Here is a 121896-nt window from a genome sequence, read left to right on the forward strand (position 1 = left end):
ACACTCCCTCACACACTTGGTTCCAGCTCAGGCTTTCCCTGACCCCATAAACACCGTTACTTCCTTCCTGCCAATGTCAGCACTGTTTTTAGCATTATCACAACCCTTATCATCTTGAATTGAAGTTATTTTTCTACATATCTGTCATTCTGTCATTCCTGCTATCCTAGTTACTATCTGTGTATATCCTAGGGCCTGCCCATGATGATTTAATGAAGTGTTCGCTGAAAGATGGAATAATACAGCTTTCTCAACTTCTATCCTGATGGCAACTATAACAGGAGGAATGAAGATTAGACTTCAGGAGGAACTGGTGGAAAAGAGGAACATAGCACATGCTATTTTTCTGTCATCTCTCAGCCTGGAAACTTCCCCAAGAGCAAAGTCATCAACCACAGACTGTTAACTCCAAGGGGATTTTCAATATCCAGTCACCCAACCAAATGCCAGAGAGGGCAACTGCTTTGCCTAAGGTCACTCAGCTGGTTAGGGGCAGGACTGGGAGTAAATTTCCAATAGCTCTGGGAAAACCTCATGCCATGAACCTCTTCCCTTCCTACTCATCTTAACTCCCTAAAGGAAGTCCCTTAAGTCCTAACAAGGTCAAAAAGACTCTGGGGACTCAGTCACAGCTCTTGAAACACCCATTGGGACCTTGGCTGGCTGGAGTTGCCAAAGCCCTGAAGATCGAAGGAGGGGATCCGATTATCCCCATTTTCCAGATTGGCAAAAGGAGGCAGTAAGACTGTATTACACTGCTAGCTAATAGCAGAGGCAGGACTTGACACTAAGTACTGTGCTCTTCCTGTAGAAAGATCTGAAAAGCCAAAAATCCCACCCGAGCAGAGTCACTACTTACAATAATCATGACAACTAGCCGCCTAATGCTTGGGGAATCCCCTCGCTCCCACCAGTTCCTCTTTAAATTGAGCCTCATCCCTCTTGCACAGGATGTCTGACTTAGGAAAGAACCTGTGCACCCACCCTCACACCCCAACCAAGCCTACTGTAGACACCAGGCAGAGTCATAACTTTTGACGGGGAAATCACCCTTCTGTGTGCCAGGCACTTAACAGTGTCACTGCTCACAAAAACCCTGAGGTTGGTACTAAGTCCGCATTCTGAGATGGGGAAACTGAGAGTCCCAGATAAGGCATTACTAATCCATGGTCAAAGCCAAAAATGGCTAGGCTGGGTACCAAACCCAGGCCTTTCTGACTCTAGCGCCCCCTCTTTCTATCTGGCCACGCCAGTCTCTCCCAGCTGGCAGGTAAACCACCTGAAGCCTCTTACTGGCTGGGTTACCTCTGGAAAGTAACTTAACCTCTCTGAATGCCCCCAAGGTCAGAAGCTTTGCTTTCGGGGGAGAAAGTGATATGCAAACGAGACGCAAATGAGACGCGAAGCCGCGGGCGCCGGCGCAGTTCTTTCCCGGAGCCCGGGGCTTTCTAATGGGGACCGCGCGCCCCCAGCCCGCGAGACCGGCAAAACCAAGCGCCCCGCCGGCTAGCAGAAGCGAAACCTCAACACTCTTCAGCCTCCCCCGCTCGGTTCCGGGAACCAGCGAGCCAGGCTTCGTGGAAACGTGCCCCGCGGTAGCCGCTTCGGATACCGGGACCGCCCCGACCACAGCCCGCAGTCCTGGCCCGGGAGGTGCGGGGGCCGGCGCGGTCGGGCCCGAGCAGCAGCGCGATGCGCGCTTCCGCCCCGCTCGGCTCCGGCGGCGGCCGCGGCGGCCCCACAATCCCCTTCTGGCTCCGGGGACGGGCGGGGCGGGGCGGGGCGGGGCGGGCCGAGCGGGCGGAAATAATTTTCTGTTTGGTCCTCTCTGCCCCAGTCCCTTAGCCGCGGGACGCGCGAGGCGGGCGAGCGTGCTGGAGGCGGGAAGCGGGAGCGGGAACGCGCTGCCCTGACACGCTTAGAGGGGCGGAGAGGGGACGAGCAGGGATTGAGCGCCTACTGTGTGCCCTAGCACTTTCCAAAAGGATTTTCGTTAGATTTTCCCTGCAGCCCTTGCCAGAGGGGGTTAATGCCTTATTTAAGAGGGACAAGTTGAGCCTCTGAGAGGTGAAGTCACTCGCCGAAAACTGGACAGCCAGGATCAGCCTGACACCCCAGATCAGTGCTCCGTTACGCCAGGGACAGCAAGATGAACTTGAACCACTTGTTGGCCGAATCCTGCTCTTTCTGGTTTTTCCTGGATTGGCACATAGTAGGTGCTCAGGAAGATGCTGGAAGATGGAGATGGAGCTTGACAGCTCAGCCCAGGAAGTACCCGCCGTGAATCCAGCCTAGCCTGCGGGGCACCCGGTTTCCCCAGACCTCAGAAGGGAACATTTGCGATGGGCGGACATCCTAGTTCGACACAGGCATTCGGCGAACACGTGGTGGTGGAGCCCCAGCCCTAGTAGAGGACAGACTGGGTTCAAATCCCCGCTCTGTAGCTTTCAGACTGTGTGAATTTGGGCAAGTCACTTCATTTGCCCGACCCTCAGTTGCTCCATCTCTAAAATGGGGTTATTAATATTCACCCCCAAAGGGCTGTGGGTGGTTTAAACGAAACTGTTCCTAATACACTTACTAAACGCGCAAGTGTCTTCGTCAGTTCATCCCACAAACTTCGGGCAGTCTTCCCGCACGGGGTGAGCACCCGAACAGTCTCCTCGGCCCCATTCCATAAGCCGCCCACCCCTGGACGCAGGGACCGACGAGCCTTCGAGTGACCCTCGTCCAGCGAAACCCGAAACTACAGTCGGTCGCCTGGAGAGGTCGGTCCCGAAATCAAATATTCAAATATTCCGAAACTGGCGCATGGATGGGGCTGACATTTTTGCGTTTAATTCCGTTGATGTTTTACTCTTGTCAGTAAAGGTAATTCGTTACAAACTCCTAAATGAGACTTCTGGTCTGTGTCAACTTTTCGTATGAGCGAAGTTTAACAAAGCAGTCCAAGATATCGGCGCCTGGCAGTCCTCGCGGGGATCCCGGCCCTCGGACCAGCCCCCGACAATCCCTTGGTTCTCGGCCCCCTACCCCAGGTGCGGAAGCGACATAATAGGCCTCCCCCCACCACCCCGACCCGCTGTTTAGACCAAGCCTTTTCGCCCTGGCAGTCCTCCGGATTCCAGTATCCCTGCAAGAGTGTGGGGAGGTGGAGGCTGCAGCCCAGAAACCAGCTTCCCCGACCTCCCCAAACTCCAGCCTCGCGGGGATTAAGGGAGTAAATCCCTGACGCCACAGACCAGGTCAAGGACAAGTTCTCCCCCGCCCTACTCCCCACTCCTGGGCGGGGATTCACCCCCCTTCCCGGATGAAAGGTACTAAATAGACGAGAAGGGAGGGGTGGCGGCGGGTCCCGGCCCCTTGATGTTCCGGTTGAACAGGTGCTGGTGAAAAGGAGGCGGTCCCGGCGGAAGAGTCGGCCAGGGGGGCCTGCGGCAAAGAGGGGACAGCCTCCTCCACCCTCAGTCCTCCTGCCGGTTTTCCCCCGTCTTCTCCTTCTGCCCCTCCCCCGCAGGAAGCGTTCCCTGCCCGACGTCTTTGAAGTGTCGCTGAAGCCCCCAGGGCTGCCTTCTCCCCTCCGCTACCCCATCTCACGCTGAGGGAGTGTGACCTTTGGTCCCTGCGGGCGTCCACTCCCCCCTTTAGGAAGCAGGGGGGTTGTGTTTCGTCCCCCTTGCCCACGCCCGTCTTGGGGATGACGCCTTCGGGCTGACGTCCCCTCACTTCTTCCTCAGACCCAATTTTCATTCTTTCTGGTGCTGTGTGTGAGTTTATGTTGTGTGTGTGCGTGCATAGTGGTCAAGTGTAAATGTGTTGTTCGTGAGCACTTCCGCAGTAGTGGCTCTCTAACTCGGGTGGGTCTCTAAGGGCGCCTGAGAGGCTGGAACTCGGGTTTGTGCCCCTCTGGGAGGATAGTGTGGCTGGATGAGGCTAAGAGTGAGTTTCTGTGTCTGGGGGTGCCTCGGCGTGCCTCTGAGGGGTCCGAGTCCCTGTAAGTGCGTGTCTATCTGTAAGGTGGACCGGAAGCTCCCCGAGGGCAGGAATATCCGTTTGTTCACTCTATATCAACGACTGCACACAGTAAGCATTCAATAAATACTTGTTGAATGAACAGATGTCTCCTTGTAAGAGTGTCTACCCCCTAGAGAGGCCTCGGAGGAAAGAGCCCACCCGCGGCCATACAAAAATCCTCCCCAGACACGAAGAGGTGAACGGCCCACGACGTTCCTGCTCTTGTTCCTTCTAGCGCCCCTTCCTCTGATCTCCACCTCCAAGTTTCCTTGCGGCTGAAGAACAGTCACTGAGACGAAGACCTGGGCGGAAGGGGCTGGAGAGTTGGAGACCGGGAGTCGAGACCCAAGGGCAAACAGATGGAGGGCGCAGGAGCGCCAACCCAGAACCGAGAGCCGTAGAAAGAAAAAGAAAGAGGGGAAAGAAGCGCGGAGCGAAAGAGCGAAAAGCTCCCTACCAAGCCAGGCTTTGTTCCCTGAACCTAAGACTTTACCCGGCGGCGGGCGGCGGGAGGGCGGGGAGCGAGCGAGCGGAGGCGCGCGGCCATGGCTGCCGCGGCCGGGCAGGGGGGCCGGGGGGGCGGCGCGTGAGCGGGCGGCGCGGGGCGGGCGCGGGGCGGGCGGGCGCCCGCGATGTGCCACTCGGCGCCTCCCCCGCCGGGCCCGGGCTGCGCGGCGGCCGGGAGCCTCTGGTAGCTCGGCGCGCGGCGCGGAGGGGGCGAGCCCGGCGCGCGGATCTCATTGTTGGCGGGGGGGGGGCCCGTCGGGGCATGAGGGCGAGAGCACGGCGGGGGGGGCGGCCAGACAGAGCGAGCGAGGAGGAGGAGGAGGAGGACGCCGAGGAGGAAGGAGGAGGCAAAGAAAAGAAGCGGCGGCGGCGGAGGAGGAGGAGGAGGGAGCGAGGAGGCGCGCGGCCCCCCGCTCCCTCCCTCCCCCCCTGACCCCCGACCCCCGCCGGCCGGCCCCCCGCCCCAGCCCCGGAGGGAGCTCATGGGAGTATGAAGGAGATGGTAGGAGGCTGCTGCGTATGTTCGGACGAGAGGGGCTGGGCCGAGAACCCGCTGGTCTACTGTGATGGGCACGCGTGTAGCGTGGCTGTCCACCAAGGTACGGGGTGGCCCGCGGGGGCGGCGGGACCCTTGGGGCGGCGTGCGCAGGGCGCCCCTGGCCGCGCCCTCCGGAGACCTCCTGGGGCTCGGGTGCCCCTCCCCCACCCCACCTGAAGGGAAGGGAGGCGTCGTGGGGGCTCCCCCCGCCGGGTCCTGGAGGACCGGGTCAGGCATTGTTTTCTTGCCTATTGTTCCAGTCCCGCGCCCCCCACCCCAAGTTGAGGGAGTTTGGGGACAGTCTCGGGGGCAATGAGTGCATTCTCCGCGCCCCTCACTACCAGTGTCGGGGCTGCTAGGAGAATGTTTACCTGCGAGGTGTCCCCTCCCGCCTGGTTATTTTGGTCTTGGCTGTCGGAGGGAGAGGTCAAAGGGGGGTCATCCCCCCTCCCACTTCCGGATACTGGGAGGAGCGGAATTGGGAAGGGAGGAGAAGGGTCCCAGGGGAGAAGGGACTCCTAAAATCCTCTAGGGAAGAGCTGCGGGTAGGAGAGAGGTTGCGCAGGGGGCCGGGAATAGAGAAGAGGGAGGTTTGGAGTTTCCCCCAGCAGCACATGGTTCGGGAGTTAACTCCTTGAGGAATCTTGCCGAGGGCGCAGGCTGGCATCTCCCGCCTGTCTAGCGTAGCCAACTGGCCCCCCCCCTTCCTGGGACAGCCCTTAATCCTGTCCCTGTGGGCTCTTCCCTCCACTCTCCTCTGGGTTACCTGCACGGCAGGCACCTGCTCTTGGCCTTGACTTTTGACCTGTACCTATTATAGTTAGAGGCAGAAGATGAGGTCCCTGGACCCCCAACTTCCCTGCCTCTTCCATTACTGGCCCTTTAAGAAATACCCCCCCCCATAACAACAAAACGTGTTTGACTGTAGTAAATGTTATTTCTCTGATTTTCTCTATTCCTGATGATGACGACTGGTCCTGGCAGGAGCTGGTTACAGAAAAGGTGTTGGGGGGAGGATCTGCTAGAAGTTTAAGGTCAAGGACTCACTCAGACTTCCGATCCCTGCTTGGAATGCTCAGTTGTGTGGTTGAAAGCTGGCCGTGTGCTGTTGGGCGTTCCTTGTGGTCCTGCTGTCTAGAGAGTGATCTCTGGGCAGGGGAGCAGCCCCCCTCCTGGAACTGGCTCTAGTCCTTTAGAGTCACTCCCTACCCCTAGTGACTCTAGGAAAAGCCACTGCTGATAGATTTGCTTGTGATTCTTCTCCCTCACCCCCAGCTTGCTATGGCATCGTCCAGGTGCCAACAGGACCCTGGTTCTGCCGGAAATGTGAATCTCAGGAGCGAGCAGCCAGGGTGGTGAGTTTGAGACTCCCTTCCCCCCTCCTGTACACCTGAGCATCCCCTCCCTCCCCGTTGAGCTAAGGGACTCTGAGGTTGAGGCTAGGGTAGGACTGTCACACAGGACTTCCTGTTTCCTGCACACCTATCACCAACCCCATCTCTCCCTCAGCTTATCCCTCACTGCGCCTCACATCAGGCACCGGGCCTTTTTTTTACCTTGCTTGTTTGTTTGAGCTTTTTTACAATGGAAAGTTTCCAATGTGTATAAAAGTAGAGGGAATATTACAATGAACCTCATGTCCTCATCACCGATCTTCAAAAATTTTCACTCATGGTCAATCCTGTTTCCTCTGTACCCCCACCAGTCTTCCATAGACACCTTATCATTTCATCCTGGGGCCCTCCAAATGTGTTCAGGGAGGGCCCAGCTGAGCAGATCCCCCACCCCTTTTAGGAAGGCCTGCCCCCCCCAAATCCCTGTGCCTCCCTTATATTGGCAGAGGTGTGAGCTGTGCCCACACAAAGACGGGGCATTGAAGAGGACTGACAATGGAGGTGAGGGGTCCCTGAGCCCCAGGGCTCATCTGTGGAGGTCAGCAAGGCCCCCTGAGCAGGGTCTGGGAAGGCAGGAGTGGACTGTGGGCAGGGGTGGGGTGCAAAGGCTGCGTTTCCCTGCCCTTCCCTGGCTGGTATTGGAGTCCGATGGGAAGGCTGTGGAGGAGGGGACCATCTGCAGTGTGGGGTTGTGAGGGGTTGGGGTCTCGGGCTTGCAATCACAGCTGAGGCCGGCCCCACACCGCCCCAGGCTGGGCCCACGTGGTGTGTGCCCTCTACATCCCTGAGGTGCAGTTTGCCAACGTGCTCACCATGGAGCCCATCGTGCTGCAGTACGTGCCTCATGATCGCTTCAACAAGGTCAGCAGCCCCTGCTGTGCCCCATACCAGTCCTCTCCCTAGCCAACTATTCTTGGGTCCCTCCAGCCCTCTCTTCGTCCAGTGTATTTGATTCTGTCCAACCGACACTTTTCAGGGAACTCAGGAGGTAGGTAGGCAGCTTCCACTGACAGATACTGCTTTTGCTCTGAAACTCAAGTGAAGCAGTAGGCTCCCTTGCAGTTGTACTGCCTGAAGGTAGACCTCAGCAAGCAGTTCACTCTTTTGTTCACCAGACACATTTCACTGATTGCCTACTATGTGCCCAAACTGGGCCAAGGTACCAGGCACACAGTGTTTAGTACTGATCAAGACAGATGTGCTCCCTGCCCCATGGAACTCACACTCCTGTGTGGGAAGACTATAAATATCAGTAAACAGGCAAATAAAGTAAATGCAATTTGTGGTAAGTGCTGTGAAGAAAATAAACAAGGTACTGAAATAAAGAATACCCTTTGGGGGGCTTACTTTAGATAAAGTAGTCAAGGAAAAAGACATTTTGGTTGAGACCTGGCAAATGAGAAGGAGCCAGTTGGTTGTTGGGGGGGGGGTGGTCGGGTGGCAGGGGATTGTTCCAGGTTCCAGGCAGAAGGAACAGCATGTGCAGAGGCTCAGAGGTGGGAATAAACTCACTGCTGAGCCAGGCAGACATAGTCTCTGGCCTTAAGGGATCACCATCCAAGGACTGCACTATCCAATATAGTAGCCACCAGCCACCCATGGCTATGTAAGTTAATTACAGTTAAATACAATTTAAAATTCAGTTCCTCACTCACACTAGCCACATTTCCATAGCCCATGTGGTTCATGGCTGCTACATCGGACAGCACAGTATAGGACATTTCCATCATCACAGAAAGTGCTGTTGGATTGCACTGACCCAGGAACACGAGGAGAAGATGAAACTGGGGGGGTGGGGGGCGGGATCCGTCAGGTATAAGGGAGGAGGGGACGATTGCACTCTGTCCTGCAGACGTGTTATATCTGCGAGGAGCAGGGCCGGGAGAGCAAGGCAGCCTCAGGAGCCTGCATGACCTGTAACCGCCACGGATGTCGACAAGCTTTTCATGTCACCTGGTGAGACATCTGCCTGCCCTGCACCCACCCCGCAGGGTTCCCTGGGATCCCTGGCCAGCTGTACCAACCCCCTCTGAGGTTTGCCATGGATGGCTGCCAAATGCACTCATCCTAGCTGCTGTCTCTTTGGTCATGATAGCAGTGCTTTCCTTGGGTGGCCTTGTCCTTGCCCCAGCAGGGGTCTAGGAGGGGGAAGGCAGGTGGCAGGTCTGGTTTGTGGCCACACCCTTCTCAGGTGGACCTTCTTGGTTAGTGCCCAGATGGCAGGCCTGCTGTGTGAGGAAGAAGTGCTGGAGGTCGACAATGTCAAGTACTGTGGCTACTGCAAATACCACTTCAGCAAGATGGTGAGTTTCATCTGCTAGGGTGTGAGTGGGTCAGTCAGCCATGGTTTAGAGGGTGTGGGCTTCAGGCCAGGCCACTACCTGGTGCTGGGAGGACAGACATAGAAGGAACTATGTCCCTGCCTTTGAGAAGCTCACCATTGGATGAGGAATAAATTGAAGTACAGCCTGAGGGGTGTGAAACAGAGTAGTCCATCACCCCAGAAGACAAAGCTCAGACCCTGCCTGTCCGAGTCTGGGAGGTTTTAAAGAGACAGCACTTAAACTGAGCCACCAATAAGAGCCAACAGTTGTGGGGCTTAATGTGCCCCAGCCACTGTACTAAGTTCTTTACATGTGTCATTTCATGTGATCCTTCCAACAACCCAAAGAACTAGGTGTACTATATATTCTCAGTTTAAAGATGAGTAAACTAAGGCTCTCTGCAGTTTTTTACTTACCTCACAGCAGGTGTATGAGATTCAGGACAGACAATCTGATTTGGAAGCTCTGTGGGAGCCTACCAAGCAAAGACAGAAAGAAAGGAATCCCAGGCAGGGTGACTGGCATGGACAAAGTCCTGAGATGAGAGAGAGCGTTAGTAGGCAGGGTGTTCGGTAGGGAGGAGGCAGGAGATGAGGCACAAAAGCTCAAGTGGGGCCAGAGCTGGACTCGCTTCTTCCCCAGGTTCAGGGGCCCAAGGAGAGGCTGGAAAAGGGGTGCTATCCCATATTTGTGGAGAGACCTGCATGTTCTAGAAGTGGTGGGGTGTCCTGCAGATGTATGCTGTGGCCTGACTGGGGAAGCAGCTTGGACCTCAACCCCAGGCTACAGGCTTATAAGGCTGCTTATAAGCAAGAGGGTAACATGATCAGATTTGTTTTTCAGGAAGATTACCCTGGCAGCCACTGTGAAGCTGGAGCTGAAGGGCCAAGGCTGGCGGCTGAGAGACAGCTGCGGTGGGGCGGGGTTGGGTGGGGGGTGGTGAGGCTGGATTCTACAACCATCTCTAGGTAGACTTGCCTACATGTGGGGGTGCTGAGAAGGAGTTGTTGAGGGTGGCACACAGGATCCAGGCCCTTGATGCTGGGTAGATGGGGCTTAAGCACCTGAGAGTGCTGTGAACTGGGGTGCAACGAGCTTCTGTAGGGCCGGCGTATGTCCTGGTCTGCCCTGGAGAGTCCCAGTTTGTGCTTGTTGCCTTGGTGGAATAGCTGTCTCTTTCATTTTCAGAAGTATCTTGGTTTGGATCATAAGTCATAGGGTCACCTTGGTTCAGGGTTCAATATTGAGTTAAGACAAGGTAGGGAGCTCGGTTTGGTTTATAGGAGGTGCCGAGTGAGGGTGTTCAGATTTAGTGGCTGTGAGACCCCCGGGGCAGGGTGGTTGTGGCAGCCTTAGTTGTGTAAGACTGGGGCTGGAGTCCCTGGTGCCCACTGCTAGGGAGCGATTAGGTCAGTTGAGGCCTGAAATGAGTCCTTGAATTTGACAGTTGGGAGGTAGTGGGTGGCCTTAGAGGGAACAGCTGCAAGTCTAGGACAGGTGAAGCCATTGGATCAGGCAGGGAGAGCCCAGAGCCCTGGCTGGGAGGAATGGCAGCACAAGGGTTGTTTGGGTTTTTCTTGTGGATATTTACTTCCCGCTTCTTAAGGGCAGCAGGCCCTTTGGGATGGAACCACTATGTTTGGTGGAAGGCCAAGAACAAAGGAGAAGGGGTGATGGCTGGAGCAGAGAGTCTGGAGGGGAGGATGAGGTATGGAATGCAGGCGAGCAGGGGCTCCCATGAGGGCCCCCACCCCAGAGGTGGAGGTAGTTCTGTGGCCCAGGGCCTGAAAGGGGCCAATAGGGCACCGTGGAAGGAGGTGGGTGTAGCATAAGAGACCTGGGCCCCAGGCCTACCTCCAGCCGTGCCTTACTGGGGTCAAGATGCCCCTACCTCTTCTAGGTCTCAGTTGCTGAATCTGGGGAAACTTGGATCTCAGGCTAGGGAACGCCCTTCTATTGAGCAGAGTATCACTAAGGACACAAGGTCCTCTTAGTGACAGGCAGGCCGGTTGGGGGTTGGAACTGGCCCCCAGGATCATCTGACCTTCAGGAACTTTCCCTTGAGCTAGGGAGAAGGGGGTTTGGCAATTCCTCTTGGTTCTCTCCCCAGAAGACATCTCGGCACACCAGCGGGGGAGGCAGTGGAGGAACAGGAGGAGGAGGAGGAGGAGGAGGAGGCGGCACAGTGGGAGGTAGCAGTGGCTTCATCACTGGCCGGAGAAGCCGGTCAGCTTCTCCATCCACCCAGCAGGAAAAGCACCCTTCCCACCACGAGAGGGGCCAGAAGAAGGTAAAAGTCTTACGGGTCTGCCTCTATGGCCCACACTCAAAAACACATGCTTCTTTCCAGAAGCCACCACAGGTGTCCCCAAGGCCTTAGCGCCTGCCCTCTTCCTTCCTCTGAGGCCACAGAGGGCTAAGAGGGGGTTGAGGAAGTGACATATGAGGGTCACAGACGGTGAGCTGAAGGCCTGTTTTCCCTGGGGCTCTTTGTATCTGTGGGGTTCCTCCGTATCCCCCCATGACATGACAGTGTCCCCAGACACCCCGACACATGGCTCTGTACATTTACACACATTGCCACAGTCTAGCAACGTGTCAGCCTAGTTTGTCCATGCCTGCATCCCCTCAGGCCACTTGTCACAGAGTTCCTGGCTCCCGTCCCTCTGCACATTTCTGTGTCCTGGGTGGACACCCTTGCAGGTGTGTGCTCGCTTGTGTGGTGCTGTGTCCCTGGCACGATAATGGGACAGGCTGTCTTTAGCAGGCATTGGGGATGAGAGGATAGACTTAGCTCTCAGAGGAACCTGCCTGAGCGGCTCCTGTCCAGCCAGAGTCCCCTAGTCCCTCCACGGGGTGGGAGGGGAGATGTCACCCACAAAGACTCATCTCTGAGAAGGCTCCACCCCTACATGCAAGCACCATGTTCATCCTCACCCGGACTGTTCCGCAACACAAGTGTCAATTCACTTCTTCCTCCCTAGAGTCGAAAGGACAAAGAACGCCTTAAACAGAAGCACAAGAAGCGGCCTGAGTCACCCTCCAGCATCCTAACCCCACCTGTGGTCCCCACTGCTGACAAGGTACTGCTGCCTACACCCAGGAGGGTTGGTGTGGGAGGGGTCAGGGTGAGCACCCCTGGGAGCCCCCACAGCTTCAGGTTAATATGTGTCTGCTCCCTGCCCGACCCCTCTCTACTCCCCATTCTAGCCTAGGAGGGGCAAGCTCCTCTGCCCTACCTATCACTGACCCATCAGGAGGGTCGGGTTGGGTGGGGTACCGCCCTGCCTGCTGGCTGCCAGGTGCTCACATCTGTCTCTGTCCAGACAGAGGGCCTCAGCACTGGGCTCTTGTCTGTGGGTACAGCACAGGTTGGTTCTCTGAGTTTTTGGGGTCCATTTCCCCAGAGACAGGCAGAGAGGACCCTTTCACTCTTCACTCCTCCCCCACATTCCATGCAGGTTGGAGGGACTGAAAGTGCAGCCCATGGTGGCTTGCAGGGCAGGCCCCTGGACAGCACCCTGAAAGCCCCCCTCATCCCTAGTAGGGGCATATGTGTCAAGCCTGACTCCAGAAATGGGCAACATCTGGATGAGCAACCGGCAGGCTCTACCGAGGCCAGGGAGTCACTAATCCAAGCCAGAGCAGCCCTCCCTGCCCCTCCTTCCAGCCCGCCCTCCCCCTGGAAGGAGAACAGGGGCCTGGAGACACTGCCTCCTCCTGTCACCATTAGTGCCCCATTTCCCTCTACCGGCCTCAGGAGGTTGGCAAAGCTCTGGGCATCTTAGCAGGAGGCTCAGGTATCAGGTTTCCAGGGTGATGTTGCTGTGGCAACTGTCCCAGTAACCCTCTCCCCTCCCTGCTGCCCAGGGCTCACCTGGAAAAGCTTGTCATCTGCGCCCTCTGACCTTTCCCTGGGGCCTGCAGGCAGGTGGATCTAGGAATTGCCCCAGTGGCTGGGCATCCCTTTGGATGTGTTAGAGCATTCTGCCCAGCCTCCTCCACCCACCCCAGCATTTCAGCTACCCCTCCCCCTAGCCCCTCTCCTCCCTTGCTCTCAGAACCACATCTGGCTCCCTTCAGAACTCCAGCTGTTGGAAAGAACAAAGAAAAAGACAGAGACCAGGGCTCCACCCAGGAAGGGGCAGCACAGGGTGGCTCTCACTCTCCTGTCCATCCTCCCTCTGGCATTTGTTCCTTTACTGAGTACCTGGTCTCCACCAGGAGGAAGAGCTATGCCTGGCAGTACTACAAAGCCCTAATTTACTCACCACATGCCAGGCTCCCTTCTAGAAAAGGGGGATAGGAGGGATGCATGAGGATTCACTCAATTTAATCCTCAGATAAAGTAGATATTTTATTAACCCCATTCAATAAATGAAGAAACAGGCACAGAGTAGTTAAGTAATTTGCCTAAAAGCACACAGCTAGTGAGTGGTGGAGTCAGGATTTGAACCCAGGCAGTCCGGCTTGAAGGCCTGTTCTCTTAACCAGCACAGGACACTGTCTCTGCAGTATATTACTAGCAGCCACCGCCATCAGAATCATCATTATTGACCCCATACTATGTATCTGGTATTATGTTCCTTGTAACTCTCCAAATAGGCATGATTAGTCCCATAAGGACGCTGGAGCTCCATGAAGGTGAGAGACCACACGACATGACACAGTAGTAGAAGGCAGAGCCCACCAGGCTCAGCCCCCAGAGCCCAAGCCCTTCCAGCCATTGCCCTGCTGCCCTCAGACATGGGGGACAGTATATTTCAGTACACATGGCAGCTGTTGACATGGCTGATGTAGGTGGCTACGTGGTACCCTGGAAATAACAGGACAGAATGACTTGTTCCACCTTGGGTAGCTCTGGGGTGACTCCAAGAAGAGGGGGTTTTCGAGCTGGATTTTGAAGGATGAGACATTTCCCAGGGAGGGAAAGGATAGGCTCTTCGGGCAGAGTGCTGATTGTCTAGGAAGGGCATGGAGTGGCCAAGGAGCCAAGTGTCAGCCAGGTGGCTGCAGCTAGGGGTGAGTAAGGAGGGAGTGATGGTGACTGGAGGGCCCAAGAATGGGGCCAAGGCAGCCTTTTCTCCCTGGGGTCCGTCTTCCATATGTACCCCACTTCCCAACACAAGTCCAACCCTCTTGGGCCTAAGTGTTTCTTAAATGAGTGACTGAGCAGATACGTACATCAGTACAGACTCTTGAGACCATCTTCATCACTCCGCAGCCCGAGGTGAAGGACCGACAGCTTCTTGGTTTCAGAGGTCCCATCTCTTCACACCCAGAAGTTCCACAGCTGCCTCCCCATCTCCCTGGTGGAGGAGCTCCCACCACCATCTCCTTGCCTGGAAATGCTTCCTGAGGCTAACTGTGGGCGCTCCTAGGAGAGCCCTGGGTCCTGGATCCTCCTGCTCCACTCCCAAGTCAGGGTGAGCCCAGGCCCTGGGGCTGACCGCGAGCCTTCCTCTCCTCTCCTTCCCTCAGGTCTCCTCCTCGGCTTCCTCTTCCTCTCACCATGAGGCCAGCACTCAGGAGACTTCTGAAAGCAGCAGGGACTCAAAGGGGAAAAAGTCTTCCAGCCATAGCCTGAGTCACAAGGGGAAGAAACTGAGCAGTGGGAAAGGTGTGAGCAGTTTCACCTCCGCCTCCTCCTCTTCTTCTTCCTCCTCTTCCTCCTCCTCTGGGGGGCCCTTCCAGCCTGCAGGTGAGTGTGGACATCCTGGAGGAGGCTGGGAGCCAGATAGTCTTTGGTCCTGAGCTTTTCTAGCAAGGGCCTTTGCAGATTGGTTTGCATCTCATTTGCTTAAATTGATTCTGGTTAAAGATGAAGGAATCCCCACCAAGTGACTTTTCTCCACCCCACCCCCTTAACCCTCCCCTCTTGAGCTGGAACTCCCCTCCCCTCTCCCTCAGGGCCTGGCTCTCCAACCCCATAGCATTATTCATTATCCCCTGCATGTGTGCTGTCAGGTACCGTTTTTTAAAGCACCAACACTAATGTTATCTCTTGTAATCTCTATGTGGTCGTCCAGTGAGGACAGTAGGGTGGGAGTTATTTTCTCCCTCTTTATCAAAGGTGGAAAAGGTGGTGGGGGATGGCGGGGAGGGAGGGACTCATCCTAGGACACAGAGATCCTGGCAGAGCTGGGACAGGAAACCTGGCTTCCCTATCCCCCGACCAGAGCGCTCTCTAACTAGTGCACATTGGGAGTGGGAGTGGGGCGGGGATCTGGGCTCCAGCTATAATTCCATTTTCCCTCTGCAGTTTCGTCCCTGCAGAGCTCCCCTGACTTCTCTGCATTCCCCAAGCTGGAGCAGCCTGAGGAAGACAAGTACTCCAAGCCCACAGCCCCCACCCCTTCAGCCCCTCCCTCTCCCTCGGCCCCCGAGCCCCCCAAGGCAGACCTCTTTGAGCAGAAGGTGGTCTTCTCTGGCTTTGGGCCCATCATGCGCTTCTCCACCACCACCTCCAGCTCGGGCCGAGCCCGGGCCCCGTCCCCTGGGGACTATAAGTCTCCCCACGTCTCGGGGTCCGGGGCCTCTGCAGGCACCCACAAGCGGATGCCCACGCTGAGCGCCGCCCCTGTGCCTGCTGAGGAGACCCCTGAGACAGGCCTGAAGGAGAAGAAGCACAAAGCCAGCAAGAGAAGCCGACATGGGCCAGGCCGACCCAAGGGCAGCCGGAACAAGGAAGGCACTGGGGGCCCAGCTCTTCCCTCCCTGCCTGGTGCCCAGCTGGCTGGCTTTACCGCCACTGCTGCCTCACCCTTCTCCGGAGGTTCCCTGGTCAGCTCCGGCCTGGGGGGTCTGGCCTCTCGTACCTTTGGGCCTTCTGGGAGCCTGCCCAGCCTGAGCCTGGAGTCCCCCCTGCTGGGGGCAGGTTAGTGACCCTTGGGGATGGAGGGTATCTCAGGGCCCCAGCCAGTCTAGTGAGAGGACAGAGATATAAACATGCAGTTAGAAGGAAATGTGATAGAAGCTGCTCCAAAGGACAGAGGATGGAGGTGACAGTCACCTGAGACACTCCCCCGTACCCATCTTCTGCATGGTTGTAGTGGGAGAGACTGGGGTAGATGGCCAATAGGACTTACCCAAGTTTTGGTTGATCAGTTAGAAAAGCTGGGAATTCTCCAGCCTGGGCAGGGCAAATAAGCAGGCATGTCAAGCAGATGTCACCCAGACAAGATGTGACATCTTTGCAGTAAGAGGGTAAGACTGGTGTGTGGCCAGATCCAGGGGAGAGGTTGCCCCAGTCACCTGGCTGAGGAGGGGCCTGGGGGAGTGGTGACTGTAAGCTTCCCTCTGTGTCCTCCTTGTGCCTGTAGGCATCTACACCAGTAATAAGGACCCCATCTCCCACGGTGGCGGAATGCTGCGGGCTGTCTGCAGCACCCCCCTCTCCTCCAGCCTTCTGGGGCCCCCAGGGACCTCGGCCCTGCCCCGCCTCAGCCGCTCCCCATTCACCAGCACCCTCCCCTCCTCCTCTGCTTCTATCTCCACCACTCAGGTGAGGCCTTACTCCTGGGCTCCTCCGTCCCTGGGCAGGTGGGGGACAGCCTGCCAAGGACCCCAGCTTTCCATGGGAATTTGAGAGATTGGGCTTGAGCGCTACCAGAACTTTTCCCTCTCTCTGGTCCTCTCTCCTCCCCAGCACACCTGGTCCCCTCCACCCCGGTGCACACAGTTGTGCTCTAGATCCAAGAATAACCACCAGGCGGGACTGTACCTCCTTTCCCTCAGGTGTTTTCTCTGGCTGGCTCTACCTTTAGCCTCCCTTCTACCCACATCTTTGGAACCCCAATGGGTGCCGTTAACCCCCTCCTCACCCAAGCCGAGAGCAGCCACACAGGTATGTGAGTCCCTGACCCCATTCCCCTTTCTTCCTGAAGACCTGAGGGGCACCCATCACTTGCATGTCACCCCAGAAAGGATGGGAGGGCTTTCTGGCTGCTCCCTCCCTCTGGCCATTGCTCACCCAGCCAAAAAATTTTCACACACAACAAACCGGGATACACTTTCACTTGAAGACCCCCTCCCCCCGTAAGGGGAGGGGGCAGGGCAGGACAGGGCAGAGTTACTACTGCTCCATCTTACAAAAGAAAAAGGGAGAGACGTATGACTTGCTCAAGCCAGTTCAAGTAGGGAAAGGCAGAGCAGGAGCTGAAAATCTGGTACCCTGACTCCATGCCTAGTTCTCCTACTGCTGTAGGGTAGCTCCCCTCCCGCCTCTTAGTGAATCTGTGGGATCAGCTTTTGCAGAGGTCCCACCATCTGGGCAACCTGCTCTCTGGGTATTTAGGAGTTAAGAGGACGGATCCCAAGCGCCCCTCCCTCTCCTTGGAGGGTTAACCCAGCCCCAGAGAGCTGATTGGTGCAGAGATACCACCTGGCCTGCTGGGGGTGGGGCTTACCAGATCAGGTAGGCCTTAAAGGCGCCAAATCTGATTACAGAATTAAGGACCTACAGAGTAAGTGACTATATTTTCCAGAACGCAGATTGTAATTCTGTGGCCTAACAGAGTTTTGCTGTCTAATCTGTGAGCTTATTAATATGAAAGTCATACAAAACTGATTATAGTAGTACAATATTTAAAGTCTTGTTGTATGGCAGCTAAACTATTCAGCTTAACGCTTCACATTTATTATCTGATTTTAATCCTAACAATCACTTCAGAGAGGTTAGTTTCAAGCCCACGGTCACACGGCAAGTAAGTATCAGGTCCAAGTTCAACCCAGGATTGTCTAGGCCCCAAATGTCTATAACTTTGAAGTTACAAGTTTTCTTCCAGGAAAGAAATTGGGAGGTGGATCTGAAAGTAGCCAGGCAGCAAGAGCCTTTCTGCCTAGAGAAAGGGGAAGAGACGAGATCCCATGGCTTTGCCTCCCAAGGGGCTCGGTTTCCAAGCCAAGGCTCCCAGCGCCTTAAGAACTATAACTGCCAGTCTAGGGTTGGGAGGTCCTGGGGAAAGGGGTCTGCGGTAAGGTCCCAGATCCCGCACCCACTTCCCAGGCGAGGACTGTGAGGCCGACGGCACCCCTTCCTCGCTGATCCCTGCCCCGCTTCTTCCAAGAGCCAGACCTGGAGGACTGCAGCTTCCGATGTCGGGGGACCTCCCCCCAGGAGAGTCTGTCTTCCATGTGAGGGAGGGGGTGGCGGCTTGGGGGAGGGACTGGGAGCGGGGCGGAGGGACTACCAGGGAGGAGAGGGCGGAGAGACGGCGCGAGGAAAGAGTGGGATCCCCAAGGGGATGACTGAAACCCCTGAGAGGAGAGGAGGGGGACGGGGAGACTGTGGAGTTGGGGAGTGAGGTAATCCTGAGCCCAGTTTTCCCTTCTGACCCCAGGTCCCCCATCAGCAGCCTCCCGGCACTCTTCGACCAGACAGCGTCCGCACCCTGCGGGGGCGGCCAGTTGGACCCAGCGGCTCCGGGAACGACTAACATGGAGCAGCTGCTGGAGAAGCAAGGAGATGGCGAGGCCGGCGTTAACAGTGAGGAGGGGTGACGTCGGGCTGGGAGACCTGTCCTAGGATCCCCAGATTCGGTCACCTCTCTCAAGTCCCCGTCTTTAAGGATCCGGCCCCGCCCTCACCTTAACTCTGGCCAGTCCCGGGCCTTACCTTTCATCCTCGCAAGGTCCAGCTCCTGGCCCCGCCCCCTCTTCACCTGGCCTTTGGCCCTCGCGACCTTTTGGCCCTTACCTTACTAAGCCCCAACTTCCGCCAGCAGCTTCACTCCCAATCACGAGGCCTCCACCCTGGGCCTGAGGCCCCACCCTTTGGTCTTTAGGCCCCACCCTTTGGTTCTTAGACCTCTGGGTCCCCAGGATTCACCTGAGTCCCTCGCTAGCCGGCGTCTTCTCTTTTAGGTCTCAGTCCGAATTCTTCCCCAGGCCCCGCCCCTCCAGGCTCCGCCCCCGGTCCTCTGGCCCCGCCCCCAGCCTTCACCCCGCCTCTCCAGGCCCGCCGCGGGGCTCAGGCGCTCTCGCCTTCTGTCTGCAGTCGTGGAGATGCTGAAGGCGCTACACGCGCTGCAGAAGGAAAACCAGCGGCTTCAGGAGCAGATCCTGAGCCTTACGGCCAAGAAGGAGCGGCTGCAGATTCTCAACGTGCAACTCTCTGTGCCCTTCGCTGCCCTGCCTACCGCCCTGCCTGCCGCCAATGGCCCTATTCCTGGGCCCTATGGCCTGCCTCCCCAAGGTAAGGGGATCCCACAGCCTGTGTGTGAGGGGCCTCTGCTCAGCGGTGGGAACTGGCTCGACTCCAGCCCTGACCTCCTTCCATGATCCCTCTCCTTCAGCCGGCAGCAGCGATTCCTTGAGCACCAGCAAGAGCCCTCCAGGGAAGAACAGCCTGGGCCTGGACAACTCTCTGTCCACGTCTTCCGAGGTGGGCGCCACGGGGAGGGGCACGGGGGGCAGGACGGCAGGAGCGGGGAGGTGCTAGGGCCTCCATGTCCCATCTCCACCTTGCGCTATTGGAAGCCGGGCAGTGACGTGAATGGCTGAGCAATTGGGTGATTGGTCCATTTATTGTTTCGTTAAATAAGTAGTAATTTCGAGGTGCCTACTTAGGCCAGTCACTGGCTAAACAGTCGGTGAGCAAAACAGACACAGTCCTGCTCCTGAAGACAGGCTAAGTCTAAGAAAATCAGTAATTACAAACCGGGAAAAGTGCTAATAATTTGAGGGCTGTGAGAAAGAATGGAGGGTGGGATTCTTCTCTGGATATAAGGTGGTTAGGGAAGGCCTCTTTGGGAAGTATTTGTGAAGAGTTTATTACAGTTTATTAAAGCCTCACACAAAATAATACCTGTGTAATTGGTGGTGGTTGGGGTAGCAGTTGTTATTGTTATGTTGTGGTTATTACTGAAATCAAGCAAACTGGGTTTTTGTTCTATTTGCCACTTACGAACTGTGTGACTTGGGCAATAATAATCATAATAGTAACTAACGTTAATTGTGTACTTGCCCTTTGTCATGTCCTGTGCTTAGACTTTTAAAGCGTGGCGTGTTTAGTCTTCACAATAACTTTGTGGAATGGGTGCTGCTGTTACCCCCATGTTATGAGTGTGTCAACTGAAACAGAGAAGCCACCCAAGCCATTGCATTGCGGACATGGGATCTGAGCCGGAGTCTTTCACTCCAGCTGCCTGCAGAGTGACTTAGCCTGTCTGCTAACCAATGGTTTCACCCATAAAACAGCAGTAATGAGTTAGTACAGGTCAAGCACTGAACCCTGGATCTGGTTCACTAGGTAGTCACTACTGTCATCACTATTCTGTGTTAAACAAGCATCGGGAGAGGCCCCCAGAAAGTGATTTGTAAAGACCATTTGGATTCTTAGCCTTTATCCCTGGGCCTTGCTTATTCCTGCTGGGTGGCTCTGCCGGGGGTTAAGGTGGGGGTGGCTGTGCTCTGTGAGAATGCTGGTGGGTGCTGGGCTGGGGGGGCCAGAAAGGTCATGCTGGCCCCCCGCCCCTCTGACCCCTCCCTTCCCCCTCCCTCCCCAGGACCCACACTCAGGCTGCCCGAGCCGCAGCAGCTCGTCGCTGTCCTTCCACAGCACGCCCCCACCGCTGCCCCTGCTCCAGCAGAGCCCTGCTACTCTGCCCCTGGCCCTGCCTGGGGCCCCTGCCCCGCTCCCACCCCAGCCGCAGAATGGGCTGGGCCGGGCACCGGGGGCAGCGGGGCTGGGGGCTATGCCCATGGCTGAGGGGCTGTTGGGGGGGCTGGCGGGCAGTGGGGCCCTGCCCCTCAATGGGCTCCTGGGGGGGTTGAATGGGGCTGCTGCCCCCAACCCTGCAGGCTTGAGCCAGGCTGGCGGGGCCCCCACGCTGCAGCTGCCAGGTTGTCTTAACAGGTGAGGGAGAGCTCAGCCTGGGGAAGGGAATGGGGAGGCTGGCTCTGGGAGGGACTCCCCCCCCAAACACCCACAATCCCCCCAAATTTTGGAAAGCTGTCTTGCGGTCTTACAGGGTACAGAATCTAGTCACCTCTTGGCCCCAGGTGCTCCCTAGATGTTAGGTGTGAGTGCTGTCTGGGTGATAGCTCTCCAGTGACAGAATTGTCTGTTTATTCCTTATACCCGAATCTAGGTTTTCCTTCTGAGAAAATTCTTCCACCTAACTTGTCTCTCTCCCACTGTCCTCTCTGAGCTCTCATCCTTTAATATCACACATCCCCGCCTCTCTCCACCTGGGTCTGAGGGAGTCTGGAAGCGTGTGGGAGCAGGGGAGGAGTGTTTCCCTGTCCCTTCCCATGGTCTGTGTTTTGCCTCCTGCTTCAGCCTAACCGAGCAGCAGAGACACCTCCTGCAGCAGCAAGAGCAGCAGCTCCAGCAGCTCCAGCAGCTCCTGGCCTCCCCACAGCTGACCCCGGTAATGCCCCTCTCTGCCTGGGCCACCTCCCCGCCCCCTGCTCTGCTGGAAGGGCCCATCTCAGAGTATCTAGGTCGGCCCCAAAGGGAAGGCTTAGAAGGGAGGGAGGAGAGCTGCAGGCTGGACCCTTATGGATCATGTAGGGGCAAAGGGGATTGCTCACAGGGGCCCTGGCCACTGGGACAGAGATGCTATACTGGCCCCAGATCACATCCTAGTGAGAGGGTCTGGAGGGTGGTGAGTCCTGTTACTGAGCATTTCCAGTTCCAGCCCCAAGGATCTTCAGTGGGGACTTCAGGGCCCACGTAGAGAGGTAACTGAGCAGGTGACAGACACCCCGTCAACCAGAGCAGCCCCTTTGAGCTCTTTCTTGTATGTTGAGTTCTACTAAAAATTCCTTTGGAGAAAAGGAGTTCTGCCTTTAAAAAAACAGGGGAATTGGAAAAATAGAAAAATACTCATTTTCATGTAAAGAAACGCTGGGAAGGTAAAAAGAAACCAATTCAGTTGGTTACTTACAGAGGCCAGATGGCAACAGAGGTGAAAGCAACATTTCTTAAGATGTAAGCCTTGATAAATAGTTTTTGAGTTTTGGAACACTGAAAATGCTCTGCCTGTTCAAAGCAAAGATAAATGAATCTTAAGCGGAAAAAAAAAACAAACAAAAAAGAGGAGAGTTGAAAACTATTGACCTTGTTTAGTGTTTCTCAACTTGGGGTCATACCACCCCTGGGGACATTTCTGGTTGTCATAGCAACTGAGGAATTGCTTTGGTGAGGGGGGATGGGGCCAGGGATGCTAAACCTCCTGCACTTGGCCATTAGTGCCCTAGCTGACAGACACTGAGGGTGAGCAACCTCTTTCTTGTCCAGATGGGGAGACTGAGGCCCAGAGTGGGGAGTTAGAGACCAAACCTTGACTATCTCCCAGGCCTCCTGCCTCATGGTCCTAGTGTGATGGGATGGGGCCCAGGCCAAGCAGGGTGAGATAACCATGGGGACTGCTGGCCAGTGAGCAGTCTGGCCCTGTTGCAGGAACACCAGACCGTTGTCTACCAGATGATCCAGCAGATCCAGCAGAAGAGGGAGCTGCAGCGGCTGCAGATGGCCGGGGGCTCCCAGCTGCCCATGGCCAGCCTTCTGGCTGGAAGCTCCACCCCGCTGCTGTCCGCGGGCACCCCTGGCCTGCTGCCCACAGCATCTGCCCCACCTCTGCTGCCTGCCGGGGCCCTGGTGGCTCCCTCACTTGGCAACAACACAAGTCTCATGGCTGCGGCGGCCGCAGCTGCAGCAGTAGCAGCAGCGGGTGGCCCTCCGGTCCTCACTGCCCAGACCAACCCCTTCCTCAGCCTGGCGGGGGCGGATGGCGGTGGCCCCAAAGGAGGGGTGAGTAAAGGGTCGGGGCCCTCCTGGAGCATTAGAAGGGACATCATCAGGTGAATCATCAGAAGGAGGAAGGAAGCGATCCCTGGGTCAGCAGAGTGCCTGCTCTAGGCCCCAGGGCCTCTGCCAACAAATGGGTGCCCTCCTACAGGTCCAATAAAGATCCCTTCTGCATACGGGCTAACAGCAAAAGGCCCAATTAGAAAATGGCATTCCTCTGGGAAGCCCAATTAGAAAAGGCCGTTTCCTCTCTGATCGGACCATTTAGAAAAAGATGATGCTTTGGGTGGGCCATTTGAAGAAAGCCTCTTCCTCCTCCTTCTGAGGGCCTAGAGCCAAAGTCCAAGTGCTGGCCTTGGCGAACACATGCCTACGCAGGGCAATTCCTCCCCTCTACACACACGTACTCGTTAACCCTGGTGTGCACCCGCCAGAGCCCAGGCCCTCACTGCACCCTACGTTAGCTTTCTTGACCCAGGAAGCCATTCTCAAGCAGGTGTTAGGACCAGACACCTCCCAAACCCCCAGCCTCCCTTCCTCTTTTTCCAGACCGCTGACAAAGGAGCCTCAGCCAACCAGGAAAAAGGCTAAATCCACCCACGCCCCTGCTGATCCCCCAAGTGGAGGGGCAGATCCTGGCCTGAGGGGTCCCAGCCTGGAGCGGGCACCTGTGCCCAGACACTGGAGAGCCCTGGCCCAGAGCATGTGCTGAGGGCCGGGGGTTGTGGGGTGCTCCTGGTGCCGAGGACTGAGACCAAGAGGGGAGCCCTTTCCATCTAGCCCCCCTTCCACTTTGCACTGGGCCTTTTGTGAGGGGCTCAGAGGGGGTCAGGCTCCAAGCCTGCCTAGGAGCCCCCATTCTCAGTGAATGTTTTGAGGTTCCCCAGAAAGCATGTTAAGTGGGCCATCGCATAAGTGGGGGGTTGGTTGAATCCACCACATAAAATGGATCAGCACTTGTGTGGGAGAAGTAGGGGGGTTTGGCCCTGGGCCTGCCCCTGTGCAGAAGTCTTCTCTAGAGGGAGGAAGAGCCCTGCTTGACCTGCGGTTTCTTCCCAACATGGGCAGATGGCAGGAGGGCTCCCTGGGGCTGTTTCTTGCTGGGCCCCTTCCCCTGCCCCCAACAAGGGTCACAAGCTGAGCTTGTAAAAGCCCACAGACTAAGAGGCTGAGGAAGGGGCAGGGTGGCATCAAATTCGGCCCAAGCCTCCCTACCTCTGGGGGGTAGGTCCCAGTGATCAGCCGGGGGAGGGCAGGGGGAGGGCGGCCCAGCCCCCTCGGTGCCCTGCCCCTTGTTTGCACTATTGGATTTAGGAGTGCCGAGGGTGGGGAGATGAAGCGGCCTGACTCAGAGAGCTTGTGTGTGTGTGTGTGTGTGTGTGTGTGCACGCGCATGCACGTGCGTGCGCATGCACGTGCGTGCGTGTGTCTGTCTGTCTCTCCCTGGACCCCAGGCAGCCAAGGGCAGGGAGGGAAGCAGTGCTCAGATGGGGCAGCATCAGAGGGGCGCCCCTAGCTCTTGTTTGCACCCTCTCACCTCACCAACTTTAGTCCCTTTCTGGGGCCTGAATGGTTAACAAAAACCAGAAGAGTACTCCAATATTGGAGAGTAACTGGGGGCTGGGGGCTTTGAATCAGGGTGATATCCTGCCTTTCCTCCCCCAGACCTCGTGTGGTCTCAGTGCCCCTCCAAGCTCCCTTCCGCCACTGATTGTTGGTCCTGCTTCCCTGGCACAAGGGGAGCCCCAGGGATTAGGGGGTAAAGTGCCACTTCTTTCAGTGAAAACCTTCTTCCCAGAGTTAGCCCACCTGCCTCCCCCTTCCCTTCCCCCACCCCCACCAACCAGGGGAGACTTAAGCTTAAGCTGACCTAACAACTGTCCCTTCACCCACCAGCTATTTCCCTGGGGTGTAGTGGGTAGTTCTCACCTTAAAGAGTCCCCACCTGCCCAGAGCCTTTGGTGGCCAAGGTTGAGGACAGGTGGGATGGCCAGGAGGGGGACGAGGTTGAAGTCTGTGTCTGTTTAGGGTGCACTGGGGTCCGAGCCAGGAGGGGGTGCGTCCAGCTTCCCTGATGCCTGTGTCTAGTCAGTCTCTTTGCATGTGCAGATTTGTGTGTGTGTGTGTGTGTGTGTGTGTGTGTGTGTGTGTGTGTGTGTGTGTGTGTTTCTGTTTGGGTTTTTGTTGTTGTTGGTTTTGTTTTGTTTTTTAAATAAAGAAAAGAAGATGTGTATATTTTTGGCAACGACAGAAACGTAGTGCAGATATATTTTTGCCTGTGCTGCTCAACTGGTTTTTTTCTGATACTGAAAATAATATTAATATTCCTGTTGATAAGACTTTGTAAGATGTTAGGGAGCTGATAATGGAGGGGGTGGGTGGGAATCCTTCAGAGGCAATTTCTTAGGCACTTGCAAGGGCTTGGGGGGAGGGGGGAGGCAGTTGTGATGACCTCAGAAATACTTTTTATTAATGCTAAATATCAGTTAGAAAGACATGATAGAATTCAGCATTTTATTCATCTTCATCTATTAAGCTCTCTAACTCCCTGCCCCCAAACCACTGAAAAGAAAAAATAACTTTCAGAGATTCTCAGAAGAGTGGGTTATTCACACCCACACCTTCGCCCAAGGTCAGCCCGCTTAGAGCTGAAGTCAGCTTCTGTTCTGGATGGTGAGGGAAGTCCATCCACCCCAAGGCTGCTGTGGCAGAGGGTGAGAGGTCCCAATGTCTTATTGCACTGGAACCAAGAACTCCTCTTCCCTCCAGCACCTGAGAGCCGGGGGTTCTCATCTCCAAGAGTCTGTTTTCCTACTTTCTCCAGGCTGGGTGCAGTGGCAGGTAGGCAGGTTAGATTTGAAGAAGGTACCCAGGCTGGGTATGGGTTGGTGCAGTCCCAGGATTTGGGGCAGGGGGCATGACAGAGGTGGTGCATTTTCCTCTTTGGAGGGAGCTTTATAATAGGAACGGTCTGGAACACTTCAGGAGGGAGCCGGGTCCCAGTGCCAGGGGTCCAGCTACCTTGACCCCACCCTCCTCTCTCAGCCTCAGTCCCTTTTTCTAGGATGAATTTGGATGGGGAGCAGGAAGGGATGCAGATTTATAGATTGTTCTGTGTAGGTGAGGGGAAGGATGTGGTTTGCAGGGCGGACGTGGAGCTTGAAAGTGCGGAGTGCTTCGTGTGTCATACCCTCAGCACGGAGGTGTGAGTGGGCTGTGCATGCAGAGCTGCTGTCTGGCCTGAGGCCACAAACTAGTGCATAAATGTCAGAGCTGGAAGGGACCTGTCTTTAGGGGTCGTGGGAGCCAGGTCCTGCTTCACAGGTGATGGCTCCAAGCCTCAGAGGGGCAGGGGCTCAGGGGCAGAGCCAGGACCAGCCCTCAGGACCCTGGCCTCCTGGTCCTTGGCTCTCCTGCCCCACTGCGCTGCCTCCACGTGGCTGTCTGTCCCTGTGTGTGTGTGACCTGTGGTGTGAATGCAGGGCTGTGCCCAGGGTGGGGGGCATCTGTGAAGCACTGTCTTAGCTCAGAGCTGATGGATCCTCTCCAGAGACAATGACACTTTAAAAATTGCCTTTTCTTTCTACTTTGATTTTTTTCCTATTTGTGTTGAGTTTTTCCCCTCAGGCTCCTGGGTCTACTGCTGTCTCCCTGTGCCCTTACCTTGAGGCTGATGAGAGCATCCCGCCCACTCCTGTCCTGAGTTCTAGGGAAGTCCTCCTAGGAAGGGCCTGGACAGTGAGGGGGACTGGAGCCGGGGAGAGAAGGACCCAGCTCTGAGAGACGGCGACCTCCTCCACACGTCCCTTTCCCAAACTGGAAATGCAGACAAGTTTTCAAAGGCACAGGCTCCCCCTGCCAGCTTCCAGCATCTTCCTTGGTGTGTGGTGGGCCCAAGTTAGGGGCAGGCAGCTTGTTCCGGATTCTCCTTTTTATCGCAGCTGGTTTACCTGGGGAGAGGTGCCTGGAGGGATTAATGGGGAACTTGCAGGAAAGCAAGGGCGATACCCTGGCTCCTTCCAATCACATCAATCCAGGTTAAAAGTGTGTCTGGCTCCCAACCACTTTGACTTGATCTGCTGAAACGTTGGGAACTGAGGGGTGCCTTCGTTGCCCTTTGTTCACTTCCTCCAGCTTCCTTCTTAGGACTTAGGTGGTGGGGCTGGAGACCCAAACCCTGGCCCCCACCTTGTCCCCCTCTTTCCATCCTAGCCTGTCTCAATGTAGCAGACACTTCCTAGGGGAGCAGGGAGGGGAAGCCACAGTTTGCAAACCCAGGGGCTCCTTTTTCATTCTTTCTAAAGCCTCCTTTATATCCTCAACCCAAAAGGCAATGCCCCTCCCCTTGCCACCTCCAAGCCTGGAATTGTGCATAACCCGGATCTTGTATCTTTGTATAACGGATGTTATTTGTACGAAGGGCAGTTCGTAAACAGCACTTGTTCTTTTAATAAAAGAATGTTTTACAAAAAAAAAAAAAATCCAAAGAGACACTGCTTTGTCTGGCTTTATTGAAGGGAAAGGGAGGTGGGGAGGTGGAGTGCCAACTGTGGGAGCCTTGGGAGGAGGTGGGGGTGGTCGGAGGATGGTCTAATACACTTCTTTAAGCACTTAGTTTGCAGATCAAAATGCACAAAATACCCAGATTGCATATGGACTGCCATTTAGATAGATAGATAGATAGATGGATAGATAGTAGAATAGATAGATGGATGATAGATAGGTTGGCAGGTAGGTAGGCAGGTAGGCAGGCAGGCAAGCAAGCAAGCCTTTAAAAAAAAGAACTCTGATACCTGTGCCCCACCCATAAGAATGCAAGTAGGCCTGGCTTAGAAACACAAGCTCCCTAGGCGATAGGTATCGGCACGCACTCCTAGAAACACTGCCTTAAGACTCTGCAAGTGAAAACGGTTCCGGGAAGGGTCCCCGCTCGCACGGGGACCCTGGAGGGAGCAGGAGATGCTCCGCGCGGGTCATCTGCAGACACGCGGGTACCAAAGGGGGCGCCAGAGGGCCCTCCACACAGCAGGGGCCCCGAGGCGGCTGCCGGGCCGGCCCCTCGGCCGGACTTCCGGCGGCTGGAGATGGACCGGCCCGCGCAGGTCTCCGGCCCACACCCGCGCGAACCCCGCAGCGTCTTCCGGGACGAAGCGGGGCCGGGCGGGTGGAAGGCGGGGAAGCGGGAAGGTGACCCGGGCGCGGGGCGGAGCCGGCGCGGAGCGGTGGCAGCGGGACCAGCATGGGCGGCAGGGACGCGCTCCTGCGGCGGGCGGCCTGGGTGGGCACCCGCGGCCCCGCGCGGCGGGCGTCCGGGCCCCTCCCATCCCCTCCTCTCCCTGCCCGCCCCTCGGCTGAGCGCCCTCCGAGTCCCGGCGTGGCCTGGTGCTTTGCAGCCCTCCCTCAGCGCCTGCTGGGTGCCAGCAACTCCTCTTCCTGTCTCGGGACCCCATATTCTTACCCTCGGCCTTCTCCCACGCCAAGTCCTGTCGTCCCTTCCCTCCCAGATGACTTGCCTCTGGAAGTCTTCCACTTTCCACTGACTTTATTTTTCCTGTTTCTGAATTACTGCTCCGTGATGCCAGCTTGCTTTGCAGAAGCTGAACCAGAGACGGGACATCTCCTCCTGGCTGGTAAGTACCCCCACTGCGTTTCCCCTTCTCCCCGCCCAAGTCCCCCAGGCCCAGAGACCCCAGAGGTCGCGACCAGAGGAGGAAACCAGAATGGGTCAGCCCTGCTTCCTAGACTCCAGCTTGAGAATGCCTTGTCTGTAGCCACCTCCTCATGATGCAGGGGAGGTACACTGACCAGAGAGCCCAGGGCAGGGAGTAGGCTACCAAGCTGGGAACAGCGGTGCCTGATAAACAGCCACAGGTGCACTTGGACCAGCTTAGTCTGGCAGGATCCTGGAACTCCCTGCTCCAGCACCCGGGTGAGAGCAGTGGGCTGACCCTGAGCTCCTCATCTTCTCTGCCACAGGCCCGATGGTTCCCCAAAGCCCCTGCCAAGCCTGTGGTGGCCCTGAAAACACCAATCAAGGTGGAGCTGGTGGCTGGGAAAACCTACAGGTGGTGTGTGTGTGGCCGCAGCAAGAAGCAGGTGAGAGGCCCCTACCCACCCCTTCTCATTGACATATGACACCACTAGCTGGGGACACCACGTGTCTCATGGGAACTCCCACCCCAAGACCTTTCTCTTTTACCCACACATACCTGAGGGACAAGGAAGGTTGGAGAGGGAAGAATACTCTCAGGCCAGCACAACCCGCAGCCCTGAGCTCCTTGTTCTCTGCGTCCATTCTTCGAGATGCAGCCAGAGAGATAGAAACTCAGGCAGGTGGAGCCAGGGTCCTGCCTCTTCTGGTGCTCCGTCCTTCTCAAAGGCATGCTCCTGGCTTCAAGCCCAGAGAGGCTTGCCTGTCTCTCCCCCTTCCCTCTCCTCCATCTAGGAACCACCTGGGCCAAAGGTTCCCAGGCTTCGGACCCAAACATACAGAAGACTCTGCTCAGCCTCTCAGCCTTCTGTGTGCTCCTTTCCGGTGTCTGCTCCCCAAATGCCTCCGTTTCTGTTTCCACGACTTTCCTAGTTTCTTGCTGTCTTGTCAGCCTGGCTGCCTGCTCCCAACTCCTTCTCTCTTCTGCCCCAGGAGCCTTTCATCCAGCAGGAACCTGCCCCGTGTTCTTAGCCTTTGGGGCCTTTCCTTCCTGAGTTGAGCTCTGAACTGCGTTCCTCCAAGGGCATGGCATCGGCAGCCCAAGGCCCTGAGTCCCACGTGGCCGCTGACTTGCCATGGACTTTGAGCGGGTCCTCATGAGGGCGGTGCAGTGCTGAGGGATTGTCTGCCAGTGAGGCCTAGACAGGCGGGCCCTCTGTGCCTCTTGCCCTCTGGGACAGGTTGCTGATTTTTATTTGCACACTTTTCTCATTTCTCTCTCCTTCTACCCAATCCTGACCCCCAAGATCAAGAGGCCTTGGTTCCAGCTCTGTCACTAACTGGCAAACCAGCTCTCTGGGCTCAGTTTTCACTACCCAGGCTCTGCGTGGACACCTTCAGGGATGGAAGAGGGTATATGCTTGCACCAGGCATCCAGTTCTCTGTGGCTTCCCCTACCTCCCTGTAACATGCCCAATTTCCTGCAGACAAACAAAATTGATACCCCAACTTTTTTTTTAATTTAAGTATAGTTGGCTTACAAGGTGTTAGTTGCTGGTGTACAGCATAGGGATTCAGTTATACATATATATATTCCTTTTCATATTCTTTTTCATTATAGGCTATTACAAGGTATTGAATACAGTTCCCTGTGCTATACAGTAGGACCTTGTTTATTCTTTTAATTTATTTTATTTACTTGTTTTATTTTTTATTGAAGTGATTTACAATGTTAGTTTCAGATGTACAGCAAGGCAATTCAGATATACATACTATATATATATCTATTTTATATATAGTAGTTTGTATCTGCAAATCCCAAATTCCCATTTTATCCCTCCACCTTCCCCTTTCTCCCTTGGTATCCATAAGTTTGTTTTCTATGTCTGTGTCTGTCTGTTTGGTAAATAAGTTCATTTGTGTCCTTTTTTTAAGATTCCATGTATAAGTGATATCATGGTATTTTTCTTTCTAGCTTACTTCACTTAGTATGACTATCTCCAGGTCCATCCATGTTGCTGCAAATGGCATTTCATTCTTTTTTATGGCCTAGTAGTATTCCATTGTGTATATTTACCACAGCTTCTTTATCCAGTCCTCTGTCAATGGACTCTTAGGTCGCTTCCATGTCTTGGCTATTGTAAATAAGAGTGCTGCTATGAACATTGGGGTGCATGAATCTTTTCAAATTACAGTTTCCTCCAGATATATGCCCAGGAGTGATACCCCAGTCTTAAAGCCCAATCAGTTTTTATCCCAAGAACATGCAGAAGGAAATAAATTTCATGAACCAATGGAGACTCAGAGCCGTTAAAAAAAAACCCAAAAACCTATCATTGTAAATATTGCAGATACCTAAAGTCCCATTTCACCTTGAAAATTCTGTTCTTGTGTCCTGGTCCTCTGGGTCCCCCAGAAACTACTCCTGTAAAGACTCAGACTTACTGAACACGTATGTCAGGCAAAGTGCATGATAACCATTTATTTTGCTGGGATAACTCTACTCTTATTACTAATGCATTACAGACGAGAAAGGTTCATCAGTGAACCCAGGCAGCCTCACCCAGGAGCCAGGGCCCTGACCACTGTGCGCTGCCCCTCTCAGACCTGACCTAGGTGGGGTAGGGTCTCTAATGTCTCTTTCCCTCACAGCCCTTCTGTGATGGCTCCCACTTCTTCCAACGCACCGGCCTATCCCCACTCAAGTTCAAAGCCCAGGAGACCCGCATGGTAGTGCTCTGTACCTGTAAGGCCACCCAGAAGCCCCCATTCTGTGATGGCACCCACAAGAGTGAGCGGGTGCAGAAGGCAGAAGTGGGCTCCCCGCTCTGAGGGGGTGGCTGCCACTCAGCCCAAGAAGGGATCACCCAGCGAACCCAGTACCCATAGCTGGCTCGTGAAAGACTTCCATAACCTGAGATCTCCCATCTGGGGCAGCTGGGAACAGGCCCCCGCTACAGTGCCTGTTGGTGAAGATGGCATTAAATAAATATGCCCACCTCCCTCCAGTGGTGTCCTTGTGGTCACTTGCGTGAGGGACACAACCCATCCCCCATCTCTGCAAATTAACCTGGGCTGGGAACACCTGACTGGCCACAGGGAGGGGCAAGTTCCGGTTCATTGCATTTGGGGTACCCCAAGGCAGGCTGAGCCAAGACAAGAGACATGAGGAAGAGGCCAAGGGACCCACCCACCCTCTCCCTGTCCCCTCTGCCCCAAAGAATTACAGACTCTGGAAAGTATGCAGCATTTATTACAAAGCAGAAGATACAGATGTCCCAGGGCAGGAGGGCACAGCCACAGGACAAGATGCAGACACAGACAAACTCAACCCCAAACACCTCGGTTTTGAGAGTCCTGCCTCCTCCCCTCCATACGTGACTCCATATACTGGAGGAAGGACAGGTGGGCAGGGATCGGCCCCCTCAGGGGACGGACCGCTTGAATTCTCTGGATGGAGCTGAGGTCAGATCTTACGGGTTTCTGTTTCTTGTGCTTTCAGGTGCCTCTGTCGCTCTTTCCTGACTTGGCCTCAGCTGGGGCTGGGGAGGGGACTGGAGGACTATTGCCTTTGGCAAAATCTGGGGTCTGTGCTTATCTGAGGTTAACCTCACTCCACCTCTCCACTTCAGGCCCCCAAGTGAGACTTTACCGCCGGCTTTGCTAGTGTGGGCTCCTAGGTGGGGCAGGGAAGAGCCTAGTGGAGCAGTTCACGGTGCTAACACCACAGTGGAATTTCAAGGGCTGAGGCTTCCTGTGCCCTGAATCTTCTTTTCCACAAGATAAATGATGCAAAGGTCACACACACAGGAAAAAAAGAAGAAAAAAGCAGAACTATCTATTCTTTACACAAAGTTTCCACTGCAAGAGGAGGTGAGGGAGATGCCATCTCCACTGCCCACTTGCTCCTCAGAACCAGGGGGATAAACTGCATTTGTAAAAGGCACTGTCTTAGCAATTCTCTGGACATTCAACTATGGTGGGGGGTGGGGGTGGGGTGGGGGTGGGGGTGTGGCGGGGATACTGGTCAGGGTCAGGGCAGGACAGCAGCCAAGATGGGGAGAGAAACAGGGTGGGCCCCATACACAGCCAGTTAAGAGTTGTGCCTAAAGCTCTGGGGGCTGCTGGGGGCCCCCCAACACCCCATATGCCTTGGGAAACAGCAGAGGGATGAGGCAGAGCTTTATCAAGCCTAAAGTGGCCCCTCTAATTCACCTCCAGGCACCCCCCCAAAAGAGAGCAAATTACACAACACCCCCTAAAAATGAATACCTTGCCCCCACACATACACACACACATACATAAAGTTTGTTTCCTGTGGCATTTAAATTAATCTGGTTGGTCCATAGAAAATAAGTATGTATATTTGGTTTTTCCTATGTACATATATATATAGATTTATTTATAAAACCTGTCCCCCACCCCTAAGGTGGGAGGAGCTGGGGAAAGTAGAAGAGGTGGAAAAGGGGGCCCAGAAAAAGTAGAGGGGTGGAGAGGCATGGCTGGAAAAGGAGGGAAAGGGTCCCTTTCCTCAAGTTAAGGGGGGCACAGGAGCTCCGTTGACAGTCATCTTGCGCCCCCTGCTGGTGGAGGATGGTGTCTGCAGGCAGTTCGAGGTGCCCCCGTTGGCAGCTGTGGTGGCCCCACTGGCTGTGGCAGGGGGAGTAGGGGAGGTAGGGTGGGTAGCCGGTGGGCCATGGGAGCTGGGAGAGCCATGGGAGGGGGTGGCTGGGCTGGGCAGAGAGGAGGAGGTGGCCGGCAGGGTGGCAGGGCTGGGAGCCTTGTCGCTGACTGACTCACACTCGGATGCCCCGCTGGTATTGGTGCCCTCAGAGGGGGTGGGCGCTGTGGGCAGGGTGAGCCGCTTGCAGGCTGGCTGGACCCGGTACTTGAGGGGAAGAGGGCCATTCTGCAAGGAGAGGGGAAGGGGAGGGTGTCAGGAGAGAGGCCAGTGGGGCAGCCACCCACCTTCACCCCACAAGTGCTCCAACAGGGAGAAAGGGAAGGTCCAGGCCTAGGAGAGAAGAAAGACCAGGTAGAGAGGAGACACACAGAGCAAGACTGAACAACCAAGGCCAGAGAGATGGGCACACAGAGACCCAGAGAAGAAGAGAGCGCCTATCAGACCAAAGGAGAGAGGGAGGCGCCGAGCAGAAGGCCACTCAGACTGGGGCATGTGATCTGCCCAAGGATCCTTTTTTCCTTCTGAGCATGGGAGGTCATCCATGAGACAGCCCAGTGGCTGACTAGGGCTGGGGCCACCCTGCACACACCCAGCTCATGAGATCAGGGAGGAACTGTGATTAGAGCAGGGTGGCCCGCGCAGTGGCCCAGGACCCTCCTTGGCCCTGCCCGCTGTCTGGTACCACCCACCTCGCCCACTCACCCGCCGCCAGGGGTAGATGTAGGCAATATCCATGAGGGTGTAGTATTCCTTCAGCGGCTCGTCCTCATAGAGAACCTCAACCTGGAGGAGGTAAGGAAGGACAGCTCAAGGCTCCAAAGAGGCTCCAAGCTACTTGGAGTTGGGGGTGGGAGGTGGGGCCGTGGGGAGGGTGGACTTGCAAGTGGACCCTCATTACTCTGGGGTTTCACGGCAGATTCAACTTCCCTATCAGTTTTCCCAACCTAACTCGGTGGGAAGGGATCCAGGGAGGATTAACAACCTTCACCCCGGCCATCCACACAGCGGTCTGGGTCCACGTCTATCTCCGCCATGTTCTCCAGAGGAGCAAACAGGCAAAGAAAAGGTCCAGGTGAGAAGGATCTCGTGGAGCAATGGCTCTCACCCTGGCTGCACGGTGGAATCATACAGGGAGTCTTAAAAGATACCAATACTTGGTTCTTACTCCCAGAAATTGATTTAACTGGTATGATGTGAGTTGAGCTTTAATCTTGATGGGCAACTCCCCATGGGATTCTGACGTGTGGCAAAGTTTGGGATCCACTGTCCTAGAGCCTCAACAGTCCACAGGCCAGTAGCACCAGAAGCACCTGGGAGCTTGCTAGAAATGCAGAATCCACTCAGTGTATGTTTACAAGAGCTCTAGGGGATCATACAAACGTTCAAGTTTGAGAAGCAATATCCTGAAGTTCCTTGGGAATTTCAGACTGGTGTTCCCACAGCCAGCTGGCCTCAGAGAAGGCCCTGCATTTTTACACACGTACCTGTGCCACAGTTCTGAGCATGCAAGCATGCACAGACAGGCAGACAGACAGACAGACACACATACACCCATCTTGGTCCCATGCACTTCTGTACGCTGGCTTCAGCAGAGGCAGACTGCCACACCCAAGTCTTGGTTTCAATTACCCTTCTACACGGGCTCAGTTACACAACTATGCGGGCCCTTGGTGACACCCAGCCAGCCTGGAACAATGGCTGGGATGCACAGATTGTCAGACACATCCACACACAGGCGGATTTTGGACGGGCCCAGGGACTCACCTTGTATTTGCTGGGCACATCCATCTTGTTGCGGAGAAACTTGGCAAGATGCATGACGGTCATGGCTGCCGGGCATCGCAGGAAGCGCACCCCAGTCTGCTGGGGGAGAGGCACCCGAGGGCTGGGGTCCACCTCAGGCACTCTCTCCCAACCCACACCCCGCTCCTGGGCGGGTCCTCCACACTCACCTTCTCCTTGTCACCATCCCCATTCTCCAAGGGGCCTTTTTTCTCCTCCCGGTCCCTGCAGGAGAAGAAATGAAGTGAGGGAGCCCCTGGAGCAGGCAGGATCCGCTGACAGACAAATCCAGAAGGCCCTCCCAGAGACGCCCTTTCCTCCCAGGGCACTGGGGACAGCATGGGAGGAGGTACCCAGCCTAGGACCCCGAAAGGACCAGACTTGCCTGCCACCTTCGTAGAACTCAATGGAGAGGCTGACAATCTCGTCGTCACTCAGAGTTCCCTTCTCCTGCTCCAGAACCTCACCGCGGTCCTCGTTGGAGCCATTGGGGACTGGAGAAAGACAGCACTCTGAGGGGTTAGCCTAGAATGGGGGACAGGAGCCCCACCAAGGACCCAAGGATCTCAGAGCTCAGCAGGGGAGCCCAGCCACCCCCTGGGCCAGGGAGATGGCATGGTGGTGCCTGAAGGATGGACAGCTCCGGGCATCTGGCCCTTTGCCTGGGGCAGCGCCGCACGCTCCTGCATTTCCAGGCCTGGGAGCACACACGCACACCCATACACACATGCACACACACTGACCTTCTGTCAGAGGGCACGCAGCATAGAAATCCCGCCGTCGCTTCATCTCATCTGGAAGAGAGGGAACAGGCTGAGGGGGAGCAACAGGTGGGACAGTCGGGGACAGAGGCTGTCTGCGGAGGAGAAGGGGATAGATACCTTTAAAAAGCCCAGGGACCAATTTGTAGACGATGTCTTGAAGGGTTTTGTCAGATCTGGAAAAAAGCGCACAAGGGCCTGTCAGCAACCACCTCCCCCCAACTCTCCAGCCAGGGGTCCCTCTTCCCACCTCCCTTCCTGAATTCCAGGCCCAGGCACTGGAGTCCCTGTGGGCCTGGTCTTTACCCTCTAGAATTTCTCAGCTGATGACCAGCTGGATGAAAGCCAGAGGGAGGGAAGGGGACTTGGTCCATGTCTGGTGCTTCTCCCCCACCTGCCTCCTTGGCTTCAGGAAGCAAGGAGGGCTGAGGGCCAGGAGGCAGCTGCTCCCAAGGATGGGTGCGGGCAAGGAAGGCAGTGCTGGGCCCACCTGACGCTCAGCAGCGGCCGGGTTTTGTGGACTTGCACATCACACATGGGGCAGTACTTGTTGGTCTCCAGGTAGCGCACGATGCAGGTTTTGCAGACTTGGTGGGTGTGGAGAAAGGAGGAAGAGTCAGAACCCCCTTTGTAACCCAGGACCAGCCCCCACATCCCCGGCTTGGGTTCAGGTACCCCCTCTTCTCCACCTCGTCTCCGCAGTTCAGGCCCATTCAAACACCCAACGTGGTCCTGTTTTGCACAATGGCAACTTTCCCTTATCTAACATCGGGGGAGGACAGGTCGCCTATCTGTGTGTACGCACGTGTGTGTGAAGTCAGTGTCACGTCCCATGCAGAAGGTGAGCCCCAAGTGCAAACTCCCCCGATGGAGTACAAAGCCACAGGCAACCCACTAGCCACCTCCCAGGGTCTTGACCCTTGGTCACAAGCTCACCGTGCACACCAGGGGCACCTGCATCTTCAGGGGGTGCAGTTTCAACCCTCCAGTCTCCCCTCCCAGGCAGCCCCTCTGGGACCTGGGACCCTCAACAGACACATGGACATGTGTGTTCTTCAGGGCAGGGGCTTGTGCTCTGCCTTCCTCAGGCAGTGCCCCTCCAACCTGGGCAGAGGCCACCCACCCTGAGAAGCAGCCCCTCGACCCAACTCACAGGAATGCAAGCACTCCACGATGGTAGTGGCATCGATAAAGTACCCCCCACAGAGGGCACACATGAGGTGAGGGTTCAGCTCGGTGATTTTGATCCGTGTTGTACGATGCATGATGCCGGGGTGGGGGGCAGGGGGACTGGGGAGCGTCACCCTGGGAAATAAAAGTGGAATCATAATCATCGAAACCCATATATAAAATAGAAAAACAACAAGTTTGTACTGTATAGCACAGGGAACTATATTCAATACCTTGTAATACTTATGGTGAAAATATGCAAACGAATTTATGTATGTTCATATATGACTGAAGCATTATGCTGTACACCAGAAATTGACACAACAGTGTAAACTGGCTATACTTCAATAAAAATATATATACTAGGGTAAAAAACAGTTATTAGTTATTATCTCTGGACGTCTAGAACTTGGCTGCTTGGCTATCCAATATGGTGGATACATGTGGCTGCTGAGCACTTAATGTGTGTTTGTCAAAACTGAGATGCCATAAAAGTGTAAAATGTATGAAAAAGGAATGTAAACAATCACAGTTTTTTAAAAAATGCTGATTATATGTTGAGAAGGTATTCAGACATGTTGGGTTAAATGATATTTTTTACTAAAACTAAAAGAAAAGGAAAGAATTGCAGAAACCCAAGAGCTCCTCCCAAACTCCACTCCACCCACCCCACAAGCAACATCTCTCCTCAAGCCCAAGGCCCTTCTCCTCTCCCTTCAAGGCCAGACTAGGGGCATGCCTGGGGCTGGTTCTTTCCTTCTGAGGTTAGACCACAGGAAGTACTACTCAACTCTCCAGAGGATGTGGGGAGGCAGGACAATGGAGAACAGTTTTTAAAAATCTCCCTGATCCTGATCCACGATCATTGGAGTGAATTCACTAGGAGCTACGAGGAAACTGAGACCCCTGATTTGGTCTTTCTAATCCATCTTCCCCTCCTTCCACCCCATCACTCCTCCAGGAAGCCTTCCCTGGAAACACTGGGCATGGCTGCCCTAAGATAGAAGGGGGCACCCCATCACTTGTCTTCTGGTGCTGCGTCCAGCCCCAGCTCCCAGGAAATCCACCATAGGCTGACTATGCAGGTTCCAGACCTGGTGCTCAGGCAGGAAATATTGAGGATGGTCCTTACATGCCCGAAGTTGGGAACACACAGCTCCAACCCAACCCCCGGGCTCAGCCCTGGACTCTGCAGGTAACTGCAAAGAGTCTGCAAGAAAAAATTGCTACTCCATTGTAAACTGACTATAACTCAATTGAAAAAAAAAAAGGATTGCTACTGCCCCTTCCACAGGAAGGCTGCCACGTGCCCAGACAGTGCCCTGAGCACACGTAGGAATCTCCCCACATGGGCACTGCCACCCACCCACCATCTAGAGGTCAGGGAAAGCCCAGGCCTGTATTGGCTGATGTTCTTACTTCTTGGTATAGAAATCAAAGCTGCACCCAGAAGGGGCAGCCCCTCCCTTCTCTCTCCCAGAGTAAAAGCCCAAGGGGCGGGGCTTGGGAAAGTGGCCAAGCCCCAGCAGCTCCTTTACAACATACACCCGTCTCTCCTCTCCAGAAAGAGTTCTAAAACCAACACACTGGGCTTTCTAGGACCAGAAATTCATAGCTGGGATCAGCAGTTCTATAGAGACCCCAGGATGAGTTTGGCCAGAACCCAAATGCCAACAGAGGCTGGCCAGAGGCCGAAAAGAGTTGGAGAGACACAAAGGTCACACGTGGGAGAGACACCAAGTTGCAGGGTAGACAGAGAGGAACAAGCAAGCCCAGAGCTGGCACAGGCAGCAGAGGAGAACTGCAGACTTGGCCTGAGGAAGGAAAGGGGTTCCCGCCCCACATAGGGTGGCCTCAGCTGGCAGTCCCCTCTTTACAATTATGCAGAAGTCTTGCTGGCTACTACACTATTTGGTCGTTTCCATAGTAACCCCACCCTGGCAAGGTGCCCAATATTATTACAAACCATCCAGAGGAGGGAACAAACTCCAAGTGGCTGGATGTGTATGTGCGACCAGGCTGCCAAAGGTACTTCATATGACTACTTCTCCCATGTGTATCTGTGTCCAAGTGAATCTATGTGTGTGTGTGTGCACGGCCAGAAACAGAACATTTTGGGATTTGATAATGCTGAGTCCAGACTGCTATCAGCAAAACTCATGCCCTTTTCTCTCTCTCTCCCTGTCTCTCTCTCTCTCTCTCTCTCTCTCTCTCTCTCATACTCACACACACACACACACACACACACAAACGGGTGCCTCGCGCTGCCTTAGCCAGCTCATTCACATACTCACTGTGTTTTCAAACCAGACACTTGCTCGTAAGAACTCCCATACAGTCCTGCCAGGCCACCTGTGGCCTCGGCATGCAGGAGCTCCTAGGCAAATGGCCGTAACCCTCACCCTCTCACTTCCGCAAGCATTTGCGAGAATTCCAGATCAAGACTATCCCTCAAGCTCCATTCTGGACACATGGGTGAAGGAAAAAGCTGCAGTGCTTATTTAATGAAATGAGCCCCCTTGCTACACTCCCTGCTCCCCTCACCCTATACCCAGGGGCCTCAGACTGTTACTTCTGGGGCTGGGGGTGGGGAGAAGCACTGATTGGTTCCACACCTGCTTGCCATGGTTACCTGCAGGGCCCTGCCAGTAGGTGTCAAGAACAACTGTAAACAGGAGCTCTGTTCCCCCACTGCACCCACTCACCATCTCCCCCCAACACCCTGGGCCTCAGGGTCCCACACCTCACACCCAGTTCCTCCCTAGATGCAGCTGGCTGGACCTCCAGGTCTTATCACTTTAGGGAAGAGCCTGAGGGAGAAAGGGAGGGAGAGACAAGTTCCAAGAAGCAGAAAAGGGAGACTGAGGGCCATTTGGGAGTGGCCCCATGAGATCTGGGTCAGTCCCAACCACATCCCCACAGCAGACCTGAGCACAGTCTCTCACCCCAAACCGGGAGCCAAGTCCTCCAACATCGTCTGCCCCTACACCACTGTCTGCAAGGGCATGATGGTGGGACTGTCCCTGCTCCTGGTCCCAGGGCCCCGGGTTTCAGGTACAGTGACAGGAAAGGAGCATGGTCAGCACCCAGCACTCCTCCTGGATGTTTGAGCCTGGCACCTGTTTTTCCCAATCCCCAAAGCTCCCTACTTATACAGACCACCCCGCATCTCTCCATTCTAACCAATCTTTTTCTGGAAGCTCCCTTGTAATTTAGGCTTCTCTTGCTGTCAGTTTTTTTCACTTTCCCCTGCAGAAATCACCAGTCTCTGATAACCCAGGGTCCCTTCTGCTCTTTCAGATGCCCAGCTACAGCAGTCTTTGCTCTTCACTCCCAGCTGCCTCACTAGAAAATCTCCAGTCTTGGGAACAGTCACTCAAGGTCACTCCAGACATCTAGAACTGCAGAGGGGGAAGGGAGCTTAGAAAGCATCTTGTCCAATTTTTTCATTTTATAGGTGAAGAAATCCAGAAAGAAATGACTTGTCTAAGGTCACACAGTAACTCTGAAGCCATCCTAGGACTAGACACGGCCCAACTCCCATTCCAGTGCTCTTTACACACAGGCACCCAGGCTGGGCTTCCCACTCATCTAAGGAACCAGCAAGCCTGGCCTGACTCTATCCAGGCAGGTGGAAGGTAGACCAGGTTCCCCAGAAGACCACTCCATGAGCCATCTGGGAGGGGTCAACATCTGGTCAAAATGTAACCATCAGCACACAATCTTGTTTTGAAGGAGGAAGAAGGGGCAGAGGCTAATGGCCTCACCCAACTTCCCTGATATCAGACAGGGAAGCAGGCTCTATGGAAGCTCAGTGAGCCAGAATGTACTGCGTCCCAGAAGTCCATTCCTCTCCTAGATGTGTGAGTTCAGCTGTGCAAGCCTGTGTATTTGTGGCAAGAGGTCTGCCTGGGACACTGCCAAATTCTCGGTGCTCCCTGATCCTTGACCCAAGGTCGAGGATCTGTTCCTTCTGCCTGTAGCATCAAAACAGCCCTCTAGTCTCCTGAAGCTAGGCTTACACTACCCTCCCCACCCCCACCCCACCCCCCAGCTCCCTAAGATCAAACAAAGACAAAAATCCAAAATACACACACATAGGCACACACAAGCAGACACACCCTCTCCATCTCTGTCTCACACTCACAACACACGGGGCCAGACAGACACTTGGCCAGACACACACACAGACACACCCCATCACATATACAGCCAGACCAGAGCCAGACCCATGTCTGCCAGATGCACAGGCCGCCCCCACTCACCCTAGAAGCACAGTCTGACATCCCTTCCTGAAACCAGAGGTGCAAATACACACTAAACTTTTGTGTATCCCTACCCAGGGTAAATTATAACATAAGTCTTCTGGCAACAAAGACAATGCAGCTCCCAACCTCTGCTCTGGGGGCCAGAGGCTGGAGGAGTGGGGTGGGCATCCAACCTGCACAAAGATGCAACCTCTTCCTGCTCAGGTTCTGTCCATTCCCATGGCAACAGCTCCATCAACCACAATTTCTCAGGCAAGGCCAGGAGCAGCAGAGAGGCGCCCTCCCCCCTAAAGACTTCAACTTCAACCCCACCCAGCTACACACAGTCAGAATCCCAAGTCCCAAGTCTCACCTCTGGCACGTTTCCTGCCTCATTCCAAAGACAGCTCTCAGACCTCAACCCCCAACTCCAAAGCAGGAAACCCCTGGGAAAACCTTCCCACCAAGAAGCTACAACAGAGCTGGCTTTATGCTCCTTCTCCAAGCACTAACACCTTGGAACAGAGTGCAGAGGAGGAGTAAGCAGAGAAATAGTTTCAGAAAGATACAAACTGCAAGAGGCCCAGAGAAGGACGCATCAGAACAGAGTGGGAGACAACCAGGAAACCACCTCCTCACTCCACCCCAGCGACTGGGAGTCCTGGAGAAACTGAGGCAGCCTGGCAGGGTGGGGGTTCTCTAAGAGACAAAGACGAGGGAAAAGCGCGGGGTAATGTTTCCACAATATTTACAGGCAAATTCACCACCCCCAGACCTCCTCCTTTCCCACCTCAAGCCATCCGGAGCAATTCTGGGAAAGATGGGGGCAGTGGGGGAGGGGGAGAGGCATGCCCGGGCCCCCTCGTGGAGACAGGAGGGGCAGGGGTATCTGTTCGTCGAGGGTTCCCACCCCCTTAGAACTAGAAGCAGGAGGGCCTAGGTAGGGAGGGGGGCAGCCCGGCTCCCCAGTGGAAGAGGGGCCAGCCCCCTCCTGCGTCTGCGGGGGACGGAAAATATCGCGATAAATCTCCCCCATCTCCATTCTACCCTTCGGCCCCGGTTTCCCCAGGAGCCTGGGTCAGAGGATCCAAGACCCCAGTTACCAGGTGGCCGCTCCTACCTTCCCTAGAGCCAAACTTTCGGCGGGGCCCAAGGAGGGGGTGTTCCGGAGAAAGAGGCTCTCTGTTGAGGTGGTTCGGGGAGGGGGCGGGGCACCCAGCCCCGGGATCAGGGGGAAAGGGACCGGCTGGGGGAGGTGCCGGAGAGGACAGAGCCCGGGAGGGACGAGCGCCCTCCCCCGGCCCCGCACCAACCAAAAAGCGCGTACCCTTCCTCCCGGCCTCAAGTCCTCGCGCGTCCACGACGCCCCCGTGCCCACGGAAGAAGCAGAGAGCGACCCCTCTCCAGACCCAAAGGGGTAGTGGGGGCGAGCCAAGGGCTGCTCTGGCTCGTGGGGAGGGATAGGGGGGCAGAGATCCGCCCCAGCGCGTAGCCCCAAAGCCCTTGTGGCTGCCTCGGACCCTCCCCCTCGCTACCTCAGGAGCACGGTCAGGGGGGCTGCGGCACAAAGAGGTGGTGGTCGAGGGAGACGCCAAATCGTTAAAAGGGGGAATCCACTTCGGCCATCTTGGAAGGGAGGAAAAGGAAAAGGAGAGAGAAAAAAGGGAAAAAGAAAAGCGGACAGGGCGAGCCAGGATGGGGGCTGGCGGGGTGCGGCGGAGACGGGAGACCAGGCCCCGCTCAGAGCTTCCCCCAACAGGGATTTGCAAAGAAGGATCTGCCGGCCCCCGGCCCCAGTCCCCAGATGGTTACAGGGTAGGAGGAGAGGAGAGGGGAGTCCGCGTCCGCTTACCTGGGTTCGGGGTCCGGTGGGTCTCGGGGAGGGGGGGATGGGAGGGAGGGAGGGAGGGAGGGGAGGGGAGGCCGCAGCCGTGTCGCTCGCTCGGCGGCGGGAGGGGAGAAACCTACGGTAAGAAAGGAGTTTGTGAAAGCGGCTTGGGGTGGGAGGGAGAGAGGGGAGGGGACGGAGGGGAGGGACTGGGGCTCGGTGGGGGGAGACAAAATGGCTTTTTTCCTCCAGACAAGAGTAGGTCCCGCCCACTACTCACCCACGTGACCTCATTCCTTCAGGGTGTTTGCGGAGAGGGGAGGAGGGAGGGGTAGAGGCTAACGCGGCTGCCCCCCTCCAGGTAGCCGGGCCCCCCAAAACTAGGACACGACCTCACCTTTCCCAATCTTCCCCTGACCCTGGGGGATGAATCCTCTTCTCAGGTACCCTCCTCAACCAACCTCTGCCCCCCAAATATGTGTGCGCCCCACACCCCCTGACCCTGCAATCCTCGCGCCTAGCTGAGGCGCCTGGAAAATGGTGAGATGAGGACTGGGCTGAAATGTGGCTCGCTCTGCAGTCCTCCACGCCTCGGCCTCGTCCCAAGGGCGCTGTGCTCGGGCGGGGGACGTGACGCCTCTGGCCACGCGTCCGGGTTATTTTCATTCACTCTAAGTGACACTCCCTTGAAATTAATAACTACATGAATGAGAGCGAGCGTGTCCTCCACACACCCCCTTACCCCACTCGGCGGCCTGGTCCCTGGCTCTAAAATGCAGCGCCCGGGACTCAGCCCGAGCGCTTCGGGGGAGCAAACCGCCAAGGCGACGGAGGCAGAGGCCTCGGGGGACATCTCGCGGCGGGGGCTCGGTCTGCTATGGTGGAAGCTGGCGCCCCGATGTGCTTGGTCAAAGAAAGGAACGCATCCTGGGCCGAGAGGCAAGTTGAAGACGGCAGCCCAGGCTCCGTCCCGAGATACAATAACCCGCCCGAAAGAGAGAGGCCCGAATGCACAAGAAAACCAGGAGCCGGGTCTCGGAAGTGGGCCCGCGCTTTTTTCCTGCCGAGCGCTGATTCCCGCATTTTTCGCCTGCGCGCCCATTTCGCTCCGCACTCTGCACGGTTGGTGCGCCTAGCTCGCCCGGGTGGCGGGACGAACCCGGCGAGCGCAATTGCAGCTAGCGCCACCAACTCCGACCATCGCTCCGGATTCCTCCTCGCGCTCGGGCTCGCGTCCCCACTGGCTCCCACCGGGAGGAAAGAACGAGAAGGGAGCTTGGAAAAGCTGGTAGCAGCAGCTGAGGCTGGCGCCGGGGAAGCGGATCGATACTACGTTACTGGGAAGACCGTGAGCCCGCCTCATTAGGACGGTCGATTCGCTTATTCGTTATTCACGATTTATTAGGGCTGGTCACTGTATCAGGCGCTCCAAAGAACTCGATTATCCACTTAGAAGGGCCATTAAGCGCACTGGCGGTGGGTGGCTCGAGTTAGGAAATTGGGAAACGAATCTTCAACAAGCATCAGACTGCCTGCCTTCTCCTTCTCTCCTTGCTCGCAGCCCAGGCATACCCGAAGCTGGGGCCCCTGGACTGAATGCTTTCACCCTTTGGCTGGCGACCAGGAGACCTGCGGACACTGGCCGCCAAGTGACCCCAGCTTCAGCCTTTGGTCCACACCCATCGAGTGGGGGCGGGGAGGAAGAGGAAGGGCGGGAGAGATTTCCGCCCAGAGAGGGTGGTATGAGAATCCGCGGGAGCAGGGCCAGGGGAGGATTCAGTCACCTGCTCCCCTGGTTGCGCACAGAGACTGGGAGTTCGTCGCCTTTCACGTAAAGGGGGCTCTTGATGTGGACACGCCCATTGTCCCTAGGGCAAGTGTGTCGCTGGCATCCTGGACTCTGTCCGGGAAGACTCGCGCATTATCTTCTGTCCCCCAATTGCCCTCAGGGGAGGGGAGTGCAGCGGGGACTCCTGATCTGCCACTCCTTTCGGCCTAGAAGATCCCGGGCAAGAGGAACCTGTAGGGGCTTCGTGAAGATCTCGGCCTCACCCACGATCCCCAGGGGGCACCCAGGAGCTGCCCTGGGTAGGGGTGGGCGAACATCAGATACTGGGAAGAGGGCTGAGGTCCCTCTGGCCACTAGGGGGACCACTGCGGCCCTTTAATCCTGGAGTGTTGCCCGAGAGGGACACCGTGCTCACCAGGGGTCCATTCACTTGTTCCTCAGGCAGTTACTAAGCCCAGGTCATGAGCAGACCACAAGATAGAAGGAGTTTGCTGAAGACCCCACTACCCAATAAAACTTAATTTTAGTCATTTCCATCCTGGGAGACCAAGTCCCACAACCCTGGCCCTTCTGGCTTATCAGAACTTTTTGACCTAACCTTTCTCACCTCTGAAGTTCCCCGGTTTCCCGATAAAGAAGCACCTGTCATGTGCCATTGTCATACTGAACCAGGCACAGGGCAAAAGGCTGATGAGCCCGCCTTTTGCCCGCAGGACGCTCACAGGCTGGTGGGGGCAAGCTGGAAGGTTACATAGCCAGTCCATTTAGCTTCCATGGCACTGTGTATCCCTCCCGTTTGTCCCCCACCACTTCTTTAAGCACGGGATGAGAGTCGGTGAGCACTGGGGAAGGCTTTCAGAAGAGGCCTCCTTTGAGCCCAATCTTGAGGAGGCACCAAATGTGGAAGGGAACTGCTTTGAGAAAGTCCTTTGCTTAGCTTCTCCGTAAAAACTCACTCCCAGCCGAGAGATGCGCCTCTGGCAGACATTAGATGCCCAAGCTTCCCCTCCATTGTGTTAGCTGTAGTACCTCTGGAGGTCATCTAGCTGACAAACTGTTCATCAGAGGAGTCACTGTGTCTGTCAGAGACTAGAAGCTTCCAGAGGGCAGGAACTCGGGAAAGTAAGGTTGTTTCCAGCACAAATACCAAGAGATACTGGGAGGATAAGATCTCTGGGAAGAGGATGACAATGGTAGGAGAGGGCAGTCCTCTATCGATTTTATGACTCTCTCTACCTCTATGTCCTTTACTCCTTCTCTCTCCCCTCAGCAATGTCCTTTGTCAGATTCTGCTTCTATTTCTCCACCCTCTTCCCCAAATCTCTGTATTTCTAGGGAAAAAAACTGTTTTGTTGTTGTTCGTTTGCTTTTTTCTCATGCTTCTCTTTTCCCTCTCTTCATTTTCTCCAGGTCTTCCTTCCATTCACCTCACCTATTTCTCTATCATATCCCCTCTTTCTTTCTCTCTGTGTATCACAGCTACGTTCTCCCTTTCTCACCTTTCTCTTCATCCTTCAATATGTCACTGCCTTTGTCTCTCGCGCTTTCTTCCTTTACAAATGTAGTATTTCCAGACTGTAATATTAATTGAGGCAGACAATGGAAAACTGTCCAGCTACCACAGCAAATTCATTTCTTAATCCTACGAAAAATGCAACTTGAAGCGTATTGCACTGTGAGACAAAAACCTGTCTTTGCCTTTCCTGCAGTCCAGCTTGGGGCGGGGTAGGAGCTAAGCGGCGGAGGGAAGTGCTGGAGAAATAATCCCGTCATTAACTGAACAATATCGAATTTTCAATCACAATGGTCCTCTGATTTGCTGTAGAAAAAGTGTTGTTCCTGCTATTTCAATTTAAAAAAAAAATTGTCTTTTCAGCAGTTGGGAGAATACTACTTTTGGCTTTTTCCTTTTTAGGGGAAGGAAAAAAGGAGCAGCGTCCCTGGGTGGGCTCGAACCACCAACCTTTCGGTTAACAGCCGAACGCGCTAACCGATTGCGCCACAGAGACTGTGACAACTGCTGATGCTGCGGTCAGTCGAGTCAACAGAAGTGAGCCTGCTTCTGCGCAGGAATTAGAACAGAAACCTCACAACTGGGTGAAGGAAGTCAAGCCCAAGGGAAAGAGAAAGGTCCCGATCTGGAGAGGGGAACAGGCGGGTCGTGCACGTCTCGCCTCCATTGGCCTGGGGGGGTGGATCATCTCCTGCTTCCTCTGTATCTGTTTTAGACATGGGGAAGCCCGGAACGTCCCTCTTTAGGATGATCTAAGACTGGGGATACATAAAGTCGACCTGCTGAAAGTCCCCCAAAGCAGAATCACTTTCGGCTTCCAAACCTCCCCTTTGCAGCTGAACCCCTGCAGGAGCAGAATTCCTGCGACGCCCTCCTTCTCCCTCTCGCAGCATTAAATGTAAGTTTTATGGGAGCTTCTTAAATACCAGGCACCGTTCTAGGCCAGTGCATGCCCAGAGCCTAGCCCGGTGCCTGGCACACAATCGATGTAAGTACTTGGAATGAATAAATGAATCAAGCTTCACAAGTAATATGCCCGACCCACACTGCGTGCGCTTAACCAGCTTGGTGGCCCTTCACTGGGGCGAAAGTCGTCTATCTCAGGTTTCAACAGCCACGTGGGCACAGGTTCCGGCCCCCGTCTCCGATGTCCGGAGTCTGGGTCCACCGCGATCCCAGTTTGCACCGCGACGCCGGGTTCTTCCGCATTCACAGTGACTTTTCACTTTCCGCTTTCCTCGCCTCGGTTTTGGCTTCTCAACCAAACTCCGGTACCGATGCCTGACAAAGGTGCACAGCCAATAGGAAGGCGAAATATCCCGGAAGGATCTGCCTCTCAGCCAATAGAGAGAAAGCAGCGAGGGTGGTTGCGCAGCGACAGCCATAGCCGGTTTGCTGGAATTGTGGCGGTTGGAGGTCTTAGTACACCGCAATCATGGTGAGATGGGAAACAAGGAGAAGGGACACGGGGTAGGGACTGAGGAACGGGGAGGGCGATCATGGGACGTTTGGGAGGCGGAGAGGCCTGGTGGTCGATTGAAGGAAGTGGCTCCAGTTTGAAGGTGGAGCGGACCGCTGTGGAGTTCGGGGCATCCAGGCACCTCCAGAGTGGAGAACAGTGCGTACAGGAGCCTCCGAATCGGGGGCTTGTGGCCGCGTTTGGCCTCTCGCACTGAGCTTCTCCGCTCTGTCTGCCCCAGTCTATTATGTCCTATAACGGAGGGGCCGTCATGGCCATGAAGGGGAAGAACTGTGTGGCCATCGCTGCCGACAGGCGCTTCGGGATCCAGGCCCAGATGGTGACCACGGACTTCCAGAAGATCTTTCCCATGGGCGACCGGCTGTATATCGGCCTGGCCGGGCTCGCCACCGACGTCCAGACAGTGTAAGTGTCGGGGGTCCCCGCCCACACCTACGCCTCTCCTAGGACCAACCTTGCTTAGCGGCTTGAGTGGCCTGGGTGTCAGTCATCTCCCACACACCAGTGAATGTGAGACTGCCAAACACCATAGTTGATAAGAGTGGTATCCTAAACCGAGTTACCAGCATTTACTCTGTGCCAAACACTGGGGAGAGCAACTTACTTGCATGGACTTTAATCTTCTTAACCACATTACCATGTTGCTGTCCCATTTTGCAGGTGAGGAAACTGAGGGTCTCACTAGAGCGTGTGTTGCCTAAGCTGTAAGCTAATGAATGTCACCCAGGATCCCAATCTCTGAGGTCAAAGACTGCTCAGGCTCTAAAGAACTTCAGGTCTAGTTGGGAGACAAGACAGGTGTACAGAAAGATAATTAACCCATAATGAGTCGGTGCATATTAATTGCTAGATTAGTTATCCAGTTGAAAGTGGTTCTGTGAGAGAAGGGAGACTCTGGGAGATGAAATAGGTAGCTCTTGTGATGGCCCATGTGTGAGGATTGTGGTCCTAATGGAGTGGAAGTGGTGGGAGAGGAGAGGAAGGCATTTCTGTGGGTTGTGCTGACCAACCTTAGTGGCAGCTGGGATATTGTGAGGCCAAAGAGTTATCCACTGAGGTCGGTGTCCACATCTTTTTTATCTCTTATGTGTATCTAGACTAGTACTTGGCATGTGAGCAATCCAGAAATGGTTTAAATATGATTTCTGTTTTGAGCATGTTGACTGAAGTATAGGAATTGGGAAAACTAGTCTTAGGGGAAAGGTGATGCCTTTGATTTTGATACCAGTTTTGAAAGGACAAGGCAAGCCAGGTAGAAACATCTTATGAGGAGCTGGTGTCTTGAAGTTATATCTCAGAGCTGGCTAGGCATTGGTGATCTGTTAAATCTAGGGGAACAGATTCTGGAGAGACAAAATATATAGAGGGAAAAAATAAGCTGCCACTTGAGAGCTGAACTGTAATATTTAGCAGTGAGGGAAGAAGAGAGGCCAGAGGAGAACAATCAGGGTAGAAGTTTCAAGAGGGAAGATGTGGTCACAGGTGGCAGATCCATCAGGAAGCTGGTGGCTTACAGAGCAGCAGTTCCTGGACTTAGTTCTTAGAAGACTGGGGGATAGTTCACTCATGTGAGTGGGAGCTTGTCAGAAAATTTTCTCCATCATTTCCCTTAAGTCTCCCTAAGTCTCAAGGACATATTACTCAGAAATTCTTCCTGAGCTCTAAACCCGCCAGCCATTTTTTCCCAGTTCTGATAGAATCAGAGTGATAGCTTAGCGTCCCTGTCGTTGTGAAGGACCCCATCCCCATCAGCCTTCCTGTTCTCCTCACACTGTTCCTCTTCTTCAGGGGGCTCTTCTCACCGAGTTTGCTTGTTTGTGGGCAGTCATGGCTAATTTTGCTAGGCCTCAGTTTCCTCACCTGTTAAATGGAGCTCAGGTCGTGTCTCAGGCTCTTTGTTCCGGTGTCCTGTGACTCATTGCTCTGCTTCCAGAAGGTATGTCATTGGTCTGCTCCCTGCGGGGCCTTTCCCTGGGCTCTGATGTGGCACTGGAGGAGGTGTGGCCTGTTTTCTTGGGCACCTCTCAGTCCGTTAGTGCAGCAGCTGCTGCTCATTAACACACATACTTCGCAGTTTTCCAAGCACCTTGTTGTTCACCTATACATCATCTCACTGCCAAGTGATTTATTTTGTCCCCTTCTTAGGGATGGAAAAATTAAGTGGTAAGATGAAGGCTTAGCCCAAGTCAGCTGTCTCAGTTCACTGCTCTTTCTACCATAAGCTCTCATCACTAGGCAGTATGCAGATTCCTGCCAAGAGTGAATTGTATAAACTATTCCTCAAAAGTATGGGAGGGGAAATCCACTTCTTAACTCCCCTTTTCTCGCCTCAAAAGAAGTATGAAAAAAAAAGGTTAGCAGAGTGGCATGTTTACAGGTAAAAGTGTTGGACAAGTCCTAAAAGTGGACAACGGGAGGCTGGGCCTCTGGTGTGAAGATCACTGGGATGGGGAGAGAGAAGTCTTGGCAGGGGCTGGGATTGTGCATCTCCTTCTGCACCTCCTGGCCTCCACAAGGTGGACACCAGGGGACACTCAGCAATGACTTAATAACTCACTTTTCTCCTCCTACCACAGCGCCCAGCGCCTCAAGTTTCGGCTGAACCTGTATGAGCTGAAGGAAGGTCGGCAGATCAAGCCTTACACCCTCATGAGCATGGTGGCCAACCTCCTGTATGAGAAACGGTAAGCAGAAGTGTAGCCTGGGACTGGGGGAATGCGGAAACCTTTGACTGGCCAAGTAGTATGGAAGGGGTGCCCAGGAAGGAGAGTCCTCCTCATCCACCCATTTCGTATTTGCAGGACAGTATCCTTATTTTATGGGTCTGTTTTCTAAGGGCCTATCTTAACAACCAAATAGGAAAGAAAGGGCTACTTCAGAAGAAGGCAGGGAGTGCAAACAGCAAATGAACTTACTCCTAGGTGACAGAGTTAACCTTACCAAAGTATGCCCTGGAGTCTGCCTGCCGGGAGCCACGCTTCCCTAAAGTCCTGTCATTCGAATCTCTGGAATACGTGGAACCTAAACACTGGGTATGTTCATTTTTGCCAGGTGAGGACTTTATGATGAGAAAGGAAGGGGCCCTTAACTGTAAAATTCAGTGCAGAGGCTAGGATGGAATTGAAGGGAGAACCTGGTAGGTACTTCCCCACCCACCTCTGGGCAAAACTGGGTGGCAGGACAATAGGTTGAGCTCTTTTTTCTTTAAAAAACAATACCAAAACCGTTCTATTTTGAAATAATTTTAGACTTTATACAAAAGTTGCAAAAGTACTCTTTAGCTTTCAAAACTGTTTTTGACATTTCCATACTGGTAGCAATATTGTTGCTTTTTTAGTATTAAAGAAATAAAACAAAGGGTTACCTTTTTTTTAGGTGTATGTTGATATCCTCAGCTATGAGTTGTCTGCCATCTGTGGTTACTAGGTTTATCAAAATCCCAAATTGAGAAAGGTTTAACAAAAGATTTTTTTTAACTGATTTATATGGGGGGAAATTGTTCTTTTTCTTTCTCTTTTAATTGAGATGTAATTGATTGATACTATTATATTACTTTCAGGTGTAGAGTGGAAGTCTTATAAAGTTGTACAAATTAACAAACATTTAGGTATACACTTAATGGCCCATGTTTATTGCAAATAATAAAAATACAGGACATCAAGGCTAACCTGGAAAATTCTAGATTCTTAGCTACTGTAACCAGGACCTTTCTCTACAAGCCTAACTGAAATCATTGATTTTCCAGCAGGATAGGCTAATACAGTGATTTGCAGAATTAAGCAATGTACAGACCCTTTTTAAAATAAAAAACTTCTCATGGACTCCAGAGAATCCATCCAGGCACCTCTGGGAAACACTGCCAGTAAAAATTAAGGTGGTACCTTAGCACTGACATGACTGGAAGTACAAAGGCAGGCCCTGAGCTGTTTTAAGGTTGTTACCCAGATAACACAGGATATTCTTACATTAACTTTATTTTCAGTTTATTGAGACAAAAATACAAAATTTAAAATTTCTTATAGGAATTTGATACCTAGGGATCTGTTTGAGAAATGCCAGATCAAAGCACGCTACTCCAACCTCTTCCTCCACCTTACGATGATTATTTTTGATTTAGAATTATTTTTTTCAGAGCTATAACTTAAGATCATTCCCTGAGAAATCACTGAGAGCCAATATAAAACATGGATGATGCCTCTTTACTTAATGTTTCTATTGAGGATAGTGGCCACTAGTTTTTGAGTATTTTATATATAAAGATTCTGAAGATTGGATCTTCTCAAAGCTTGAGGTCTGGAACAAGTTTCTGATGAGCTGTTATTTTCTGATGGCAGACAATGAAAATGACCCAGCTCACTGAGTATCCTTCTTTGCTTTGCCTGCTGGGAGACTCAGAACAAAACTTTCTGTTCAGTCTGAATGTGTTGTATTTTGTTTTAATGGTTTAGTTTCATTCTTCAGTGTGTTTTTTTACAAAGTGCTTCAAATCTTTTTTTGAAAGGAGTAAAGGTATAGGTGTATAAATAGAAGATTGAATGGTAATAGGACCTGGATGATGATAGGGGAGATGGAGGGACGGGGAACCAGAATTCCTGAAGAAAGGAAGAGGAAGAGAGGGTCGGGGTGATGAGGATATGAAGGTGAGTGTCAGAGAAAAGAAGAGAAAGTCTTAGAGCATTGCTCAGTGCCAGGGGGTTGGGAGTGGGTCCTGCCCCAAGCAGGCCCTCCACCCTCCTCCCTGGGCCTGATCCATGGCTTTGTTTGAATAGGCCTGAGCAGGAAAGTTAATGTTCTTGTGCTCTGGTTTCTCTCTCTGCTCCTGGCCCCAACAGGTTCGGGCCCTACTACACTGAGCCAGTCATTGCCGGCTTGGACCCAAAGACCTTTAAGCCTTTCATCTGCTCTCTAGACCTCATCGGCTGCCCCATGGTGACTGATGACTTTGTGGTCAGTGGCACCTGCACCGAACAAATGTACGGCATGTGTGAGTCCCTCTGGGAGCCCAACATGGTGAGTTGGTGGCACGGGGTGAGACTGGGTTCTGTGGTGCCCACCCCTTGGCCATCGGGGGAAACGTGTCTCCCTGGCAGGTAATGAGAATGGTGTGGGTAGGAGAGAAAGCCACAACTGCCGAACCTTCAAAGGGTGTCCAGAAACTCTGTGTGCCAGGGCTTTGGTGTGGGCTGGCTGGCTGGCTGGCTCCCAGGGAGGGCACCTTCTGTTAGGGGTACTTCAGTCAGGTATTTGCTACAGCAACAGATAATTCCTTACACTGGGTTTAAGGGATTCTCACAACCATTCACTGAACATTTAACAAGGTGTAGGGTTAGAATAGGCCCTGGAGCCAGGTTGTCTGCATGGGAAACCCAGATCCACCTACGATTTAATTAGTTATGTTCTTCTTTGCTTCTCTGTTGCTTCCATTTCCTCAGCTGTAAAATGAGGGTAACAATAGAACCTACCTTATGAGTGGTGGTGTGAGGAAATCACCTGGAAGGACTGGAATAGTGCCTTCCAGGCTCTCGGGAAACCAGACAGTCTGTTTTCAAGGGCTCTCCGCAGCCTGATGAAGCAAGACAGATACCCAAATACTTGTTAAAATGAAGTTTGCCAGGAAAAGGAGGAAAGAAAAGGCATGGCTGGCAGAAGGAACAGCCTATGCAAAGATACAGGAGGGGCCAAGTGTGTCCAGTGACTGGAGAGTGCTTGCTGTGGCTGCTGGAGTGTGGGCAGAATGTGGGGGGAGAGAAAGGCGGATGACACTTTGCAATGCCTTGAATGCCACGCCAAGGAGTTTGAACTCTTTCTTTTGGTATGGTGTCAAAGGCAGTAAGAAACCTGAGGAACTGGAGGCCTGCAGGTAGGCAGGACAGGATACTGTAGTCACCTGTGGGAGGTGCTGAGGTCCTGAGCAAAGAGAGTGGCAGTTTGGGAGTGGGACAGGCAGAGTCTAGAGAACTTGGTCACTTAAAACAGAAGTGAGGGAGGTGGAGATATGAGGACCCTAGAGTTTTCTAGCTAAGTCAACCAAGATAGAGAATGTTGGAAAAGGAACAGGTTTGGGAGGGAATGGGTTCATGGTTGGAACGGTTGAGTTTTGAGGTACCTCTGGGCCACTCAGGAGGAGAGCCCACCAGAGAGCTGATAAAGCACACAGGAGCCACGGGGATTCTTCTACCCATTTTCCAGAAGAGGAATTGAGGCTTAGGGTAGAGACATGTGACTTGTTCAAGATCACACTGCTGGTTAGTGGAGGGAGTTCAGGGCTTGAACTTTTCCTTCCATAACCTTGCTTCCTTCTGAGAAGGAACTGAGGTGGCTTCTCAAATCCAAGGAGCTACCTCTCACTTCAGGCACGGGAGAGGCCAGAGCTGGCCACCTTGAGCCTAGAGAAAAAAGTTAAGGAGCCAGACCAAGTTAGGCTCCGAGGCTCTGGGAATTGAAAGGCTTCTGCTCTGTTGGCAGGATCCAGAACACCTATTTGAAACCATCTCACAAGCCATGCTGAATGCTGTGGACAGGGACGCAGTGTCGGGCATGGGAGTCATTGTCCACATCATGTGAGTATGCGTTGGGAGAAGTCTAGCAGCTTTGCAGACACCTGCCTCTCCTCTTCTGCACAAATACCACATCTTCCCAGCCCCCTAGTCAGGTGTGAAATAAGAAAGGCACTTGCAGCAGGCATGGGATAGCAGAAATCCATGCTTCCTAAGGGTGGCGGCTGGGAACCTACCCAGGTTTTCCTGGTCTCTGTCTGGTGAGGCTCCCTGACCCTAACAGTCTCCTCCCCTTGATCACAGTAGACATTTCTTTCTATCCTGAACAGTGTCCCCAGAGTCTCAGGAACCTGTGTGGGAATGAGCCACAGTAGAGCTACTGCAAATTGATTGAAATAAATGCTGGGTGGCTCCTCTCCTCTCCCAGCTCACACCAGTGTGGAACCCACAACTGTGTGGTCTACTCAGCTCTGGGAACGATTTTCCAACCCCCAGCCAGATTCCTAACTGACACCCCCTTTTCCTTTGTACTTGCTTGGGGTTGTCACCAGGAACCTGACTGGATGAAGTCAAAGGTATCCTCCCAAAAGCTTTCCTTGGGAACATCCCAGCCTAAGCCTTAGGACCCTTTTGTTATGGGATAAGCTGCTTAATTACCGTGAAAAAGAGATTGGGGCTGATAGAGAATTTACCACCCCCAGGATTTTTTATGATCACTGGAGTGAAACACATCACACCTCCTTCCTAGGCCTCTAGACCTGGGAAGCTCCTTCCCTTCTTTGGAGGGCTTCACATTCTGGCCCTGAATCATCTCAACTTTTGATGGCTCCACCTATAGAAATTTCTCCGTTCTCCCCCTTCCTCACCACAGGCCGAGGAAATGAGCTAACATTAACCATTAACAAAACACGGGCAAAACTTAACCCCAGTTAGGACAGCTGTTTGTTCTAGTTTGTTCTGCCGTCTAGATGGGTGTAGATGTTTTGTGACTTTCTCCCTCTGCAGTGAGAAGGACAAAATCACCACCAGGACACTGAAGGCCCGAATGGACTAACTCTGTTCCCAGAGCCCCCACCTTTTTTTTAAATAAAAGTTTTTCTTTCACTCCTGCTTCTCTGTCTTTTGAGTTCTTTACCAGATCTCTGTCCCCAGCTGGGCAGTTACAAATAGCTGCTTGGGTTATAGCTCACCCCTCAGGTTTTCTTCTTGACTTGCAGCATGCTCTGCCGGCCCATGCGCAGGGATAATATCTACAGATCACTTGTTGGCTGCCTGCTATGTGCTAGCGCAGCACAAAGTGCTTTACACATTCTAGAATTTAATCATGTTGACTTAAAGTAATTGACATCCTTGTTTAATGGTAGTTAAATAACTTGCCCATGGCCACTTTAATAGGTGGTAGGGCAAAGATGTAAACCCGTGTTCCATTTGACTCCAAAGCCAATCCTTTTTATTCAATTCTTGTAAAACCCTTAAATCTTCTTTCATTTTTTCAGACAGAAATTTGGCCAAGTATCCACAAGTAATTTCCTTGTACATCAGTGTTTTTTAACCGTGGCTGCACATTAGTCACCTAGGGAGCTTCTAAAACACAGGTATTTAGATCCCATCCCTCAAGATTCTGATTTATCTGGCCTTTTAAAGGGGCCTGGGCACCTATTTTTCCAAAAGCTCCCCAAATGATTCCAGCTTGCAACCTAGATGCCCTGATTAGCAAGTAGTTCCTAAACTTTAGGCTCCATCAGAATCACCTGGAGGGCTTGTTAAAACAGTTTCTGATTCAGGCCTGCAGAGGGACTGGAGAATTTGATTCCCACATGCTGCTGATGCTGCTAGTCCAGAACCACACTTTGAGAACCACCAGATTTTAATCTAAAAGAGTTTAGATGGAGAACCTGAGGCACACAGAGGTGTCTTGTTAAGTCAGCCACATAGCTAGTCAAGGGAGATCTGGGGCAGGTGTGTGGCTTCTGGCAAGTGTTGTTGGTTCTATGCAGCTGGAGAAGGGAGGGCCAGTTTGTCTGCTCCCCAGCGAGCACGGGAGCGACGGCTGACAGGCCCTGGTGCCTGTGCTCTTAACCACTGCTTAGCGACTGCGCCTGAAAGTGGGTGACCAAAGTCACTGACGTCTTTCTCCAAACTCAAGCCATACCCTGACTTAGCCCAGGCAGCCTTTGAAACTGGGACCCAAACCTTTTAATTATGAAAAGGATAAATAAAAGGCTCATTTCCAAAGGACTCACACATAACAGGTATATACACAAAGCTTTTTTGAGTTTTATTTTTTTCCTCGGGTTGGAGATTCATCTTAACATGCATGCATTTTAAAACAGTAACGAGGTCTCGAATTGTTCCGAGCAGACGTTAGACAAGCACAGGGGGTTGAAAATTCCTATTTAAAAAATGGAAATTGCAGTGGGAAACTGAGAAGTCACACACATATGGTGGGGTGGTAGTTTATCCTGCTCCCCCAAAAGCTGAATCTAAACTTTATTCACATTTTTTGATTACAATATCTGACCTGATGCTTGAGTGTGCTGAGCAGCACCAGGCCTTCCCCCAAAGGTTGTTGGTTCCCACTTCCTCACAAAATGGCTCTGAGCAAGGGGAAGGGGCTTCTCTGGAAGTTTCCTCCCCAGCCTCCAAAGGATCTCGGCACAACTCGCTGGGGACAGGCAATTCTCTTCCCTTTGGAGACACTCTCCCTAAGTGGCACGTTTCAGAAGGCTAGGGCTATGTCATAGCCCCCTGCAGATGGCTGGTAAAGTTGGGGGCAGTTTGAATGTTTTCCCTTTGATTCCTGTGCTCAGGCTGGATCCCCCTCCCCACATTTCTGCCAGAAAGAAGTGAGGTCCCTGGAACTGGGGGAGCCACAGGTCTAAGGCCAGAGCTCTAAGGGTAGTTTAAACACACTGTCCCTTCTGGCCCCTAACACTTGAGTAGCTCAAATGCTGGGGATTGCTGTATTTTTCTCCCTACCTGAATTGGTAAAAAGACAATTACGGGGGTGGGATTGGCTACTGAGAAAAGTCCTGGGTCTTTGGTCCACCTCCCCGGGGCAGGCCCTGGCAGACTGTGAAGAGGGGAAACTTGGTAGGGCAGGAGTGAGTCCTGAGCACTACCAGGGGACCTGTTTGAGGTCTAAAGCACAGGCAAGAGAAACAAAAGTAGGAAGAGGGAGAAGGGAGGACGAGCTGCCTGTGGTGGGAACCTAGGGTGTGCCACTGAGAAAAGCCAAGGGGCGACTCGTAGCACGTGCCACAGACCCGTAACCCCTGAGCTAGATAAGGAGAGATCAAGCACTGCTTCGGTCTGTGCTCCTGGAGCTGCTGGCTTCCTAACCTGCCCCGTAACCCCCAAACTGCAGGGCACAGGGAAGGAGCTTGCACTGGGGGACCAAGACTCAGTGGTTCATTAATAGGAACAAGGGCCAGAGGCCTGCTAGTGGTCTAAGCGGAATTTTCAGAGAACCCCTCCCTTTGGTGGGGAGACCTGGGAGACTAGAGTTTTCTCAGCCACACTTTCAGAATTAGAGGGGCAGGACAGGAGAAGCTGTGACTGGTTAAATGGTAGAGGGAGAGAACAGAGGGGAATCCTGTCCTTATCCCTAACCAGGCCTCACCTAGTCAGCCACATCCCATTCTTATTATCTTTGTTCTTGGGAGACCCCAAATTATTCTGGGATGCCATAAGACCTTTCAGCTTTTCTTCATGGCTCCAAAGAGTGATGGGGAGGGTAGTCACCTCCCCTTGGATGCCTTCTACTGCCCAGCGAGGGAAGAGTGGGGCTTGGAGAAGAGTAGGGGCAGACAAGTTTGGGGATCACTTCACTTCCTCTACATTCAGACTGCAAACCAAATATAATATCTTCATCGTTACAAAAAAAAAAAGAAAAAACTTGTATAAACCAAGATAAATAGCTTTTAAACATCTGAATGCCAAAGGAATTAGAGGACCAAACCCAAGGTTTTGCCGATAGCACAGAGAATGACCTTTAAAAAAAATTTAAAATCCTCCAAACCACTGCTCAAATGTTTCGACTCGGTCAACAATACTGTCAGAAAAACAAAAAGAGCATTTAAAATAGAATGCTATCTCTCAAAATGTAAACAATGTACAAAAAAAAACACCCCACAAAAACTCAATGTTAAAGAAGTTAGATATCTGGTAGCTCACCTTTAACTGACACGACTGGTTACACTTTTCGTACACGTTATGGCAACACGATCAGCAGACCAAATGCAGGAAGCCGATGGGAGCCCAAGGCTGTGGAGGCCGTTGGGGGACAACCTGCCAAGCTTCGGAGACGCTGGGCCTGACTAGGAGCAGATCCAAATTTTCATTCTTGATCAGGAGATGAGGAAATCAAGTCCAAACATCATTCCTACTAATCCCTTCTTAAGTCAAATGTGTTTTCTTCATGAGTCACTTGGTTCCAAGTTCTTCCCCAAGTCACTTCGCAGTCTTGCTGCTGACGTTCAGAACTTCCTACAGCCCCTTCCTGGGGCCAGGGCAGTTATTTGGCCCCAGTCTGCCTCTTCCAGAAGGGTTCCAACAGCCCCAGTGGAGTCCAAGAATGCGGCCTCCCTGACCTAAATGCTGTCGGCTAGGCACAGAGACGGTGCTCGTTCCTGCTCCAGAAGCTGAGCTTGGCCAGGTTTGGAGGAAGCCAAGGAAACCAATCTACTCATTCAAAATGGTTCCACAAACTTTCTTTCAATCTGTGGAGTTATCTACAAGTTTTACCGTATCTCATCCCAAATCCCCAGTTCCTGGTGAGGTGAGAAGATGCAGGAATGTACCTCCCCCAGCACAGGGTTGTTTTCTCTCCTAGCCAGACCAGACTGCTCTGATGGCATCACAGAGGGGCACAATTCTGAGGCTCAGTTCTGAGGCCTGGGTAGCAGGCTCAGAAGGTGAGTAGAGATCCTGTAGGAAGCTGCAGGATGCCACTCCAGAGGAGGCCTGTGGGTGGCTGAGCTGCTAAAAGTCTAGAGGCGGGCATCAAGGAGAAACAGCTCTGAGGTTGGGGCCAGGTGGAACCCCACATCAAGCCTCCACACTGGAGCTCCTGGGTCATATCCTCAAGTGGCTCAGGCTTGGGTGCCACACTCCAAGGTATGCTGGCCACAACCATCCAGGTGACAAACCACAGGCACAGGGAGTCAGATAACCTACATGGTAGCCCTGGGGCTTGAAGAGGTATCTCTGCAAGGAGCAGCCCAGGCATGTGGAGATCTGCCCCCACCTAAAAGCTCACTGATAAGTGAGAGTGCCTGGGAGAAGGTTAGAAGGAAGTAAATGGATGGAGGGCACAAGACTTCACTTGATACTCATCAGCCATTTAAGCACGAGGGTCGTGTTATATCGAAAGGTGATTTCTAGTTCCTCTTGACTCAGTGAGCAACAGGCTTTATGGTGAAATCTGAACTCCAGGGACCGAGAGCCCAGGGGCTTGGGTGATGGTCATGGGGTTCTCTGAGAACCAGCTGTCTGAGAGCCCACCAGCCCCCACCGAACCCTTACCATCCATGAGGATGAACTCACTCCCGTCTAAGATCTGTGATTCTGATCCAAGATGCCTGATGTTGATCTGGAGTGTTCCTTCAGGAGGGACAGCATTTACATGGAGGAATCATGTAACATTTCACTTGGATCCAAGGCGGAAAGGTGAAGGAAGCTGTGCACGATACTCCATGAAATAAAAAAATTAAATCCAGACTAGATCAAATGCAGCAGGGCTGAGGCGGTCTAACCGCCTCTCCTCTGGTATCAGCGCTTTGCTCTGAGAGGACCCTTGGCTGGGTCTATGAGTGCTTCTTTAATTGAAGGGAACTGACGGCAGGGCAGGGATGGGGAGGGTGGATAAGGTGACAGACATCATTATAAATAGCAAATCTGGAGCAATGAAATTTCAAAAACAAAACCCAAATAAACCCACAAAGTCATCTCTACCCTCAAGGTATCTTAAAAGGTTACAAGGTAACAAAAAGGAAACTCCTTTTTTAACCTGGGTAAATGAGGGGGGAAGAAATCAAGGGTAAGCAGAAGGTGAGGCTACATCCTGTGAGCACGCACACACAGCACATCCCCTCCTCCCCAGCGAGGGTCTCTTTCAGTGTCACAGGCTGCAGTCTCATTGCTAAAGCCCTTCCCTACCCCCACTCTGCTCCCCACCCTCCCATCTAGCCCAAATACACCCTCTCCCTCTTCCAATCCCCGACCCCACATCCAGCACTCTGGCTCTGGCTGACGGTAGAGGGTAACTACGTCAGGATGTTGGACATGAACTCGTTGAAGCGTTTGGAGTACTGTTCAGGGTTCACAGTCGAGATCTCGGCCCCCGCCTGTAATATACAGAAGCCAACTCAGGTCGAGCTCCTTGGTCTCCATCAGGAGGCTGCACCTGGGAGGGGTCTGGGTATTCAGGAACCTCTGGTTCCGCATAAGAGCTAAATACTACCCACCGCCCCCAACTGGGCAGGCCACTTTGAGAAACGGTTCCCATGTCTCAAAATTGCCCTGGCCCCACTCCTCTGATTCACAACCCTCAGGGCTGTACCCACTGAAGGAGGACAAGGCAGTGGGGGAGGTGGCAGAGAAGCTCCAGATCTCTGTGGGGCCCCTGTTTGGAGAACAGTAGTTTGAAGTCCATGGGGAAACAGGCCCCTGGGGAGCAGTGTGGGCATGTAAACAGAGCTATTACCAGCGGTCAACAAGACGCACAATATGCCCAGCAGCCCTGGGGAAAGGAGCCAGAGAACTAGGCGAAAAACAAGTTGGGCATATCAGCCAGCCGCAGGGAGGGGATATGCTGTAGACGGTGAAGAGGGGACACAAAGCAACCAGGCAGGCTGCCCTTCCTGTTCCCTGTCCTGGAGGGAGGGGGCAGGAGGGTGTTTCCTTAGAGCAAGAGGCCTCCTTGGGGTCTGAGAGCCCACCCCCCAGGCCTCGATGGAGACAGGGAGAACTCACCCCATGTTTCACTGTTTTGGCAGCATGTGCAGCTTTCTTCTTAGCATCATATGGCGTAAGTATATCAATGATGGCCATGAAATAAACTTCCTTCTTGGGGGCACCTGAATGAGGAGAGGAAGCAGGAAAGAAGAGGCAGGCAGAAGACCAGAAAGCAGCTGGGTCCATAACTCCTCAGATATGACATCCAGATTCATCCCTATCATTTGGAATCTGAGAAAAGGGATGGCCAGTGGAGTCCTTCTTAGAAGCTTTCATAGCTCTTACTTAATTTGATCTTCACAGCTACCCTGTGGGATTGACATGAGACTATTTATGAGGTTTTGTCCACCCCATGAACCAGAGCTCAACCACGCCTCAGCTATGCAGGACAAGCGAAGAGTGAAAGAAGGCCTGACAGAGAAGGATCCTAGGGCCCCAGAAGACAGAGTGACCGGTAGTGACCCAGGATGGCAGCCTGGAGCCAGAAAGAGGCCAAAGTCAACAGTTAATAAGGTGGAAGCCCAGACACCTATGGGTCATCTACACAACAGGCCTGAAGGGGGAGGTACAGGTGCAGGCTCCTACTTACTTTCATGGCTTTTCATGGCATAGACATCAACAGAGGGATCAAACTCGCCAGGCCCGAAGAACCGGGGAAAGCTGAGGAGGTTGCCCGGGCTGTCAGGAGGTGTGCCGTAGGAACAGAGCAGGTTGCCGCCCACCCCGTCGTTCTCACACTCCTCATCCTCTGCCCGCTCCTCCACCTCCATCTCCTCCTGCTCTGCCCGGTCCACATCGTGGATGCCCACCAGCAGGCTGTAGTCCATGATCTTCAGCTGGGCCAGGAACTAGGGAGATGGGGGAAGGAGAGGTGGAAGGAAGAGGTTACATGGGACATCTGGAGAGGCAGAGTGGTATCTGGAAAGAGGAGAAAGTGCATTCCTTTCAACTCAATTCTCCCATTCTGAATAAGACAGTAGAGTCTGCCCTCAATGAACTTGATGTCTAATGGAAAAGACAGTCATTCCACAAGGGCAAGAAGCTGTGGGAGTCCAAAGCAGCAGGGGGAAGGCCTCCATGAGGAAAGGAGTTGAAACTGAGCCTCATGGATGAAGAGGAGTCAGGCAGGCAGAGGTTGGGAGTAAAAGTAGAAGGCGCACTGCAGGAAGAGGAAACATGCCATTCCATCTGGGATCAAAAGAGGACATGGCTAGCCAAAACAAACTTGAGAAAGAAGAATGGAGCTGGAAGAATCATGCTCTCTGACTTCAGACTATACTACAAAGCTACAGTAATCAGAACAGTATGGTACTGGCACAGAAACAGACACACAGATCAATGGAACAGTATAAAAGCCCAGAAATAAACCCATGCACTTATGGGTCAATTAATCTACAAAGGAGACAAGAATATATAATGGAGAAAAGATAGTCTTTTCAATAAGCAGTGCTGGGAAAACTGGACAGCTACATGTAAAAGTATGAAATTAGAACATTCTCTACCACCATAAGCAAAAGTAAACTCAGAATGGATTAAAGACCTAAATGTAAGACCAGATACTATAAAACCCCTAGAGGAAAACATAGACAACAGTCTGACATAAATCACAGCAATATTTTTTTGGATCCATGTCCTAAAGTAATGGAAACAAAAGCAAAAATAAACAAGCGGAGACCTAATTAAATTTAAAAGCTTTTGCACAGCAAAGGAGACCATAAATAAAAAGACAACCTACAGAATGGGAGAAAATATTTTCAAATAATGTGACTGATAAGAGATTAATTTCTAAAATATACAAACAGCTTATACAGCTCAATATAAAAAACAAACCACCCTTCTGGATACAAGCCCAGGAGTGGGATTCCTGGGTCATACTGTAAGTCTATAAGTCTATTCCTAGTCTTTTGAGGAATCTCCACACTGTTTTCCATACTGACGGCACCAAACTGCATTCCCACCAGCAGTGTAGGAGGATTCCCCTTTCTCCACAGCCTCTCCAGCATTTGTCATTTGTGGATTTTTGAATGACGGCTATTCTGACTGGTGTGAGGTGATACCTCATTGTAGTTTTGATTTGCATTTCTCTGATAATTAGTGATATTGAGTATTTTTTCATGTGCCTTTTGATCATTTGTATGTCTTCCTTGGAGAACTGCTTGTTTAGGTCTTCTGCCCATTTTTGGATTGGGTTATTTATTTTTTTTCTTATTGATTCGTATGATCTGCTTATATATTCTGGAGATCAAGCCTTTGTCGGTTTCATTTGCAAAAATTTTCTCCCATTCCATAGGTTGTTTTCTTGTTTTACTTATGGTTTCCTTTGCTGTGCAGAAGCTTGTAAGTTTCATTAGGTCCCATTTGTTTATTCTTGCTTTTATTTCTACTAGGAGAAAATTTTTGAAATGTATGTCAGAAAATGTTTTGCCTATGTTTTCCTCTAGGAGGTTTATTGTATCTTGTATCCAGAAGGAACCCTACTTCAGGATGACACCTGCACCCCAGTGTTCATAGCAGCACTATTTACAATATTCAAAACATGGAAACAGCCTAAATGTCCATCAACAGGTGACTGGATAAAGAAGATGTGGTATATTTATACAATGGAATAGTACTCAGCCATAAAAACCGACAACATAACGCCATCTGCAGCAACATGGATGCTCCTGGAGAATGTCATTCTAAGCGAAGTAAGCCAGAAAGAGAAAGAAAAATACCATATGAGATCACTCATATGTGGAATCTAAAAAACAAACAAACAGACAAACAAAAACAAAGCGTAAATACAGGACAGAAATAGACTCATAGACAGAGAATACAGACTTGTGGTTGCCAGGGGGGCGGAGGGTGGGAAGGGATAGACTGGGATTTCAAAATTGTAGAATAGATAAACAAGATTATACTGTATAGCACAGGGAAATATACACAAAATGTTATGGTAGCTCACAGAGAAAAAAATGTGACAATGAGTGTGTATATGTCCATGTATGACTGAAAAATTGTGCTGAACACTGGAATTTGACACAACATTGTAAAATGATTATAAATCAATAAAAAATGTTAAAAAAAAAAAACAATCAAAAAATGGCAGAAGATTTATATAGACATTTCTCCAAAGAAGACATACAGATGGCAAACAGGCACATGAAAAGATGCTCAATGTTGCTAATTATTAGAGAAATGCCAATCAAAAATAAGAGGTATCATCTCATGTTGGTCAGAATGGCCATCATCTAAAAGTCTACAAATAATAAATGCTAGAGAGGATGTGAAGAAAAGGGAACCCTCCTACACTGCTGGAGAGAATGTAAGTTGGTGCAGCCACTATAGAAAACAGTAAGGAGAGTCCTTAAAAAATTAAATATAGAGTTACAACATGATCCAGCAATCCCTGTCCTGGGCATATATCTAGAAAATACGAAAACTAATTAGAAAAGATACATGCACCTCAATGTTCATAACAGCACTATTACAATAGCTAAGACATGGAAACAACTTAAATGTCCACAGATGGATGAATGGATAAAGATGTGGTATATATACACAATGGAATATTACTCAGCCATTAAAAAATGAAATGCCATTTGCAGTAACATGGATGGACCTAGAGATGATCACACTCAGTGAAGTAACTTAGAGAAAGACAAGTATCACTTATATATAGAATCTACAGACTCATAGACATACAAACAAACTTATGGTTACCAAAGGGGTGAGGTAGGAGGGATAAATTAGAATTTGGGGTTAAAAGATACAAACTACTATATAGAAAATAGATAAACAATAAGGACCTTCATAAAGCACAGGGAACTATATTCAATATCTTGTAATAACCTATAATGGAAAAGAATCTGGGGGTGGTGGGTATAACTCAGTGGTAGAGTGTATGCTCAGCATTAAAACTTCCTTAAAAAAAAGAATCTGGAAAAGAATGTATATGTTGTGTGTGTATATATATATAAAACTAAATCACTTTCCTGTACATCTGAAACATTATAAATCAACTATACTTCAATAAAAATGTTTTAAAAATTAAAAAAAAAAGAGGAGACCATGGCAAGTTTGAGGAAAGAAATAATGGAATGCTGCACAGCACAAGAGACTGGAGAGACGGATGTAACATAGCAGTATCTTTCAAACCATGCATCTCAAATGATTGTTGAGTCCTAAATCCAATTTAGTGGGCTGGGACTAGGATTTTTTAAATTATTATTATTAAATACCATAAAATAGAATAGAAAGTATCAGAGTACATAACATGAAGTAAGGAAAGATACTCTGTGTGTGTGTGTGTGTGTGTGTGTGTGTGTGTGTGTGTGTGTGTGTGTATTGGGTTGCCAGGTAAAATATACCTCGAGCTGTGGTCACAAAGTTTGAAAACCTATGCAATTTGGCTTCTTTACCTAATTAGGATAAAAATGTGGAGAAAAAGAAAAGGGAACACAACATAATAATGGCAGTCAGAACCAACCAACATCCTCAACTTCTTTCCTAAAGGTCAAAAGAGGCCGTGTGGTGTACGGGGAGAATGCTGGGGCCACCCTTACACTGTGTGGCTTCCCTCGCCAAGCCTGTTTTCTCATCCATGTAATGAGTGTTGTGAGCAGGATGGTGCCTAAGTCTTCTGATCTTGGACCCCATGACTTGGAGAAGGATAAAGAGCATGAGAATGATACAGGATACAAATGGCCAGCTGGCATTCCAGTTTATCTAAGATGAGGCCAGAGTCATTGGCCCAGATCCTCTGTGAACTAGCCAGCAGGCACCATTAGCCATGTGCCAGCCATTCTGCCATGGTCAGAAATGAGCCTGCAGCACCAGGAAACTGTCTGACTGACCACTGTGACTACAGTTCTGTGACTACAGAACTATGAGGAGAATCATAATATGACCAGAGCGGCTTCATACACTGGCCCAGAAGACAACTAAAAGCACAAGAAGTCTCAATTATAGGAGATCAGCAGAATCTTCTCCACAGGGAAAGGTGAGGGGCACCACTGCAAGCACCTCTGCACAAGGCCCTCTCAAGGCCAAGGCAGAAGGGGCCAGAGTCCCAGAGGGGAGAGAGTCCATGAACCACACCCCCTCCTATCTGCCTGCAAACATTTATAATGCAACATGCAGGTGAAAACACAGGAACTATATAAACTGCCTTAAATTCTTCTTCGAGGTCAGAACAGGGAGAAAAGTAGAAAAGGCAAGAGAAAGACTCTGGACAAACTGAATGTCAGAATAAAGGCAGAAACATAATAGGAGGTGGTTAAGGAAAAGCTTCCTGGCAAAAAGAATTTTATAAAACCCATGTTCACAGCAGCATTACTCACAATAAAGCAATCCAAGTGTGATGGTTAATTTTATGTATCAACTTGACTGGGCTACTGAGTGCCCAGAATTTGGTCAAATATTATTGTCTGTGATACTGTTTATAGATGAGATTAACATGTGAATTGGTAAAGTGAGTAAAGCAGGTTGTCCTCCCTAGTGTGGGTGGGCCTCATCCAATCAGTTGAAGGCTTGAATAGAACAAAAGCACCGATCTTCCTGCAAGTAAGGGAACTCCTCCTGAAGTACTCTTTTGGGAAAGCTCCCTGGTATTCTCCCTACTTGCTGCAAGTAATAAATCCTTAAAATTTTTTTAATTTACAAATACATAAATGCGGGGTGGGAAGGGACTGGGATTTCAAAATGTAGAATAGATAAACAAGATTGTACTGTGTAGCATAGGGAAGTATATACAGGATCTTGTGGATCACAGCGAAAGAGAATGTGACAATGAATGTGTGTATGTTCATGTATAACTGAAAAATTGTGCTCTACACTGGAATTTGACACATTGTAAAATGACTATAATTCAATAAAAAAAGTATATATATATAAAAAAAACCAAATACATAAATAAATAGCTAATTCCTCTTGCCTAACTGCCTCTGAGCTAAGACTTTAGTTTCTTCCTCTCTTCAGATGCAGACTGAAACATCAGTTCTTCCTGGGTCCAAGCCTGCTGGCCTCTGGACTAAAACTACATTAGCTCTTGGGTCTCTAGCTTGCCAACTGTAGATCTTGGGACTTGCCAGCCTCCATAATTGTGAGTCATTTCCTTATAATAAACATCTATCTATCTAACTATCTACACCCTATTCTGTTTCTCTGGAGAATCTTAACTAATGTACCAAGTGTCCATTGATGGAGGAATCAATGGAGGATCAAATGTGGTATACACATACATGCAATGGAATATTATTCAGCCTCAAAAAGGAAGGACATTCTAACACACAGTACAACATGAATGAACCTTGAAGACTTTATGGTAAGTAAAATAAGCCAGACACAAGGACAAATACTGTATGATCCACTTACATGAGGGTCCTAGAGTAGTCAATTTCATGGAGACATGAAGTAAATGGTGGTTGCCAAAGGCAAGGGGAAAGGGGGAATGAGGAATCAGTGTTTCTTGGGTACAGAGTTTTAGTTTGGGAAGATGAAAAAGTTCTGGAGATGGATGGTGGTGATGGCTGCACAACAGCATAAATGCACTTAATGCCACTAAACTTAAAAATGGTTAAGATGGTGAATTTTATGTTATGCATATGTTATCACAATAAAAAAAATAGTAAAACATTTTTTAAAATCTATAGTGTTTGGTTTTAATGAGCAGGCTCCCCAACTTATTAAAAAAGGAGACACTGAGTTATTAAGTGGTCCAGATATCACATTCATTATTTAGCACCTGTCTCCCCTGGAGGAATTCTCCACAGGGAGTCCCATTTCAACCATAAAGTTGCTAGGTAAGAGGAGAATCAGACCTAGAGAAAGGCACGGTTGGTGGATCTTAATAGCTTCCTGTCATTCTGACAGCTGGATGCCCCCTCCACCATGGGGATACTACAAGAAAGGAAGTTTGAAGAGGTTTGAAAAAGAGGTTGAAACAGATTAGTGAAGAGATTAGGAAAAGCATTCCAAACCAAGTTACAAAGGTTCTACTTGCACAAACTGTGTCCCCTCAAATGGAATGTTCGTTTGCTATAGCTTTGATACAAATAACTACCCACACTGCTCAAATCACTATCTTCTCTTTTGTCTACACTCCTGGAAAGTAATGAATTCAATTTTCGTTAATGTTAAAGAGGCTCCTGCTCTGGGGACAAGAGGGAGCGCTGCTCAAGCAAAGCAAAAACGAGGATTAATACGTACCTCTACATCCCGTTTCAGTTTTTCCAGGAAGTTCTTTTTACTCTCCTCTCCCACGTGAAGTTTCTGTCCTTCGTTGAGGAAGTCATTGTCTTTGAATGTTGGCAAGTCCTTGGCCTGGAAGAGCAATAGCCATGTTAGGTTATTCACCCCAAGAAGTCCTCTGCTGAGGGCAATGGTACAGGAAAGGAAAGGGTCCTTAGCCAACCTGCCAGATCAGGAGCTTAGTCTAGGAGTCTACAGACTCAGGCTTCAGGCAGGCAGGGATGGCAAACATGTGGCACATATCAGACACTGAGGACTGACCAAAGGACTTCCTGCTGAGCCTGGATGACTCACTTATTCAGGCTGGACTGTATGAAAGAAACTGCCAGGCCTCCAGGACTATGAAGAACCCAGCAAGGGCAGAGGTAAAAGGCTGGAGACCAAGGCCTAGGCCAAGGATGAGGAAAGGCAGGTGCTTAGTGACACAGAGCATGTCTGCGAGTCTAGGAATTGGGCTGGGGTGATGGTGGAGACGGGGACAAGCGGGCCGACAGAAGGTTTTTCCGATTCCTTGTGACCCATAACACAACTGATCAGCTCAGGTCCCAGCATACCTTCTCCTTGTCACTCGCTTCTCTGGCGACAGTAGAACCCTGAAAGGATAAGAGCCATCAGAAGTCCAGCTGAGGCAAATTCCGTTGAGTGAAAAAACATGCACCAGTCTTTGGGGCGAGGCAGCAGTTGAATTCAAGGAGGCTGGTTAGACTCCTAGAGGGGCCAGGAGGCAGCTACTTGTTCCCTTCCACTGTCACAGACTGCTTATAAAGATCTGCCTATACCAGACACATGCTCAGGAAACAGGAGAGACTCAGCCCCTGCCCTTAAGGAACTTTCCTTCTATCAGGGAAGCTAGACATTACACAGTAGCTACACGATTAATTAATCCATTAATTACAAAGATGCAAAGTGGTACAGGGGAGAAGACGGGACACTCTGAGAGCATGTAGCATAGAGGCAGGGTCTGGACTGGAAACGGGCAGTAACCAAAGCCTGCTTCTTAGAAGAGGTGATATTTGAGCTGAGCTCGCAAGGCTAAGTAGGAAGGAATTAGGTGGGGGAAGGCGGAGGTGGAGAAACAGGCAGGGAAGGGATTGCAGGCAGCCTGTGTGGGATCCTGGGGAGGCGGAGCGCGCAGGCATTGCACAAATGGAAAGGAAACCAGTGTAGCTGCAACAGAGACAGGGGGAGCGGTGCAAGGTAACAGGGGTCAGGAAACCAGGTTCAAGGAGCAGTGGAGAGCTGTGGTTGCTGTAGTTCACAGGCACCAATGTGTTTTTGTTTTTTTTTTTTAATTGAAGTATCACTGATTTATGATGTTGTGCTAGTTTCAACTAATGTGTTCTCTTCAGTGTCTAGAAATGCGCTTGTGCTGTCAGTCCACGTGGCCTGGAAAGCTGCCAGGGTGTGTGCGTCAGCACAGCCTGTTCCCATACTGCTGCCTTCGGTGCACACATCCCCCTGACAGGAGTTGAAGAACATCAGTTGTTACATCTGGGGTTTAAATAACCTCTTGTCACTGTCACCTGGACTTCAGACAGCCTTTAGCCCACAAGAATTAGGCATATCAACTCTCGAGTCATTTGTCCATGCCAAAACATTTGCTCCACTTACTCCCATTATGTGGAAATTAGAGTTGTAGCCTCTCCAAGCCTCAGAGAAAAGGCAGCCACAGAGCTGGGAAACACAGAACCTCTTACCTTGAGGTCATACTTGCGGTGTACAGTGAGCCGATGGCTGAACACATTCCTGGTGACCACCATGTAGGTTTCCACGCCATCCACGGTCAGGCGGTACATGCCCAGGAACTGTGGCAGAAGGGTATTGCCATGACACTCCACTATAAACTAGAAAGGAAGGGAGGAAAGGAACGTATGAAGGTGCCAGGATGGGCAGGGCTCTCCCCAGGCTGAAATCTCCCTGGGATTCTAGCCTCTAGACTATTGGTTTTCAAATTGTATTTTGTGAAGTCATGGGGTTCCTCAGACTCACAATAGACAACAGCCGCCCAGAGTGAGAGGCTGGGCAGGCAGTGCAGAGCCCCTTCACCTTAATATTATTAGGATTTTGAGGGAAAATCGCTGATCTAGGCCTTGCATCTCCTCTGCCGGCCTGAAATGGGAACGCCTAAGGGCAGAAAGGGGATGCAGAGGCAGGACTATGATGCGGCCGTCTGGGAAAACAGAATGACTCCTTCCCCAGAGCTCTCACCCACACCATGCCCCACGTCTTCTGCTCTAACTCCCCAAACACTGCAAGTCCCTTTCACCACTTCTTAGGTGCCCAGAGAGAAGCCAGCTTTCCCTGAAGACCCAGGCAGGCTGAGGACAGGCACTCCCTGTTAGGCTTCAGAGGAGAGGAGGGTGGAACAGGAAAAGCAGCAGCCCTGCTGAGCAGACAGGACCTCTTTTAGAAGAAATGAGGCAGGTGCCAGAGTGCAAAAACGTCCCAACTCTGATGAGAAACAGCTGTTCAGCTGGGACTGTGTCCATGACATGCCTTCATTTCTTTTTTCTTTTTCTCAAGTAGGCATTTCACCTCACAGAAACATGGCCCTGGGGGAGGGCAAGTGCCTGGTTCTCAGGCGGCATCTGTCATTACCAGAGAGGACAGAGCCCTCCCCAAGGACCTCTCTTTTCTCCCTCCTCCAGCCCATCCTCTGCTGTCCAGGCTCAGGACTCACCATACCTGGTGGTATTTCTTTAAGATGTTGTGCATCTCAGCCACATCCTCACTTGACACAGTCTTGATCACGAAGCGCCGGTCATAGGTGGTGAGGAAACGTGTGCCACATCGGCCCTGGCTGTCGCTGTTGATGGGGGCACTGCGCGTCACTGAATTCTGAGGGACCGAGACAAAAGCGGGCTGGCCTTGGGAGGGGAACAAGGACTCTGACTTTTACTGAGTCTTCTCTCATGGGCCAGACTGTTCTAAAGCCAACAACACTAAGAATGATGGGACCTTACCCCACCTCTTTTCTAATGAAAGTTCACATCTCTCCCAAAAATCTTCCTCAAGAGAGACAAGAGTTGTTCCTTACCACCTGCTCCTAATCCTTGACTGGGATGGCTAGAGGACTGACTGTGAACCATTTCCTTTCACTCTGATCCCAGAGAGCTACTCTATAAACTAAAACTCAGCCTCGGATGGTAGGGGCCTGGCTTCTTATCCTGATGCTCACATGTAATATGACCTTGGGTGAGCCACTAAACTTCTCCACTCCTGAGTGTCCTCACCTAGAACACAAGCAGGCAGACAAGAGATGACTTCCCCAGTGTCTTCGAGTAACAAAGAAAAGAAGTCTAGCACAAAGAAGGAATGGACACAGTCCTCTTTATTTCCTGTATGTACCCTGATGCTTCTCAAAGCAGGAAGTTGGTCCTCACTGCTCTGCCCAACACCTCTGCCCTCGCCTTCCCCTCACCTCAGACTCCTGCCTGTCTTTGCAGAGCTCTGAGGCAGATCTGGGGAGCTTTTCTAGTTCTATCTCGGCTCCTCCTCGAGGCCCCACTCCCATTAGGACTAGAAGGCAAGGGGAAGCCTTAAGGGGGAGGGAGTAGGGAAGGTATGAGTCAACCAAAGGGCTGTGTTCACCAGGCAGCTGCCGGGAAAAGACCTTCAGGAGGTCAGAAGGCAGAGAGGACTGACAAGTATGGTTCTATCCCTGCCTCATTTCCAGGCAGCGTTTCCTGACTCTCTAAATCACTGGGAGTCTAAGAGCACAGAGCCCCCTCCCCGAACACCATCCTCCCGGCCCCATTGCAGTCTTGAGCACAATCATTTGCCCACAAGGCTATTAGAGAAAACATGCTGACACTGAGAGGATGTGGTTAGATGGCCAAGGGGAAAGGAAAGAGCCACAGTGGAAGGAAGACACTCGAGCAAACTGAGGTTGCAATAATGGCACGAAGTTTTCAGAAAACCTCATGCTCTGATCAGGTCATGATTTAGTTCAGGGTTGGTCCCAACAGGAGGGGCTGGAGGACCTCCCAGCACCTCTTAGATACAGCCATTCCTGACTGTTCAAGTCCCTGGCATCTCTTCCTCCTCTCATGTTCCCTCCCCCTCCTCCTCAGTAGGTCCTCCAGAGTGGAGGACAGAGGGGATGGACTCACCGGGGGCCCATTCTGCTTCTCGTGAACTACTCTGTGAAAGACTTCCTGGGAAGGGGTGGGAGGAATTACAGTATTTTGCAAGATGTGGGCATCCATTTTACATTTCCCTAGGCTGTACACTCCTTTTTTCCCCCACATACAACAGAAAATCAGCTATATTTCTTACTGTTACACAAGGAAAGTGGAAAATTCTCCCGCCTTCACCACTAGGCCAGGGAAAGAAATCCAAGAAAGGTGTGAGAGGGAGAAGTAATAGAAGCCACAGACTATGAGTCAGACTTTAACGTCCCTGATATTGGGATTGATTCCTCCCAACAGGCCAAAGGCCTCTCTCACATGATTGCCCCCGAAGGGAGCAGTTGCCCTGCAGTGCTTAGCCCCCACTCTCAATGTCAGGACAGGGGACAAATTTAGGAGACGGCACTCAGAGCTGGCAAGAGGTTACACGACCCTTGAAGTCTGCCTTTTCTAATTTGTGTTATCTGCTTTAAGAAGCCTCATCTCCCACTGGCAATAATTCTCTCTCTTTTAAGTCAAACTACAGAGGAGAAGGGTTCTTCAGCCCAGACTGGGGATGTCAGACTGAAATGAAGCAGCTTCTGTAGACCCCTCTCCCTCCCACTGCTCTTGCTCCCTGGGAAAGGAGCCGGACCCTGTGAGGCACCATCAGAAGCACTTCTAAGGCCCTCACCCCTCCAAAAGCCCACCAACACTGGGGAAAAGGCTGCCTGGGCTGGAGTGAGACGTGACAGGAAGATGAGCACAAGAATGGTACACATGTTTTTCCTCTACTTGTCCTGTGACTTCCTGACCTCCCCTCCATTCCCTAACCCCTCCGATTTCGCAAAGACAACCCATACCTGGTAATCCTGATCATCGATCGCAAATCTCTCCCGAAGGTTTCTAAACACCATGGGGCAGTACTCCTTAAACTTAAAGCGACTGGGGAGGTTCTCTCTAGGGAAAAGCAGAGACATGTTTTTATAAACCTCTTGCTCATTTAATTCATACAACAGGACTTCTCAAAGTGTGGTCCGCAGGTCGTCTGGATCTGAACAATCTGCAGTACTTAAAATGTAAGTTGCTAAGCCCGCAAAACTCTGAAGGTTACGTCCGGAAATCTATATTTTTTTGTTTGTTTGTTTAATTCAGATTTTTTGAGGTATTATTTACACAAAGTTTACCCTTTTTTTGGTCAAACATTAGCTCCAAATCCACCTGCTTCATGGCGTACAAGAAGAATGTGGAAACTGCCCTGGGTGCTATCCCCTTCTGTAACTTCCTTTCTAGAGGGGTTTTTGACCCAGGGTGAACATCAGAATTACCTGCTGTATTGTAAATCTCTCCTATTGTTCTGAAATCATGTATTTCATGTTTATTTCCCCTCCAGACTATATGCTCCTCCAGGGCACCAAGGAAGCACCAGCGCCTTATACAGTGCCTGGCACACTGAGTGCTCAATACAGCTTTGTTGAATGGAAAACTGCATTTTTAACAAACACTCCAGGGATTCTAAGCATGATAAGGTTTAAAAACTTCACAATCCTTGTGTACACTGTAAAAATTAATCTAGCTCTATTCTTATGATCTGTGTACTTTTTCTGAGTGTATGCTATCTTTCAACAAGATTTTAAAGGGAAAAAACCTTACCTGCAAAGAAGTGAGACTGAGTGTCGGCCCCACTTCCCAAGTGCTGTAGCAGCCACAGGTGGGTGGCTGCACAGGAGCAGCTGCTGTGAGGCTAATGTCAGTGTGACTGCTGAAGGGAAAGGCCTTTCTCATCAAAGGGTCCCTCTCCTCTGGGGATGTTCCTATCAAAACACCCTGAAGATGGTTACACCCAGGAAGCCCTGCCCTTGGTTTCCACTGGGATGGAAGGGGAGGGTGCTTTAGATTGAAGAGGTCCTCAGTCAACTAACTGGGATCCCATCTTTCCACGAACTCTTGTTCGCTGGCTTCTGGCACCAATCTTCACCCTCCCCACTCTTTAGTCAATCCACAGACTCCAAGGACAGAAGAGAATCACCTTGAAGGGATGCCTCCTCCAAATCCTCCACCTTGACAACAGTCATCCTGCTTGGGAACTCCCTTTCAGAAACATGGCCCTCTGTCCAACAGCATTTGCTCACTTTGTGTCTCTGTGTCACATTTTGGTAACTCTCACAATATTTCAAACCCTCCACCAGCAAAAAGATTATGACTCACTGAAGGGTCAGAAGATGGTTTTAATTTTTTAGCAATAAAGAATTTTTTAAGAAAAAAAGAAAAAAAGAATTATGTCCCTCTGTTGTCATCACAAGGAAAAAACTTTATTTCTTTAATTTTATATCTATGTGACACGATGAATGTTCACTAAACTTACTGTAGTAATCATATCATGATTTATGTAAGTCAAGTCATTATGCTGTATACTTTAAACTTATAAAGTGCTGTATGTCAATTATATCTCAGTAACACTGGGGGAAAAAAGGGATTGTGTCCCTCTGACTATTCTAGGATGGTGGACTTCAAGGAAATAAAAAGCAGTGGCTTCTTAGGAAGGCAGGGGCCTGGTCTGCCTATGTACCCCCGTCTTCTAGTAAATAGCACTGCAGTCTGAGAACTAGGATGCAAACAGTTGTTGAAAGGACAAAAGGAATCAAGAAAGAAGAAAACAAAAAAAATACTGGATGTCCGCTTTAGGCCAAGATGTCAAGACTCTGGTACAATGTCCACTTCCAGAGCTCTGCCCTCTGGCACAAAACAACCCCACTTCCTGCCTCAGAGCCTAGGGCTGCCCCTCCTTCCTTAGGTGGTGTGATATTGGATATAATAACAAATATATATGTAGTCTTGGTTCCTGTTTCTGGTACAGAGCTCCTAAAATCTTTGGAATTTCCTAAGTGATGAGAGCAGTAAAGGTGTCTTTCAATGTTTCAAAGCTCCTTTCAAGTATACCTGAATTTATGTTAATGAGGTGACTTGGAAAACCTCTAAGGTTGAGTGCTCTTTGCCAGGCAAACCAACCAGGACGAGAGGGTCGGAGCTTTCAGTCCCATCCCCCTGACTTCCAGGGAGAGGAGAGGGGCTGGAGGTTGAATCAATCACCAATGGCCACTGACTTAGTCAATCATGCTGTCATAAAATGAAGCCCTCATAAAAATCCAAATGGATAGGGTTCAGGAGGTTCCAGGTTGGTGAACACGTGGAGGTCTGGGGCGGGTGGTGCCTGGAGAGGGTATGGAAGCTACCCGCCCCTTCCCACATACCATGCCCTATTGCCTCTCTCCATCTGGCTGTTTCTGAGTTGCATCTTTTTATAATAAACCGGCAATCTAGTAAGTAAACTGTTTTCCTGAGTTCTGTGAGCCACTTGAACAAATTAGTCGAGCCCAAGAGGGAGGGTCAAGGGAACCTCCAATCTATACTAAGTTGGTCAGAAGCATAGGTGACAATCTGGACTTGAGATCAGTATCTGAAAGTGGAGGGGGGCAGTCTTGTGAGACTCAGCCCTTAACCTGTGATACGTGATGCTAAATTGGTAAACAGAGTCAAAACTGAATTGAATTGTAAGACACTTAGCTGGTGTCCTACAAAACTGCTTGATGTATGGAAAACCCACACATTTGGTGTTAGAAGTGAGTAGTAGTGAGAGAACAGGGAAAAAACACAGGAGAGCTTTTCTTTTCTACAGGTGCCACTTTGCAAGCAGCAGCTCTGAAGACAGGCGGCTTCTAGAATACGATGTTGTTATTACTTACTATGGCAGAGAGAGGCCACTAAAGGATGTTTTCAAATCAAGCTTCTCCTTCAGGCTAACAGTCTGGGAATGGTAGGGTGACAGAGCCCAGCCGGTGAGGTGGTGGGGACTGTGGGACAATGGAGAGTGGAACCAAGATTCAAATGTTGAAAGGAAGAGAGTGTGAGCAGCAAATAGTTACTGGGGTGACCCATCAAAGGATGAAAAAGCTAGGTCCCTAGAGGGCTTAGAGCAGGCCCCGAACTGTGCCAGTCAGACGGGTGCTCCGTCAAAGCCTGTGACAAACTTTAGACACCAATGTTAATCCAAGAAGCCACAGTGAACAAAAATGGGAAGAATGATTTTGGATAGCGCCCTTGGGCACCACGCTCAGTCTGTTGTTCACACACTAGCTGGAAATAAAGGAGCTTGGCTGCATCCCAGGCCCCAGAACATGCCTGGCAGCTTCTTGCCTCAGACTAAGATCAAGATAGGGCAACTGCTGTCAGCCTCACACTGGATACCTCCACTCCCAAGCAGCTCACTTTTACCTAAACTGGCCCTAGATGAATCACCCTGGGCCAAGCCACGTGCTCTGAGGGACACTGGAGGTAGGCTGATAAAGGACTGAGTTGACAGGACAACACAAGGGGGAGAGGCATATAATGAATGCATTTTCCCAGCCGGTTTTTCAGCTGTGATCCAGGTGTCGCTTCACACCCTGCCAGGTGCTGGCTTGGCCCCCACCATGGAGAGGTTTCAGAAGCTCTCTGCTTTAAGGGAGAGAATTGCCCACAATACCTGTGCCCACTCAGTAGGCAACTTACTTATTGAAGAGATGATTGTCCACCTTGATCTTGCTGTATGCTTTGAAGTCATCTGGCATTAGCATGACAGGGACAGGGACATTGCTCAGCTCATTGATCTGCAAAGCAAGGAGAAAGTGAGGTTCTCAGCCAGGAAGCCACCTGCCTCAGAGAGACAATATGCTACAACATGGATGCTACCATCTCACCAAAAACATGTCCACGGAATCCCTCCTCATGTTTACTTTTGTTCTTTTCCTCAAATAAGTTTCCAACCTCATCTCTACCTATTGAAATTCTCCCCACCTGATAAGGTTCAGCTCAAAAGGCACCTCCTCTATGACGCTTTCCATGATTCTCTAAACCACAAACGTTTCCCATCTTGGAATTCCTGAAACATTGTTTGTATCCATCTTTTGCCATCTCATAGCCCCCCTCATATAGTAGTTAATGCTTATAACCTACACGAGCCTGCTCGATTATAAGCTAAGCAAGATCATAGCACTGATCTTTGTAAGCAAAGATCCTCTAACTGATCTCTGGAAGCTCCAGGGTTCTTAGCACCACAATTTGCATATGGCAGGCACTATTTAAGTGTATTCCAAATGCAGTAATAAGTGGATCAATAAATAAATGCCATTCAACCTATGTGAGTGTTAATTGAGGCCTCTAAACATCTTCAAACAGGGTCACTCAAGAAATCAGCCCAGGCATATATCTGGGGAAAACTCTAATTTGAAAAGATACATGCACCCCAATGTTCACAGCAGCACTATTCACAATAGCCAAGGCATGGAAGCAACCTAAATGTCCACTGACAGATGATTAGATAAAGAATATATCTCTATATATATTTATTTATCTATATCTATATATTTATATCTATCTATATATTGTGTATATATATATCTACATAAATATATATAGAAATAAAGCAACATGGATGGACCTAGAGATTATCATATTAAGTGAAATAAGTCAAAGACAACTATCATATGGTATCACTTATATGTGAAATCTAAAAAATGATACAAATGAACTTATTTACAAAATAGAAACAGACTCAGACGTAGAAAACAAACTTATGGTTACCAAAGGGGAAGGGGGGGGCATAAATTAGGAGTTTGCGATTAGCAGATACAAACTACTATATATAAAATAGATAAACAACAAGGTCCTACTGTATGGCACAAGGAGCTATATTCAATAGCCTGTAATAACCTATGATGAAAAAGAATATATATATGTGTGTGAATCACTATGCTATACACCAGAAACTAACACAACTAAACTGTAATTGTAAATCAACTAAATTTCAATATTGTAAATCAACTAAACTTCAATAAAAATAAACAAATTAAATAAACAAATACATTTTAAAAAAGAGAAGTCAGCCCAAGGCAGGGAAAAAGGATGGGTTTATGTGGGTGTGTAACTCTTATCTCCAAAGCAAAGGATTAATCTAAAGTGAGCCAGAAGAGGTAGATATCTGGTCACTGGCTCCCTCTTACTCTCCTGATTAAAGCAGGGCCAGTTCCTAAAGCCACATCCTGCCTTATGCTGAACTGGGGGAGATGGGGTAGAGTGCCTTGCCTCTGCAGCAAACAAACCTTCTCATTGTCTTTCATCCCCCTTCAGGGAGCTGGAGGCTGGACAGGGAACTGGCTTCCCATTGGTGCAGAGCTGAGGGCAGTGCCTGCCCTTCCCCATCCCCAGTTTAGCCAATTAGTGGTCTAATTAGCCACAGATGTCCTCCCCCATCACAGCAGAGTATCTGACATTTGACCCTCACCCAGATGCCACTAATGCATTCAGGATTTACAGAGGAAACCTCAGTCCTGACTTAATGGATAGGGGGCAGGGGGAGCAGCCTTGTGTCTCCCAGATAGTTTCCTTGCAAATCCTATTATCTCAATGAGGCCCCATGTGGCAGTGAGGGAATAATCTTGTCATTAGGGCTCCTCTAGGGGCATAAATGGGGGGGAAATAGCATTTAATTTGCTGCCTCTTTCATGTTCCAAACCTGTTTTATTTAGAAATGTCAGAGGATGGAGGAAGTTCAAGTTAATGCAGTAAATGGGCTTGGGACCCACACCTTCCTAGAGTTGGTGAAAAACCCAATTTACTCATGGGGAAGTTAAGGAAGGCGGAGGAGTGCATGTGTATGGGGAGGGGGCCGTGAGGTAGTAGTGTAGGTTGACAATGTGGCAGAGACTCAATAAACTGCTGGCAGAAAGTGACTGGCATAGACATGAAAGTACATCTTATATATATAATTCCATTTACATGAAATTCTAGAATCTACAGTGAGAGAAATCCAATAAGAGGCCGCCTGGGTTGGGTTGGGGGGGGGTGGGGGTTGACTGTAAAGAACATGAGGTGTGATTCTAGGGTGACAGAAATGTTCTATATGTTGTTTAGGGTGATGATGACATGAGTATATACATCTGGCTAATAAACAGCCACACAAAAAAAGCCCTGCCAGTTCCCATTCCAGGGGGTGCTCACAAAAGCACCTGCTTGTTAAGTGTGTGCAGAGGAAACCGTTCCACTTCCTTGTTTTTCTGCCAATAGAAACAATTCATGGTAGCTGTCCCATTGCCTTTTTCCTGGCATATTAAGCTTGACTCTGAGAGTTAAAGAAGTTAAGAATTCATGGCTCTTACGCAATTCTGTTTTATACCAAAATGTTCTAGTATCTGCTACTGATTGGTTCTCGGTTATTCTAAAATCCAAAACCTGTGCTTGTTACCAGGAGAAATAGGAAAGACTAAAACGCTTGCTTATAAGGGGTCAACTGCCTCTTAGCCAAGATGATTATTCTAACAAGAGCTACTCAGCAGGGGAGGGCATAGCTTAGTGGTAGAGTGCGTGCTTGGCATGCGCGAGGTTCTGGGTTCAATTCCTCAGTACGCCCATTTCAATAAATAAATAAAAATCTAATTACCTTCCTCCAAAAAACAAAACAAACAAACAAACAAACAAAAAACCGAGCTATTCAGGAATGCTCCAGTCATTAATTCTCTATGTAACTCTTAGTGCAACATAGTTTGAATACTTGTAAGTTAATCAGTTTTTAGTTCTCAATTCACCTCTATTCTTGACTATAGATCCCAATAGCAGAAAATTTCTAATGGATAATATATCGGTGAACAATCCATACATCTGAACTACAGAGAATCACCCTCATTTCCACTGGGCCACATGTAGATGATTCACTCCAGGGATTAGCTGGACTATTTTTTTTTTCAGTTGTGCTAAATTTTATATCCCCAGAGAGTTCTATTCAATTTCAGTTGAACAAGCACTTACTGAAAGACCTACTACATGCTTCATTTCACGTTCAGGAGAAGGGGGCGTACAGCAAGGAAAATGTGCGTACTGTACACACACAAATGGAGGGCTTACCCTCTTAACAGGGAGATGAGACAAACCAATGATACAGCAACACTTGAAGTCAAGGAGCATTTAAGTAAGTGCGAACAGAGGGACTGAGAACAGAACGGAAGAGGTTCAGAGGAGGGTGAGGTTAACACGGTCAGAGTCAGAGTCCCAGCCCTCACATACCAGGGTAGAAACAGGGCACCTTAATGCCCCTCCTGGTATTGCCAAGAGCACTTGACACTGGAAGAACTTACAACAAGATCATGTTACATCTCTGCTCAAAAATCTTCCATGGCTCCTCACCAACCTCAGGGTCAAGTTTTAACTCCTTAGCCTGGCATTTAAGGTCTTTCCCGATCTGGCTCAGACTCTGCCAAATTTCTATTCAGTTAACTTCTACTCAATGGACTGAGGGTCCATTATGTGCCAGTACTGTGCCAGAAGCTGGGGATACAAAAGTGAAAATATATGGTCTCTGCTTAGCTGGGAAGACAGACAACAAATAACAAATACAATGTGATGAGTGCTATAGCTATGACTAAAGGGAGATGGAAAAGCAGATTAAGAAATGACCGATTCTGCCTGGGAGTGGGAGGGTTGATTGCTAGAGGAAGCTACAGAGAAGTCCATGGGAGAAAGGCCTAGGATGGCAGTTCTCAAAAAAACAAAAATCAAAAACAAACAGACAAAAAAGCCCCAAAAAACCCAAAAGGAAGGGAATCCCAGCTGTGAAACAAGCCTCAGAGTTGTAGAAGTATACTGCCCATTTTAGGTACAGTCGGGGGAGGCCGGGAGTGGCAGGGTAAGAGAGAGGTGCCAGGGAGTGGTGGGAGACAGTACAGGAAAGACTGGTGAACAACCTAGCATATTTTCAGTATCAATAAGCAACAGCTGCTTCTGTTTATTGAATGTCTGTAAGTGGTCAGTGCTTTATATTATTATATATCATATATCTAGCACATAAATATTTTTGTTCTATTTGTGCTATTATTTCTAATATTTAATAGTCACATAAAGTATTATTAATCTGATTTTGCAAAAGAGGTTCAGGGTACCTTGCTCAAGGTCACACAGACAATATGTGCAGAGTCAGGACTTGCTCCCAAGCCTATCTGGTGCCAAAACCTGGACTCTTTATACTGTGCTGTGCAATCCTTCTTATGGACAGCTACCTCACTAAAGTAATGTTTTCCCTTCCTTTCCTCTATCCTAATAACCTGCAAGGGAAATGTTATACTCCTTTTATAGAAAAGAAAAATGAAGCTCAGAGAGAAAAATTACTACTTCAACACTATACTAAGGGACACAGCCTGGATTTGAATTTAGGTTTATCCACTATATGATAAATTTGGACTTGACTATGTAGACAATAGGAAGCCCTCTCAAGTTTAAGTCTGGGAATTCACATGATTAGATGAGTGATATAGAAAGATAATTCTGGGATCAAAATCAAGTAAGGATTGGATAGGGCAAAGATAAGAAGCATCAAGACCATTTATGGGGCCATCATAATAGTTCAGGTGAGGGACTATAGCAGCAAGCTCAGAAGAAGGGATGAATTTAAGAGAATCATCCAAGATCTGGCTAAATGACACTTCTGTGACACCTTCCCTGTCTTCTCCAGGTTAAACCAGTTGCTCATTCCTCTGTGCATCTTTATATCCTAAATATCTATTCACTTCGGTAATTATCTGTTTACATGTTTGATTTCACCACTAGACTGTGAGCCCCTAGAAGGAAGAGACTGTCTTACCCATGTTTATGTCCCTAGCACAATGGCTGGCACATAGTAGTTGGACAATAAATCTTGGATGGAAAGACTGATGGACAGAAAAAGGGGGCTAAAGGATGGCTAACACTAGGATAAAGAGAAAAAAATGACAGGAAAGCTGGTGTGACCATGCCAAAAGTTCACGGTCTGGAGGATGGGAAAGAAGATTAAGGTTAGCTATTGAGGCTATAACCAGTATGTAAAGAGTCTTAAACGCCAGGGAGAGAAGAATAAACTTTATTTGGTAGACAAAAGAGAATAACTAAAAGCTTTGAAGCATGAAAGGTCGTGACTAAAGCAATGTTTCAGGAAGATGTGATTTCCTTTTTCACTATCTAGCACATTTCTGGGCCAACCTCTTTCATCTTCAGCAGAAATGTACTTGTGGAATGCAAACTCATTTGAGTATCATGATAAACAGAACATATTAAGATGGTAAACTGTTTTAATGTCACGTCATGCAAGTGGTTTTTGGATGATCCACACGATTAACTCCGTGAGCCATCAGCATAAATAATGAGGAGGCTAAACAAGCTGAGTGAGAAACAACTTAGGAACAGAGAGTTCACTCTATGCTGATCCCATGGGACATGAAAATTAGTCACTAGTTCTAGTCTGATGAACTTCTGATTCCAGAATCCCTCACTTCCCTGTGTGACCTTCATAGGAATTGCTACCCAGGGGGTGTGGCTGGGCTTGCAGGCTTCCTGACCTGTCCCAGGGTTCTATGGGTGTCTCGGCCACAGGCTGGCACCACTGGCAATCATTTGTTACCATCAGAAAACATGACGTGTTGGGAAACACGTTCCCAAGACCAAGGAGGTTGAAGCAAAATCTGAAACTCCAAAAAGGAAAAGGGCAAGAACAGAGAGCCAGAGATGCCACCAAATCCACCCCTGGGTTTATTCCTCCTTTTTACACCTTGGTTTTTCTTCTCCCATTTGAGTCCCAGTTGTTCTCTGTGAGGTGGGAAGGTGTGCTGAAGGACAAACTCATCCAAAGGCTTCACTAAGGTGGGACTATTTACTAAAGACTTTGAAAGTAGCAGGGCAAGAGGAAAAGGCAGGGAAAGGAGGTTCTGGGTCTGCATTAAGCAAAGAAAATGTGTGGACAGAATGGGAGTGGAATGTGGGAGAGAACTGAGCAGACTTAAGAACAAATCTTTTCCTCATACCATTCATAAGAATTAACTCAAAATTTATTATAAAACTAAATGTAAGAGCTAAAACTCAAATAGTTTTTCTCAGAAGAAAATGTGGGAGTAAACCTTCATCATCTTGGGTTGGGCAAAGCCTTCTTAGATATGACACCAAAAGTACAACCAACCAGAGAAAAACAGATAAATTGGACTTTTGATCAAAATTAAAAACTTGAACTTCAATTAGTGGGAGTACCGGTCAAGATGGCGGAGTGGTAGGACCACGACGAGCTTGCCTCTCCTTGTGACTACAATGAAACCACAGCTGAATACTAAACAACCCTTGAAAAAAGACTGGAACCTAGAAAAAAAGATCTTGGGAAACTGGAAACATAAAGAGGGAACCACAGCAGGACGGTAGGAGAGGTGTGCTCACGATATAACTGGGCCCCATGCCACCTGGGTGGGCGACCCACAAGCTGAAGATTTGTTAAGTCGCAAAGGCCCTCCCACAGAAGTGAGAACTCTAAGCCCCACGTCAGGCTCCCCAGCTTGGGTCCTGGCACTGGGAATAGAAGGAGATCCCAGGACATCGGTTTTGAAGGCCAGAGGGGCTTGGCTCTGGGAGCCTCACGGGTGTGGGGGAAACGGAGACTCCATTTGCTTGAGAAGCATACACGGAAACTCACGTGCACCAGGTCCAAAGGCAGAGGCAGTGATTTCATAGGAACCTGGGCCAGACCTGCCTGCTGGATTTGGAGGGCCTCCTGGGGACATGGGGGACAGCTGTGGCTCACTCAAGGGACATAAAAGCTGGTGGAAGACATTCCGGGAGTGTTAATCCACATGAGCTTTCCTGGAGGTTGACATCTTGATTGGATCATTAGCACCAAGACGCAGCCCCACCTAACAGCCTGCAGGGAAGCCTCAGGCCAAACAACATACAGGGTGGGAACACAGCCACACTCATCAGTAGACTTCCTAAGCCACAAAGGCCTCTAGACACAGCCCCACCCACCAGAGGTCCAGGACCAAGCTTCACCCAGCAGTGGGCAGGCACTGGCTCCTTCTGCCAGGAAACTTGCATAAACCTCTAGTCCAGCCTCATCCACCAGGGGCAGATACTAGAAATAAGAAAACAATAATCCCAAAGCCTGTGGAAGGAATCCACAAACACATAGAAAGATAGATGATATGAGGAAGCAAAGTGATATCTCCCAGGCCAAGGCACAAGATAAAACCCCAGAAGAAATACATGATGAGGAGATAGGTAATTTACCTGAGAAAGAGTTTAAAGTAATGATGGCCAAGATGTTCAGAGAACTCAAGAGGAGTATAGATGCACAGAGTGAAGTTTTTAGCAAAGAGTTGTAAAATATAAAGCACACCCTAACAGAGTTGAAGAATAAAATGATTGAAATGAACAATACACTAGAAGGAACCGAGAATAGACTAAATGAGGCAGAAGAATGGATCAGTGAGCTAGAAGACAGATTAATGGAAATCACTACTTCAGAACAGAAAAAAGAAAAAAGAATAAAAAGGAATGAGAATAGTTTAAGAGAACTCTGGGACAACATGAAGCACTCTAATATTTGCATTACAGGGGTCCCAGAAAGAGAAGAGAGAGAGAAAGAACCTGAGAAAATTTCTGGAGCAATAATAAGGAGAAAATATTAAAATTAGCAAGAGAAAAGCAACAAATAACATAAGGGAACTCCCTTAAGATTATCAGCTGATTTTTCAGCAGAAACTCTACAGGACAGAAGGGAGTGGCAAGATATATTTAAAGTGATGCAAGGGGGAAACTTACAACCAAGAATACTCTAACCAGCAAGGCTTTCAGACTTGATGGAGGAATCAAAAGCTTCACAGATAAACAAAAGCTAAAAGACTTCAGCACCACCAAACCAGCTTTACAACAAATGTTAAAGGACGTTCTCTAGTCATCAAACCATAAGAAAAGAGAACAAAAAGAAGAGAAGAAAAGAGACCTACAAAAGATTGCTTTCGCTGTTCGGGGTCTTTTGTGGTTCCTTGTAAATTTTAGAACTGTTTGTTCTAGCTCTGTGAGGAATGTTGACGTATTTTGATGGAGGTTGCATTGGATCTGTGGACTTCTTTGGGTAGTGTGGCCATTTTGATAGTGTTGATTCTTCCAATCCAAGAGCACAAGAAATCTTTCCATTTCTTTGTGTCATTTCAGTTTTCAAAGTATAGGTAAACTCCTTGGTTAAATTTATGTCTAGGTATTTTGTTGGTTTTGATGTAATGGAAATGTCTCTGGCAGTTATAAAATTCTGGTTTTTGAAATGAAAAAAAAAAGTGAATGAGGGGCTGCAAATGGCAAAATAGCCTTCTTTTCTATGGGTGAGTTGTATTCCACTCCATATATACACACATATATATATACATGCACATATACATACACACACACACACACACACATACACACATATATATATATATATATATATATGCTGCATCTCCATTATCTATTCAACTATTGATGTGCACTTAGGATGCTTCCATATCTTGGCAATTAAAAATAATGTTGCTGTTAATAGTAGGGTGTGTGTATCTTTTTGAGTTAATTCTTATTTTGTGGTTGGCTTTATACCTTTGATAACTATGTAAGTTTAAAAAGCTAAAGCTCTAAACATTCTTAGAAACAATAATAGTACATATATTTAAATTTAAATATATACGTACAGAAAAAAAAGATCTATCAAGCCATGAAAGTCATAGAAGAAACTTGAAAAACATATTACTAAATGAAAAGAAGCCAGTCTGAAAAGGCTACAAACTGTAAGATTCCAACCAAATGACATTCTGGAAATGGCAAAGCTACAGAAACAATAAAAAGATCATGGTTTCCAGGGGTTTGGGGAGAGGGAGGAATGAATAGATGGAGCACAAGGGATTTTTAGGGCAATGAAATTATTCTGTATGATACTACATGTCATTATGCATTTGTCAAAATCCATAGAATGTAAAACATCAAAAGTGAACCCTAATGTAAAGTAGGGACTTTGATTGATAATAATGTGTTCACGTTGGTTCCTTGATTGAACCAAATATGCCACACTGATGAGGGATGTTGAGGGGAGGGGAGTATATATGTGTAGGTGGGGAGGACTACTTGTGAACTCTGTATTTTCTGCTCAATTCTGTTATGAACCTGAAACTGCTCTAAAAGAATAAAGTCCATTTTAAAAAAAACTTGAACTTCAAAAGATACCATCAAGAATGTAAAATAGACGCTGAGGCTGCCGCTGGAGTTGCCACCGCCCCGCCCTCGCCCACCCGCCAGCCGCCCCACTCGCCCCCTCCACCGCAGCCGCCGTGGACCACAGCCGCCTTGGTCGAGCCCCCGCAGGAGCCTGCCGCCCGTGCCCGCCCTCTCCCGCAGCCCTCACTCTCTCCCGCAGCCCTCGCTCGCCTCGCGCCCGCAGTTTTGGGCCTACACCTCCCCTCCACCCGCCAGCCACCGAAGACTTGACCACGTTAGGAGCCCAACTCCCCCGAACACGGCCCGCCGCTCGCCATGGATGCCGGTGTGACTGAAAGTGTTCTAAATGTGACCCTCACCACTCGGCTGCTTATGCACGGAAAGGAAGTAGGAAGCATCACTGGGAAGAAAGGGGAGTCAGTTAAGATAATCCACGAGGAGTGAAGCACATATCAACATCTCAGAGGGGAATTGTCCAGAGAGAATCATCACTCTGACCGGCCCCACCAATGCCATCTTTAAGATCTTCGTCATCATCAACAAGCTGGAAGAAGATATCAACAGCTCCATGACCAACAGCACTGCAGCCCCTGGTCACCCTGAGGCTGGTGGTGCCGGCCACCCAGTGTGGTTCCCTCATTGGGAAGGGCGGGTGTAAGATCAAAGAAGTACCAGGGCCAGGTCCAGGGGCAGGGCATATGCTGCCCAACTCTACCGAGCGGGCCATCACCATTGTTGGCGTGCCACAGTCTGTCACCGAGTGTAGATCTACCTGGTCATGCTGGAGATGCTCTCCCAGTCTCTGCAAGGGAGAGTCCTGACCATTCCGTACCAGCCCATGCTGGCCAGCTCTCTAGTCATCTGCGTGGCCGGCCAAGATCGGTGCAGTGGACCTTCGGGCTACTCCCATACCACCCATGACCTAGAGGGACAACCTCTAGATGCCTAATAGATCCAAGGACAACACACCATTTCTCTGCTCGATCTGGCCAAGCTGAACCAGGTGACAAGACAACAGTCTCACTTTGCCATGATGCACAGCGGGACCAGATTCATCAGAATTGACTCCAGCTCTCCAGAGGTGAAAGGCTATTGGGCAAGTTTGGATGCATCTACTCAAACCACCCATGAACTCACCATTCCAAATAACTTAATTGACTGAATAATCGGGCACCAAGGTGCCAACATTAATGAGACCTGCCAGATGTTGGGGGCCCATATCAAAACTACCAACCCAGTGGAAGGCTCTTCTGGTAGGCAGGTTACTATCACTGGTTCTGCTGCCAGTATTAGTCAATAACTAATCAATGCCAGGCTTTCTTCTGAGAAGGGCATGGGGTGCAGCTAGAACAGTGTAGGTTCACTCATAACCCCTTGCTGCTGTTTTCCCATGATCCAACTGTGTAATTTCTGCTCAGTGATTCCAGGTTTTAAACAATTTCTAAGTGTTCAGTTTCTACACAACTTTATCATCTGCTAAGAATTTAAAAATCACATTCTCTGTTCAGTTATTAATGCTGGGATCCGTATTAAATTTTATAAGCTTTTCCCTGTTTTTAGTTTTGTTTTGGGTTTTAGGCTCATTAATTTTATTTGTTTGTCGATAAGAAATGTAAGAGTGGAATGTTAATAAATTTCAGTTTAGTTCTGTAATGTCAAGAATTTAAAAATTAAAAAATGGATTGTTTAAAAAAAAAAAAAAGTAAAAAAGACAACCCAAGGAATGGGATGAAATATTTGCAAATCATGTATCTGATAAGGAACTTGCATCTACAATATACAAAGAATTCCTACAACTTAATAATAAAAAGACAAATAGCCCAATTGAAAAATGGGCAAAGAAGTAATTGGCAAAGGCTCTTAATAGATATGTCTCCAATGAAAATACACAACTGGCCAGTAAGCACATGAAAATATGCTCACCATCATTAGCTAGCTAGAAAATGCAAATCAAAATTACAATGAAGTAGCGCTTCAAACCCACTAGGGTGGCTATAACAAAAAAGACAATAACAAGTGTTGACAAGGATGTGGAGAAAATGGAACCCATACACACTATCTGTGGAAATGTAAAAATGGTGCAGTCACTTTGAAGAACCAGTCTGGCAGCTTCCCAAATGGTTAATTACCATCAATCCTTCCGATCACCTGGGTGAAGCTTCACACATACCAGGTTCCTAAAACGGCCAACAGGTTATCAAGCAAGGTTGGCCTCCTCTGGTCTCCACACTCCTCTCTGAGGCAATCTCTTCTCTAACTCCAGACCCTCTGAACTGTATTTCATCCACTAAAACACTTGTTTTCTCTCTATGTTCGTTCTCCCCCTGACAGATCTAAAGTTGTCTGATTCTTCTCCCCATTTCCTATGCAGTCTTCCTCCACACAGTCCATGGGCTGCATCTCTTGCCCACAAGAGGAGCTCCTGTTACAACGCTGAGTTCAAACGCCTCTCTTTTTCCACCTAGAAGTAAGTCAACCACCTCATGGGAAAGTATGTAATTGGCCTGTGCTGTAGATAAAGACATATCCATCCTTCACATCTCATACACCATCAGCCACAGACAATCATGGTCTAAATGCTTAAATGGGTGAGAAACTAAAGAATCAAAGAAAAGGTGATATCTGAAACCTTATATTGCAGAAAGTGGCAACAGTGGGCTTCTGAAGGAAGGTAACCTCCAAGAAAGGCTATCAGTCCACCAGAACAACACGGTCCTGACTCCCTAGAGAACTGCAAGATTTTATAGTCTTCTTCTGGGGAGATGCTCCATTTCCCAGATGGCGACTAGACCCTACTGCAAGCTAAGAGGAAGCAATAAAACTTTTGTTTAACTTACCTCTGAAACTCAGCCCATCCAGGGCAGTGGAGCCCAGTGCATTTCCCCTGTGGTGCTCACTCATTGTGTCCAGAGGCATAGGTCTTGCTTAAAAGTCAATGCCTTTCCAGCTAGCCCTCAAACTTTCTTAAAGTTAGTAAAGAAAGAGGCTGACTGCCTAGTCCAAGAAAGTAGGAATCACAGATACCTCTTAATTTGCCATTCAAAGAGTTACTGCCTGCCTATCAGAAAACCAAGCACTACACGCAATCCTGGGAACTGGCAGGCACAGGCACACACACTTTGAGCATATCTTCAGGTTTTCTAACAAGACCATAATCCCCATCTGTCCTGGCACTTGTCTGAGAGGCAGGACAATGAACAGGAGGCAAAGAAAACGAGACCTCTCATTCGAGCACCATCATTAGCCAACGGTGCTGGACAATGAGCTACATCTTTTGTTGTGACCATAGGCAACCTAATCCTCCTATCAGGGCCTCCATTTCTTCATGTATCAAAGAAGGGACCCAAAGGCCCTTCTGACTAGATGTAATATTCCTGAGTCTCAGACCTCAGTTCTCTGTACAGACAGGATGCTTTCTAGTGAGAAGCTGCAGGACAAAAATCAAGGACTGACTTTCAGGCAGGGACACAGGGTTCACATTTTGATGACCCAGTTTCCCTTGCAATGTTGTCAGATGACCCCTGAGGCAGCAGGAAACAGAAGGAACAAACTCTGCTGGACTGTTGAACCAAAGCAGCTCCAGAGGTCTAGGCTTTAAACTAGTGGTTCTCCCTACCCTGGTCAGGACCTTCACCTCAGTGAGGCTACTGAACACAGTAACTTGCCAAAAACCAAGAAATCAACAAAGACCTCACCATAAACATGTTCATTTCCGTATTAGATGTAAAGATCTAAAACCCTGGCTCAGACAACAGCTCATCAATCTCCAGCCAGAGGCTCTTCTAGTAAAGCAAAGCAAAAAGTCTTGCTGGCCTTGGGTCCCTTTGTCATCATTTCATCTTGGGGGCAATTTCAAGTGCTCAGTGAAGTCAGGGAGCCTAAAGAACTGATATCCACAGGAAACTCAAGCCATGCTTCTTTTTCCTGATTCCTACTTTTAGTTGGTGAAGTTGGTATTTCAGGTCCTTTTACTTCCTCTGCTTATTTCTGGCGTAGGAACTCACAATGAAATGGTCAGAATGCAAACAGCAAGTGGTTGGAAGAGAAAGAAGAAAGACCCCAAACAAATAAGACACAAAGTCCTCCAGCTCAAACACTGTGCTAGGCTCCAACTTCCTAACAGGAGCTGTTAGACAATCTCAAAGAACCCCAAGGAGTCAGGGAACCTCTTTCTCATCCTAATCACCATCCATTATCACACCCTTTATGAGCATACAATAGAAAGCTCAATTTAACAGAGAGTAAACATCTTTGACAGGAACACCATAGGAGAATTCAGGAAGCCACATTATTTCTACTATGAATAGTCCTCATAAGCAGGCATCACTTTCTCTCAAATGGATACATTCTCTCTTCTCCCTAATCTAGGAAGACCCTAGTAAAGTGTTTGTGGTCCAAGGAAGCCTGTGCTTCTCCAGTTGATACACCTCATTCAAGAAGAAAAAAATGGAAACCCAGGAAGGATTTCCAGTCAGTGGTAAGGAGGTCTAGAGGATGGGGAAACTTTGAGCAGCCACACCAACCAAATAACTAGAAGAGGAATATCCAGGCAGGCCAATGCCACTTGCCCTATCAACTGGACAGTGAGCTCGGCAGCCGATATAAGGAACGAGGGAGGAAACAAATGCAACAAACGAGGTGAGATGAGAAGAGAGGAAGAGGGGATGAAAGAGATTCCACCCCACCCAGGCCTTCCATCTGCGCTCCAGGGGCTGCATGAAGCCAGACGCAGGAAGCTTGAGGGGCTGGAGGGAAGGGGAGGAGGCGACGGGATACCACCATCGGAGACACCAGGCCTCGCGTGCCACGCGAGGAGGCACACCCAGCCCGGACGACGTGCGAGGGTGGGGTGGGCGTGCTAGTGGCTTGGCCAGGGTTTGGAGGCGTCACTGGCAGGGCCCGCGGGGCGAGGGCCTGGGGTTGCGGGGGGCGTGAACGCGCTCGGGGCCGCGCTCGGAAGGGCGCGCGCGGGGGAGCTGGTTACCGTGTGGTTCACCCCCCACATCAGGACGCTGAGGATCGGCTCGCTGGCCCGGAATAGCTTCACTTTCTGGCACACGAAATGCTTCTTCTTGGTCTTGGTCTTGCTGGCGCTGAGCGGCGCCACCGCCACCGCCGTGGTGCTGGTGCAGTTGGACGACATACCCGGGGCGGCGGCGGCGGCGGCGGCGAAAGGGGGGGCGGCCGAGACGGCACACAAGCCAGCGGCCCCAGGCCTCCCCCGGACCGATCCCCACCCCTGCTCCCTCACCGCGCCATGGTCGCGCCCGTCCCGTTACCTCCCCACCCCGCCCCGGTGGTTCCGTCCGCCCCACGCTCCGCCCTCCCCGCCCCGCCCCGCCCCGCCCCACCCCAGGGAGCCGGCCGGCCCGCTCCGCACCCCGCCCCCGGGCGGTGCCACCGCCCCGCCGTCACCAGGCCTTCTCCTCCCCGCCTGGGTGGTACCGCCCGTCCCCGGGAGGCAGCGGCCGCAGCGCCCGCCCCTCCTCCCTGGGCCTGACAGGAACCGGGAGGGCCTCCGCGAGCCTCGGAGCCCGCGCGCAAGCAGGGAGTTGGGGAGGAGGGCTGGCTGGGTAGGTCTCCCTGTCTACCGCGGGAGGGTCTCCCAATCCGGGCCCCTCAAAGCCAGGGTTTGGCTCTTTCCTCAACCTGACGTGCCAAGATGGCGGCGGCACCACGGCTCAGGACGGGAGGAGGGGCAGGAATGCGAGGAGGGTGGGACGTACCATCCCCACCCCGGGGGAGAGAGGAGAAACACAGCGAGGGGAAAAGAATCCTGCCGGGAAAAACAAGGAATGCCCCCTGGCTCCACCCAAGCGTGGATCTTCCCACTCCCCTGGGCCCGGGGCGCGCTCCACCCGCGGGACACGCCCCCTCCCACCAGGGCCAATGAGAGAAGCCAGCTGGGAGCCCTGGGTTTTATGAATGGGTCCCGCTGCCATCCACCTGCCGGGGGCCCCATCCCTCCAAAGGGTCGAGTTCAGAGACTGGCCAGACTGGCCGATACCTTAAGTCACCTATCCTTCAGCAGAGACTCATAATCGTCTTACTCTCTGGCTCACTTGATGAAATATTTGAGTAAACTGCCCACGCTTTCCTACATAATCCCTCTCTAACCCTCCATACATTGGGTTACAAATTGCAGTTCAGTATTGTTCTGCAAGGGAATTGAGGGATTCAGTACTCATCACAGGTGGCTCCTTACAGTTATAAAAATAAATATAGCCTTTATTACCAAGTAATAAAATAAAAGACATAATTCACCCTATCACAGGGAAGCAGGATGAGGTGATTAAATGAGTAACAAGTGAATGTATTTTCTCTCTGGGGAAGGACTGGGTTTTAAGCATTACAGTGCTCGGTATTATAAGTGACCAAAAAAAAATCCAAATTCGTTTTAAGCAGAATTAGGAATTAGCAGAACAAGGAACTAGCCCAGCTAATGTGTGGGGTCAAGAATGCCTAGGAGTTCATGGGTCAAGTGAGGGCTTCTGGTGAAAGAAGAGAAGGAAAAGGAATAAAGATAGTAGACTGATCCACGAGTTTGGGATTTTTTTTAAATATCTGACTAAAAAATAACAGCAAACAACCCCTGAAAATCTAGAATTGTAGTAAGATTACTACATGATAAAAAGGAAGCCATTAAATAAATAGCTTCCATTTTATTTTCTCTAAGAGCCAACAGGGAGCACACTGGCCATTTGGTCCTGACTCCTAAAATCATTTGACTTCAACACTGCACTGCCCACATGGGAGACTCTAAGCAGTGTAAAATGACAGATACCCTAGATCCTACCAATAAACCCAGGCCCCTCCAAAACTAGCCAGATTCAAAGAGGAAAGAAAAGCTGACCTGCCTTACTGGGTTACTTGATAACAAGATACAATGCGGTTCCATTACATAGTAAAGTCACTTACCAAGCAAGATATTCTCACAAAGCTAACTTCTTTTTTTCAAAAGCATGTAAAAATTATACATTTGTACATATACACACTATACTTTACAGTTTGAAAGATAGTCCAAATGGTTCAACAGTTCATTTAGGGGTTTTTTTTGCATTGTTTTCCTTTCCAGATTCTTTGTCACTCCCTTGGCTCTGCCCTAATCTGCCATCATTCCATCACATTATCTACTAAATCAAGTAAATGTTCTTTTACCCCAGTAAACACAATCTATCTGGGTGACTCTGGAGACAGAGGTTTCTGAAAGGTCCAGTCTATACTGAGGTGCTAGAATAGGTCTGTTCACACAGATGGAGGGAGGAGGCATAAGCTCTCAAGACCACAGGGTGTAGTATTCCAGAGCAGGATGAGTACTCACATCTAGTGCCTACCCATTAAAAAACAGTTTAAAACCCACTCTGCACCCAGCAAAAGTTACTGAGGGTCCTATAGAGCAAGTCACACTGGTTCTCAAAAGAAGTGGGCTGTTTCTGGAATCCATGGAGGAGAGTCACTTTGAACAGTGGTGGTTTGACATCTGTGGAAGAAGCCATTTGAACTCTTATAAAGAGAATTTTTAAGGGGTGGGCAGCCTCCCTGGAAAATTCAGGAAAACCGGCAAGAGGGGATGGCTTTCATCTTTTCATGAAGTTCTTCTCCAGAGCTACTGAGGTTCTCTGTAGAGAGTAAATATTCCGCTTCACCCGATCCTCCAGGGACGAGGTAGATGCGCTCTCTAACTTCATGCGGCTAGAAGAGAAGACAGGTGAAAGTAGGTAACAAACATCTGTCAACTGGTCGACTGGCAGATTTAGAACAAGAAGTTGCCAGTCATAAAACAGCGGTAGAAACACAAGCCCTCTTAAGCCCATGTAGATAAAAGTGATCCATCTGGAACTCAATTGTTTTATAAATTTTTAAGGGAAAATTTATCTGTTTTGGAAAATAAGTCAAAGCTTCATTTGAAAAAGGCTTCCTGAGCCATGAATTCTTATTTACAAGGAAGGCCAAGGAGATTCAGTGAAAATACCAATTCACTTCTACATTCAAATGACAAACATCCCAGTGTGGCCAAAAGCTGGGAGTAATAATAAAAGTATCTGGAGGCTGAGCTTGGTGTTCTCTCTGCAGAGACACAGAAACACCAGGAACACAATGAATGACCCAGATGCCCAACTGCCTCCTTGGGACTATCTCCATGAAAGCCGTTAGGCAGGAAAAAGATGCACTTACTGGATAAACTTCCCATCCCGGGAGTCCAGCTTCTCCAGCCTTTGCTCCCGTTCGTCATCCTTTGCGTGCCTCTTAAGGATGTTCAGCCTCTCCTCCTCCCGCCACTTGGCGTTTTCCATCATCTCTTGCCGTTTTCGCTCTAGTTCCTCTGATGAGAGCTTTCTGTTGAATATAAAAGCCACCCTAAGGTCTACTTCTCTCCCAGCAAAAAAACTAGGGACACCACAGGGAGAAGAGAAACCAGGCAGGACCCTGGGTTCTCCAGCTCACGGCTCTCTTCCTATGGAAATGCCTAGCCCAGTGCCAGGCTCAGCATGAGGTTTCTTCCTTCCTAACATCTTGGTCAGACTTTTAAATGAAGGATTCCATACACTCACTCAATAATCTCTGGGGTAATTATTCTGAAACATTAAATACAAAAAAATATGAGAGCAAATCAGGAACCTAAATCTATAGCAACTATATTGCAATCGTTTGCTCAACAACTTACAGAAGAACTGAGGACTTAATTTACCCATGTGATGGTTGATATCTACCACCTACCCACTTGAGATGCTTAGAAATTCAGGGGTGCAACACATTGAGTATACCACTTTAGGGCTAAGCTAGAGGCAGATGCCTGGAGAATTCTACTTAGCCTCAGACAGTAATGGGTAGTCTTTGTTCCTGGCACTCACTGCAAAAGAAGAGCAAGAAGAGGACGTGACGAAACAGCTTAATCACTATTTAACAATGTCAGAAATCCAAATCCACTGATTCTCAAATTGATGTGATATACAGGTCCCCCTTTAAAAGGAAAAATAATGACTGGACTCCCATAAGGGAGTAGGAGCCCAATTTTGAGAAATAAACTTAAGATGCTAAAATCCAACATTTTAGTGATCTGTAGTGAAATGACAAGGCTTCCCTTCAAAAACACCACTAAATAAAATAGATGAAACCACAAAGACAATGGGAGAGGAGATAAAACTGGATAAGAGATGGGAACAAATTGGCAGAAGATGGAAATAGATGAAGGAGCGGTAACCACTTAACAGATAAGAAGAAACTGAATCCTAAGTGCCTGATCCTGATCTGAAGCAAGTGGATTCAGGCTGCAAAATCAAGGAGAGGTTCAGGGACTGCAGGCACCAAGTACTGCGGAGAATGCAGCACAGGGCTGAAAACAAAGGGACTAATTTAAAGTCTGTATAAGGAGCAATTAAGACACCCCTGGGTCCTCATGCCTGACTCAGGGAAGCCAGTGACTTCTCTCCCAAACGTCTACAGGAGACACTCCAGAGGGTAGACCCTCCGATAGTTTCTGGAGAAACAGAACCACACAAGAGAACCACAATAGACAACTATATATAAAAGAATGAAACAGAACATTTTCTCACACCATATACAAAAATAAACTCAAAATGAATAAAAGGCCTAAATATAAGACCAGAATCCATAAAACTCTTAGAAGAAACACAGGCAGAACACTCTTTGACATAAGTTGTAGCAGTATTTTTTTGGATCTGTCTCCTCAGGCAGACAAACAAAAGCAAAAATAAATAAATGGAACCTAATTAAATGCTTTTGCATAATAAAGGAAACACAAAAAACAAAAAGACAACCTACTGAACGGGAGAAAATATTTGTAAATGATATGACCAACAAGGGGTTAATATCCAAATTACATAAACAGCTCATACAACTCAATATCAAAAACAAATAACTTAATTAAAAAATAGGCAGAAGACCTGAACAGACATTTTTCCAACAGGCACATGAAAAGATGCTCAACACTGCTAATCACCAGGGAACTGCAAATCAAAACTACAATGAAATATCACCTCACACCTGCAGAATGAATATTAAGGAGACCACAAATTAAAAAAAAAAAAAAGACCACAAATAACAAAGGTTGGCTGAGGATATGGAGAAAAGGGAACCCTAGTACCCTGTTGGTAGGAATGTAAATTAGTATAGCCACTATGGAAAATTGTATGGAGGTTCCTCAAAAGAACTAAAAATAGAACTGGCACATGACCCAGCAATTCTGCTTCTCAGTATATATCTAAAGAAAACAAAAACACTAATTTGAAAAGATACATGCACCCCAGTGTTCACAGCAGTATTATTTACAATAGCCAAGATATGGAAGCAACCTAAGTGGTGTCCATCAATAGAAGAATGGATAAAGATGTGATACATATCTATATCTATATCTATATCCACAAACACACACACACACACACACACACACACTGGAATATTACTCAGTCAAAAAAAGAATGAAAATTAAGGGGGGGAGGGAAACAGCCCAGTGGTAGGGCACATGCTTAGTATGCATGAGGTCCTGGGGTCAATCTCTAGTACCTCCATTAAAAAAAAATTTTTTTTTTAGGAAGGAAAATAAAATAGAATGAAAATTTTGCCACTTGCAACAACATAGATGGACCTAGAGGGTATTATGCTTAGTGAAATAAGTTAGACAGAGATCGCCTGTACGTTATTACTTACATGTGGAATCTAAAAAATAAAATGAATGAGTGTAACAAAACAGAAACACACACACAGATACAGAGAACAAACTAGTGATTACCAGTGCGGACAGGGATGGAGAGGGGCAAGATAGGGGTAGGGGATTAAGAGGTACAAACTACTATGTATAAAACAAATAAGCTACAAGGAAGGATAAATTGTACAACACAGGGAATATAACCAATATTTTTTTTCTTTTTTTTAAATTTTATTTATTTATTTAGGTGGGAGAGGTAATTTAGTTTATTTGTTTATTTGTTTATTTTTAGAGGGACTGGGGATTGAACCCAGGATCTTATGCACACTAAGCATGTGCTCTACCACTTGAGCTATATCCTCCCCCCAACCAATATTTTATAATAACTATAAATGGAGTATACTTTTTTAAAATTGTGAATCACTGTGTATACCTGTAACTTATGTAATATTGTACATCAACTACACTTCAGTGAAAAATAAATAAGCTACAAGGATATATTGTACAGCACAGGGAATATAGCCAATATTCTATAATAACTTTAAATGGAGTATAATCTATAAAAATATTGAATCACTATGTTGTACATCTGAGACAATATAATATTGTAACTAACAACACTTTTAAAAAGTGCCTGTATTCTTTGATCAAAACAATTTAAGAAACTGTGCCTCCATAATAATAGTAATGACTGCAAGAATAGTAACTCCACCTTCTATTCCCTCTTCCCACTTTTGTTCTGGGCAATTTACAAGCCCAATAGAAGGAATTTTAGCCACTTCTGGGGTGTGACTTTATAGTAGTGTTTTTTTGTTAGTTTGTTTTAAGCATACACATTTTTAAAAAATTATTTAAGTGCTGAGTTGACTATAAGAAATTTAGGAAGCAGTGAAAGCAATGAAAAATAGAAAAATAATGTGGAATCCCACAGCCTCCCAAAAAAATTTAAGAGAAAAAAATAGTCTTAGTCTATAAAAATCACTTTAAATTGAGAACCTCACTGCAAAAGAGAAGCTTCATCTTTTCAAATGATGAGAAAGTTGTTTTAATCACTAATTAAAAGAAAACATACACACAAAAGAAAACTCAAAAAAAAATTTAAACTCTCAGGCCTTTAAATAGTGCTAAGAAAGGTTTTTTAGGTGTAAATTTTCTCTTTTCATCTTAATTCAGCATTGTCTAGGTTACAACTTCGGTGTTCAACTACCTGAAACACCAACCAAAACAGATTTATTACAAAATCCATGCATTCAAGTTTCTATGTTTCTACTCTTAAAAGACAAGGTCATTTACTCATTTTATGTATTTATTTTTTAACATTTAAAATTTTTTTTGCAGGGGAGGTAATTTGATTATTTCTTTCTTTCATGGAGGTACTGGGGATTGAACCCAGGACCTTGCACATGCTAAGCATGTACTCTACCACTGAGCTATACCCTCCCTGCCAACTTTATTTTTATACAATTTTTAAAGATTGTTTTCCATTTACAGTTACTATACAATATTAGCTATATCCCATGTTGTACAGTATATCCTTGATCCTGTCACCCAATAGTTTGTACCTCACAGTCCCCGACCTTATACTACCCCTCCCCTACCAGTAACCACTAGTTTGTTCTCTATATCTGAGTCTGCTTCTTCTGTTATATTTAGTTTCCTGTATTTTGCAGATTCCACATACAAGTGATATCATATAGTATTTATCTTTCTCTGTCCGATTTATTTCACTTAGCATAGTATCCTCCAAGTCCATTCATGTTACTGCAAATGGCAAAATTACACTCTTTTCTATGGCTGAGTAGTATTCCATTGTATATATATATACACCACATCTTCTTTATCCATTCGTCCGCTGATGGACACTGAGGTTATTTCCATGTCTCAGCAATTGTAAATAATCTGTATCATTCCCACTTTTAGTATACATGCTGTCGAAGCAAGCACTCTTAACTCATTTTAAATCCCAAAATTCAACAAAAATCCTGAGGGCAATAAGAAAGGCTGACAAAGTAACACAAATTCCAGTGATGGCAGATGGCAAAAGAGAAAAACAAAGCAGGATTCTGAAAAGCAGAGTCATGTGCTGACCAAGAACCTTAAAATATAATAAAAAATACACACACTCGTGAGCATCCGTCCCTCAGACCTGCATGAATTACAGCATAGCTGAAGGACTGACCCAGTGTCACCAATAAAAGATTAAATTATGCATAAAAAACCCTCCCTTATCTGGGAAGGCAGGGAAATACGTAACACATTTTAGAAAGTTGCTGGTCAAAATTAAACCTTAAACTTAGGGAATCAGATAATTAAGAATTAAAAGGAAACTTAGGGTCTGCCTCCCTTCTAACAACACAGTGAATAAAAGAGGTTGCTGTGGACTCTCAGTGCTGGCTGTGCATTGGAATCACTGGGGAGCTTTCAAAATACTGATGTCTGGGCCCAGCCCCAGAGATTATGATGTAATAGGGCTCAGGTACAGTTGGATGATGGGATTTTGGCCTTTTTAAAAGTTTTCTAGATGATTCTAACGTGCAGCCAGTTTGGAGTGTGGAGTTAAAGGAAGTATACAGAAGTTGCCAATTTCATCTAAACTTCTAAGAGCAATCAAGACCCCAAGGGACAGCCTTTCATAGGCACAGCCAACTCCCTTCAGGTCTCAAGACTGCACACCCCTGTTCTGTCTGACCCACACCACACCCAACTCAAACAACAGAGTTTATCTTCGGGTGTCTGCCCTCAGGGGAAGCACCGTGCTTCCCTTTCAACTGATGTCTCAAGAAAGAGCACTCTCTTAAGAAAAGCTTTTCTGTAGAAATCTCTGTGAGAACGTGTTTACAGATGTTGAGAGACAGTCACTTAGTCAACTATTCATTAGCTCAATATAGTTCAAATAGTTCAATCTATTTACTTTCAATGGGACTAGTATGGCGGAGGGGGAGTGAGGCGTGGCAGGGCAGATGGTTAAAAGTTGACAAGATGAATTAAAGTGGGTTGGGAAAAAAGGTGATACAGATTAGATTATCCATCTGCCTAGGTTTAAGCCACTCCTGCACTCAGGCCTGCGAGTCTGAGGTGAACCTTCTGGGTTTGACTCACCTGGTGTATCCAGGAGCATGCCGCCTTTGGTAGACCTCTTTTTTTGGTGATGGGCTCTTAGTTCGGCCTCTGTCTCTCCTGTTTACCTTAGAGTTGTGCCTGTAACAGACAGAGGGAAGAGAGGAGAGAAGCTTTTTCAATACAGGGGCTTTTATCATGTCCCTCAAACAATGGAGGAAAAGCTAACAGTTGCAGAATTCTAATTCAAATTGAAGAAAACAGAGGGCAGGAGTGGAAGAAAAACAAAGGCATAAGGATACATAAGACTGGATATTAATCTCACTTCAGAGATTCCATATTTATAAATATGCAGTCCTAGGGGCCTGAGCTTCACATTAAAAATAAATTAAAAAAATAAAGACAATAACAAAGCAAAGACATCTGGAGAAGCTGATGAATAGGTTATCGCCAAAAGCAAATACCAGCTGTAAGCAGGTCCCCACATCCACAGGTTATTTCCCAGTGAATTCCCACACTCACAGCTTGCTTGGCCTTGGGGACCGTGACCTTCTGCCTGGGGATCGAGACCTCCTGTCCCGGCACACTGCATCTCTGGTGCGCTTCTTGCTGGCATGTCTGGGAGGTGAATGAGAGGAGCTTCTGGACCTGGAATAATTCTTCAACCCATGCACTCCCTTCTGCTCGGCCTGCAGTCCCTGGTTATGGTCAGAGTTCCTGAGCTATATCGTCAAGGAAAGGAAGAAAAGCTCAGGAGAAAATGCAGTGAAACAAGAAAATGAATGAGCACTAAGTTGGCTCTGTACGGAGCCACCTGGGTATACCAATCCCATCCCAGAGTTATCACCAAGAGCTGTAGAAATTTAGGAGAGTTATCTTCAGAATGTCCTGAAGTATCACCCAACTACCTAAACTGGACTGGCTCTTCACTGCAGCCTAAGGAAGAGCAGGAGGCAGAAAACGGAGGACAGTATATACACACTGAGGGGAAAAAAGGAATTCAGAGGGATGTATATTTGTCAGTCATCAACCTGTATGCTTAAAATATGCAATTCCATGTAAATTGTCTACAGAGAGATGGGTGGAATGCCTAAATGCCCACTGATGGCTGAGCCTCTCTGCTCAGAGGGCCGTCACCCAGTCAGACTCTCAGGGATAAGGAATGGGCCTGTTCCCCAGCAATCCCAGCCTATGCTGCCCAAACTCCCTTCTTTCTGCATGTTTGACTGGCTGCTAAAAAATGCTCTATGTCTAAAAAGGCTGCCAGGTTGGCACATTCTACAGTCCCACATCCACTCCCTTTGAGAAGCCCACATCCTTACCTGTAAGCCATATCCAGGGACTTTGGATGAAACAGGGGAAGAATTTGCCATCTTCTTTTGAGACCTAAGAAATTAAAACACACAGTCATTGAAAAAGAAAATGCACAGAGGTCCAGTTTAAATCTCTTGTGCTGAAACATGCTTCCTGCTCTCACATGGGAGTGTGTTTCTCCGTCTTTGCTAGAAGATGCATCAGCACAGTCATGTTTTTCTTGTGAAAAGCCGTGGGCCTAGCTTTCCAGCCCCAACGCCCCAAACACATTCTCCTCTCACCTTGTGCTGCTATTCTAGGGACGAATAGTGAGTCAGCAGCAACAGTGCTGACGTGCTCCCACAGAGAAGACACACAGCACGGGCCCAGATGGGCCCGTTAATGCATTTCAAAAAAAGCCTACATAAAATCCACTTCAGTCTTGGAGGGATCACAAGCTGAGACAAAAGTCACATCCAGGACATCTGACCTAAGACTGCCATGGCTACAGTCAGCTCCATCACAGAGTCTTGCCAACATCTCCAGGAACTCTAGTGCTAGATGGCAAGCTCTGTGGGCAGGGCCCGGTGTACGAGCGTTCTCCACTGAAACCCCAGTACCTGGCAGTTGCCGGCGTGGAGCAGACGTTCAGTTAATATCTGTGGAATGAATGAGTGAGTGAATCCACGATGAAGGAGCCGCCTCCACTCACTCACCTCCCCCGGCTGCGCTCGTCCTCGCTGCTGCAACGATCGCTACTTGAGCTTCTGTGCTTGTGTTTCTTGTGCTTCTTTTTCTTCTCCTTCTTTTTCTTCTTCTCTTTTTTTTCCAGACTCATTTGCAACTAGAAAATACCCAGAACATAAGCACGCAAGATTACTGAGATGCCTGCCAGTGCCTCTGAGGGGACTGGGTCATGTGCAAACCACCTGACTCCGTGCCTCTGGGTCTACGGGGATGCAGGGCATTATGAGACTTCCCATGTGGACAAGAGTGAAGGGTCTTAACCCTCGTTGTGCTCAAATGCCCCCGAGACTGCTGATTGGAAACTCTGGGGTGGGGGGGTTGCAATTTGTGTTTTGAAACAGTCCCCAGACCACGGCCTAGGAATTTCCATTCTGTCAAATGAACTCCAACTCCACTGAGAGTAATCAGGGACTGCAAGATCATCTATAAATTTTCTTTACCAACTGATCCAAGAAACAATCACATAATATATTATGTGAGTGATGAATGGGCCCTGAGGCTTGCTACCACCTGATCTCCTGAATGTACTATCTGATCATGATTTTCCACATCATATCCCAATACTCCTTTTTTTTCTGGAAAAATGACATCACATGGTGCTTTTCCAACCAAAAGACATAAAAGAGAAAACCAAGCTTAATTAAGCTTGGTATTAAGATGGCATAAAATCATCAGGAGAAGGTCTCTAAAAGACAAAAATGTTTAAAGCCATCCTGTCTTCCCTCTCCTAAGAGCAAATGGAGAGAAGTTCTCAGGTTAAGCAGCTAAAAGATACTCCTGATGCTTAGATGATGATGCACTACTTACCAATTCTTTGATTTTCTTCATTTTCACAGGATTATTCAATACCTCTCTTTTTTTCTCCTCCTCTTTCTTCCTAAAGAAAGAGAAGAAATTATAAAAATCATGATTATTTCTTTTGGAAAGGGGATTAAATCTTCATACTACTCTCCACAATTCTATGCAGCAATCTTTTTTCCAGATGCATGCAGACAGGCCCTATGCTGAAATCTGTACGACAGTGTGGAAGCCAAAAATCTTCCCCAAATCTGCACAAGGGTTTGAATACTGTGGAGAGAGTCATTCCCTGCTGTGCAAGAAAGTGAATTTGGTCTGTTTTTGTTAGGCTTCATGCTCAGGGCTTCCCAAGTGGTCAAGTACATGTATGTCATCCTGTGTATCAAATGGATGCAACATGTCAATACTACTGCCACTGTTTAGCATGAAACCCACCCCCAAACAGGAAATAAAAAGAATGGATTCCTCTTTTAAGAAGTCTTCTCTCATATATTGTTAACAGGAGGATAAACCAGTCAGCCTTTCTGGAGGACAATTTGGCAACACTTATCACAGCCTGCACATACTCACAAACTCTTTAATCTTATAAATGCTTCCTCAAGAATTTGTTATTTTAAGGATATAATCAAGGAAGGTCACTAAAAAGTTGTTCATATTATAACAATGAAAACTTGGAAACAAGTTAGGGACCCAATAGGAGAGTATTAATAAAATAAATTATGGTATATCTATAATACAGATATAAAATATGATGTTATAGAAGCATAGTCAGCAATACAGAAAGATGTCCTACATACTTGATTAGGTGAAAAAAACGCAGTTTATAAAATAATATGCACAATATCTGTACACCAATGTTCACAGCAACACTTTCCACAACAGCCAAAAGGTGGAAATAACTCAAATGTGCGTAACAGATGAACAGATTAAAAAATGTGGTATAAACATGCAATGGAATATTATGCAGCCTTAAAAAGGAAGGAAATTCTGATACATGCTCTAACACAGATGAACCTTAAAGACATTATGCTAAGTGAAATAAGCCAGTCACAAAAAAACAAATATTGAATGATTTCACTTTTGTAAGGTTCAGAGTAGACCAACTTATAGAAACAAAGTACAATAGTAGTTCCCAGGGGCTGGGGTTGGGTGGTAGAGGGAAATGAAGAGTTTGTTGTTTAACGGGTATAGATTTTCAGTTTTGCAAGATGAAAGACTTCTGGAGGTTGGCTGCATAACAATTTGGATACCCTTACTAGTGAACCGTACACTTAAAATGGTTAAAATGGTAAATCTTCTGCGTATTTTACCACAATTTTTAAATAGAAGGAAATTCCGACACATATTACAACAGGGATGAACCTTGAAGACTTTATGCTAGTGAAGCAGGCTCGTCACAAGAGGACAAACAGCATATGATTCCACTTCTATGGGGTGACTAGAGTGGTTACATTCATAGAGACAGAAAGAATGGTGTTGGTCATGGGGAGAGGAGGGAATAGGGACTTATTGTTTAATGAGTATGAAGTTTCAGCTGCAAAGATGAAAAAGTCCTGGAGGTGTGTGGTGGTGACAGTTACACAATGTGAATGTACTTACTGCCGCTAAACTGTACACTTATAGTTAAGACGGTAAATCTTATGTTATGTATGCCACGACATTAATGTTACCACCATTAATTAATTAATTAAGAAGCTAACAAAATGGGAGAAAATATTTACATATACATATACAATATCTTTATGTATATAAACACACATCTTTAATATATAAATAACTTTCAAGAAATTTTCAAAACAAATGTAAATCACATTTTTCAATGTTCAACCTTACACATCTGAAATAAAATAATGCAAATTAAATTAAAAAAAAGAAAAAACCCACAGAGCATGATTTCATTTAGCACCCAAAATGCAGCTCTACTTTGATCTGTTACATATTACGGTTTCAAGTAAGACTCTACAGTTTCTCTCTAAAGGGTTCTGCTGAAGGAAAAAAAAAAGCAGGGAATACAATAATAAAAATATATGTTGATATTTAACTTACAAATTAAAAAAAAAAAAAAGGAGGGGAGGCCTGTTCACCCACCTAGCCAATCTCCACATATTCCCAAATTTCCAAAAAGCTGCCAGCCTCTCTCATCTTGCTTCCACCTCTTGTTTTTGTTTAAGAGCCAAAGGTAAATGAATAAATCTGGTCTGGTCTGGTCCATTTACCAATCTCTTCCCATATGTCCAAGATCAGGCACCATTAATGGAGCCTCCTTCCCAACGTCAGAAGGCCACATGGAGACAAATCCTTTTACGTGGCAGACAAAAGCCAACAGGAAACCAACTGTGAATAGAGAGGCTAGATAACATCTCTGCTAAGCATCTCTGTAATAAAACCCCCTTCCCAGCCCCTCAGCAGTACCTGATGATGAAGAGTGGATCCTCCCGGATTTTGCTGGCCATGTCTAGAAGGGAATTGGCACCCGACGGGGCAAAGATAGAGCCCGGGAGCAGTCCTGTCTCAGAAGAACAGCCTGCCTCCTTCTCCTCCATCTTCTCAAAGACGTATTTGTCAATGGGGCGCCCCAGCAAGTACTCATCACGGTTCACCATCCCACCGGGACCCTGGTACATCCAGTCCAATTTTTCTTCCTTTTTCCTAGTTTCAGAAAAGAAAAGAAAAAAAAAACAGTCAAAGAAAGTGCTGACTCCTGCTAACCTACACACAAAACCTGAACAAGAGGGATGAAAAACCACATTCTACAGGCACCTTAGCAAAGGCTGACCACCACATTCCCTGCAGCACTTGGGAAGTGGTGCCTGCCATCACGGAACTTACACTTTAATGGAGAGACCGTTTCCACAAACTTAACACAATTTATGAGGGGGAAAAAAGGCCCTTCAATCTAGGGCATGGATCTTTGCTCCCGGCTTCTCAAGTCTCCTTTACAAAGTCTTCACGTCATGCTTTCACTTTTAGGATAATCTGAAACAGCTAATATGCGTATCCTAGATCATGTCATCACCAACAGCAGTCTCAGTGACCACACATGCAGTTGTGTTTACTGCAGGTTTTGGTGCTTTTGTCACACTGGCACCAGCGGTAAGGCTACATTTGAGGGGATAATGAGAAAAGACCAGAGATCACTTAACAAGTTACGCCTTCAAGCCAAAAGAGGGGGGCCAAATTATGTCACAGTATCACGACAAATAGCTCCCTGTGGTTCCGAGAGAAAAAAAGTGGTGAGAAAATTGAGCCTCACGCAACAGAGAGTAACGGTGTGCTGAATTCATCAGAGCACGTGTTGGAGCAGCCAATACCACACTCACATCGCAAGTAGTTTCATCAAAGCAGTGTCATCTATTACACTAGACTCAATGATTTTTTAATATGACTTTATTTTGTACATGTATTTTGTTTCAGATTATGTAACAACCATGAGCAAAAATAGCTTTCTAGTTATGTCTTTGAACATTTTAAATAACAAACCAATAATACAGGGTCATAACCCTTTAGTTTTTTTTTTTTTTTGTATTAAAAGGATTAGTTTGAGAAACACTATAGTCTATAATTAAGAACTGATTGTGGGTCACTGGGGTCAGACTCCACCCAGCTTGCCCAACCTCACTCTGGAACTGAGACGGAGAAGTATGAGCGAGAGTTTTGCCCCGGAGAACTGTGGAAGACTGTGGTGGGGCCTTTATGATGGGTACCATAGATAGTGGTGACTTTCAGGCAATTAAAGGTTTTCGCCATTCTCCAGTGGGAGTAAACCAGAGACTACAAGGGAGTTTGACAGCTATTGAAACCAGGCCTCCACAGTTGGAAGGTGGCTTTACAGTTTAGGGAGGTCTGTCTTCCATGACTGACTGCAGTATGGCTCATGTTAGAGGGAAAGAACATCTCTGGAACTCTGTCACAAGTGCTGCCTTTACAGGAGCCATGCCAGCAGCACTGGTATCCTCATCTGCAAAACGGGGATAAAACAGTACCTACCTCACAGGGTTGTTGGAAATTTAAAAAGTCAACGAATTTTAAGGTGTTCAGAAGAGTACATGGCACTAAGTCAGTACTAAATAAACACTGGCTAGTCTTTCATCATCTGTGTATGTGTTTTGTCTCACCCACGGGCTTTCTCACATGCCTAGATGCTGGGATTACAGTTTACTCACCCGTGAATCCAAATAGCTGCGTAATGTGTTCAACATTTAACATTTCATGGGCAATGGGTCTGGAGCTGGGCAGTACTTTCTGAAGGAAAAGCAGGTCAGTGTTTGGGTATGGGGGATTCTAAAAAGACATGTCAAAGATGACTCATGGGATCATGCCTGACACTAACCCAGATCAGGGAGCTGGGCATAAATATTCACTTATTCACCTGTAAATACTGACTCAGCGTACCTCCTATGTGCCAGGCAGATGAGTAAGGTCAGAAGGATGAAAAAGACTCAGGGAGCTGAGCTGCACACAAGCTATCAGATGAGGCACAGAGGTCAACAAATTACCAAACGGTGCCGATGAGAGCTAAGTATGTGCTGAGGTGACTTTGGGACACTCACTGAAGGCAGAACTGCCTGAATATACAGAGACATAGTTTGGGTGGGATAAACGTGGGCATCATCCCCATGAAGTAGACACTGCTACTAGAGGAATGAAGGTGCTCTTAGAGAATAAAGGGAGAAGAGCAGAAAGTTTTGGGAGCATGAGCAGTTATGAGACAAGAGAAAAGAAAGAAGTTAAGTGAAAAAAAGAGAAGGGATGACATGAAGTGGCAGGAGAGCCAGGAACCTGTAGGCAAAGGAGCAAAACATTTCTGGGGAAAGGTGACTGAGTCAAACATAGAAGAAACGACATGAAAAATGAAGACAGGTACTTCTATAAACTAGTATTTTCATGGCTCCAGCTAGTCTTAAAAGGACTCAACTAACATCAGTACTACTCAGGCCCCTGAGTAAGAGAACATGTTATATAGCTGAGATCCAGCGCCACAGGACTTGGCCTGGTTCCACCACTAAGCAGCTGGGTAACCGTGCAAGTGACTTCTGTGCATGTCCATGTCCTCATGTCAAAAATGGAGCTGGTGGGGGAGGGTGTAGCTCATGTGGTAGAGCGCTTGCTTAGCAAGCATGAGGTCCTGGGTTCAATCCCCAGAATCTCCTCCAAAAAAAGTAAATAAACCTAATTACCTCCCCCTGTCAAATAAATAAATAAATAATAAATAAAAAGTAAAAAGTAAATAAAATGGAGCTGGTAACCATGACCTCTCACTGTTTTTCAGCAAAACCATCTCCCTGAGTTTTTCAATGAGAAAAGATTTGGGGTAAAAGTCATATAAAAACACAATGATCTATAGATTTTTGCTGTTGCCATTATTAAGGATATAGAACATATTCTCAATCAAGGCTGCCTGTGAAGCTCAACCAGGGAGCTCTTAAAATATATAGATGCCCTTGCCCCACACACCCTCTGCTATTCTTAGGGAGTCTGCTTAGGTAGGTGTGAATCACTCCCATCTTTTTTTTTTTGGTGGGGGGGGTAGGTAAGTAGGTTTGTTTGTTTATTTAATGGAGCTACTGGGGCTTGAACCCAGGACCTCATGCATGTTAAGCACACATCCTACCACTGAACTATACCCTCCCCCCTCACTCTGATCTTTATTTATTTAATCTTCCAAGGACACTCTAAAGTGCAAGAGTTGAAAAATGCTGCAATAGACCATTGCTTAGAAAACACAACTTTCTAATATTATCAGTAAATACCAAAGCAATACTCCATTGCAAACAGGGATTTGAAGATCAAGATAATGTGCCTATTAAGGTTTTTCTTTGTTTCAAGAGAGATGCGTTACAAACACAGAAAAGATGATCTGAGCCATAGAAGTGAACTGTTAAATAGTAAAGAGTTTTTATTGGAAAATGAAAAGCACAACACTGTGCAAAGAACTACACAAACCAGTCAGTTGGGCAAGCTGATCGTCCAAGTATACCTGCAAGTAAAGACTGAAAACAGGGACCAACATGCTAACCTTTGTGTTTCATAATGTTGGAGGATATGCGAGGGGGCAAAAAAATCAAAAACATATAAAATCACCCTCCTCCCATTGACAACAAGACAAGAGGGCAGGAAGGTCAGCAACAGGATAAACAATGACTCCCAGCTCTGAAGCTGTTCACGTATACTCTGATCTCATTAATTAGACTCTGCACAGCCCAAATTTCTGACACATCAGGCACATAATATGTAATGTGTGGCTGAATAAAAATTTCAAAATAAATTTTCACTTTTGGTTAGTGGGAAAGTAAACTCTAATGACTAATGGGTATTCAGTCTAAAATTGGCATCTGTTTTAAAAATCAAGGGTTCACAAAATTTTAAACTTCACATATAAAAACATCTTATAACCTAAACAAGCAATTCTCCAATGAAGACATACAAATGGCCAACAGGCACATGAAAAAATGCTGAATATCACTAATTATCAGACAAATGCAAATCAAAACTACAATGAGGTATCAACTCATACCAGTCAGAATGGCCATCATTAAAAAGTTCACAAATAATAAATGCTGGAGAGGGTGTGGAGAAAAGGGAACCCTCCTACATTGCTGGTGGGAATGTAGTTTGCTGCATCCATTAAGGAAAACAGTATGGAGATTCCTCAAAAAACTAAAAATAGATTTACCATATGATCTAGCAATCCCACTCCTGGGCATATATCCAGAGGGAACTCTAATTCAAAAAGTTACATGCACCTCAATGTTTACAGCAGCACTATTTACAACAGCCAAGACATGGAAGCAACCTAAGTGTCCATTGACAGATGACTGGATAAAAGAGTTGCAGTATATTTATATAATGGAATACTATTCTGCCATGTAAAAGAATGAAATAATGCCATTTGCAGCAAGAAGGATGGACCTGGAGAATGTCGTTCTAAGTGAAGTAAGCCAGAAAGAGAAAGAAAAATACCATATGATATCACTTACATGTAGAATCTAAAAAAAGAAAAAAGAAGACACTAATGAACTTATCTACAAAACAGAAACAGACTCACAGACATAGTAAACAAACACAGTTCCTGGGGGGACAGGGTTGGGAAGGGATAAACTGGGAGTTCGAGATTTGCAAATATTAAGTACTATATATAAAATAGATAAATAACAAGTTTCTGCTGTACAGCACAGGGAACTATATTCAATATCTTGTAGTAACCTAATGAAAAAGAATATGAAAACAAATATATGTATGTATATGTATGACTGGAACATTATGCTGTATACCAGAAATTGACACATTGTAAACTGACTATACTTCAATTTAAAAAGTCTTACAAGCTGCCCAAGAATTAATTCAAATGTGTGAAATTTATTTGCTTTAAATTATAAAGAATATAACTTACACAAAGTACATAAAGTAAACTAATGTGTATCTATGGTTAAAAAAACTTACAAAATCCCATTCTCTTTACCTCATTTTGTATATTAATGCCCTAAATATAGTATACTTAAAAATTCTAAAACTCCGTTTATTTTAAAACATTCCAGATTTCATACTTAGGTCAGAAAGACCTTCTTCCCAATCCATTATCCTGAAAGAACATGACTGTTATCCTAAATTCTAAAATGCCTTTTCCATGAATTGAAACTAAGCCTCTCTCTCTCTGACACACACACACACACCCTGAATGTCCCAAATCTCCTGTCATGAAATTAAAAAAAAGCCCTCTATATCCAGTGGGGTAAGCGTGGCACATGCCACCCTAGAGACTTGCCCACAGGATATGAACAAGGGATAGTACAGACTACACATTTTAGTCTATCTAGTTTTATTCAATTCTGATTTAGGAAAGTATTCTATATTTTATGCCTTTCATTTTTCTCAGAAAACATTTACTTCCACCCCCTTTTATGAAATAGGCAGGGTAATTATCAATCGCAACTCCTATTTATACAGGAGGAAACTGAAGTCGGGTAAAAGTGAACGGAACTGTCCACAGTCACAGTTACACAGCTTTTACTGACAGACACACCCTCCACTTCCTTCCATGGGACGTCCCTGCTCCCTAAAATGAGTCTGCAATATATAAATAAACAAAAGCAGGACTGCAGCCTCAACACACATGGAGAGGCAGGGTAGAGGCACTCATCTTCAATCAGAGTCACGTCAATCATCTACCACGAACCTGGCCTACACTACGTCACTTATATGTTACCTCATTTGATCCTCAACAAACCTTAGATGCTGGGTACTCTCCCTCCCCGGGTTCTACTGAGGTAACCAAGGCTCCCAAACTTGCTCCCAGTTACATGGCTAGGCTAGTCCTTGCAAAGCCAGCCTTAGAACCCAGGTCAGCCTGTCTCCAACACCCACGCTCTTAACCAAGCTGTTATGTAACAATTGGACAATACACCTGCAGGCCCATCCTGCAATTCCCCACACACCACAGCACCCCTAGCCCAAACCACCCCACTGCACCCCCAGCTCCCCGCTTACTTGACAGCCCCAACATCCTCCGCATAGCGCTGCATCTCCTCCCGGGCCCTCTCCTCCCGCAGCTCCCGCTGAAGCTCCTCAATCTTCTTGCGCTCAGCCTCATGCTTCTGCTCGGCCTTCCACACTTTCTCCACATTGCGGAGGGTCTGCGGGTGCCAGCTCTTCTTCAGATTCTGCGGTAAATGAAAGGAGGGAGAAAACAATGCACAGAGTGGGTGAGTATAACCAGTCCCGCCTGGCCCACTTCTCTATTCAAGCCCAGGCAGGCATGTAAGGGCGAGATGGCTTTAATAATGGCAGTAATCTCTCACACACCAGAGGGTGGTTTGTTTAAGTACATAAAGCTTCAGGGTAGAACAGGCCCCTCCAAAATTCCCTCCAAACACTTCTAACCTGAAATGTCTATGAGTCTGACCTCCACTGGCCATGCCAGAAGTCAGGGTTGATGATGACAATACAAGAGGAATGGGACAGGGACAAGGGAAGGGATAGACTCTGAAAGTCAACAGAACTCAAGTGCCTTTGGCACTGGACATTCATTCTCATGAACACAATCTTCTTTTCCTTGAGTCCACTTAACCTGCCAGAAACTTGCATGGTTTACAACCCCACCTAGTACCTCTTTCAACCTTCCTTCCCAAGACTCTCCCCCTGGTTCGGATCTTCCCCGTCACCCTCAAGGAATGCTTCTCCTCTCCCTCCTCCCTATGAGCCACTGCTTTTGTTCAGCTTCCCAATCAGGGAAGGTTTCCTGGAGGAAGTGACATTTAAGACCAATTATAAATTAGCCCAGTGATGTAAGAAGAGGGGAGGACAAGGGTAGGTTTCCAAGCAGAGAGAACAGTACACACAACTGCAGGCCCAGTGGTGAGAAAGAATATCATATAAATAATTCAGTGTGGCTGGAGATAGGAGAGCAAGCTGATGGAAAGCAGGCTTAAGATGAAGTCAACTAAGAAAGCAACAGATTAAGGGCCTTCTAAGCCATGTTAAGGGATTGGATTTTAGTGGAAAACACTAAACATTCATATGTAAGTGAGAGGCATGAGCAGCCTAGCATGTTAAGAATGGACTAGAGGGTGGTAGGGTACAGCTCAGAGGTAGAGGGTGTGCTCAGCATGGGTTCAATCCCCAGTACCTCCATTAAAACAAACAAGCAAACAAACAAACAGACCAAATTACCCACCTCTCCACCACATATTGGTTTGGAGAGGACCAAGCTTGAAGACCAGTTAAGAAGTCTAAATGAGAAAAGGGACACAAGGTACCCAGCATGTGGAAGGTGTTCAGTCAATGAGGACTCCCTTTTTTTTCCTTTTCTCTCTCTTCTTGTCCTCCCTTTCCCTTTGTCAGGTTGTTCAGTCCTTCCTTTCTCCTCCACCCTGTACCTTGTCCTAATGGTTCTTCTCTCTCACCTTCAATATGCGTGACTTTGCCTACCAGGGAACATTTGGCAATGTCTGGAGACATTTTTGGTTGTCACAACTTGGGGAAAAGGTGCTACTGGCTCAGGGGCTAGAGGCCAGCGATGCTGCTAAACATCCTACATGCACAAGAGCACACACACAACAAAGAATTATCCAGCCCAAAATGTCAATAGTGTCAAATGAGGGTGAGAAACTCTGGATTAGAGCTTTCCTGTCCCTAATGTGGCTACTTGAAGACACTGAATTGGACGAACCTTGATGGCACCTTGTAACTCATGCTAATTGATAACATCTGACAAATTTCAATATAGCTACTGGACAGGTGACTAAACAAATCTATCTGCTGATTCAGTTAGCTGCAGTTTCAGTACATAAGCATTTTTCTGATCTTGCACTATGCTCTTGTGTGTACATCTGTCCAGTTGGGGGCCTTAGCCCCCTACAAGTGAACTACACAGTTTAAGAGAAATAAACACATAACTTATATTAAGTGCTATGACTTCAGAAGAAAGCTCTGCCTCTACAGACCAGAACGCCGCACTGAAGGAGTGGAAATCAGAAAGGAGAACATAAGAAAGAGCTCTTCAGGCTTAAAATACACTCAGGACATGGCTCACGGACCAGGAGAATGGAACACAAAATCACCCCTACTACAGCCCAGGACATGACGGAACTCGTAGCTGAGGAAAGATGTGTCCCAAGACAAGGTATATAAAACAAAGTCTGAGTGACATGTCCTTCATACCCGCCTCCTTTCCTAGCCAGGATTCCAACCGCCCCCGGGCCTGCTCATAATTTCCAACCAGAAGGCACCCCCCTGTCAACAAACACCACCTGCCACCCTTGGCGACACACCTCACACACCTCCCCAAGTCTCCCCCCGTCCCTCCATGGCCTTAACGATTCGTCCCATGTCCAGGGATATAGCTTCCTCTCTCCGAAAGCACAGCTGCATTGCCATGGTTACCCACTCCCACCCCCGCCAATTTCCGCCCCCAGCCCCAGTCGGTCTCCGGCCTCAGTCCTCCCCAACCCTGGGCTCCCTCACTTACGAGGTCTCCGCCCCCCATGATGGTGGAGACGTTTCCTCGCTAGGTGAACCTGGAAGACTCAGGAAGAATCGAGAAGGAACGCAGAGAAATAATTCAGCTGCGACCTCCCCAGAACTGGTCCCGGGGGCTACAGACTGCCACTTTCACTGCCGATTCTGAGCCCACTTCCGGGAGGGCGTCCTATTCCAGCGACCGCGTCTCGGGACGATGACGTGTAATACTCGCTGTCGCGCTGCGTGGCGGTAACGTCACGTGCAGTTCCACAGGTTGCGGCGGTGATATCGCGGGATCTGTGGTTTCATTTTGGACGCCTCGGGCTGGCACCTCTTCTGGTTTCTCGAAGTGTGTTAAAACGTCGCGACTCTGTCGGGTTACAACTGGTCCTGGGCCTGATCCGGCGGTTCTGTTGCCATGGCAGCGCACCACGACGGCGTCACCTCCGAGCTCTACTGGGGGTCTCCCTCTCGAGGCTCCAGCGTGGACCATCCTAGGCCGCCCGGGGTTTCCGAAAGGCTCTTCAAACCCGCACTATCCTCAGACCTTGAGTCATTGCCAGCCCTCTTACTCTGGGCCCATTTTACCGAGTTAAATAGAAACCATTGAACCAAAGTTCCATCAGCTTCCCTGCACCAAACCTTTAGAATCTGCCAACTGCCCTTCTTTCCTTTCCTTTCTTTCACGGTGGAAGAGGCTTCCCTCCTATCTGCCCTGGATCCCACCCCTCACATCTGGTCTTATTCAATTCCTCCTTCTCTCCTCTGTCTCCCTGTATATTGGCTTTTGATCATCGTTTTAGATACGTTCAACTGATCCTTAAAAAAAAGGGGAAAAAAAAAAAAAAAAGGCCTACGTCTTTCCCCCAGCTGCTGCACTCTTCTCCGTCTTAGGCAAACTTGAAACGAGTTGTCTCCACTCAGGAGACAAGATGCCTCCTCTTCATCCTCTGCTTAACCTAAACCCTCCGCTCAACTATTCTTCCCCTGTATTTAAGTCAAGTGACACATTTCATCCTCATTTGGACCACCCCTAGCCTTTGGTATTGAGGACCACTCTCCTAATCAAAACACTTTTCATTTGACTTCCTATCACTCTCCAAATTTTCCTTCTCTAGACCCTTTTCAGGAGACATTTCTTTTATCCTGTCTCTTATGTTATGTCTTAGGTCTTTTCACACTAAGTGCTCTTCCTCGGTGATCTCATCTACTCTCAGGGCTTCAGTTACCACCTATATGCTGATAAATCCCAAATTCTTTATCTCCAGTCATAGGTCTCCCTCTTTCAAGCTGCGGAGTTTACAGCCTGGCTGTTTAGGTGTTTCCAATTGGACATCTGGAAGGCATATAAACTGAGTGCTTTATCTCACTTATCCCTACACCCCAAATCCAGCTCTTTCTCCCCCATTACCGCCACTTCTCCAACTAGACTTCATTCTAGATCTCTCCCTCACCTCCAACATCACAAGATTCTAACTGCTAAACATCTCTCAAATCTAAGCGACCTCACCATAGTCATTCACCACCTGCCTCATTCAGGCCACCATCATCCCTCACTTGGTAGAAGTCCATTTCCCCTCCTTCAGTTTTATCCCTTACAGGTCTATGCAGTCTTATAGCTAAGAGTGATCGCTCTATAATGCAAATATGGTTGCATGGCCCACTGCTTTAAAACCTTTAATAGCTCCCCATTATTTATACTATAAAGCCCACATTTTTAACATGTCAATTCGTTTCATGAACTGACCCTTCTTTCTTATCCAGCCTCATAAGACTTCCTACCCCTCATTCACTATGCTAAAGCTAAACTTTTATTTCCCTGGTCAAACACTCTTAACAAAATACTCAAAAAAACTTTTTTTTGATGGGTAACACATTGTAAATATGTTTTAAAAGATAAAAAAAGTCAATTCAGTAAAAGTCTCCCACCAACCTTATACCCTTCTCAATCATAGTTCATTTATACCATGTCTCCTTTAAGTACCCTTATAATTTTATATTAAATATTTAAGTCTTTGATGCATTTGGAATTAATTTTTTGTCTTTTTAGTTGGCTACACATACACCTCAACACTTCTACAGAATAATCATATTTCCCCCATCGCTACTGTGAAATATGTATGTGTGTGTGTGTGTGTGTGTGTGTGTGTGTATATATAATTATATTCCCATTTGTATCTGAGGCTGTTTCTGGATTCTCCAGTCCATACCATTAATTCATTAATTCATCTATTCATGTATTATTACCAAATTGTCCTAATAGCTTTTTTTTTTTAATGATGGAGACCTACTTTTCCGTCACTTCCGTTCTCTTTCTGGAGTTTCTTAGCTCTTCTTACAATTTTATTTTTCCAAATGAACTTTCAAGTCAGCTTGTCCAGTTCCAGCAACAATGATTTTTGTGTCATTATTGAGGGACATATTAAATTTGTAGATTAAATTAGGTGGATTATATTATAGTACTTACCCTGTGTTATAACTGCCTGTATACTTGTGTGTATCCCTGTGAGTTCCATAATGCTAAAGACCTTCACCTTTGTGTCCCTTATGCCTGGCACAGTTTCTGGCACATAGTAGTTGCTTAATTAAGTGTTGTTAAATGAATACATGGATGAATAAATGGATGGATGAGCTTAAAGTCACAGTCGACCAAGATGTTCTCCTTAGGGCATGACCTCATAGAAATAATAATAATCATTCACAATAATAATGGGGGTTATGTGTATGAAAGTGCAATGGCTTTGACTTGAGTTTGAATCTCAAGTCTGTCAGGTAGGTTATGTGAAGGTAGGTTATGGACAAGTTACATAACTTCTCTGAGGTTTTCTCCTCATTTGTAAAATAAGAACAATACCACCTACCCTGCAAAGTTGTTATGAGAATTAGATGCAGTAACATTTATAAAGCATTTCCAATACTGTCTGGCAGATAGTAGGTGCTCAATAAATGATCATTCTACCTATGATATCACCAATATCCATAGTAACTTCTCTTCTAGGGCCCCATCCTGATTGACACCCAAAGGTGAGGAGGAAAAAGATGTTTCTAAGAGTCAGTGATGCCATAGTTTTGTGATTTTAAGTATTTGGAAACAGGACAGGGTTATTTTTGAGGTGAGAACTGAAATTGCAGGAACTACATGAATCAATTTCTTTTCACCAGTGTTTCTCAAAGTATGACCTGGGGACTGCCTATAATAGAGTTCCTTGTAGGTCTTCTTAAACATGACAGTTCCGGGGCCCTACCCCTGAACCTGAGAAGACAGACTTCTCAGGGGTGGGATCTTAAGATTCTAGCAAGTTCTTCATGAGATTCATACACACACTAGAGTTTGAAAACTACTGCTTTAGCGGGGTGGGTACAGCTCAGTGGTAGACTGTGTGCTTAGCATGCATGAGGTCCTGGGTTCAATCCCCAGTACCTCCAAGTAAAAATAAGTAAGTGAACCTAATTACCCCCAAAAAAAGATAAGTAAAAAAAAAAAAAAAGGTGGAACATTGACATCATCTGCAGAAAGTTCCCTCACTTGTCTTCCCAGTTAATCTTTGTCTCAACCCCCACCCCACAGGCAACCACTCCTGTGTTTTTTTCCCCCACCATACATTAGTTTTGCCTGTTCTAGAATTACATACAAATGGAATAAGTACTTTACCTACTCATTTGTATAGGCTTTTATTCAGAGTAATATTTGTAAGATTCATCTATCTTGTATCAGTAATTTACTCTTTTTTATTGGTGAGTAGTATTTTACTGTATGTGTAAACCACAGATTTTTCAAATCATTTTCCCATTGGTGAGCCCCAGTCTGTTTTTAGTTTTGCCTATTATGAATAAATCAGCTATGAACATTTCTATATACATAGGTCTGTGAGCATATGGTATTATTTATCTTGAGTAAAATCCTAAGAATGGAATTGCTAGGCCATAGGTCAATATATTTTAGTTTTATACAAACAGCCAGATCTTTTCCCAAAATGGTATACCATTTTATATTCCCACCAATTTGATTGAGAGTTCGTATTTGGTGTTGTCAGTCTTTTCAATTTTAGTCATTCTGATACATGTGATGTGTCACAATGTGATTTTAATTTGCACTTTTCTGATGACTAATGGTATTAACTACTTTTCCATGGATTTATTGGACATTTATTTGTAACTCATCTTTTATGAAGTACTTCCTCAGGGGAGGGTATAGCTCAAATGGTAGAGTGCATGCTTGGTATGCATAAAGTCCTGGGTTCAATCCCCACTACTTCTTCTATAAATAAGTAGGAAAACTTAATTACCCCCCTCAAAAAACATAAATGTCTCTTCAAGTCATTTCTTCATTTCTTAACTGGGTTGTTTACACTCTTTTTACTTTGGGGTTATAAGAGTTCTTTACATATTCCAGACACCAGTTCTTTGTCAGGTATATATTTTGCAAATGATTTATCCTAGTCAGGACTTGCATATTTATTTTTCTTAACAGTGTCTTTTGATAAGCAGACGTTTTAAACTTTGGTGAAGTCTAATTTATCAATATTTTCTTTTATGCCTTTTGTGTCCTCTTGTTAAAGAAAAAATTGTTCATTACACTTGTTAAGGAACAGTGGTAAGGAAGATTTTATTTAAGAGGAGGGCAACCAAGATAGGTATGGAGTCTTGAAATGGGGGAGAGAGATTGCACTCAACTCTGAATACAGCATGGGCAAGTGGGAGTTTATTGCGAAGCAGCAGCACAGGGGTTGGTGGATGGAAAATCACTAACAGAAAATATCAAGGACAAGGGGAGATTCTGGCTAAACCAACCTAAAGGCAGGCCAGGGTGGTCACATGTCACCTGCAGGATGGTAGGGGATAAGGAACCAGATCAGATGCGGAAGGTGATCAGACATGGAGGATGGTGCTAAAATTGGACAATGCAAAGAGGAACATGGAAGTTCAAAACTCAAGACCTAGTTGGAAAAGCTTAGAAGAGCCTTTCTAAAGTTTGGTCATGGAGGGAACCCTAGTCACACACTAAGGAAACTTTCCCTGCCCTAAAATCAGAGAGAGAATCTCCTGTCTTCCTTTAACAGCTTTATGGTATATGATCCTTCCTGAATTAAATTTTTGAGACAATCATTTACTTATTGGACAGGGCAAGGTCATTTAAAGAGAGGAACATCATAAAAATGTGTTTAGCTTGGAGTTACAAGCATCAGTGCTCACAACTCCACTCAATACATCACAGAAACAGGCCACATACAACAAGGAAGGTGTTATCATGCCACTCAAAAATAAGCCACAATGCTTAGGAGACCATTGCGAATGTTAAAAAAACAAACAACAGGCCCCATAATGGAGTCAATTGTGCTAAGCCCCACATAAGCAAACCAGTACTTAACACTTAAACTAATTGTAGTTTCAGCCTCTCCCAGGAATGTGACCCATCAATCTGGAATTATCTGGTCAACACTACACTAGTGAGGTAATCTACTTGATAGATCCCCCAACTTCCCCCAAAAGGAAGGTGACTTTGCCTGAAACAATCTATTCATTACTAAAATAACTTCCTTGCTCCTCCTTCTGTGTATAAAATCTTGCATTTTGTACAGCTCCTCAGAGCTCCTTTTAATTCGCTAGATGGGATGCTACCCTAGTTATGAATTGTTGAATAAAACCAATTAGATCTTCAAATTTACTTAATTGAATTTTGTTTTTTAACAGGAGTTACAGAGCATAATGATAGTCTCCAATTCACTGGTCTGCATTTTCTGTGGTTGGGCCAGTAGCCCATAGCATTTGACTGGTTCTGTGGTTATTAAGAAATGAATCTTGTGGGGAGGGTATAGCTCAGTGGTAGAGCACATGCTTAGGATGCACAGGGCCCTGGGTTCAATTCTCAGTACCTCCATTAGAAAAAAAAAAGTGAGTCTTCCTGTATTATCTCTATTCAAGAATAGAGAGCCTTGAATAGTACACATGTGTGGATGTCACTAAAATCATAGTCAGCTACAGACTTAACTAGCTCACATCACTACATTTTGGGTCTACCCTAGGTTGTGATGAGCCATCTCTGGGATTTATTTTTGTATATAGTATGAGATTCTCATCTTCCATCTGGATATCCAGTAATTCTGGCACCCATTTTTGAAAAGAAATTTTCTCCCCATTGAATTATTTTGGTGCCTTGTTAAACAGCAAATGATCAGATAAGTGTGGGTCTATTTCTGGGCTCTCTATTCTCCACAGCTGATTTATTTGTCAATCCTTATGTCAGTGCCATCTGTCTCAATTACCACAGCTTTATATAAAGTTTGGAAAGTAGGCAGCGTTAAGTCATTCAATTTTGTTCCTTTCTTTGAGGATTACTTTGGATATTCTAGGACTTTTGTATTTCCACATATATTTTAGTTGACAACTTAAAAGTGCTGGGATTTGATGGGGATTTTGCTGAGTCTATGGCTTTGGAGAACTGACATCCCCTATCACTTCAAAATGAGTCTTCAGTATGTGCACATGGTATATTCTTCCATTTATTTGGGAGTTCTTTAATTCCAGCAGTGTTTTGTAATTTTAAAAATAGAGGTCTTGTACATCTTTTGTTAAATTTACTTATTTATCTTTGTCATGCTATTTTTTTGATTGAGATATTTTTATTTTACTTTTATTTTTTAACAAAAAATTATTAAAATAGTAGAAATGACCCAAATGTCCATAAATAGAATGGGTAAATAAACTGTAAGACAATCAGACAATGAGGGGGGAAGGGTATAGCTCAATGATAGAGCTCCTACCTAGTGTGCAGGAGGTCCTGGGTTCAATCCCCATTACCTCCATTGAATAAATAAGTAAACCTAATTATCACCCCCAGCAAAAGTCAATAAATATATAAATAAAAAGAAAAAAATCAATGAAAAATGACAATTAAAAAAAAACCACTGATAGAGACAACATGAATATACCTCACAGACTTAACATTAAATAAAAGAACCAGGAAGTGTGTACTGACCATATGCTGTAGTATTTCCACTTATATAAAGTTCAGAAACAGGCAAAACAAGTCTATAATGTTCTTGTCAGGACACAGGTAACCTTTAGTGGCAGAAGGACCACAAGAGCGCCTGGGGAGGGATGCTGGACGCTGGTTACCCAGGTGTGCACAAGGTGGGATGAACTGCACACTTTTGATAAATGCTCTTTTCTCTACGTATGCTTCAGTAAAAGTAAAAAAGAAAGCAATCAATCATTATGTCACCAAGAAGTGGTGGCAAAGTAGGTTTGGGGCTACAGGTCCAAGCATGCTTCCCAAACCTGGCACAGAACTTGAAAAAGCACATCTCATTGTTACTGTTACTGTCTCTGAACACTAAATGCAAGAATTGAGCTAAGTTAGGGGAAGGAGATAGCTCAATGGTACAGTATATGCTTAGCGTGCCTGAGGTTATAGGTTCAATCCCTGTTAAAGTCCTTTTTAGTCTCCATTTAAAAAAAAAAACTATAAAAAGAATTGAATTAAATTGAATGTAGGACACCCAGCTGATATCCACAGAGAACTGGAGAATAGCTTGGTGTGGGAAAAACCCTCACACATTTGGTAGTCAGAGAATTGAACCTGTAAGTAGGAGAAACTATTTTCTTTTCATATGTAAAAATATAATTTTTTGGTGTATTAACCTTATGCTTTACAAACTTGCTAAATTCACTTATTAGTTCTCGTAGTTGTTTTAAATGTATTCAGGATCTACTTCAATTTATTTGAAAAAGAAACTTCAAAAGAGAATCAGCCCTTTGGAAAACAGTCTAGCAGTTCCTCAAAAGGTTAAATATAAGTTCCCATATGACCCAGCAATTCCACTTCTCAGTTTATACTCAAGTTAAATGAAAACATGTACCCAGACAAAAACTTCTACATGAATATTCATGGTGATGAAATAAAAGTCATTTTTTGGCAAGACGAGAAAAATTTAAACATAAAAATTTTCTTTGCCGGTTTGGGCCTTCTCCCTCCTCTTTAGTGTGTACTGTGCATCTGCATTAACCAAATCTCTTTAGGAGATAAACTTCCTTTTTCTTAATCTGATCAAAGGTCGTAATTCCTTAGGAGATGACCTTCCTTCTTAATCTTGTAAG

The 121896-nt window shown here is 48.3% G+C and overlaps 6 protein-coding genes, 2 non-coding genes and 1 pseudogene across 11 annotated transcripts; 5 read left to right on the top strand and 4 right to left on the bottom strand.

Annotated features, from left to right (window-relative positions):
• Positions 1–4780: 4780 nt before the first annotated feature.
• MLLT6 (MLLT6, PHD finger containing) lies at positions 4781–25593 on the top strand. Of its 3 annotated transcripts, none has more exons than XM_064496024.1 (20): positions 4781–5120; positions 6335–6414; positions 6900–6954; positions 7205–7314; positions 8306–8409; positions 8663–8756; positions 10888–11067; positions 11762–11860; positions 14259–14478; positions 15040–15654; positions 16100–16281; positions 16515–16623; positions 17846–17912; positions 18119–18264; positions 18775–18972; positions 19073–19161; positions 20285–20634; positions 21061–21151; positions 22186–22536; positions 23083–25593. In XM_064496024.1, the coding sequence occupies exons 1-20, from the start codon at positions 5012–5014 to the stop codon at positions 23122–23124; spliced, it is 3291 nt and encodes a 1096-aa protein (XP_064352094.1). In that variant the 5' UTR covers positions 4781–5011; the 3' UTR covers positions 23125–25593. The 3 variants fall into 3 exon arrangements, with proteins under 3 accessions (XP_064352094.1, XP_064352096.1, XP_064352095.1); XM_064496026.1 differs by having other exon boundaries at positions 14259–14397; positions 15322–15654; XM_064496025.1 differs by having other exon boundaries at positions 10891–11067.
• A 1949-nt stretch (positions 25594–27542) lies between these two features.
• Positions 27543–31191, top strand: CISD3 (CDGSH iron sulfur domain 3). The gene is made up of 4 exons (XM_031468222.2): positions 27543–27635; positions 28116–28163; positions 28510–28629; positions 30836–31191. The coding sequence occupies exons 1-4, from the start codon at positions 27618–27620 to the stop codon at positions 31013–31015; spliced, it is 366 nt and encodes a 121-aa protein (XP_031324082.1). The 5' UTR covers positions 27543–27617; the 3' UTR covers positions 31016–31191.
• A 227-nt stretch (positions 31192–31418) lies between these two features.
• PCGF2 (polycomb group ring finger 2) lies at positions 31419–36721 on the bottom strand. 2 transcript variants are annotated; one of them, XM_064496028.1, is made up of 9 exons: positions 36564–36721; positions 35901–35997; positions 35531–35586; positions 35393–35443; positions 35035–35143; positions 34820–34874; positions 34632–34727; positions 33570–33650; positions 31419–33092 (listed from the first exon to the last, which is right to left on the bottom strand). In XM_064496028.1, the coding sequence occupies exons 1-9, from the start codon at positions 36673–36675 to the stop codon at positions 32715–32717; spliced, it is 1035 nt and encodes a 344-aa protein (XP_064352098.1). In that variant the 5' UTR covers positions 36676–36721; the 3' UTR covers positions 31419–32714. The 2 variants fall into 2 exon arrangements, with proteins under 2 accessions (XP_064352098.1, XP_064352097.1); XM_064496027.1 differs by having other exon boundaries at positions 34632–34730.
• A 9658-nt stretch (positions 36722–46379) lies between these two features.
• On the bottom strand, positions 46380–46453 carry TRNAN-GUU (transfer RNA asparagine (anticodon GUU)). The gene has a single exon. It is a non-coding gene; the product is annotated as a tRNA-Asn (tRNA).
• Positions 46454–47285: 832 nt separating this feature from the next.
• On the top strand, positions 47286–55038 carry PSMB3 (proteasome 20S subunit beta 3). Its single transcript, XM_031468221.2, has 6 exons — positions 47286–47395; positions 47658–47842; positions 50014–50121; positions 52270–52447; positions 53903–53997; positions 54940–55038. Exons 1-6 carry the CDS (start codon positions 47393–47395, stop codon positions 54986–54988), a joined length of 618 nt encoding a protein of 205 aa, XP_031324081.1. The 5' UTR covers positions 47286–47392; the 3' UTR covers positions 54989–55038.
• Positions 55039–56191: 1153 nt separating this feature from the next.
• PIP4K2B (phosphatidylinositol-5-phosphate 4-kinase type 2 beta) lies at positions 56192–91563 on the bottom strand. Its single transcript, XM_010991847.3, has 10 exons — positions 91267–91563; positions 76779–76876; positions 73094–73190; positions 70807–70959; positions 69819–69965; positions 68676–68714; positions 68080–68193; positions 61481–61739; positions 60910–61013; positions 56192–60281 (listed from the first exon to the last, which is right to left on the bottom strand). Exons 1-10 carry the CDS (start codon positions 91423–91425, stop codon positions 60201–60203), a joined length of 1251 nt encoding a protein of 416 aa, XP_010990149.1. The 5' UTR covers positions 91426–91563; the 3' UTR covers positions 56192–60200.
• Positions 86498–87806, top strand: LOC105099062 (poly(rC)-binding protein 1-like; annotated as a pseudogene).
• Positions 91564–93211: 1648 nt separating the features above from the next.
• Positions 93212–114007, bottom strand: CWC25 (CWC25 spliceosome associated protein homolog). The gene is made up of 10 exons (XM_010991846.3): positions 113807–114007; positions 111328–111500; positions 105256–105492; positions 102853–102922; positions 102015–102142; positions 101328–101391; positions 100528–100727; positions 100048–100146; positions 94458–94619; positions 93212–93974 (listed from the first exon to the last, which is right to left on the bottom strand). Exons 1-10 carry the CDS (start codon positions 113822–113824, stop codon positions 93860–93862), a joined length of 1266 nt encoding a protein of 421 aa, XP_010990148.1. The 5' UTR covers positions 113825–114007; the 3' UTR covers positions 93212–93859.
• A 5597-nt stretch (positions 114008–119604) lies between these two features.
• TRNAP-AGG (transfer RNA proline (anticodon AGG)) lies at positions 119605–119677 on the top strand. Its single transcript has one exon. It is a non-coding gene; the product is annotated as a tRNA-Pro (tRNA).
• Positions 119678–121896: the final 2219 nt, after the last annotated feature.

This window comes from Camelus dromedarius, chromosome 16 (genome assembly GCF_036321535.1).
Source record: "Camelus dromedarius isolate mCamDro1 chromosome 16, mCamDro1.pat, whole genome shotgun sequence".
Classification (NCBI taxonomy): Eukaryota; Metazoa; Chordata; class Mammalia; order Artiodactyla; family Camelidae; genus Camelus; species Camelus dromedarius.

Coding starts and splice junctions, on each gene's coding strand:
- CWC25 (XM_010991846.3), bottom strand. Junction 102,143..102,852: donor TGAAGAAAATCAAAGAATTG/GTAAGTAGTGCA, acceptor GGTATTTTCTAG/TTGCAAATGAGTCTGGAAAA. Junction 101,392..102,014: donor GACGAGCGCAGCCGGGGGAG/GTGAGTGAGTGG, acceptor TTAATTTCTTAG/GTCTCAAAAGAAGATGGCAA.
- PIP4K2B (XM_010991847.3), bottom strand. CDS start 91,425: ATGTCGTCCAACTGCACCAGCACCACGGCGGTGGCGGTGGCGCCGCTC. Junction 68,715..69,818: donor ACCGCAAGTATGACCTCAAG/GTAAGAGGTTCT, acceptor TTATCCTTTCAG/GGTTCTACTGTCGCCAGAGA. Junction 61,740..68,079: donor AACTGAAACGGGATGTAGAG/GTACGTATTAAT, acceptor CCATCTCCCTAG/TTCCTGGCCCAGCTGAAGAT.
- PSMB3 (XM_031468221.2), top strand. Junction 50,122..52,269: donor AACCTCCTGTATGAGAAACG/GTAAGCAGAAGT, acceptor TGGCCCCAACAG/GTTCGGGCCCTACTACACTG. Junction 53,998..54,939: donor GGAGTCATTGTCCACATCAT/GTGAGTATGCGT, acceptor CTCCCTCTGCAG/TGAGAAGGACAAAATCACCA.
- CISD3 (XM_031468222.2), top strand. Junction 28,164..28,509: donor GGGACATCTCCTCCTGGCTG/GTAAGTACCCCC, acceptor TCTCTGCCACAG/GCCCGATGGTTCCCCAAAGC. Junction 28,630..30,835: donor GTGGCCGCAGCAAGAAGCAG/GTGAGAGGCCCC, acceptor TTTCCCTCACAG/CCCTTCTGTGATGGCTCCCA.
- MLLT6 (XM_064496024.1), top strand. CDS start 5,012: ATGAAGGAGATGGTAGGAGGCTGCTGCGTATGTTCGGACGAGAGGGGC. Junction 16,282..16,514: donor CTTCTATCTCCACCACTCAG/GTGAGGCCTTAC, acceptor CCTTTCCCTCAG/GTGTTTTCTCTGGCTGGCTC. Junction 21,152..22,185: donor CCTCCCCACAGCTGACCCCG/GTAATGCCCCTC, acceptor GCCCTGTTGCAG/GAACACCAGACCGTTGTCTA.
- PCGF2 (XM_064496027.1), bottom strand. CDS start 36,675: ATGCATCGTACAACACGGATCAAAATCACCGAGCTGAACCCTCACCTC. Junction 35,998..36,563: donor CGTGGAGTGCTTGCATTCCT/GTGAGTTGGGTC, acceptor ACACCCACCAAG/TCTGCAAAACCTGCATCGTG. Junction 35,587..35,900: donor CGGCCGCTGCTGAGCGTCAG/GTGGGCCCAGCA, acceptor GCTTTTTTCCAG/ATCTGACAAAACCCTTCAAG.